Here is a 142,510-nt window from a genome sequence, read left to right as displayed (position 1 = left end):
TTCCTTCAGTTCGGTTATTATTCTGCCAATGTGATAAGTCCCACACGGTAGAACCTGTTCTGGTCATTCTGGATGACAAATGCTAATGTTTAGCTCTTTCCTTGCAGGTTTGACAACTACGCTGCAAATACGACAGTGGATGGGATACTTGTGAACCTGAATCTGTGGGACACAGCAGGGCAGGAGGACTATGAAAGGCTCAGACCTATGTCTTATCCTCAGACGGTGGGTTTCTATAAGAGTGCACAAATGCATAGACAAACAAATATATAAGGTGTTTCTAAAACTATTATTGTTTTCTTCCCTCTTAGGACGTGTTTCTGGTTTGCTTTTCTGTGGTCAATCCAGCTTCCTTTGAAAATGTCCGTGCCAAGGTAAGAGAAACCTGGTTTAATAGTTGAGTGGTATGGGAGGGGGACAAAGGATAAAATTTACTGTGAAACAGTAATTTGATTTGTTTTATCAAAAAGTTGGAGATTAGCCTAAATATATGGAAATATGTTTGGGATTGACCTAACAATGCAGCAGCATAAAGATTCTGCACCTATATTTCAATACTGTGAGTGATGGCCTCTGTTCTCCCCCTGCAGTGGTATCTGGAGGTCAGACACCACTGCCCCAAGACACCAATAATCCTGGTGGGCACCAAGTTGGACCTGAGGGATGATAAGGACACGGTTGAAAAGCTGAAGGAGAAGAAACTCTCTCCCATCACTTGTCCACAGGGCTTTGCCATGGCTAAGAATATAAGTCAGTTTTTGCTTCACACATGCTCAGATGTATTTTTATTATATTATTCTTATAGTTTTATAAAGGGTGGCTCACACAGCTCACACGTGCCATGATACCACACATGGCCACTACTGCAGCAGCATTTACACAACTGAGACTCAGACTTTGGATCAATAATCTTTTAATAACAGTACTAATCTTGTGCTATGCTACCTGCACTGTACTTATCTCAGCATGCTGGTCCTTGACTCAATGTACCTTCTAATTAATTATTTACATCCTTGGAAATAAATAAAAAGAGATAGGAATTTCACAGCAAAATAACATACCCTGTACCAATGCAGTAGAACACTGTAAATTCCAATTCACAAGCACCATTCAAAATGGGAGAGCAGTAGAAGTGACCCACAATCCAGAGACATTACACCACTTGATGTTCCACAAAATCAAATTCATTTGATCATGTTTAGACCTCTGTAACACACGGCTGTGGCAGCAGCGTTATTGGAAACAAAGAAAACAGTCCAAGATCTTGTGATGACCGCTGACTCACAAAAGTTACAAGTGACTTTAAAGAAAAACAATCCCAAAGTTGCTGATAATAAGCGCACTAAATGCAACACTGAAGCTCCCATGGACGCTCCTCATGGATGGTAAGAAGTTCTAAAGCTGCTGAGAAAAAGCCAAATAAACGTCGCCTACCTGCCCAGATGCTGCAGTCGCTGGTTTCAGGTCTGGACGTTCAGGTGTTGGCTCTTTATGACCGAGGAAATGTAAAGACCACATTTAGGTGTCTTTGGTCAGATTCCACAGTAAACTCTTGGTTACAAGCTCGTATCCACCACTGACATTTCTCTGCAATCCCTCAGGGGTTTGGAAAATCAATAGAAAAAAACCCTCTTCATTTAATCACAATTATATCACTAGTCACTCCAGCAGATACCAACGCAGCAGTCATGTTTTGTTGTTGCCATATTATTGTCTATTGAGGCAATATTAAAGACAGATCTGTTCTGTATTTGACTGCTTGTACAACTGCATGATGGCCACGACGCATATGTCTAAAATTAGTAATTTGATGTCATTTGAGGAATGCTCTATTCAGACAGTCTAGCCTTTACACGCTGTCCCCGCCCTTACCTTAGCATATGATCAGTGGCCTAGCAACCAAAACACTATAAAGGCACAGCTTTGATGCCAAAAAATGGACCGGAAGGCTGATCCCACTGTCTCCACTAATTAACTTTACATTATTTTTATTTTCCCCTATACATATGGCTTCATGTTGCTTTACTACTGCTACTATTATTATTACTGTGAATGCAGTAGGCACTATTTAGCTTCTTCTGGAATCGATGGCTATATCTTTTTGTACTTTTAACTCTTCAACTTTTTAAAATATTCAGCTTTTTCTGCAAATTTTCAGCTTTTTTTCTCCCATAGGAAATGAATGTAATTCACAGAAATTCTGCTCATTTCAGCTGCTTTTTGACTTTTTGCTTCAGCCTACTTTCAGCTAGAAACGTCATTCAACTTTTAAAATGTAGTAATATCTTTTGGCTATTATGGTATGTTTCAGCTTTTTCATATCTTTCACCATTTTTGTATAGTACGTCTTTAAAATAATTTTGGCTTTTCAAGAAATTCAGCAAATAACATGCGTTGCTATGGTCGTCAAGGAGGCTCTTTTAGAGTGCGCACTCTAGAAATTCAACAAATTCTTCTTCTCCGAACAACTTCTTCTCACTCGCTCAATTTTCACCCTATCCACATAAATTATACATCAAAACGTAGGAATTTTTGTCTGGATTCGGAAAATGTAACCATCATTGGTGTGGGATTTATAGATTTTTCGCAAATCACCTCAGAGCGACACTAACCCGAAACCTTCCCCATTCATTTCCTATGGAGCGGTTTTCAAAAATGACGTCTGAAAATCCAAAACATCACATGTTTTCGCATCGTCGCTACTCCTAAACCGTTTCATGTACAGGCATGAGACTTTCACACATTCATGTCCAGACCCTTCTGGCACTCACAAAAAAGGAATTTTGTCGATAAATGTTACGGTTTTGCCGCAGGAACAATTTGTTCGGGATTACCGTTTTGGGAAAATGCTAAAACAGGATCAGACTTCCATCCCCCCAAATGAGGCACTTTTCTACATCGTCGCTACTCCTAAACCGTTTTATGTACAGGCATGAGACTTTCACACATTCATGTCCAGACCCTTCTGGCACTCACAAAAAAAGAATTTTGTCGATAGCTGTTACGGTTTTGCCGCAGGAACAATTTGTTCGGGAGTAGCGAATGTGCAACATCCTGAAAACACTTTGGAGCTTCATTCTTCCACATCATCCACTTTTTTACATCGTCGCTGTGCCTACACCGATTTTTGTACAAACATAAAAATGAGCTCCATAGTCCTCAAAAGTGTGCTGATACTCACAGTGAAAGAATTATTTTGATATCTCTTATGCTTTTTCAGCCAGAGCGATTTGTTCGGGAACCTTTTTAGAGGATTTCTGAAATTCCTTAAAAATCCCCTTTATATCATAATTTTTTACGCCTTTATTAAACTTTTTCCAGTAAAAACCGATAGCAAGTCTTCTTTCCCTATCCGTTACGAACTAAAGGCAGAAAAAAATTACGTCTCCACCATTTACGGATCAGGAGATATGGACCGTTGTTCGAGGCAAAGTTCTCCATTATAACCCAATGAGACAGAGTCTGAGCAAAGTCTCTGCACTTCGGTAGACTGGCCCGCTGCAGGTGTGAGTGAGTTTCCATGACGACGGAACTCTGAGGGCCAGAGGGAGAAGCTCCATTCGGATAGAATGGCAACTTTCAACGCTCACTGCAGTTGCTGTGATTAATGTAGCAATCTGAAATTCGTACAGTCACTTCCTCTTGACATTTTAAAATTTTCAAGTGACTTTCAGCGATATGTCACTTTTCTGACCCATTTTGGATTTCACATGCTTTTCTATTGGGCCTTTGCTTCCAACAGGACCTGGCATGATGCCCAGACACGACCCAATTGGCCAATACAGCACCACCCACCTGTGGGAAATGGCGCTACTGACCATTTTGGTCAAATGTTGAGTTCTGGGCCCAGATGTGGTGAGGCTGAGTTGCTAGAGGAGGCCAATCTGACCCATGAACTTTGGTGACCTTTGGTGACATTAAGTATTGGCACCCCTTTTTGAGGCACTTCCCAGTACAGGATTTGGACCAAACTGACAGAGTACAATCACCCGGTGATACTGAACACAACCATGTTAGCGGCTAACGGTTAGCATGTTGCTAATCGGAAGTAGCTCTAGGAAGCTCGGACAAACTTCTGCTTTACAGAGTCTGTACCTCCTTTATACAGAATGCTCCACAATAAATTTGGGCCTCGTCACGTAAAGCATCTCCAAGTTAGGAGGTGTCAAACATCCAATGCTTTTCAATGGGGGCGAAACCCCTTATACTCCTAAAAATGCAGGCCCACATATGGCTACAGTATATTCAAGTTTGAAATTCTACTTCTGCTTTGTTAAACGATTCAGTGATTAGAATGAGTTAGGAAATGTTTGTTGCCTTTCCCTCAGTTTTTTCTTCTTCTAATCATTCAGCTATTGTTCTTTCATGTTCAAATTCTTCAACTTTTTCAAATTCTTCAACTTTTTCAACTTCCTCAACTTTTTCAACTTCTTCAATGGTTTTCTTCAAACATCTTCTGCATCTTTTGCTCAATCATTCAGCTATCTGCATTCACAGTGCATTTTCGCAGGAAATGCAAATTTTTCTAATTATTATTATTATTATTATTATTATTTCATTTTACTCTCATTCATTAATCTGCCTTTTGAAATGTTCAAATAAATGTATCTTCATATATTTATCTAGCAACTTTAATAACTTAAACCCTAACCCTAATATCTGACCAAAGCTTAAATAATTTTATTTGTAAAGAGTAATAATAATAATAAAATAAGCAAATATTAACAGTAGATATCCTCAATGCATGACTCCTGCTTTTAACTTATTTATACTTTATAAATCAAGCGATATGTCAATGCAATGAGCAGACATTTGAGATTTACACAGCTAAATTATTGCCTAAAAACTTTAAAAAAGTTACTTTGATGCCACAGAAAGTGTAATATATCCATCTTTATTCACAGCTTTTCACTCTTCTACACCATTGCTGTTTTCATTTAAAGAATTCTCTTCAACCCACAATGAATCATGGGATAGGATTAGCCACAAATGATACACTGAACCCATCCTTCAAATCAGAGAAAAGAAGTTTGTTGGCTGCATTTGAAGGAGTCCTAGAAGGGTCTTGAATTTAGACAGGCCTCATCACCGTGCTGTGACCTAATCAGCCTACAAATACGGCCTTCGAAGGAAGTAGCACCTGAATTTGGACTCACACGTAGACTGTTGCCAAAACAACACTGGTGAACTCTGGGTAAATAATATGGATGAAAACTCACTGCTAACACTTCAATATCCGAGCTGCAGAAATGAAACTTCACAGTAACATGTCTTGGATGACACCATCTGTTGTTCACAAGAACCACCAACTCACAACCATCTTTAAATCGTTGTCGGCACGTATGATCGGGGAAGCCTGGCACAAAGAAACTGGAGTTGTGGAAACACATAATATGGCATTACCAATATTCTGACTGGGTCCTTGGTAGGGCAAGGAGTTCATCCAACTTGTTTCACAAAAATCTCACATTACCCATAATGACTGATGGAAGAGATGGCTTAAATCTCCTTCTCTCTCTTCTTGCTCCCGCTCTGCATCCTTGGCACCTCTTTCTCAACTCATCTGAGATTTGGTGATTTAGTTGAATTATTATTTCAGCTTTTGAGATGTAAATCAGCTGATCTGGTTGTAAAAAAAAAAAAAAAAAAAAAAAAAAGAAACAGTTTCTATCATTGATTGAGGTCTCGAGATCAGTCTTGGTCTCGGCCTTGGAATGTGATGCCTCGGTCTTGGGCTTGGCCTTGTATCGTTGGGTATCGAGAAGTGTGGTCGAGGCCGGTTAGAGACCCTGTACAACAACTCCCTTTGATCTGCGCCGCAAATGCGTTTCACAAGAAGAAAAAGCAAACAAACTGAATGGACGTGTCCCTCCAGATCCATAGCGAACCAGATCTGTTCCCCCACATTGTGCCCACATAAAGCGAGAATCAACATTGCCCGCACAACCCACGATTATTGCTCTGTTAGTCAGACTAATTTACATTGCAGCATGCATTGATGGCAGCACTTCTCTTCCTGCATGGTACAAATACTGTCCGAGGATAACTTTGGCACGACACCCGGTCAGAACTGCCTCTCACCTCTCCCACTCAGGAAGTTGGATTTGTCTCACCAGTTCAACACAGATTGCTGTCTGCTTCTCACGTGAGTTACATGTTTATGTGTACATAAACATGTAACTCACATGTTACATGGCTGAGCCTTTGTTCGTGGGGGTGGGGGTGGGTTAATCAACAGAAGAAATAAAAATGTAAGGGGTTGTTCATAATTTCTTCACAATTTTCAAATTTAATTTATTCACAGAACTTAGATTAAATAAAACCACATGTATAAAACCAACATGCATTGAAAACCAGCGGGTAGAAAAGGATTGAAGCTACCAAGTTTACATTTGAATCAGCTTTGGGTTTTACAGAGAAGTTCTACTGTACCCTGGACATAGTGGATGCACAAATTACTGAGAGTTTTATGCAAACAGGCATTCAAACAATAAAAAACTGGAAAACTCCCTGACCCTCATTGGAAATGTTGCACCAGTTTACAAATATCCTTATTAGTTTATTATGATGATTATTTAATTCCCAGAAGTAGTGTCAGTTGAAGAATGGATAATTTCTAATTCTCCATTTCGTGATTTAAATATTTTTTTGTTGTTGTTGTTTTTTTTAAATAGTATCCCAAAATATACGTCTAATTTTAAAGATTCCGCCTTGGTCTTGGGCTTGGCCTTGGAAATCTGGGTCTTAGTCTTGGTTTCAGTCTCAGAAGAGCTGGTCTTGACTACATCATGGCTATGCATCATAACAAATGGCTAAAAAATAAAATTAAAAAACATCAACAAAAGTCCTTAAAGCAGCACAGCATTTAACACCAGTTGAGAAAACCATCCAAAAAAAGCAACTTTGATCCACAAAAAGAAGGAACTGAAGTTCCTTAAAAAGAAATGCTCACTAAAAACAACATAGCAGGATTCTGAAAAACTGAGTACTCCTTGATTTTATTGCTCAATGAAAAGCAGTAGTATCCATCCTTTAGATTACTGTTGAGAGGTTATGAGGCTGATTTAGGAACAATATTGTAGTTTATTAAACAAATAATTTGAACCATAGTTTGCAAAGAAATGAATTAGCCTCCTAACAATATGAGGAAAGCATTTATGGCGTAGCTGTGATCAGTTGCATCTCCTAATCTGTTTCCTCCCAATGTCTCAGCATTTCTTCTTAACTGCCTCCCTGGTTTGTTCTTCAGGTGCGGTGAAGTACCTGGAGTGCTCGGCTCTGACGCAGTGCGGCATTAAGACGGTGTTTGATGAAGCCATCAGGGCGGTCCTCTGCCCCCAGCCCACTAAAAAGCCAAGGAGGAGGAAGTGCACCGTACTGTGATGAAGACCGATCCACATCAGGAACCAAATATCTTTTCAGTCTGTGTTCTTGCTAACTTAGAAGCAGTATTAGGTCTGAGTTGCATCTGAAAGGACTTTCTAGATCCAAGCAAAGCTATTTGTCTCCCTCTTTTTTATATAAATGGACCCAGATGCTTTTATGGTTGATTACATCTGGTCCTTTCAGATTGACTAATACATTGTACATTTTTAAAAGACCTGAGGACGTGAGGGTAGAAGACACAATTAAAGATTTTATGAAAAATATTCAAATATGTCATTTGCAACGAAGAAACACTACTTGAATGTGGATTTGTCAGATCTTATAGATTGTTACAGAAACAGAAGGAAGGTCCAGCGCTGCATTTTGTCCTGAACACTAAGATTCCTGCTGCCTTAACTCAATTTTACTTTATGCATAAATATTTGTTGCTAGCTGTGATTGGCAGCCTATTTACATTAATTGTTTGTTTAAACTGAGGTGGTTCCAAAAACCCAGAATTCAGATCCTATCCTTTTTTAATATGATGGACTTTTATTCTTCTCCACTTACATCAGCATGTGTAGGATATTATAGCCTCATAAATGACACGACTAACCCTTAAAGACTGACAGGAGTTAAAGGAATATAATTCCTGGACAGCAGTATTTTAGTGAAAATGCAAGGAAGGCAGCCATGTTGCATTCACTCATTTATCTATAAATTTGCTGAATTTTTCATTTAGAAAATGTTTGTGGTCATGAAGGTTCATGGTTTTTGGCACTATGTTTTAGTTTATGAAGATAATTAATGGTATAATATCTCATTTTATTGCATTTAACTTATTTTAACTCATTTTATTGCATTGCTGTTGAAACAAAAATAGGCATGGGCTGGTATGAAACATCCAGAATTTAACTGTGATGAAATTACCCCTGTATCGGTGTTTTAACAAAAAATGAAAACAAATTAATTGAGCAGTTAGATCAGGTGAGCAACAACTAGCACATAGCATAACAATATTAATTTGAATGAGCAAACCTATAAACAATAAACACTTTCTTAGTAGGAGCTTTAAAGTGATTGTTGGACAGAATCTAGCTTCTTCCCACCTTCTCTTTATTACCTAATACTGGGAATGAAACAAGCAGTTTTTGGCAGCTTAGTCGGGCTGACTGCTTGAAAAGTCAGCCTGCAATCGACTGCTTAAACAGCATTGGTGCTTGGTGGCGCTACTTTTGTTCACATTCAACTGGAGCCCTTTTTATGATCCTGCTAACCAACAGCAGGCAGCAACAGGCCAGGAAGGAGCCGTGCTGTTAATGTGCTCCACTTAGCCAAAAAAAAAATTTGGGTCACAAATTATCAATAAAAAGGAGTTCACTGTAATTATAGGAATAATGGATGTTTTTTGTAGTTTTAAACAACCCTTAACAAAAAGTGCTACCAGCCTATGGCTAACCCCAAGATTAACCAGAATTTGCTCAACTGATACATTTTAGTGCGAAATGAATTACTAAAAAACTGGTGAAGGTACTCTGAACAGCCAAACAGTCTGGATACGTCAGACGTGGTTTCGATACCGCATTATTTATGTAGTGTAAATTTTTTTTAAGCAAATAAAGTCTTCACAAAGCTCTGTTGTATGTGTATTTCATGTAAATATCACACAATTTTTCCTAAGAAAGTTTATTTTCACATCTATATAAATACTGCTGATAACTGCATTGTCAGACTGTATGGGCAATATGGTGTACACCATTCTTTTATACACATTAGAATTTTTATTTATGTTATTATTTGCGCATTTCCTCATCAAAAGCACATCCTTGGAGGAATAAAAATAAATCAGTTATCACTTATGGTATCCAGGTCATTAAGTGTGTGGTGGTGATGGGGGATAGATAAGACAGTCTTTTTCTCACTTGAACCATTATTTCAGTCTGAGCTACAGTATATTTGAACAACACAAAGTCTATTATAGGTCCCTGAGCAAGATGCTTAACACCAGATTGTTCCCTGGACGCTCTAAGCCGCTCACTGCTCCCCAAGAGATGTGTTAAATGCAAAAGACCAATTTCATTGGAATGTAGAATTGAAATGACAAAGATTTATTCTTCTAAATGAACAGTTTTTCTTCTATACCTTCTTCCTTTTACCCTTCCTCTGGCCCTCACATTCTGTCTCCTTTCCTTCCTTGTTTTTGCCTTGGTTCCTCCTCACCACATATGCACCTTTTCACCTTAGTTCCTTGCTACCTTTTGAAGTCCATTCTCTCCTTGTATCCCTCCATCTTTCATTCATCCCTTGTGTCTTTTCTTTGCATGTGTTGTTCTATCTTGTGTCCTACACCATTTCTTTTCTATCCTTGTTTTGTGCCTGATTGCCTTCCCATTCTTCCGTTCTGATGTCCAGTTTCTTTTCCTTTCTATCCTTTCTTTTTTATTCCCTCTTTTAAATTTGGTGCTTCCCTTGTATTCTTCCATCCTACTTTCCTTGTTTCTGTCCTTCCTTTCTTATATTCTTGCTTCTTTACATTTTTTCTTGTTCTTCCTCCTTTCTCTCCTTCCTTGTGCCTGACCTCCTTACATCCCATGTCTCTTTTCTTCTATGCTTTGTTTCTTCTTCTTTTCTTTTTTGCATATTTCATTGTCCTACTTTCAGCCAAGTCCTTTCTTTGTTTTCTTCCTCCAGTTTCTGTAACTTGTGTGTTATACATTTAAAGCTTTCCCACAGTAGAAATATCGACTACACACTTGTGAATATTACTATTTTATAATTTAATATGACTCAGAAATTGGATGTCTCAGGTCTTCTGAAGGCAATTGGTTGCACTCAGAGAAATGGGGACTGAATACTTTTCACACTGCACTTTTATTTGTAAAAAAAAAAAAAAAAAAAAAAAAAAATTATTTCACAATTGTATACCACTTTGTGTTGGTTTTTCACATAAGATTCAAATAAAATTGATTTATGTTTGTGGTTGTAATGTGACAAAGCCTCTTTGTTAACATTGTGATAAACACTATGTAAAGATGGATCGGTCCGACTCATTCTGACCAATATCGGGTTCCAGTTCTCTTTTAAGTCTGGCCAACAGATAATTTTTTTTTTTAAATTTCAACTTCTAAAAGAGAAGAAAAATGTTGAGCAGGTTATTTGATATAAGTTTGAAATCCACCAGAAACAAGCAAATGTCCCCTATTTTTACTGGATTTTTATGAAACTCATTAACAGTGTGTTAAAGAACATGCTGTATGTTGATGTGTTTTTATAAATAAAAATGTTGATGGTTGTGAATTTGCATACATTTAATGATCATGAGCAAAAATACTAGAACTTCATCTGCATCTTGTGCCATCTTTAAGTGTTTACCTTCACAAGATTATGTCATGGTTTAGTTTTTGGTTTGGCTTCTGTTTTCCATTAGTTCTCATTTTCTTTCCTTGTTTGGGTTTTAGTTATATTTTTGACTTTATTTATTGTTAGTTTTCAGTTTCATCCTCCCTTTCTCACTCAGCCTTCACTTCACTCCTGCAGTCAGTCGCACCTGTTAGCAATTAAGTAATCAATCAGTCAGACTCTGTTCACCTGTCAGTTCCCCTATTTAAGTCTCCCTCCGTTCTCATTTCCTCGCTGGTCCGTCATCATTCTACACCCTCTCCATACCAGTCACATGTGTACCTTTGGAACCCTGCAACTTCTGTTTTCTCGTTTAAGGTTAGTCCTGCTACCTGTCTCTGAAAAGCTGTGGACACTGCTCCCTGTCTCTGAGAAGCTGTGGATACTGCTGCCTGTCTCTGGCTTCATGAACTCTCGCTCCGGGCCGTCAGCTCCTGCCTTCACCTACACTCCGGTTCCTCTGCAAACCTGCCTCTCCGATCACATCATCCACCATCCATCAATCTTTCATTAAAGACTCTCAATTTTTAATCCCGTGTGTGTGGTTCTGAGTTAATCCGTAGACAAACCGTGACAGATTAGCATTAGCTTCTTCTTTATAATACATCAGCCCAGCTCTGGTTCTACATTTTATAGTGAGATTATCAGCAGCACAGCTTGCATGGACCTGCAACATCCTTCACCATAAGCCTCTGAACATTACAAAGGTTTAATACTTGTTTGACATTTTTTTTGTACAGCTACCTGTACAGTATTCTGCGTGAATGAAATTCTTACCAATGACAAAACCTGAAAAAAATTCCAGAGATTCCAGAGAGGGATGGTTACCAGAACAGAAGAGGAAGTGCGACAGTTTGTGCTGTAGTCTCTCTTCCTGTAGCAGAGGGCTGATCAGTCTCTCCAGTCACTTTTGGGATACCACAAGAAGACCGATTTTTATTTCCATCATTAAATTACTGAGGCTGTCCGTACAAGTTGTCTCATGCAGCCCATTAAGTGTGTGGTGGTGGGGGATGGGTAAGTGACTTTTTATTCCCCTTCTAACTTATGTATCATAACCGGAGTTGTATTTTGACAAGTGCCATAATAAGCCGCTGTTTTCTCTTATTGAAAGTTAAAATCAATCTAATATGTTTTTATGCAAAACCAAAACAGGGCAAAGCGCAAAAGGTTCTTGAATCCAGTGATCACAAACAAGCAGACAATGGTGTAAATCACAATTTCTTGTCATTCTTGGGCAGTAAAAGTGTCTTTTCTTATATATTTTTTTTATATAAAATAGTATCGTTATGAATGTAAATGTTAAATGAAAAGGATTTCTAGATAAGAAACGCCTCTAATGAAAAGAAGTTCTTCAAGCTAGTTTATCGTCATGTTGTACAGTCATGGTCAAACAGGTTTTCTCACTTTCTAGACATAGTTATGCTAAGACAGCCAGGCAGGGCATTTACAGGCACCATTACCATAGTCTCTTTTCAAACATGTTAAAAACAATGTTTTTTCAACAACTATACAGGAATGTGTATAATTACTTTTCTTATATTTATATATCTTTGAGCCAAATTAAGGTAGTTTCAAGTTAGTGGTATTTACTTGGTTTTCTAGCTTTACACCAAATCCAACAATTTGCTTCTTTTCAGTTTTGGCTGCTCAATTTTGGCTCTGTCCCTGTTCAGAAAGAATCCTAAGACTAAAAGTAGCTCTTTGTAACATCATTTTAGGAAAAATCTTAAAATGTCCCGAATTAGAATTTTACCTTGGTAAGATACAATTTATTCACAAAGTACCCCGGGCCTTAAGAGAACTTGTAAAGTGAAAATATGTTAGGCGAAGGGAAGAGCCTAAGAATGTCTTAAACAAGGAAGATGGTGAAAACATAGAGGGCTGTTTGGCTGATTCCCCACCTAAACAATGGAGGAAATGATTGCAAAAACTTCTTTAACAATCATACAATTATTAATATGTAGATAAGTTGAACTTTATCATCCCCAGATTAATTAGTTTCGGCAGCCTGACAAGTTGAAGGTACAACTCTAGTGATGTAACTTTATTTAGGATAAAAAAATAATATGAAAAATATTGATTGATCATGAACAAAAATTTGAGGAACGTAAAGAGACTATGGTACACAGGAACTTTTATATTATTTAAAGACATGTTCTCAATAATTATGGAAGGCCAGGAGAGTCGCTGAAAAAGAAACGCAATCATTTCAAATTTTACATTTAAATCGCACAATTAAAAATCCAATTTAAAAAGCGTTTTGTAATAGCATATTTCGGATTATCAATACCATTTTTGTTCTTCTACTAAAGTCGTAAGACAATTTGCTTCTCGCAACTCTCAGCCATTTTCAAAGTGATAGCAGTGGAGCTACAATGAACGGCTGAAACTGACGCTCAGTGGGTACATAAACAGTAAAAGTGTGCATGCGTAGCTAGAGGAAACTAGCATGAACGAGCACGCACATCGGCGTTAGTTAAGCACGTCACAGCGATTGGCACGTGGGACAACTAATAGATAAAATGACCCCCCCTCCCCCACCCCCCCGGAACTCGAAGCCAAAAAAGGATCGTCCACTATACTTTTAAGCTAAGAGTTAAAAGCTAATAGGAGCTCTCTGAGAGCACTGAGATTTTTTGTGAATACGAGCACTGGAATGCAGGGTCTAACAAGGAAAAAGCTGTTGTGGATCAGGGACATCCAAAAGCTGCACAATACCGGCCCTCGAGGACTAGAATCGAGGACCACTTCTATAGAGGCAACTTGAAATAGAGGCGAACTCATCTTACACATCGGCAATTATAAGGGCATGTATGGGAAAGAAAATAATAATAATTAACCTTGAAACTTGCGCAATGCTCCATTAAGGAAAACGATCTGGTTCCAAAACCTGGACATAAATCTATGTTGCTTCTCCTTAGTTATAACCTCATTTTTAAATACCCTAAACTCCAGTCCTGCAACCTTTAGTTTTAACAGACCTGAATTAAATATTGAAGTCATCAGCAGGGTTCTGTTGAACTGGACAAGGTGAGGAGGCAAACCACCCATTTGATTGTACTGCCCTCAAAGGCTGGAGTTTGAAACCCTTGGCCAGTGACTTGAGTTGCAATTTGATTGAAAAACTAGGACCTCAGATATGAGTTTCACGCTCTAAAGACTCGAGTCTCATGAACAAACATTGCCTAATGTACTCAAGGATGGGAGGGTAGGTCAGTAAGTGTAGATATTTTAAGTAAATATTAAATGCCCCACTCACCCAAATTACTTTAGTGCATAAAATTACTGGTTGTCATGGTAGCATTACAAAAAGTATGTATGAGTTTGTTGTAATGTTTTGCAGTAGTAGCAGCTTCTAGGTTTGTCTGTTTGTATTTAATAGCACCATTTAGCAGGCGATTACATTGGCCAAGTCACAGACACCAGCTCCCACAGAGATGCACCCGCAGTTGATTTCTTAACCAGGAACATTCCTGGACTGAGGGCTGATGTTATCGGTAGCTTCATAATAATGGGGGGATTAAATGACTTTTGGTGTTTCAAAAACAAAACAAAAACTTAAGTCACCTATAACCTCTTATTCTGTCGATGTTAAAGGAGAAATAAACAATAACTTGTTATTTTAGATAGAATACATAAAAAAATAGTGATGTGAAGAACTACAGGCATCTTTTTAGATGGAATGTAGTTTGATGCCACACACCATTTCTCTCTGTGTTGTTTTCCAGCCTTTCGTTAACACAGTTGGGCCGGCTGCGTGTGCATGTAAGTGCATGTGAACAGCTGCCACTCAGAGCTTAGCCCCTCCCTGGCCATAAAATGCCACCTCCAGAGCAGGGGAGTGTAGGAGCAAAATGGCATACAGTACGTCCGGTGGATCGAAACATTCTCTTGCTAACAGCATTATAAAGTTATGAGTTACTTATTCACTAGACATTTTCCTCTGGAAGGTGATGCTGTTTTGCAGTGTATCATCCTTTGCAAATACAGTATGCGCATACGGGACAATGGGTGGAAGGGAAGGGAAAGGAGGGCTGGGTTGCAGGTGGAGTGGAGGTAGAGTGTGTTGTGGCTTGTCCCACATATTGTTTTGGTTTACAGACAGTGCTCAACAACCCACCTAGTGGTAAAATTACACTTATTTCTCCTTTGTACCATTACAAACATACCCCCAATTGTTCAAAATAAAAGCTCTTCCTGTTTGAAGAAATCGAAAATAAATTTAAACATACTTGAATATTGATATTTATGGTGGGGTAAATTTGATTCAATTTGCTCGCTATTAAGGCACTTGGAAGAAGTGCATATTACATAGATGTATGTTAAATAATGCAGTTCTTGTGTTTCTTATCTCTGTCCCTTCAGGGCGGTGGGTAAAACATGTCTTCTCATCAGCTACACCACCAATGCCTTCCCTGGAGAATACATCCCTACAGTGTAAGTCCCACACAGTGACAATAGCGGCAACTATTGACCAGATGTGGTCACATTCAATTGAAATGTAGGATCAGGTTTGTTTAATAAGGCAGTCTGCAGATTACTGCAGTCAAGAGGAATTGAATTTCTTCATTGTTTTATGTTGTTTAGTCCAGAAGTATTCTAAAATCATAATCCAGTGTCAGCATTTGCAAAAAAGAGGAGAGTTCCTGAGAAAATGTTGCAGAATATGTGGCCGCGTGAAGAGCTCCTGCAAACTTATCTGTCCACTAAGCAGCCATTTCCAATCCCCCAGATAAGTTTATTTTATAAGCTAGTTCTTAACTCTTTTCCTTCAAGTATGTAAAGAATGAACCACATCCAGGCCGGGTAAAATCAGGAAGTGGAGAGCCACGAGTACCACTTACATAAGCATTATATAGAACCTGGTGTGTACAACCACCTGCAACACTGACATCAGTGTTCCTCGCATGACATTGGTGCAGAATGTCTCACCATATTCTGCAAGTGACTAGGCTGACCCCTTTTCCTTAATCAGTCCATTTTCTCCAATCCAAGTATGTCAGCCTCTGAGTCCTCAGTGTCTGTGAGTTATCTGTTGTTTCTCCGTTTAACTGCTTTCTGCAGCTACAGCATCGGTAATCTCATAATCTTTAACACGTTCAATAATTATTCTGCCAATGTGATAAGTCCCACATGGTACTACCTGTTCTGGTCATTCTACATAGAAACATAGGGGACTAAGGTGAGGGAGGCAATCTGAGCATGTGTTGGAACAAACGTGTGACAAATATAATTGTAAACTAATATTTAACTCTTTCCAACAGATTTGACAACTTTGCTGCCAATATGACAGTGGATGGGAAAGTAGTAAACCTGGGTCTGTGGGACACAGCAGGACAGGAGGATTACGACAGACTCAGACCTTTGTCTTACCCACAGACGGTGGGTTTTCTATCAGTGTACATAAATGAATATATAAATTGTTTCTAAAACTATGGTTATTGTTTTCTTCCCTGTTAGGATGTGTTTCTAATTTGCTTTTCAGTGGTCAGTCCAGCTTCCTTTGAGAACATTCGTCTGAAGGTAAGAACAGCCCGGTCTCTGCAACAACGTTCAGATCAGCCTTGATTTTACCATTTTATTGTATGAGACCACGTTTAAAAGCTTCAAGTACCATTTTGACACAACTAGTTTGGGAATTAACTTTATTATATGTTTGCAATTTTAGATGTAAATGCAATGTCCCTAAAAACCCTTCAAAGTATAGGCAAAATGCTAAATATAATAGAAAAATGTGTGACACAATGTTTAGACATTTTAAGGGTTTTAATGAAACTTGCAAATGCATTGAATCAACTTCATTTCTGTTTTGAAAATTGAAATAATTTCAAAAATTTCCTCCATAAACATTTTTCTTCACAAAACTTTATTATTTTAAAGTAAACAAAAAGGGTTTACAGAGATCATGAAAGGTCAACCAGGTTTATGCCAGTAAAATGTCATTATTGCTGCTGCTGCTGCTGCTGCTGTTTTAATTAATGAAACTTTAAAGGTCAGTCAACCAGTACCGCAAACTATTACGTTATTTGAACTTTTTTTTTTTTACAGTCATGTTTTTATTTGATTTACCCACATAACTTTCCCAACAAAAGTTATGACTGTAACTACGGTTCTGTGAATCCTGGATGACTCTTTGTTGACGTTAGTACTTGACCTGTGCATGTGCAAGAATGATCATTCACTGCTTTAAGCACCGCCTCTGGCGGTTAGTAGGGAAAAAATAGAACAAGTGTTGCTGCTGCTCTGTCAGTATGGTGATTAACAACCTGCGTACCCTTCCTGCAGTGGAATGAAGAGTTGACACAACACTGCCCCGGGACGCCTAAAATCCTGGTGGGCACCAAGTTAGACCTGAGAGAGAACCAGGCTACAGTTCAAGCACTGAATGAGAGGAACCTCTCTCCAATCACCTACCCTCAGGGCTTGGCCATGACTAAGGAAATAGGTCAGTTATTTGGTCAACACATGCAATGATACATTTCTTTTTATGAAATTCAAAATTTAGAATGTTAAAATTATCTTTACCACCTGATTATATAAGTTAAGTAGAAAAAAATTCAGTTTAAGTTCATACAAATGTTTGCTTTCAGCACTATGTTGCATTTACACAGCATATTTGATTGCTTAGACTGTCAGACATGTGTAATGTGTGTCCAATGTGAGACTAGCTAATCACAGCAGAGTTTGTAGGGTATGACATATGCATTTAGTTGACCGGAAAAATAAGGAATGTTGTTAAACAAATGCTTCACTATAAGGCAGCAGGAGTTCCTGTCTTTGTGCTTAAATGTGCTTCACCGTCTCTTTTTTGAAGAGGTGAAGCATCTTTAAAACACTCAGGAGAAGCAAAATGTTACTTTTAAATTTAGTTTTTGTTGTCAACTTCTGATAGGAAAACTTGTTTTGATTTTATTGGAAGTCCACAGTTCAATGTGCATTGCAACAGATTATTGAGAAGTTAATTTATGTACGTAATTTAATAAGAGAGACGTATGTATAATATATATTCATTGCACACAGTGATATGTTTCGTGTGTTTCTTTCTATTGATGTTTATGATTATCCCTTACAGCTAATCAAAACCTAAAAATCTGTTTCTTGGAAAATTTGAACATTTAGGGTCCTGCAATGGATCAAATTTTCAGTGTTTATATTCAAATGTACTTAGATGCGCTTGTAATTTGAAACACAATGATAAAGCCTTTTGGAAATATAATGGACATGTTTTCTTTTTGTTGGCTGAAACCAGGTGCAGTGAAATACGTGGAGTGCTCAGCGCTGACACAACACGGCCTCAAGACAGTGTTTGATGAAGCTGTCAGGGCAGTGCTGTACGCTCAACCGTCCAAAAACCCAAAGAAGAAGAAGAAGAAGTGCACTCTCTTGTAGTGGAGATCCACGGACATGGAGTCTAGAGATAGAACTCCCCCTTGGAAAGATACGAGGATTATAGTATTAATCAATCAGATTTTATTTATGAAGCTTTTCACACATTCAGATGTTCTACAATGTTATTAAATACAAGCATGCAGACAATCAATGATATTACCAGGAAAGTCACTAAAATACATATAAATAATTAAATGGTCATTGGATTGAATTTATAAAGTGCTTTTCTAGTAATGCCGGCAATTGAAGGTGCTTTACGTTATATCCATTCTCCCAGTCGCATTCACTAACGTGCACATGTTCAAATACCAATTTTACAGATCGGTGGGAAACTCTGCCAAATCCACTCTGGTCTTACTTTTTACTTCTGAGGCCTTCCTCTTCTTCTCATAAACTTGTAAGAGAGCTTGCTTGTTGCGACTCTCATCCATTTTCATAGTATACGGTGAGATCAATGGAACTACAATAAACTGAAACTGAAGCTCACTGGATACATGAACACTAAGGCCGTGTACGTGAGCGCACCGCAATGATTGGCATGTGGTACAACAAGTAAATGAGATGAACCCTCTGGAACTAAAAGCCAAAAGAAGATCGTCCACTATACCTTAAGTGCCTTGCCAAGGGTACAAGCAAAGAGGATAAATAGAGTGGTGTAGAGCAAAGAAAACTTCAAATATGCCCTTTCACCTTTACTAACTACCCCCTTCCAAAATCCCTTGAACATATCTATGGTCAGGGTAAGGGGTCTCCTGAATCTTTAAAATAATGTAATGTTTTGTTCTGTGAATTTTGTCTGAATGTTTACTAAATTATCAGACTTCCTAAATGACGATAGTCAGATTTTGTTTTAGAAATTCAGAACAGGTTTCATAATGATCCATATTTAGTTGTAACAACAGTTGTAAATTGATATGGAGATTAGTGAGTACATGTTTGAAGCCTTTCATGTGATACAATCTCAGTCAGGAGATAGCATTTTTTTTTCCATCTCCAAGGATAGTTTCTTTGCATTCCCTGTCTCTCACTGAGTCTAAAACATGTGGTGGAAATAAATATGTTTTTTTTTTATTATTATCTGCATGATTTGTAAGTCTGGTTCTGATTGGCTGATCATTTCTTTGTGATGACTCCTGTACACAGAAGCTATTGGCTCAGAGGAAGCTTATTTCAGCGACTCAGTGAAACAGAGGAAGAAAAAAACTTGCCGAGTAAGTCAGACCCAAGCCTGGGTAGCTCAGGAAATGTGATCTAACAGCAACGTTTTTTGGCAGCATACACTTTATTACATTCGTTGTTTTAGTTTGTAGTGCCCGCAAAGTATTTTGTATTTGTTTCCCCTCATGCCACGGATGGGCTGGGCATCAGTCACTATTTTAATAGCATTTTATATTTTTGTGTCATCCGGTTACAAAACCAAGGCGAGTAGCTATCCAAACACTGAACCAGACAAAACCAGTCACTCACTCCTGCCCCAAAGCAACTAGCAGGCCAGATTGGACAGCTGTTTAATGTTGCTGTAGGCTGACCTGGGAGACGGGCATCGGAACAGCTTTACAGACTGTTTTCTGGTGTTTTGCCACTTCTTCTTAGGCCTTTTTTTTTTTGGTGCTAATAAAATTGGGTCCTCAGCTACCTTGTTCCACTGAGAATCAGAGAAGTATGCAGGTGTGTCTGGTACAAAGACCAAACCACAGCCCTGGAAACAGAGCCACCCAATGCAGACACTTAAGTGTATGCCATTAGATGACAGGTAAGTTAATAATATATTTTTATCCCAAATTACAGTCTATTTCACCTACTTTTTTGGGAATAAACATCAAAGTAGTTGTTTGGGTTCACCTACTGGTGTCTCTTGGTCAAACATGGCCGCAGAGTGACAGTTTTTGATGCATTTGTGGTTTCTCCTTGTTTGTGAAACTAATTTACCGTGCTTCTGAGCCACTGGAGTTGTTTAGTTCTCCTGTTTCAATTCTAAAAATTGTCAATAGCTTCGACGCTTTGTAACCACCCAAATAATTGCAGTAAAATCTGGTTAATTTAAATATTATCAAAAGGTCCCAGAAATTCAAATCATCACTGCTGTAGAGGAGCCAACGAAGATTAAGGAAACTAAGAGTGTTTGGCTTATATTGCTACTAAGTTTATCCTTGCGCTGATTGACTCTTGTTAATGCTAATAAAATATTAGATTAATGTAATGCAAGGTATGAAAGTATTCATATTTGATTAATAATGACACAAATACTTGTACCTAACATTTTCCATTTAAACATTTTATTTTGTCAGTGTGAAAATCTTGCTGGCGTCCATCTTCTGGTGGGCCAAATTCACACTGTTCCAGAACAACTGAGATCATAGGCAGCACTTTGGCCCGACACCCTAGTACTAATATCTCTGACATGCTCTAGTTTGCCTCAACCTGCATGACTATAAAGTTCAAACGGACACGTCAGGAGTGAAGAACAGGATTCATGATTTTGTGGCTTTAGCTGTCCATTGGTCAAACACCAGCTTAGCAGACACTGCATCTTCAACTCCCATTCCTGTTAATAGAGAAAAACAATAAAACATGTCAGGGTAACCATAAAAAAATACAAGAAAGTGAGACCTATTTATTTACCCAGTGTAATTATATCAATAATATCCAATATACCCAGAGACTTGAAGACAGTCGTCTTCTCTCTTTGAGCAGATTTTGTTCCGTTGATCACGTCTCCCAGCTCTGCAAACACCTCAGCCTGAAAATCCGAATTACACAATCTTACATTTTGCTGTAAACAAATACTGTATCTGAGATGTCTGTTTTTCGACTGGCCGAAACGTATTTTAAACAGACTGACCCCTGACAGGATGACATCCCCGGACTCTGACAGTGCCCCCTCCCTGCTGTCCACGTACACCACGGCGCCCTTCATCAACACGTCGTCCAGCTCACGCCAGTCTGGCCTGCAGGCTCCCACAGCTGCTCCACAAAAATAAACACACTACACGTTGGTGTACACTGAGCATAACTATTAATGGCCAAATATCAGAATTCTTTTATCTATTTTATTAAATTGTTTTCAGCATTGTACCCCACTGTAGTTCTATCAATTTCCATGTCCAAAGAAAAGCCCGTAAATAAGGTGCTCAGAATGCAGCCTAAATGTTACGAGAAGTCCTGGTATTCAATATCGAATGTTAGACTTTTGTGTCAATCCAAAAAAACTTTGGCAACACAATACGAAAACTGTGATATTAAAGACTCCAGCGTGAACGGTGACTTGTCCAGTAAGGAGGAATAAGCCTGGAGAACCAATCTGAAAGCAGCAGCTCAGAAACCCAACCTCAGCAAAAGTATAAAAGCATTCAAGACCAACCCAGTCCAGCTGCAATTCAACACAATGGTTAAAATGATCAACTGTGACTAAACCTAAGATTCAGAAAACTGTAATGTTCTGTTCTGGTTCTTGCTGATATTTTGGTTAAGTTAGCTTTCCTGCTTTAAGGGTTAGTTCTGTTTCTAGTTTTTATTGTGTTGGAATCATGTTTAGCTTGTTTACTGTTGTAGTTATCTGGTCTTTATTAGTTTTTATTAAAGCTGGTGTTTCTCTCAGTCACTTCCCCTTCTTTAATCACTGTCACCTGTCCTAGTTAATTAGAGCCACTTGGTTTCACCTGTCCTGCTGCCTATTTAAACCCTCCTCAGTTTTCTGTTGGTTGCCGGAACTTCACACATGTACCATTGCTCATGCCTCCTGTTTCCCTGCGGTAAGATCCATCCAGCATTCTGTGTTTTGCCTGATCCTATTCTGTTTTTTGAGTCTGCCTGCACCCTGTTTACATTTTTGGTTTTTTGCTTGGATTACCGCTTTGAACTCAGCTCTGGACTATTTTTCTGTACACCTGTCTGATCCATCCTCATCGTCTCTTAAATAAACCATGTCAAGCATTACTTTAAGTGTCTGATTGAAAACCGGGTTCATCTCCACTCCAGTTCTTTACAGAAAACAACTTTAGGAGGACATTGTTATTTTGTCTCCGATTCGGACCAGCATCACTACTGTGATGCACCGGTAATCCAATTTCTCTAAGCATCTCTGCGACCATCAAGACGTTTAAACGAAAGCACCTGATTTCACTGCTGGTGAAGGTTCTCAGTCATCCAGGTCATGGTCATTCCAAAAAAGTTCAAAAACAAAACAACTGCTTTTTTTTCGAAGTCTGAAGACGTTTCGCTTCCCATCCAGGAAGCTTTCTCAATTCAAAATGTCTGGAGTAGTGTGGAGTTCCAAGCTTTATACTACTGCCCAACAAAGGCCTTGTAATGGCTTAGATGACATGCAAATTGAACTGTAACAGGTCCACCCCCTTGGTAATAGGGAGCCGTTAAGGTCATTGTTGGCCTGGCCTGACTTTCCTGCTTCCACTGGTTGCCTCGTCAAGCGTCTGTGCGCCTCATCCTTCCATTCTACAAGACTTCCTTATAAGGCGCCCCACTCATGGATCATCCTGCTCTTCAGCCGAGCTTCGAGGGTGTGACATAGTTTCTGGCCCTGGTTTGTTCTCATTCCATCTTGCTCATCTCGCCTGCTGTTTTGGCGTGTTTTTCGTCCTCTCCTCTTCCACCCGCCATGTAGTCCGGCAAGCGCACCAAAGAACTTGTCAGGCACTCTTTCAAAGGGTCACCAAGGTTGCCCAGCTTCCACCCAGCTCGCTGAACGTCATCAAAAGTCTGTCCTTCGATCCCCTCATCAAGTCGTGCCTCCCTCTTCCTTTCCACTGACGCTTCCTTCATCTCATCCACGGACTCTCCAGCGCTCCACATCATCGATCTTAGCGCATCTCCAGGAGTTCACCCCCGTGTCTGCCACATTGATGCCTCCTCTCGGTCAGCCCGTTCCTCGGCTCCTCCCATCTGCGTTCACTCTCGCTAAAAGCCTACTTGGGCTCGGCAGATGAGACGTATCTCTCCATGTCTGTTTCACGTATAAAATGATCAGCTGTTTTTTGAAAGCACTTCACGCATTCCAAGGCGTAATTCAATTCAACTGATGAAACTTCCATTGGAAACCATCTGTCAGCCCATGAAAAGTATAGAAGTCCGTCCACAGGTAGTTTTCTGACATGTTTTGACCTTAAAAATAACTTCAAGTGACTGCTTCACTGTCTGTGGGATTCAAACCCAGAACATTGCAGCCTCCCCTGGACGCAAGCGGCCTGCTCTCTGACAACTAACTAGGTCACCACTCCCCCAAAATTACTTTGATTAAAAACAGCGGGGCTAATTATGATTTATTTGTTTTATACTTACAGCACTTTTGGATTGTATTTTTGAAACGACATTGATGTTTAACCTTTGACGTTGCCTCTGCATGAATTACATCTTCTCACCTGCAACATGGGCTCCTGTTTTGACCCACTGGCCATACAGCACCGGCTCAGTAGATCCAGTCGCTGTCACAATAACGTCCGCTCCCCTCACAGCCTCCTCCGCCGAGCTGCATCCTCTTGCAGCGCCTCCGACTGAGCGGACGAACCTCTCAACGCTCTCTTTTGTCCTGCTCCAAACACGAACCTGAGGTAAAGGACGGACAAACACCTTTCAGTAGCTAGATCTGAATCCAACAGGAAATTTGAGTAGTGAGCAGAAAAGAAGAGCATAAGCAAGGAGCCAGGACCCTGAATGACTTAGAGAGATGTGTAAAGAGGAAAGTATCAAAGATTCTGCTCTCTATATACTTCAACCTTGTAAAATTATACACAAGACTGACAAGACATGAACAAATCTTTATGAACACATGAACACATTTTTTTTTTTTTTTTTACAAAAATAGAAATAAAAAGATCTGTGTGAGATTATGCTTCCTCTGAAGGACCCGTGTCTTTTGTTACCCTAGCTGTATCAGCACAAGCCGGCTGTATTTCTTTTTATGTACCTATTAAAGGCAGATACAGGGTTTTTAAAGTCAAGAGTATGTCTGTTCAGGTGCTGCTGATGAGAAGGTGCAAACGGTTTTCTACTGTGTCTAATCTAGAGTTACCTGTGTTTTTGGTTCTAATTGGAAATGGCAAGACAAGCAGACGTAACGGAAATATTCCAATGATTATAAGTGGAAATGAAGATTGGCACTGTGAACTTTGAGTGCAGGTAAAGACAAAGCCTACCAACAAATAATTAGCAAGTAGTAGCGTCAATGTATAGGACTTAGTCGCTGCGTTCAATAAAACATTATTCTATTTCAAGGCTTTTTACAAAGAATGCCAACAGATTCGTCTGCTCCTCTCTTCGTGTATTCATAATCGACACCCTAAATCTCCATCAGCGTACTATGAGGAGAACCGATTCCTCTGAACATCATCAGTAAAAATCTGTTGCATGATTACAGTTTTTTTAATTTTACTCTATTACACAAATGTCAACAGGTTGCTTTTGTACAGGTACCTCTTTAAAGGAAAAGATTTCAGTGAAGACGTTATAATGACTCAGAGCCTGTTTGCCGGTCCCCAGGATGGCCAGAACCTCTGCTCCAGGAGGCATCAGCAGCTGTGCAACACAAAGAGACACCGAACAGATCCACGTCACTGAAAGAGCCCAGAAAACAGAGTGCCTTCATTTCTTTTGTTGCGTCAAAACAGCCGAGATACCTTAGCAGAGATGGCTGAGACTGCAGCGGTCCTCATGTCTGTGATGACCTCCCCATGGATAACCTGCAGGTAGGAAAGGACTAGTGTGAGAGTGCGGCTATCACAACCGAAACTTCTTTTAACGACATGATTCCTGGTCATATAGAGACTCATAAAAGTATTCATACCCCCTGATCTTTTTCACGTTTTATCATGTTACACTAACTTGAATGGATTTTAGTAGGGTTTCAGATGCAAACCTACACAAACATACCCATCCACTTAAACAGGCCGACTGAGCACTGAGAGCATCAATCAGAAAAACATCCAAGTGTCCCACAGCAATTCTGGAGGAGCTGCAGAAATCCAAAGCTCATGTGGAAGAGCTGGAGAATAGCTGTGCATTCCACAAATCTGCCCTTTATGGAAGGGTGGCCATTGTGGAAAGAAAGCCACCAGCCATGTAGGGAGCACAGCGAACCTGTGGAAGAAGCTGCTCTGATCAGATGAGACCCAAATGCAACTTTTTGGCCCACAACCCAAACCATGTGTTGCAGAAGACCTGAACCTACCATCCCCAGCGTGAGGCATGGTGGTGTTAGCATCATGCTGTGACAATGCTTTTCTTCAGCAGGGACAGGGAAGCTGGGAACATGGATAAATTACAATTAAATTCCCCATGGAGTTAAATAAGACAAAGAAAACCAGTCAGAGGCTGCAAAGGACTTGAGACGTGGATGGAGGTTTGCCAGCCATCAGAACTACTGGAAACATACCAGAGCTTCTATGGACAGTTAAAACACACTTGAGCTTTTAAATGGACTTAAAAGTATTTTTGGCAAGACTTGAAAACTGCAAACCCGCCATAGAAATACCCCATACTAGTGGCTAAAGTAATAAAAGTTGATCCTGCAGTATTGACGTATGTCAATGTAAAAAAAAATTATAAAAAATATTGAAAACCATGTAGCCTTTCATTTTCCTCCTACTTTACAGCTACACACTACGTTGTGTTGGTTCACCAAGTAAAATCCAATTAATAAACATTAAGGTTTGTGTTTGACACGTGACAAAATGTGGAAAAACCTCCAGGGGTATCACTAGGATGTGTCCCAGGTTAACTCACTGCCTTGATGTTCCCATATTCTGGATCCAACAGGACCACTGTAGCTTGAACAGCGGGCAAAGGGGAGCCTTTCTCCCTCTTGTAAAAACAGGCAAACTTTGTGCAGAGGACTCCATCGTTCTCCATGTATGCGGGCATCAGCCCCATGAAGCTGAAGAGAGAAAGAGTTTCAGCCAGCAGCGATCTGTTACTGTCCATTAAACCAGATCACCCCGCGTCCTGCTTTCTGGGGCAGAGAGTCGGCCTACCCGCTGTGTTTCTGCAGCGGCACCGCCGTGCGCACAGGCTGGATCACCTCTGCGCTGTCCCGCCGGGAAAACTTGCCCAACGCGTCCTCCAGGCGGGGGATCAGGTCCCTGTAGCGGAGCAGACTTCCAACTTCATGTTCCCAGATGATCACAGGAGGATCGGCCATGGCCTCTTCTGACAGCCCAACAGTCTGACGGGAACAAAGTTCAATCCACAGTCCTACCTGAGGCTCAACCAGGGTTGCCAGATCTTGCGAGAGAAACAAGCCACCTCATTTCACAACGTAAGTGGAAATCTAGATAAATTCTGGGGTAAATTCCTGCATACCCTTGCTTCTCTGTTCCAGAAAGCTAGGAAGCAAATTATGACAACTAATTACTCCGTGAAACAACACTGCTACCAAACAGGGTTGTTTGGAATAACTGAGTTTTCTCTACTTTTTAGCTGAGTGTCAAGCAACGCGTGTCCTTTCTGAAGCCTGTAAACGCCGGAGCGTAAATACTCCGCACACAATAATTATTCAACAAAGTCATGCTTTGAAATGTATGACAATTATCTTTCATGCTATACCGAATACTGTCTCTATATAATTATTGTTTGGCATGTTTGTACATTGTTATCTATAATAAAAAAAATAGATGGGGACTGGGGGCATATCACTGAAAGCGAAACAGCGAGTATGTGAGTTAGAGCTTCTCAAGACTATCTGCTTTCTACTCAGGGCAGGTCGGCCATTCGGTGCTCTCAAAGGAAAAGGGATACCGTCAGAAAAAAGCCAAGCCCACTCAAATAAGCGACTTTACACTAAAAAATAAGACCAACGTCACTTATGAACGGATTTGGCAACTATGGCAAGCAAGCAGTTTCCTGGAAGAGAAACCCTTCTCCAAGATGCTACGTTCAATGTACCAACGCACTGTGGGAAACAGCAGCTTACTCGTCTCCTTTTGGTTGACGAACATAGGAAAGAAATGGCGCGAAACCTAGAAATATAGAGGGAGTAAAATCCCGTACTTACCACTTAAACTATTTTGTTTGAAACGGGACACAGAAAAATCACGGGATGAATTTTACTATCAGATTTTTATGAGGTGCTAAAGCAAAGATTCCAATCAATCAGGACAGAACTGTCTGTAAAATGCAGAGGTGGCTCATAGAAATAGATCTATAATAGATAGATAAAAACAGATCAAACTGTGCAATCAGGTTTTGTCAGACTTTGGTCCATCATACAATCGGGAAAGTTGAATGTCCAAAAACACACCATGTGTAATGAGTAAGTGTGCGAGGTTGAAACTCCAGAAATGAGCAATCAAGAGGTTGGACCACATTACTATCTGGAATTCTTATAGAAAACGAGGTAGTTAGAATCCAGACCACCTCAAAGTACTCATAATTTGGCTTTATATATATATATATATATATATATATATGAATATATATAGTAAAAGCAGAATAACATTTCATTCAGAAATGTCTAAAACTAAACAAATTTTGCCAACTTACTTTCTTCCAATTTCCAATCTGCATTAAAAATACACTCACTATATGATTCATAAATGCATTCTTTTAGTTTTGCTGACATTTTAGATAAACAAGGAACACAAGTCGTAAAAAAAAAAAGTTTATTAGAGCACAGGTGATGGTCCTGCAAAATAAAACATGCAATACTCCTAAAAAACAAAGTTTGTGATGCAAAATGTTTTACATCCAACATAAAATTCAAACGAGGGATCCATCCACCTTTTGGAATCATTATCAATGGTGTATAAAAGTCACACCAGGAGTCTCTCAATAGCCATTTGAACGGACTGAATCTGAGGCTTTAGCTGGGAGCCCTCCTTTATGGTGACAGAGGTAGCGATGACAGGACGGGACACACCGCAGGCCCGGCCCAGCGCCTGCTTGGAGCGGACAAACACGTACGGGACGTTCTTGTCCTCACAGAGGAGAGGCAGGTGGAGGATGATCTCCAGCGGCTCGGCATCGGCTGCCATGACGATAAACTCAGCGATGCCTCTGTTCAGGGTTTTAGTGGCTGAGGAGGTAGCAAAAAGAAACAATCAGGTTGAGATCAGAATCAGAAATCGGTTTGTGGAACAAGTATTTTAGTATGATATGTTGTGGTGCAGAACACGCAATTTATATACTAAGTTAAAAAATATTAAGTGTATTGCATGATATAAAATTGTAAGGCATGTAAGAAATAAAAAGTTAAGTTGAATATATTTATGACAAACTAAATAAACTTAAGATAAACCAAGAATTAAGAACCACAGACTATCCCATGGAGCAACAGAAATGGCAACAGTAATAGGAATTTTGTGTACGTTTTATGCCATATTTATCTATCTATAAGAACAGCGAGACGATAAAAATCTGAACCCGCAGCCTAACTTTAAACAATTCAATACTAGTTTAAGAAATGCAAAAACAAATCCCACTAAACATTTTAAAGATGTAGCTTTTTTTCCCTTACATACTACAGCCGTTAATTCTTCCCTCCTTTAACTACTTCGATGAAATAGAATTAATCTAAATTAGGGTTGACTATTGATTGATGAAAATTAACTGTCACAGCAGCACACAGTGTAAAAGATGAACATCTAGGTCAGGGGTGTCAGGGTCCAAGGCTATTTGCAACCCCTGGAATGATTCTGTGTGACCCCAAACAGCAATTCAAAAATCATTTGGTGATGTAAATGGATCCTTTTTATTTAAAAAAAAATTATTACAGACAAGTTAAAATCTTCTTGCAATTGAAAATGTTAGGTACAACTCAAAGTATTCAACTTTTAATTAAGTCGCCTTTTGCATTCTCTTTAAATTCATAGTGAGTAGGACCCCATCTATACAATATTGGTTCACAATAATCTGCTTTTAACTCGTTTATTAAGATTGGCTATGCACAGCAAGCGTTTTCAAACAAAGGCTGACCCAAATCTAGTTCTTAATGCTGAAAATAGACACATTTTTGATTTTCTTTCTCCATGAAGATAGTCATGCAGGTAGCAAAACAATCTGTAAACTGGATGAGCATCTTTTAATAAGGCATGTTTGCCTTAAAAGTGATCAGCAACTATTTATGCATTCCTTGCTGTATACAATTTGGGGTAATTATTTTTTTTTTATTTAAAATGATGTTAGTTTTTCTTTTGACTTTTAATATTTTGGTCCACCTGGCAAATAAGTTTGGACACCCCTGATCTGGATAATTTAGAGCAAATTAAAACAAATAATGCAAGCAAAAATAAAATGCTGATCTAAATGAAAGTTGCAACAAACATGAACATTATAAATATAGAAAGAAGAGATATCAATGGGGTGAAACCTGTGTAATGACAGTATTATACATTTACACGTTTTTATTGTGGTCTTACTGCTGAAAAAAACAGTGAAGGTAGTAGAGTAGTTGATGCAGGTTTCACTAAAGTTTCTAAAATTAAAAAAAAAAAGTCTTCTTACCAATACCATTTTTGGGTGATTGTTCACATATTTAAACGACAATCCAGGCCCGTATCAACTCCGAATGCTTGATCTGAAAATCCTACATCTGTTTCATGGCTTTTTACATAGCGGTTTGTATCATTGAAAAGTAAATTTTTACGTAGGACATGATTTTGATATAAGCAGCCTTTTGCAGCTTTGTTTACGACAGTATTTTGCACAGCATTTCAGGATGTCATTACATTTTAAACCTGTAAACCGACACCCAGAGTGTAAGCGTCCAATTAAGACTAACCCAGAGGCTCCCGATTGCAGCTTCGCTAAAACAGGGAGAAACAACTTTTATTTGATTTGTGAAAGTTCAGCAAAGTGTTAAGCACTTTCGTTGCCTTGGTTGTGTTTTTAAGTGCTATATAAAATCAACAGATGAATAGGATGCTATTTTTGCAGAACTGGTCCAGCTCAAAAACTACAATCCTTATTATTCTACAATAGCAGAACCTTTCAAGCCCAGTTTTGAATTTATGACACCTCTCTTTAAACTCGTTGTTAGAAGACAAGTAAATTAAACCGTCTTTGACACGTTTAAACATTAAGACAGGTCATAATTCATCCAAATGAGTATTCCCTTATCAAACAAAGGATTCGTACACCGAGCAGAATTTAAAGAAACTTAAAACCGGCAAAAACGTGTGTTTGCGTAGACGTCAGATTATAAATGTAGTTTCTTGATAGGGAATGTTGTACACTTTCAATTTCGATTGAGAGGTCTGACCGATCACATTTTAAGCACCAATCAACATTTTCCTAATCCTTGTTGCGCATTTCTGTCACCTTCATTGGCCCCCTTCCTCAGCTGCTTGTAGTTGGAAGCTTGCTGCACCAGGTCCAGGATGGTCTTGGTCAGAGTAGCGTCGGCCAGCGGGTAGGCCTTCGGGTTCACTTGTGGTTCAGCCTGAATGAAACAAAAACATTATTGTCCAAATACGACACACATCGAGCCAAAATAAAAACATTCAATTGATCTTAGAATGAGCGCTCCCTGCTGCTCCTCGTGCTTGCTAAGTTAGCTGGTATGCTAGCTTGTTAGCCGAACACAGCACTCACCATGGCAGGTTGCTTATGTATTCCGGCCCTCTCGGCGAAATGCTTCACGGAGGACTCCTTGTTTATCTCCTGACTCTAAGAGAGCAGCTAACAGGCGCAGGATACGTGGCTTTTCCTAATATTTAACAACACCACAAACTCTGAGAGCTCTGCTGCATGCAGTCAGACTAAACGTTCACCACACGTGTATTCCTGTAACGCTGCACATGCGCACAAAGTCGTCATCCGAAAGACAGGAAATTGTGTTTGTTCTGTCGTCATGAAAGGGCGGGGCTAAGACCTGTTTGGGGGGGAAGGGGGATAATATAAAAAGTATATTTTACATATATTTTACTTATATTTTACATGAGTAATCCGAGTTTGTATATTTCACTCAACAGCAAGCTGTGCAAATCTTATGTCCTCAAAACCAGTCAAGACAACAGACAATATCTATCTATCTATCTATCTATCTATCTATCTATCTATCTATCTATCTATCTATCTATCTATCTATCTATCTATCTATCTATCTATCTATCTATCTATCTATCTATCTATCTATCTATCTATCTATCTATCTATCAATAGATGCTCCTTTTTCCCTTCCCCTGTTAAACTAATACTTGTTCAAATAGCAATCCTGCGCATTCCATATTACGGTGATTTAATTTATTTAGCATTATTGAAGAATTCACTCCAAAGGCTTGGTGTCCTCCAGCATTCTGCTCTCCTGTTTTTATCAAATGTGCACTTTAAAACACACTCTAATGATGATGTATCATACTTCTCTAGTTACTGCTATGTCAGATTTACTTTTCATGTTGTAAGTTAAGGTTGTGATTATATGCAGTAGTTCTGCTTATTGACTGATTGATGATTAACTATTTGAAGTGTATAGCTTTATTCCATTTTAATCCTAACCATAAAGTGACTGATGTGTAGTATTGTGTTTTTTTCAATGGAAATTGTAATTTTATCTTGGACTAACCCATATTTTTAGCACTCATCTCTTTCTTTTCCCTCATCTCTCAACTTCTCTCTCTGAATTTTAACTAAAATCAGCAAAATGTGACGTTGGCAAAGAAGCAGGGAAATAGCCAGATATATTATTAGCAAGCAGAACTTGTATTGATAGCACCTGAAATATGGCTGCCCACCAAACTTTCATCCACACAGTTCTTTGTGACTGTGATAGTGTGCACATAATTGTGATTCCATGTATTGTGTGCCTCTAATTTTCAGCTAGAGATGAAACTATACATTTGTTTTATAGTTTTTTGCGGCTTTTTAGCCTCTTTTTTTTTTTTAGCTCCCATGAAAGTTAAACAATCTAACACTAACCCACTTTTTAAAAAAATGACTTTCTTTTTAAAATAAAAAAATAAAAAAAGGTTTTTATCATGTAAGATATGATGAGTTGCATTGTCACAATCCTATCAGCATTACAACAAAATTACATTGGATAGATAGATAGATAGATAGATAGATAGATAGATAGATAGATAGATAGATAGATAGATAGATAGATAGATACATACATACATACATACATACATACATACATACATACATGGGCAAAATAATCATGTGTTGACACGAGGGGGCGCGCGCTTGTCCGTGGTGTCTCTGCTCGCGAGCGAAGAACGCGCGGTTCATTCTGGGTAGGGCACTTTGAAGGCGGCCATATTGGCTCTTCGTCCTGGCTGAAGGAGAGAGATGAAGGGGATCCGGGGAATCAGTCAGCTGTCGGTGAGGGCTCATTTCAGCTCGCTTGTATCTTTCAGAATTAGGGGAACTTGTGCGCTCACTCGAGCCTTTTCGTTTTACTGTTGAATGAGATAAAAATACGCGCAGGGCTCCGGCTGGGGAGGCTGGCTGTGAGGAAGAGCATCCGATGTAGTTGCTAGCTTAGTGAATGCTACATCATAAACACACACATTTTAGCTTCCATTAAACTGCTGTAAGTTTACTTGGCTTTTCGATAGCTTAAAGGGGTTTATGCTTTTAAGCGAAGGGACAGCTAGCATGTTTAGACAAAAAAGGTGGATCGCTTTGACGCTTCTAACATTTCATGCTTGGATTCTCTGTAAAGGATTTAGATTCCTTTATTTAACCAGGTAACAAAACTAATTGAGATTAAATTTAGAAACTCTTTTCCAACAGTGACCTAGCCAAGAGGGCATGTTAAATACACATTTGAAAACATCACACACTAACATTATCAGTTTACAAAGTGCAGTCACGAAATCTAATCATGCCTTGTACTCTGTCATATGTAAAATATTTGAATTTCGCCAGAGAAAGAAAAAAGTTCTTGATTTCAAGTCCTTTTGTGCATCATTCCAGGTGGATGGGGCAAAGCCTTTTCCCCAAGTTCAGTTCTGACTCTCGGGATCTGCATCAGGATGAAGTCCTGAGAACACAGGCTATATCGATTAAGATTTTTGCACATAAGTAGAGATAAATATGTAGGTGGAAGTCCAAGAATAGATTTGTAGATAAAAGCTAGCCAGGGAAAGAGCATACAGAGATGGGGAGTGTGTCACTGTGTATAAAGGCGCAATGACGTACACTATAGCTGCAAGCAGTGACAAAACACAACAATGCACAGTGATAAACAGAATCCAATAGAATTTGGAAGTTTATTTAAGGCTATACCTCCTGCCAAAAACTGTTAATATTGACTAAATTTCCCTGGAAAAAACTTGGGTAAAAGTTCAATTAAACTTTATTGTGCATGAAGGAATGTTCCATAGTAAACAAGTCTACATTTAGCTGAAAAGAAGTAGTAAATAAACCCCATAAAAAGACTGGTTTGTTACATCAGGGTCAGATCAGGGAGAATTATTCTCAGTGTTATTCCTGTGAAAGTTTTTCCCCATCAGTATTACGGGGCAACACCAGTGGCTCTGTGGTGTCAGACAGATACATCTCAGTGAGACACATGGGGATGTGTTTAGACCCGGTGTTTTCAGCTCCCCCAGTGACTGTGACAGCTGTCATTTAGCTGGTAAATCTCTGTACTTGCAGTTAAAACTCAAGAATTCTTTCAGTTCTCTGCAGCTCTGAAAACATGCTGTACCCTTTGCTTATGATGTAGACTATACTGGTAACCAGCTGTATATATTAGTTTTTTTTTTTTTAGTCTTAGAGAAATGTTCATATTTAATGTTTTCTTTTAGTTGAGATTCACCATCCAGAATTTTGTAGATGTTGGCCAAAGTCTGTTTTTTGTAAAAGTTCAACCTGTCGATCCTTATTTTCTGTCATAAAGACCTCTGTTGTCTTTATAAACTATATAAAGTTATAAGAACAACATTCAAAATTCTCTCTCCAGGCATTCTGCTATAAGCAACTTTGGAAGTGGGGGTTACTTTGCACACAGTGGTGACTTTAAAATATGGTTTTATTGTTATTTTTAAGGGGAATATTTACAGAATTGACATCTGGCTGGCTTAAGGCTCTCGTTTTAGCAGTAAGCCTAGTTATTACTGCTAGCATTACTAAAACTAAAGCCTCCAGATTAGGGCTGGGCGATATGGCTTATAAATAAAATCTATGATTTCATTATGCCAAATGTGAATAATCGATTTTTTCCCCCTCCTTTTTGTTTAAATTAAATAAATTATTTAAAAAAAAACTTGCTTTTATATCAAGCATTTCATCTGGGAGTTGACCTGAATTCAAAGTGCAACTAAATACAAGCTGTGAATCATGCTTGTAAAGCAAGATGGCAGTCCTGCCATCATAAACAATGAAAAAAATAACTAAATGTTTGCAGTCAGTGGATTTACACAATGAGCTAAGAACAGGCTTCACTTCACTAGTGTAATTTCAAACTAACTTTTAAAAATGAGTAAATGGCTAAACTAAAGTGCCTCGTATTATGGTAAACATTTCCTCTTTACAATATTTTGGTAACATATACTCCTAAACATATATTCAGCATCGTATGTTATTCTCTTCATGGAAGCCCAATGAGTGCATTGGCAAAATAAAATCCAAATTTTCCAAGAATTAAACCGTAATAAATTCTAAATTTTAATTAATTGATTCAATCAATTTATCGCCCAGCCCTACTCCGCATGTTTTGCTTAGATGTAGGTTCTTATGTTCTTTTGCATGTGAAATATCTATTTGTTTGCCATCTGGACTCAGCTGTTCTCGCTGGTGTTGTGGTCAGCAGAACCTGGTAGAAGATCTTTACAAGAACTCTGAGGTTCCCTGAAGGCTGCCAGCATTTTGAAATCCCCTATTTTCCATGACAGCCAGAGGTTGGAAGCTGAAAATAATAAACCAGCGCACAGTGACTGGGTAAATGCACCCCATAGTCAGTTTGACAAATGTCCTAAAAGGTGGTTGAAAATGGACACCGTGTGGCAGACGGCCCCTTGTCATACCCAAAAAAATCAGGTACAAATTGATCAAAACCACGCAAGCACAAAGCGCCAAAGAAGATGAATAACCGACGCCTCATTGCCTGGAGCAACAGTCGACCCGCCCCCGTTGTAAACAGTTTCCATTTAAATAACTTCTTAAAGGTTTAGTGAACAGCAGTTACTGAAAAGGTCTTTCCACATTAACCTCCACACTAAAGAGCATTTTTCTACTCTCCGACCTGCTGGTCAATGTAGGAATCTGACCATTACGGTCGCCTCCTGTCCTGATCCAGCTCTATATACGTGATGGAAGTATTGAGGACATTTCCACAGTCCGACTCCTAGAAGAGGTCCATTGTTGCGCCACAGAGCCAGTAACACATTAGCTGTAATGTCCTGCCTTCCCATGTGCTCTGTTTTTCCAGACAAGGCTTTACGCAGCCCAGGCTGCCCATAAGGTGGAAGTGACTGGGTTTCAGCCACAGGATGTGCAGGTCAGTGGTGGTTGACGTGTTTTTTCTCTCCACAGAGACGGTTCTATGCGGCGGCCAGAAAAGGCCAGTCCCTTACCGAGCCTCTGGTTGGTCTGAAGCTCTCTCCGGGGGCTGCCCACTCCTACCAGGATGTTCATGTATGTTGGGATGTGTCTCGGCAGGCTGCGCTTTGGCTTCCTGAGTCTGGCGACGGACTCGTCTTATAGTTTCATGCTTTTGTTTGACCTTGGTAAATTGTCTTAACTAAACATTAAGATCATGGGTGAAGCTGAGGCTTACTGACACGCACTGCAGATTGTCTGTATTTTGTGCTGATGGTAAAGAGGAATGCTGCCTGTGCCCCCCCGCTCAGGTAACCAAGCTGCCCAGTGGACTGGTCATCGCCTCTCTGGAGAATTACTCCCCGGCCTCTAAAATCGGTGTCTTCGTCAAGGCCGGTTGTCGCTATGAGACCCCTGACAACCAAGGTGTCACCCACCTCCTCCGGCTGGCCTCCAACCTGGTAGGAAATGACAGAATAGCCATCCTATTTGTTGTTACTAATGTTTTATTACTTACTTTGAATATGCTTGTATTGGAACACCTTAAAACCTAGACATTAAATTTAAAACCTTATTGTGATAATTATCGAAACTATTCAATACAGAAAATGATATTGATATTCGCCCACCCCACAGTGACACAATCTTCATGATGTGGGCTCTGCGTGCTACCATGCTGGATTTGAAATGAAACAACTACAATGGAATTGAAGTTCAGACTTTAAGGTTTAATTAAAGGGGTAGAAAAAAAAGATTAAACATGTAGCAATTGTAGCTATTTTTAAACAAGCACTCCTCATTTCAGTGGCTCAAAAGTAATTGGACTAATAAACATAACCCTAAGTAAAATGTTACTTTTCAATATTTTGATGAGAACCCTTTGCAGGCAATGACTGCCTGAAGTCTGGAATTCATGAGCATCACCAAATGCTTGAAGCGCTGTCCAATAAACGTTGCTGTATTTGGCTGAATCTGAGCAGAAAGTACATCCCTTAACACTTCAGAATTCATCCGGCTGCTTCTGTCTTTTGTCACATCAATAAACAAATGATCCAGTGACATTGGAAGCCATGGATGCCCATGCCATCACACTGCCTCCACCATGTTTTACAGAAGACGTGGTGTGCTTTGGATCATGAGCTGTTCCAGTTCTTCTCCAAACTTTCTTCTTCCCATCATTCTGGTACAGGTTGATTTTAGTCTCTTCCAGAACTGGGCCGGCTTCTTCTGGTGTTTTTTGACAAAGTCAATTCTGGCCTTTCTGTTTTTGAGGCTGATTAATGGTTTGCACTTTGAGGTGAATCCTTTGTATTTCCTCTTATAAAGTCTTTTTATGGTAGACTTAGATACTGATACACTTACTTCCTGGAGAGTGTTCTTCACTTGAGTGGATGTTGTGAAGGGTTTTTCTTCACCCTGGAAAGGATTCTGCCATCATCCACCACTGTTATCCTCCATGGACGTCCAGGCCTCTTTGAGTTCCCAAGTTCACCAGTGCTCTCTATTTTCTCAGAATGTACCAATCGTTTGATTTGGCCTCTCCTAACATTTCTGCTATCTCTCTGATGGAGTTCTTCCTTTTTTCTGTTTCACCTGCATTGAGAGCTACTTTGACCACATGTAGTGTTCACAGAAACAGCTCCCAAATGCAAACGCCACACCTGGAATCAACTCCAGACCTTTTAACTGCTTAATTGATGACAGGTTAATGAGGGAAGAGCCCATGCTATGGTATTTATTTTGCAGTCTTCTGAGTCAGTTGTCCATTTACTTTTGGTCCATTGAAAAAGAGGCAGCTACGTATTATAGAGCTGTAATTCCTAAACCCTCGCTCCAAGTTGGATGTGAATACTCTCAAATTACAGCTGAGAGTCTGCATTTTAAGCCCATGCTGATTTTATAATTGTATCCTGAATATGTTTTTATAAACAGCTAAAATAAAACCTGTGCACTGCAAAAACGGATCGAAAATAAGTAAAATGTTCTTAAAGTTAGTGTATTTGTCCTTGATTTGAGCTGGTAAATAAGATAATTTGCCAATGGAATGAGTATTTTTACCCCTAAAATAAGATAATTAGACATCCTGCACTTGAAATAAGATGATGAAGATGAGTTGTTCCTATTTTAAGTGCAAAAATCTTATTCCATTGGCAAATAATCTTATTTACCTGCTCAAATCAAGGACAAATACCCAAATTTTAAGAACATTTTACTTATTTTAAGTTCAGTTTTTGCAGTGTGTCACTATCCAAATATTTCTGGGCCTAACTATAGATTTAAAACACATAGAGTAAAATATTGTATGCCTTTATGGCTGACAGAATGAAACCCCAGAATTCAATGTCTCAGAAAATGAGAATATCTGTGTTACCTGTGTGTTTATCACTGTTTATTTAAGTATCGAATTGTATTTAATTTGTTTCATAAAATGCTGTAAGTTTTAACAATCTAAAGACAATTGATCTTGTCTTTTAAATAACTTTCTAAGTTCTGTTTTTGAATGGTGCTATAAATAAATAGAATGTATTTATTTATCTGATGTTATATTAAGTCAGTACCTTTCCACTTTGTAGACAACCAAAGGAGCGTCGGCGTTCAAGATCTGCCGCGGTGTTGAGGCGGTGGGAGGCAGCCTGAGGTCAGCGCCCTCACCGGAAATAAAAAGCTAACCGCAGTCATTCAGCGCTCTTAATCTCTGCATCTGAATGTTTCTGTGCAGCGTGACTTCGTCCCGAGAGAATATGGTGTACACGGTCGACTGCTTGAGAGACGACATGTAGGTTTTTCCACCGTCCCTTTGCTTCCAATTAAAGGAGCGCGTATTGTCTGCTCTTCTGACATCCTCTCTGTTTGTGGTTCTGCCTCCATCCTCGCTGCCTGCAGCGATACAGTGATGGAGTTTCTGATAAATGTGACAACGGCTCCTGAGTTCCGTCCATGGGAGGTTTCTGACCTCACGCCCAGGGTGAAGTTGGACAAAGCACAGGCTGCTCACAACCCCCAGATAGGTGGGCGATTTTTCATTTCATTTGAGTCAAACCAAACCGATGAGAAGAATCCCCCATAAATTCATGAATGATGAACCAGCCTGTAGTATTTTCACACGTACCGTATAGAGGTGGCATTATTGTCTTGCAGCTGTATGTTAGAATAGGTCATGAAATGTCTGTATTCTTTTCAGTCCTCAGGTTTTTGCAGACATTCCAACAACAGAGGCAAATAGTGACAACTGATGCCTGAAAAGAGGCAAAAACTTGGGCAGCACTGCTTCTGTTCTGTTAAAGCCTATTTGTCCTTGTTCAGGTGTGGTTGAAGGTCTCCATGCAGCGGCGTACAAGAATGCTCTGTGTAACTCCCTGTACTGCCCCGATCATATGGTCGACAACATCCAGTCCGAACACGTGAGTCAGTCAGCTCCATTCTTAATGTCTGCTCAGAAAGGTCTATTAAAGGTGTTTTTTTTCCTGACACGGGTTTTCTGTTTCCTCAGCTTCATCAGTTTGTCCAGAACAACTTCACAAGTGCAAGAACGGCTCTTGTAGGACTTGGTAAGGAGGATCGCCGTAATTGAACATGATGGTGTTAGGCTCCATTCTCACTGCAGGCTAATGCAACAAAAAGGCCCGTCTGGCATTCGCCGGAACACATCTTCATGATCCCAGAGACTTCTGGGAAAATATTCTGTGGACTGACGAGACAAAAGTGGAGCTTTTTGTAAGCTGTGTATCGTGTTACATCTGACCCAAAACTAACAACATATGAGAAGAAGTCCATCATGCTGACAGTCAAACATGGTTGTGGAAGTGTCATGGTTGCTGGTTGCTCTGTTTCCTCAAGACCTGGACCTATTTCTAGTAATTGATGGAATCATAAATTCTACTCTCCACCAAAGAAATGCTGCAGGAGAATGTCCAGCCTGGCCCAGATCTGATGTTTCATATCACAATGGAGCCACTTCCATATATGGTCCTAAATCCAACTGATCTGATCTTTTTAAATGTGCGATGCTGAGGAGCTTTTCCCTTGTTGCAAATCCATTGTATCGCATTCCAACATGGGCAGCATGTTGTAAACTGCCCCCGTTGCAAGGCGTGACAACAGATTGCAATAAGGATCCTGCCTTAGGAATCAAGAGGAGAGTCGCTGACATGTATTATTAAAAGTTGCCCTCAACATCCTAAAATTCAGAAAGAAGTCTGTCTCTGGGAAGCTGTTAAAATCCCTGCCCCACCAGTCCTGGCAGCGTCCCCACACCTGAATGTGCAATGACCTCTGCAGCTAGCCGTGCCTACAAGCTGAATTCTCACGCTATTTGTGCGTTCACTAACACACGAGAATCCATCTTATCCTGCTCACACCTCAACTGTTGGAGACAGACCCAAAAAAAAAGGCCGACCAATCACGTTGCAGCAATATGGTTTAAGGCAGAACATACAGCGGTGATGAAAGCAAGAGCTGTGCAGAGCAGAGGGTGCTACACATTATCAGTCCGGCTGGTCAGGTTACTGTGCAGCCAAAGATCTGTAAAATGCCAGAACACGGAGTTTCACTCTCTTTTTATTCGTGCGCTGACCCTGGGAGCTGTTAAAGAGCCTGAAACACTGGGACATTTGAAATCCCTCTGATGAACTCCACCGAACTGGATAGGCGTTCACATCAGAGCTTTCATCAGGATAAATCAACACAGAAATTAAATTCACCAGATCCAAAATCTACATTATTTAATCTCCATCTCAGTCCCAAAGCTCAATACTATAGAAAACCCAAAGAGAGCAGCATGAGTGCAGACCCAGGACTGGATGGTTTAATAGGCTCTGCTGAGTAACGGTCAAAGGTCACTCTCTCTGTCTCTGTCTGCTCCAACCTTGATACACGTTAGAGGAGAAGACAAGGTGCTCCTTGATCTTTAAAGGGGAGTTGTGCAAAATAGTGACACCAATAATCCAGGTAGCAATGATTTAGTTTAAAGCAGATATAATTTGTGCTTATGCTACAGAATCATTTTTCTATAGGATAGTTATACATCTGTACCGGGGGGTGGGGCAACAACCCGTGCTGGGGGCTTCACAGTAGGTCTAGGTTTTTACCCATAATCTTCACAGCAGCAGTTGTGACTGGCTGCCTCTGGTCCACCAGGCGTTGAGCACTCTGTGCTGAAGCAGGTGGGGGAGCAGTTCCTCAACATCCGCAGCGGAGCCGGAACCACAGGGGGAAAGGCCCAGTACCGCGGAGGTGAGCCAAACTGACGACAGGGAGAAGATAGTCCAGTTAGACGCAATTTTGGTTTTTAAGGCTTTATGGTACAGAACCGATGGAACCATCTGATTGTGGTCTGCAGGAGAGGCCCGTCTGCAGAGCATCAGCAGTCTGGTCCATTCCGCCGTGGTGAGCCAGGCGGCAGCAGCCGGTACCGGGGAGGCGCTGGCCTTCAGCGTGCTGCAGCATCTACTGGGAGCTGGTCCACACGTCAAGAGGGGCTCCAGTGTCTCCAGCAAATTGGTCCAGGGGGTCGCCAAGGCAACCGCCGAGCCCTTCGATGTGGGTCTTCAGAGGCACATTTCAGCATGACTTCAGCTGGGTGAAGGTCTTTATGTGCAGCTATTAAAGCTCTGAATTATTAACAGGTGAGCGCTTTCAATGCAAGCTACTCTGACTCTGGTCTGTTTGGGGTCTACACCATCTCCCAGACGGCAGCAGCTGGTGATGTGAGTGTTCTCTGATCGAATTGGCCAACAGAAGGATGTCAGTGATCGGCTGTTTCAGAGATGATCCCTGTTCTCTGTTGTCGTCCCAGGTGATCAAGGCCGCCCTCGCCCAGGTAAAGGCTGTCGCTGATGGGGGAGTCACAGCCGCGGACCTGACCCGGGCCAAGTAAGAGACACGGATGGACAGCTTGCTGAGAACTAACCGCTTATTAGCTTCTGCTATTTATTAAACCTGTGACCATCAGTTTGTGTATTTAAACGTAATTCCCACCTCTAAAAATCACAAAATCCACATCATCTCATTGATATACGGAAGAAGAGATCAACTTTTCATCTCCCTCAGTAATCACTCTGGAAATAAAATGGCTTCAAATAACTTATGGCTTTTCTGATTTTCTCCTTTAGGGCTCAACTAAAGGGTCACTACCTGATGTCTCTGGAGACCTCAGAGGGTCTGCTGGAGGCCATGGGCTCTCAGGCTCTGGCTGACGGATCCTACCACTCTCCAGAAGAAATCTCCAAAAACATCGACAACGTCTCCCTGACTGATGTTGCAAATGTAAGATATTTGCTTCCATGGGCGCTCAGTTAGGGTCGGGTTACAATGGGTGAACTGAAATGTGCAGCCTTTCACTTCAACTAGTGCTGAAAGATACGGACCCAAAGTTTTGGATATTTGCTGCTCCAGTGTTGTTAGGTCTCTTTGGCAGATGTTGCTGTGGTGTCCTGGAGCTCAATAATAAACAAGAATTACTTTAAGATTATAAAAACTTTTAATAGGCTACCAAAAGGATTGAGATCTAGAGAGTTTCATCACCATGAATCCAGAATTTTAACAGTTTTGATACCCGAGCCAACTGGGTAGCCATGTTGACCACCAGGTTGCTCCTGGATCCTTAGACGTCCCAAGCACCCTGAAGGGGGGGGGGGGGGGGGGGGGGGGGGTCTCCTCCACTTTCTAGCAGCAAAACTTATCCTGTGAGCTCCTGTTGATGCAGTGCGATGAAAGCACGTGTTTTCTTGGAGTTCACCACGGTCAGCAAAAGAAGAATGGTTTCAACCTCCATCCCCCTTTAAAGCAGCCATTCTGCTCTTAATCAGTCAGGAAGGCCAGGTGAAACCAGCTGCCCTGTCCGCTTCAACACCTGCCCTCAGCTAACCACAAGAGGTTTGAGATGATGCTGGCAGCTCAATTTGGACAGAATTGTACAAATTACAAGTAGATTTTCATTAACTTTTGAATGAATTTCAGTTCATCTGATCACTTTTCATAGCATCTAAACTCTGAAAAATGCCGACATTAGAACTGGAGCAGTAACCAGTGTGGAAAACAGTTTGTTGTTTTTGTGTCCTCAAAACATTTGGCCTCAGCTACATTTCAATTCAATTCAATTTTATTTATATAGCGCCAAATCATGAAACATGTCATCTCAAGGCACTTTACAAAGTGAAGTTCAATCATATTATACAGATTGGTCAAAGATTTCCTATATAAGGAAACCAGTTGATTGCATCAAAGTCCCAACAAGCAGCATTCACTCCTGGGGAACCGTAGAGCCACAGGAAGAGTCGTCTGCATTGTACATGGCTTTGCTGCAATCCCTCATACTGAGCAAGCATGAAGCGACAGTGGGAAGAGAAACTCCCCATTAACCGGAAGGAAAACCTCCGGCAGAACCGAGCTCAGTATGAACGGTCATCTGCCTCGACCGACTGGGGGTTACAGAAGACAGAACAGAGACACAACAAGAGAGACAAAAAAGCACAGAAGCACACATTGATCCAGTAATCTGTTCTACATTAGATGGTAGTAGCGGGTGAGCCGTCTACTCTGGATGATGTCACAGTTAACAGAACGCCAGACCAGGTGTACCTACTATGAAGAGAAAAGAGAGAGAACAGAAAGTTAAAGCAGAAATGACAACACATAATGCATAATTGAAGAACAGTAGAACTCAATAGAGTGAGAAAATTAGATCCTGATGTCCTCCAGTAGCCTAAGCCTATAGCAGTAAAACTATAAAGGTAGCTCAGAGTAACATGAGCCACTAGTTATAATTTTTGTCAAAAAGAAAAGTTTTAAGCCTAGTCTTAAAAGTTGATCGTTTTTGTTCACGTTTTTCTTCCCCGTCTCTTACAGGCTGCCAAGAAATTTGTGACCGGCAAGAAGACGATGGTATCCTCCGGCAACCTCATAAAAACTCCCTTTGTGGATGAAATTTAAAACCTCCTGGGCCCTTTGATTGACAACACGTGTTCCTCCACATTCTAGTAGAAACAAAGGCCATAACAGTCTTTTTTTCCAAAAATACAAACCTAAGAACATAATAATGACACCACTGAATCTTTATCTGTGTTGTAACAGCATAACGTCGGTATTTCATCTGTCCTCTTGGCAACTGTATAGCAGATGTAAAATAAGGAATAAAATCTATCTACCTTAAGTGTTTGGAGTGCTCTCTGTCCTGGAGGCTAGCTTTTAGCCTCTGGAGGGGCCTGTGTTAGAGTCGAGGAAAGAAGCCAAGGCCTATGAAACTAAGGCTTTGACCACAAAGTGTGGATAAGGCTGTTATTAGCAGGTATTCTTTCCATTACTTTTTTTTTTTAAAAGGTTCAGAGTTTGGATTATAGATTAGCTACAATGTACCATTGATTAGTAGGATGTAGAATCCAAAACCCAAATGTGAGGGAAACGAGGATTGATCCTTCGGGTGTGGTGCTTTAGAGCTCTTGTAAAGCCAGTATTCTACGCGAGAAGAAGGAAGTCTTCCAGATGTTTCGTCTCTTGTAGAAAATCAGGTGAGTCTGGCAGGCAGGCTGTTCTCTGGTGAATCAGGATGTGTTCAGGTGACACCAGGCCTTACACGAATAACTTATTTCGGCAAATAGGCTGTAAATAAAACATATTGTGTAATTGAAGTTAAAGACCCTTTGCATGATAGCGCCACCACCATGCTTCCTTCTAGGGATAGTATTACTCTTCCTAGCAGTGCTTGGAGTTGATGGAACTTAATGTCAAATAATCTGAGAAGATTTTTGTTAGAATTACAGGTTGACAGACTGTTGAAGTGGCTGTTCCTTATAAAAACGAACAAAAATGTTGCTAAAATCCTGTCAGCCTATTTCCATGTATGCCCTCACCTTGTCCCACGGGCTGCATATGTCGCTGCAACCCACTATCACCGGGTTTAAGATGTAATGAGTGAGAACAGTAGTAAGTTATGTCAAACAGAACGTCTGATCCTTGGTATTAAAAAGGTTTTCTGCAGACCACTATAGTCTGACTAGAAAGAAATGTTATGGAGAAACATTTAGTTAAAAAGCTTTGTGTGTTAGAAACAGCCTAGCTGTGTCTCTGCTCCACTTTTTGACACGATGCAATCAACTAAACAGCAGAAGCGAAGACCTCTTACAAAAAAGTGCAGCCTTCCTCCTGAGGAATTAAAATTCCTCAATTAAAATGAGGAATGTTGAACATCTTATAAATTCATACTTTGGTACCAGTTTCCCCAATAAATAAATACAGAATCTTTGTAGCATATCAGTATTAAATCATCTCACAACCCCTACTTTTGGAACCCCTGCTCTAGGCACAAAATGTCTATAAGCAGTAAAGTTTGGGATTTAGAGGGAGATGAAGGTGAAGGGACGTGTTTAAGGAGGAGCAGGACATCCAGTGGGTTGGCATGATGAGTTCCCCTGCAGGAAAATCTGCAGAACAGTGGTCCTGATCTACGTAGTTGCTCTTATGTTCCCAGTCGGCTTCTACTCTGGTGAGTTTGGAGCATCGATGTGAGAGTGAACTTGTTGAATTTGAGGAAGGCGTGCCTGCCTGACTAAAAAAAAATAAAAAATCCTCCAAGGTAATCTAGAAGCAGTCCAGCTGATCCGTCCACTTGCCTGGAGACTGAGCAAATGCTGATTATGGTGAAGAGATGAAGACAAAGAATATTATTTAACCTCAACTGACAGCAACAAATAGCTTCAAATGGAGTCCAGGGCAACTAATTGCTTTCAAAAGTCGCCCAATTGGAGAGTAGAGTCCCCCTGTGTTTAATTTAAACTTGGTTTAAATCCAGCTGTTCTGTGAAGCCTTCAGTTGGAGAACATTACAGAACAACCAGCGTCATGAAGACCAAGGAGCACAGCAGACGGGTCAGAGAGAACCTTATGGAAATGTTTAAATAAAAGTTGGGTTCTTAAACCTTATCCCAAGGTTTGAATATCTCAGAGAGTTCTGTTTAATCCGCCCAACCCCCCCACATGAAAAAAATGGGAGGAAGATGGCCCATTTGCTGACCCACCAAGACAGGGCTGTCCACCAACAGGCCAGGCAAAGAGAGCGTTATTAAAAGCTCATGGTAACTCTGGAGGAGCTGCAGAGATCAATTGGGAAAGGTTGTCAGTAACTGTAACAGCTGTTAGTAATCCACTTCCCAAACCTGACCTTTATGGAAAACTCACAACAACAAAGCAATGGCAGGAAGAAAACCAAGAGAAGCTCCTTTTCGTCACCCTGAACACACTGTCGCCATGGTGATAAGTGGTCTGAATTGGAATCAGATTAATTGGCAAGTTGCTTCATAGAGAAGGAATGTGACTTCAGTTCCAGTTTGTGCTCAGTGAAGACAGATCAATAGGAACATACGCAATTTGACAAAAGAGGACCACATTGGAGCACATATGCATGGGACCATTCAGTGTTCATCAGATTGAGAGTCTGGGGGAAGCAACTCTATGGAGACTGGCTTTGGCAAATAGTGCTCTGTAGCTTTGTGGGGAAACTTCTTTCACAGGGAATGTGGTCAGATAGATGAAAATAAATACAGCTCGATCCTGTTGGAGGCTACACGAGACTTGACAGGGACAGAAGTTCATCTTTCAGCCAAAGTCCGGGCCTAAATTCAACTCAGAATCTTTTGCAAGACTTCAAAATTTTCTTGAAAATTGAAAAACTGCAGCCAAAGGAGGTTCTATAAAATACTAACTTAAGGGAGCTAGGTACAAATGCAGGCTCCAGGTTTTTGATTTTTATTTAATATTATTTGAAAACCACTTTGCAATCATGCAGTACCATGGATAGATCCAAACAGCTTTATGGTTGTAACCCAGTGATTCACGGAAAACTAAAAGCTGTCCAAAGCACTGTACAGTGAAAACAACCGTCTGAGTTGAGTGCTTTAAAAGAGTAAAACAGAAGAAAATGGGAAGCATTTTGATATTTTTTGTACATTTCCTTTATTTACATTGTACCATGTCACATAACATTCAACACTTTGTCATCCAACTAAAAACAGCAAATCCAACCCATTTAAAACGACAAAAGCAGAGGAACTTTGACCCTCGAGCGGACAATTTTACAGATTAGACTTTTTATATGAAATGCTCAAGGTTTGTTCGCCACAGATAAAAACACCGTAATTGACTCCAAATGAGAAGCGATCTCAACACACACTACAAGAGGGCACAACTGATCACAGCTCACTCATTCTATGCTTCTTGGGACCTGCTTGCGTCGCTTGCAAAGGTGCAGGTTCACATTTTATGGCCAAATTCATTGCACCGGTGTACCACACCTCTGTTGTTCCTCTCAGCTCATTCCGGCTTCAGTTTCATTTGTGCAAATCAGGGATCCATGTGGAGAGGAGTGTCAGGCCTTGGTGGGACCTCTTTGTCGCAGCTTGGCCCTTTGTGCCGCTATAAGCAGCAAAGTTCCAGTGAGGAGCTCCAAGCCGTAGGAGAGCCAGGCCAGACCTAGAGACCAGCCGAAGGAGGTGTGGATGTAGGCCAGACCCTCCGGTCCAACCAGACTCTCGGTCTCAGACAGCGCTTGGTATGAGTAAAAGATGTAGAGACTTGCACCACACAGAGTCAGCAGGCCTGGATGTCGAAGCATCACATGCAAACAGAAAAAAACAGGTGAATAGGACATGAATTAGCTGTTGGTTTTCCAACACCGAGGTGCATTTCGATTTGGTAAACTGTGGAAAAAGTGGAAGCTGTGCATCGTTTCAGAAATTATCATTTACACAACAAACACAAACTGCTTCTCGTGAGCTATTCTGAATTTGATTTATTTTGCTTTAACTACGCCAGCATATAACTTGATGTAATAGTACCTTTTGCTATGGTGGCCATCGATGATCAATTTCAAACCTTAAGACGATCAGATAAAACTGATGTACCATTTGAAATATTAATTATAAGGTCAAATATTTATAGATTTAAAAAAAAAACAGTATTAAAAATACTAACAGTTAATACATTTTGTATATGGTAGTAGTAACTCAATTCATTTATTCAATGATAAATCGATTTAGCTTTTGTCCATTAGTTACAGAACACTAGTGAGTTCAATTCAAATTAAAGTCTTTATTGCCATTAAACATGTGCAAGGTCAATGGAAACCGTTTAGCTAAAAAAGAAACAAAAACAAAACATTATACACCCAATAAAAATAAATACACAAAAGTAAAAAAAAATAGTACACATTACGTGAAACATAGTGTAGTGTGTCATTTTAGGAAAGCCTGATACCAGTTATATTATTATTGGTTATTATTAAGTGTGATGGCAATTTGATAAAGACTGTGGCCAGTTGTTGAGTTCTTAAAGACATGTCCAGCTCACTCAGGACATAAAGGACACCATTAAAACATTGCGTTGCGGCCGCCATCTTGACTGTGGTCAACAAATTTGTTGACAATTCCTGGACAGAAATCACCGTCACTGTTTGAAGAAAGTAAGAGGCTCAAATGTTGGAAACAACTGCTTTCTACTTCTACGTGTAGTGGGGGGTTGTACGTTAGATGTAGGAGCACAACACTGCTCTCTAGAGTCTAGGAGGAAATTGCTAGTTCAGAGGAAGAGCCTCACGGTGCGTTAATGCTGCAGGCGTTGTGTGCGCTTTTCTCATTTTTGAGAAGAACGTACGTGCGTCAAGCATAAGGCAACCTTAAGCCAGCCCAGACTGACAAGCTGAGCATTGAATGCACATGGGGTAATTCAGGCTGGCTGGTCTGACAAATATGGATCTATGCTTCCTGGTGGCAGTAACTCAGCCAGATCTAATCTGGATGAGAATAGTTATGTATTATTCTTTCTGACCTTGGCAGAATGTCATAAAGGTCAGAAAGTGGTGTCTTCATATGGACCTGAGATGACTTTCCTACTCTCTCAAGGGCCTCCATGTCAGTTGAGGTGCAGCTTGTAAACCACAATAAGAGATCATGAGTGATGATGCTTTCAACCAAACATTTCTAAAAAAAAAAAAAAAAAAATACAGTCAGCCGATGTGGCTTTCACAAGAACAGTGTGTAGAAAGCTTGATGGAATGGGTTTCCATGGCCGAGCAGCTAAATCCAAGCCACACATCACCAAATGCAATGCAAGACTCTGATGCAGCGGTTTAAAGCATGCCACCATTGGACCCCAGAGCAGTGGAGGTGTACTTTCTGGAGTGATATTTCGCCATCTGGCAATCTGATGAACCAGTCTGGGTTTGGAGGTAGCCAGAAGAACACTAGACAGAACATCTTTGGGATGAAGTTAGAGCAGAGAGTGAGAGTCAGACGTTCTCGTCCAACATCAGAGTCTGATCTCACAAATGTGCTTCTTGAAGAATGGTCAAAAAATTCCACCAAATAGACAGCAGAACCTCGTGGAAAGCCTTTCAGGAAGAGTTGGAGCTGTTATAGCTGCAAAGTGTGGACCACCGTCATATTGAACCCGATTAATTTAAAATGGGATGTCACTGAAGTTCATATGCGAGTCAAGGCAGATGAACGAATACTTTTGGCCGTACAGTGCTTCTAATAAGCCAGAGTGAAAAATCTCCACGATTTACTGCATTACAGGAACGATCAAATATTTAAGGACTAACATTTATTTTAACAGGTAATCTATACAGATTAATTTTTTTCCACATTAAAATTTGTTCAAATATCTAAAATCTGTTAGCATATCTATGCACCCATTATTTAAACATGACATTTAAATGACATGTTCTGTGAGGAACCTGCGATATTTGCTCAACCAGGCACCGCTTGGAGGTTTCTAACTATTGTTTCTACTTTCTACTATTTCCTTTGTACTTTTTTTAAATTTTTTGATACACTGTATATATGTAGACACACTATATATACCTTATGCACCTTTTCCTCCTTTTGTTTATTAAGTCGATGTGTGACAAATGAATTTCTCCACGGTGAGATCAATAAAGCCCATCTTATCTTGTCTTACTTATTATCCGGTCAACACCCCAATAACCCATAAATATGACTTAACATTTTAAATTGTTGAAGCTACAGATACTCCTACCAAGACCTTTCCAAATGGGTCTGTGGACACTGACATCTCCTTGAGCTGGCAGTAAGAGCGCTAATCTGAGAGACAAGACCAAGCTGCCAGAAATCTCATATCAAGAGACGGGAAATGCATCGATGTGTGTGATATCAGCCTCCCTTATCTACATAGAAGAAAACAAGGCACATGCCCAGTCCACACCAGTTTCACGGCGTTGCTATTGGAAACCTTTTTAATTTTGACAGCTTGCTCCCGCTTTTAGTGTATGCAAGTGGAGCTACCCAGGGTGGTGACTAATAAAGATTTTATTACAATTACACCCTGAGGTGCAACAGAGAGGGGAACGTGATGAGGAAACTGGCCCGATGGCTCTTTGTTATGCTCTTGATGGCAATGAACGGAGGTGCAGAAGGAGACATAGACACAGCTGGGAAATGACTGAACTGCAAACAGCAAGGGCTACCTTCACTAACAGGAAATAGACGCATTTATCTGCCGTTTGAGAAACAAAGTTTCAAAGAGATCTGGGTTCAGGTTTGTTTGTCAGGTTTTTATCTGCCAGGCGGAAATGTTGCCTTGTGGTTAGGAAATGTAAACAGTGTTTCCCATCAAACCCCACGTCTCTGTGTTTACCAGAAGGATTGTAACCATAAAGCAAATTGGGTTTGACATGTCAGGAAAATCGTTGACATTCTCATTAACATGTACACCTTTTCTGTCAAATAACAATGTTAAAGCTGGTATCACCACCTGACCGGACAGCAGTGTTGTCCTTCTTTTCATAAATACAATACCTGATAAAAGCAAACTAACCAGGAATAAAAGTCAACCAAGTTTTGGTTGTCATTAGCCATGTCAACTGTATTAGTAATCATAAATTCAGTTTAGTTGCGTTCTTTTCTTTACCCTTTGGATCAGGGGTGATCGCTCCTACTTTAACTTTTCTACATTTTCTCATGCTATGACCACTAACTACATTGTGTTCAAGTAGGATTTTATGTGATAGATAGTTGGCTAGCATGTTGCTTTTCTTTGGCTTGATTGGTTGAATTGCATGACTGACAAATCAAGATAGGAATAACATGAAGTTGGCCACTGTGAGATTGAATAAATAAATAAATAAATAAAACCAAAAAAAACAGATAACAGCTTCCAGACCAGGGTGGGCACGAACCCCCAAATGCCAGCCTATTCCACCAGGGCTGCCCCTTGGTATGTGGGAGCCTAGCTTAGGCAGACACAAGACACAAGTTCTGGTATGTGTGACGTAGTGAAATATGTAAGAGGATGATTACACAATATTCAGTGTAAATAATTCTCACCTGATATGTAAGGTTTACAGTATGAGCAGCGGTTGTGATTTAGAGACAGGCACCATGCTACGCCGTACTGTACAAAGCGTCTCCGCACTGTCCACCACCAGAAGTACATTCTCAACCTATGGGAAACACTGCACAGGGACTTCTCACTATAAACTACGAAACTAAACAAAAAGGAATGCCTAATAAGGCAAGGCCCGTTTGAACTCAATAAAACATCTGTCACGACTGACTGAGGGTTTGAGAAGACAGAGCAGACACAAAAAGAACACAGAAGCACTGATCCAGGAGTGCTTTCTATGTTAGAGAGTGTAATGGCTGTCTAGGAAAGATTCACAGTTAAACAGATAGGCTCTGAGTCAGTTTTCAGGTCTACAGGATGCAAGGCAACAGTGTTACCAACTGTACCTTTCTGCAATCCTTAGGCAACAATGTATAATGTAATAAAAAAAAAGACTAAATATACATTTAATCATACAAATAGCCATGTGAATAAAAAATAATATTGTATTTTTTTATCTGTCACCAGTGATCTGATTTTTCATGTCACCACAAATAACAGAAGTGGGTTTACAAGTCTGGGGATTAAGGTGCGGGGACTATGTTGAAGACTTTCGGTTTAGAGCCAAGAACATTCATGTTAGAATGACACAGGCTGGATGTGCTGATACAGTGATAACACTATAATTTGTGATAATAGCATAAAACAAAGGTAATAACTAGACTGTGCTACTGTATCACTGTAGCATTCCTCTGGCTTGTTAGATTAAATATGTTAAAGTAGAGTTTCTGTCTTAATAAAGTCATTTTCTTTCTAAAGAAGTCTACCATAAAGAAGACCACTTTACAGGGTGAAGAACCCAGGAGGGCCACATCTGGATGCAGTTAATTCTTTACAGCCGTCTACATGCAAACATAAATAAGTTTTCTGCATGCTGAAGGAAATCTCACTCAGGACACACTGGTAAATATATAATCCAAAGAATCAGGAAATATTTTTTAATGCTCATTATGCTTAGTGATTGGTGATGTGGAGTATTTGCATCAAGTTATTTGCATTGTGCCAATTCACAACACATGTCATCTCAAGGCAGTTTACAAAGTTTTCAATCAAATGATTCCAATCAAATCATCCTGACAGATTGGTCAAAAAGTTTTCTATCTAAGGAAACCCAGCAGATTGCATCAAGTCTTGACAAGCAGCATTCACTCCTCATGAAAGAGCGTAGAGCCACAGTGGACAGTCGTCTGCATTGTCAATGGCTTTGCAGCAATCCCTCATACTGAGCATGCATGTAGCGACAGTGGAGCAGAAAACTCTCCCTCCAGCAGAAACAGGCTCATTGTAAACGGTCATCTGCCTACCGACTGGGGATAAGAGAAGACAGAACAACAAATGAACAACATCTGAAATCATACCAATCACAAGAAAATAAGGGGTTCAGGACCAAATCATTTGAACCTAGAAATGTTTTGATCCCTGGTGAACATTTCTTCCTAGTCTTATTGATGAGTGACTTATATATGAGTTATTTGCAATAATGGCAAACAGTTCTGATAACAGCCAACAAGCTGTAATCATGTCTCTCCGGGGAATTTGGGTGGGGAGGTTTGATTATGGCTTAGCTGCTACAAAATGTGCATCATTCATTTATTCATACCATGACAAATTTAAAAAATGCAATAACTTTTTACTGCCATGTTATTGCGAGACACAGTGCTGTTCAAATCCAGTTTTTCCCACGACCATTTCATTTAACCTCATGAATTCTGAATCCTACTGTTTTATGTGTGGTCAAAGTAGAAGGTTAATTTTTTTTTTTTTTTGTATTCTGCTAAAATTCACTTCCCTTTTCAGTGATTGCTGAATGAAAAAGCTATGTTGTTCATGTGTTATAGGCTGATGCATTGAGCTTTTCAAATGTCTAAAAACTTCTGAAATGTTTCCAAGATTAACTAAATAGTAGAGATATTTGATTGGCTGCTTTCACACACACATATAAACTTAAGTGACCTTAGCTACTAGATACAAAGGCTGTAAAACTGACCCTGATGTTCGACAAGAAGGCCTGGCTCACTGTCTCTGCAGCAATTCATAGTGAAGTTGTGCACTCAGACTGAGGTGAGGAGTCTCCAGGCTGGTCTGTACATACTGATTACCTCCATTTCACTAGAGTCCTATTGTGCCAGGTATTAGATTGCCTCACACTTGGTGACATAAGACTTGGATGCAGCTGCCCAGTCCTGAAACCCTTCCCATGAAGCTCCCTGAACAATGTTCTTGAGCTCATCTGAAGGCAACATGAAGCGTGGAAGGCAGTAGATATTGATTGAAAGTTCCTGGTCTCTGAGCACAATGTACCAGAAAATCCATTAAGGAGTGGGGATGTTTCATGATGCAATAACTCCCTCAATCCAGCCTTGGTGAAAGTACAAACCTTCACCAAGGCTGGATTACCCAGTTGGCATTCTGGACCATTCTGGGCATGTGACAACCATGGGACCGTGAGGGGAAAGTCCAACCTATTTTTGAGCATCTTCTATGTAAAAAAAAATGGTAGAGAATCACAAAAAAAATATAATAATTCTACAGTCATCGAATGCCTCCATAAGTCTCAACAAACAAGAAATTTAAGAAAGGAATAGCTGACATGTGAGTTATGTGACTTGGATTTAGCGGTCACATCAATCGATCTGCCTCCAAAATTTTACTACTTTTTTTTTTTTTGATAATCGACTTTTACTTTCAAATGGAACAGAAAAAAGATTTCAGAACAATTTCAGGCCAGTTGAAGGGTATAAGAGGATGGCTCACCTCTAGCTGACAATTAAAACTTTATGGATACTGTTGTGAAATTTTGTATTGATGTATGTAACTCTGATCATATCTTCTCTGGGTGCACCTGCATAACATTCCCGTGTGAAAGAAGCTCTCATGCTACAGTGGGTGCACCCCACCTTTCTTCGTTAACCCAGAATGTATAAAAGTTAGTGTGTTCTTTTTCTCATTGCTCTGTTTTTTGACTGCGTTGGCGACAGAGACATTCAAACGCTCATGTCTTTGAATAAATAACTTAAAGACAAACGATGCATCATTTGTTTTCATGAGTGGTGTGCTCACTTAATTGATAATTATTAATATCCATTACAATATATAAATCCAAAGCTGTCATGATTTAGGTTTGTTTGTTTATTTTGGACTTTTCTTGGATCAGCCTTCACCTCTGCCACTATCCAATCAGCTCAGTCTCCTTCCAGCCAACACCATTCTGTTAATCAGATCCACCTGCTGCACTTATTAGTGAACTCTGTTCACCTGTCAACATATACCTGCCTCAGCCAACTCATCCCTGCCAGAACGTCTCTTCTCGTCTGATCTGATCTAATCTCGATGTGCCCTTCCTCTACCAGACCCTGTGTGCTCAGCCAGCTGGACTCTTCAGATAAACATTACCTTTGTCTGCATGCTGCAGTTCTGCCTTTGTGTCGTAACTTTGTGTCTGGCTGAATATCGGGTTCACCAGTGGCTTTTTTTCCCCCCTTTTTGGTACAGTTCCAGAATACCAGTGTTGGTTCTATTGAGTGACTGAAGACGCTAATCTAATCTAAGCTATGGTGCATTGAAGCACACCTTGTACATTAGAATAGCTATATTAAATTAAATATAAATCTATAAAATCTAAATTGGTAATCATCAAATGCCACCACATTCTTATTTAAGGTTTCTTAAAAGATCCTTGACCTATTTTTTCTTATTGCTGTAGATTGGTTTCCTGAATAATTTGTAACTGACCAGTGAAGTCCCATCTGCACTGGTCAGTTGGGAAAATACTATAAAATATAAAATCAAATTGTTATCAGAAGATAACATGTCTTGATAAATAACTAATAAAGCAGACATGGTTTACCTGTCAGACGATTCTACCATACATCAGCATCTTTCTTTTAATAACAATCTGACTATTCAGTACCATGGACAGCAGCCTCCGAGGTCAACCTAAATACTGCTGATGGTTAATATATGCAGGACGTCTTTAGACTCAGGCACACATAATCTTTGTAATAGTTTAGACTATTTTTCAAACTTCATTTATTAATGAAATACCTGTAGTGTTAAACACATCATTAAAGTAATCAGCACTGCCTTTAAATGTTCAATATTATTCAGTAACTATTAAATTCCCTGGCCTGGTCAGTAACCAATCAGAAGACACCAAAACACTAAGGCAGAGGCATCGAATGTGGAAAAAAATTAAATAAAAACAAACTGTGATGACACATCTGATTTTATATTTTGCCTCCACAAAGCTTTCAGATTTAGACTGCAATGACATTTTCTGATAACAGTGTACAGTTTTTGTCAAACATTTTTTGGAAAAACGTTGATGTGTAAGATTACTTTAAAATGGTTAAGGATGCTATATATGAATAGCTAAATAAGATATTGGTGAAACTTGATACTAAGGAATTTGAACTTTTTAATTGGGATTAATACTGTTTCATTGAGCGTTGCTTTCTAAAAACAGAAAACAATATCTCTGTAATCAATCACATTTGTTTGCTTCTCATTTAGCCATAGAACTGTTTACCAAACAGGTTTTCTCAGGTGAGCATAGGAAGGTGGAGGGCACCAAGCAACCACAGAAAAACCTGACCTCAGCTGGAAACGACTGTGATCCCAAAACTACATCAGCATGTTCAAGACAATTTGGAATATATGTGTTTTAAAACAACAAATAAGTCACTGATTTCCGAGCAGTGCCACAATTCTGACAAGGTAACTCATTTATCAAAAATTACCCTTCTAAGCCCTAATTTGTAAATCCATGCATCTTCTTTTGAATTCTCACTTACTTGTCCCATGTTAAAACACAGTGAAGGGTTATTTCCATACAATTGCTAAAGTTATTAGTTTAGATCAAATAATAGTTCCAAAATAAGGAGCAGCAGAGCTGATCAACAAATATTTTTTTATAAGAGTCTGACAGTCAAGAAGTTCACAAGAAGGCTTGAGTCTGATTCAGACCTTGACCCTATCTTGCTCCTCGCCATGTGCTGGTTATTAAGGCAAGACTATAAAGAGTCTTTGTAGGTAAGTCTCTGTCACAAGGTCCTTTTTATGAACGCCACAAGGCCCTGGCAGGAGAGAACCCGGAGGGATCAAGCTGGAAGAGGTGTGCCACAAGTTAAGAAAATGGGTTTATGAGCCCAACAGTAACCTGATTACTATAAATACCCACATTAACATGACAGCGTTAATATGAAAAAAAGTAATCTAACTTTACCATTAACCAGAAGGTAGTAATTGGTTATAAGTTTTGTTCATTTCGTTTTTCTCGTTCCCCTGCATTTGCATCTCTCCATTAGAACACATTAAGGTTAGTTTAACTTTCCTGCCTTATTGTTGTTATTCTGACTATGCTCTTCATGGCGATGACTTAACCAGGGAACATACTAACATGATGAAGAGGAATATCCTCTTCATCATGTTAGATACTGATTGTCCTGTAACTTTAAATCAACGCTTCCATATATTTATTGTTTTAAAAAGGTGGGAAATGAAATTTGCTTTCCAATAATCTAGCAAAAGCACAGTTTAATGTGATAAAAAAATACACTACACTGTGTAACGCTAACAAACCGTGATGTAAAGAAAATGTTCTTCAATGTTCCTCTTAGAGAAGGATAAACAAACTTGTGTGAGGAATCATTTTGGTATGAGGTCTGGCCTATAAATGTTCTACAGTATCAATCTGTGGTTGTATATTTAACTAAATACTTTCCCCTGAGCTGTTTCCAAGGGTTGCAGCGTGGAGCCAGTGTCATTGTACTGTTTCCTTCTTCATGCAGAGGGCCATTCCAGCTTAGTGCTTCGTGGAAATATTCATACCCCTTAATATTTCATATTTTGAACCACAAACTTCAGTGTAGTTTCTTAGGATTCTATGTGACAGACAAACACAAACAAATGTTTAATCAGACAGAAAAGTGGAATGAAAGGGGATAGATGGTCTTCAATATTTTAAAATAAACATGGAAAATGTTGCATGTTTCTGTATTCAGCTTCTCTGTGGCTATACGACCACTTTTCCCTGCAAATACAGTTGCAAGTATTTTGTCTATAAATTCTCAACAGGTTTTAGGTCTGGTCTATTTCTGGGCCTTTCTAAAATGTGGATATGCATTATACTTCCAGGACAGCCAGGAGGTTTGGTGGGTGGGTTTGGGGGGGGAGGGGTGGAGGTGTTGGTCCTGGTGAGTGGTTTGCTCACGGGCCTGGCCCCCGGGCTATGGTGTGACTGGCGGGGCCCCCCTCTCCGGGTGGGCTCTCGGGGAACGGGGGTGGCTATTGGTGTCAGCGGGGAAGCTGGCTCCCTGGGAGTACAGTAGGCTCCCCGGTCCTTTTCTCCCCATCTGCAGACTCCTCCCTCTGCCTTCTCCATCACGCTGCCACACATGTAGGACCTTGGGGAGGGGGGCGTTACTGGGGGTCTGATAACGTCCCTCACTCCAATTTTATTATGCATTTTAGACACTTTCACTCACAACATTTTCACAACGCACATATATGTAGGGCATTGTCTGGGGGGGGGGGGGGGGTTGTTGTGTGGGCCTCACCTCAGATGGCTCCTTCCAGCCCCTCTCGCATTTAGACATTGAGGGTTCTCTGTAGTTGCTTGGAGTGGGTGCGCTGGCACCAGCTACGTTCCGGAGGGGAGGTGGACTGTGCTGGGCACCCCCTTTGGTACTCCCAGTTTTAAACACACTTGAGAACAACATGCAACAACACAACATTTGAGCGGGCATTGGGAGGATCGGGTCTTTCTCACACCCCCGTTCTTCGGTTGCCGTCTGGAGTCTGGGGCCTGGAGGAGGAGCGGGCCACCGGGTCCGGTGTCTTGGCGGGGGGTTGCTGTTGGGCCCGCGTGACTTGCCGGGACTGGGGCTGGCGCGTCTGCTCCCCCTAAATAGGCTAGGGTATGGAGGGGGAGCGAGTGGGCCTGTTAGGTATTTAGTGGTCGAGGGAGATTCTGGTTGGGTGGCCCGCACTGAATCGTGTTGGCCCCGTCCCCGGGGGGTCTGTGCTGGGGGTCGTCTGGTCTGGGTGCGGGATGGGGGTTGGGACCGAAGCAGGTAGGTCAGATTGTTGTGGTGACGTGCCCCCCCATGTGGAGTTCAGGGTTAACCTACTGGGTCCGGGGCCCTGGTACCCCTTTTGGGTGCCGGTGCCCGAACCTGGGATTATTGGATGTGAGTGTTATGTGCGAATGTGTGTACGACGTCGTCTTTTTTTGTTTTGTTTTTATGCTTTTTTGAGATGGTCTGTGCGTTGTGAGTGGGGCACTAGGGTGGGAAGGGGTGAATGTGGCAGTTTTTTTTTTTTTTTTTACCTGAGAGCGGTCTGGACCGCTCCCTCTACCAAGAACATCTCAAGTATCCGCTAAGTGCGAAGCCCATACCCCCCATCCTGCCCCCCTCCGCTGGCTGGTGCCTTGGCCCGCTGGGGCATTGGCGGTCCTCGGGTTCAGGGGTGGATGCCCGGGCGGGCGCCAGCTCATTCCTGACGGCTGCTTTGCGGGGCCTGGCCCCCGGGGCATGGTCAGGGCTCCCGCCGGGGTGCATGGCACCCTTGGGGCCTCGGGTCCCTGGGGCTCATGGCCGGTTCCACTTCAGCGTAGCTGGCTGCCGGCGGAGCCCATGGGCTCGCCCCGCGGCTCCTGGGGGCTTCGGAATTGCGGCGGCTGGGGGATTTTCTCGGGGCCTTTTCTCCTCTTCCCTTGGTGGAGGGGTGGATTTCCTGTGTTGGCCCCTCTTGGGTGCCCTTGCTTTGGGGGTCCCTTTGGGCGTCTGGAGTTTTGGGTGCTCGGTGCTTCGGTGCTCTGGGGGGACGGGTCTTTGGCTCTTCACAACCATGATTGAGCATTTTTCTTTTGGATAAACTTTACATGCACAAGTGCACTCTCACAATCACCTACAGGTGTTGGGTTCCAGGTACTTAGAGATTCACTTCTATACAGAAAGCCTATATTTTTAACTTCAGGTATCACATTATACATGTCAGATTAAATAATAATACATATCATTCAGCAATGGTATCAATGTGTTACTTCATTGTATCTGTTATACTATATCAGTTGGTTGTGCTGTTCTTTTTACATCTCTCCTTGCAGGTGATGAAGCAGACTGAAGACGTTTTATCATTCTCTCCCTTTTATCTCCTCTTTCTTTCACCTTTTCTCTTTCTTTTTTTTCCTCTTGTTCTTCCTTTCATCTCCTACTTTCCCATTGTAGTGTCCACATAATTTGAAATACTCCCTGCATGAATTATAATAATACTATTTACATGCATAAATCAAGCAGAGCACTATGGCGAAAGTCGTACTGCTCCACTTGTGAAAGTAAAATCTGTTGAGCTTTTTTTTTGCCATTAAGACAACAATTCTTATTGCCACATTGCCAGACAGGACACTGGGGGATAAATAAATAAATAAAATGTGAATATGCTCCGATCTAAGGCATTGCACTGCAGTATGTATGTATAGCAAATATATGGTAACATAATAAAGTGGTTGTTTTATGTGGGATTTTACTGATGTAATATCAAATACTTTAAACAAAATTGGTGAAAACATCAACATTTTCATTTTTGACTTGCATTGTTATGCTGAGAAGGGCTGTGACTGAAATATTTTATCATTGATTCCCTCCCTAGAAATGAAACACTCTGCATTATTGCTACTTATTCATACATTTGTCAGTGAATATGATCCCATTATGAATCAAAAGTACTTTAGATGTGATGCTATCATGCTGCCACAATGCATGAATTAATAATGTTTCTCCTCTCTAGTTTTCGGGATGATCATTAGGAGTCCCAGTTGAATGGAAAAGCATGGGGATAAATTATCTTTGTAATATGGAAGCATGGCACTTTGTACACAATAAAAGTGCGGACAAAGTTCTGGTGGAAGCAATAGTGGCTGCGAATGTAGCTAACCACCATCAGCATGTCAATGAATGGGTGAATGACTGATAGTAGTGTGAAGCTCTGTGGCGTCCTCAAGTACAGACCATTTACCATAATCAATTAAGCTCATTTAAATTGTAATCAAACATCTTAGTTTGCAAATGTAATGTTCATTTTCACTAGAATTTAAATAAAGATGGTTCAATGAGTCCATTATGCTCCTCGTTTGCAGTAGTAGGGAAGAGTGAGGATGATATATTTAGTAGGGTTAAACGAAGAATGAAAGTATAATTTTGCTAAAAATGAAGATTTTGTTTTTAAGTCAAAGTTGAGAAACTTTCTGTTTTGGAGCAAAAAATGTACTTTGGATCTAACATTGTTAGCACTGTACAACCCAAAGTCAGATGCCTCGTATGTCTACACATACCTGGCAAATAAAGCTGATTCTGAACTAGTTTAGTAACAGCACTAATGTTAGTGTCAAATGTGCTAGCAAGCTGAGATTGTTAAAATATCTTAGCTGTGGTTATCAGAGAAAGATTTATAGCTGCATTTATCAGAACAGATTTAAAATGTTTCTCACTATGAACCTTATGTCTCAGTCACAAATGAGTTCTGACATTTTGTTTATTTTTGACAGAAGACAAAACAAATGAGCTAAACAATCTTAATTGGTAGTTAGAATTTAATTAGTTTAACTTGGCTGGGAAATGAGAATTTCATTTGTCTTTTAATGTTAAATGTACATAATTTCTACTCATATATATATATATATATATATATATATATATATATATATATATATATATATATATATATATATATATATATGGAAATCTATCCAAACAAAATCCAAACAAAAGGAAAGCAAACTGTAACACCAATTGTATCATCGAGCAGTTATGTAACCAGCTGATGATCTCATACGAGGCCCATTTTCAGCTCACTCTTATTAAGGACCCACTTGTAAATGTTAAATGCAGAACTGTATTTGTGATCCTGCTTCAGAACCTATCCTATTAACCTATTATATTTGTATTTACACCCATCAATTCCAACATCTACCAGTAAAGAGGTGTCTGAACCATTTGCTGTAACTAAAGCTAACAGCACCATCAATCCACCAGTGTTTAGCAGCTAGAAAGGAGTTTTTCTCTTCAAATTCAGAACCCCTCCCATTTATACCTAAAAAACAGCCTAGTTTTGCTCTTTGCCCCCATCAGACAATGTCTTAGCCTAATCAGTTCACAGATCTAAAATGTGTTGAACTTCTCTGGATGCTATTTTTCTGTTTTGTTGAGAACACCTAATTTAATTTCTAAGAATTAAATGAATCTACGCTGACCAACACTTTGGCACGCCGGTAACGTGGTCCCGAGTTGCACAGCCCCCCTCCGTTTTACAGCAGAACTCAGAGCCGAACAAATTGGAAACCACACCTGGTCGTTAATGTGTTTACAATATTCGTTTGTCTTAAAATACTTTGTGTGAGAAGGTTGCAGTAGCTGTTGTTAGCTAGCGCCCCACATTAGACAGAACTCTACAGATTTATCCAGCAAAATCAGACTGATACAGGATCATCTGATGTCCCATCCTATTTTCATCTACACTGCTCCCAGTGGAAATTTTCAGGAAACATCTCAGAGAACACACGCTTCTCCCTCTGTTGGATCTCTGTCTCTTCATTACATGCTTCATTTAAAAGAATATCTTCTACAGACAGAGGCATTGGGAGTGCCAGTTTCACACACTGTGGTCAATCTCTTCATGAAGGACGTGAAGAGCAGGGCTGTGAAATCCTACACGGAAACAACCCCTAGCCACTAGTTTAGATGTGAGAATGACTAATGCCCCGGAAGTGGAACACATCAACTCACTGGACAACAACATCAGGTTCACAAGTGAGGATGCTGAAGACAACAAAGTACCTTTGTAGGCTGCATGGTACACATGGAGACAGAGCCAAGCCTCACAGTGGAAGTCCATGGAAAACACACACACTCTTTGAATCTCGCCACCCACTGCAACAAAAACCTTCAAACATCAGAACCTTGCAGCAGTGGGCCGAACAGTTCCTCGCAAGGACAAAGGTGAAGGAGAAGAAGCACAAGCACTCATTAAGAGAGCACTTCCAAAGCTGTGGTTACCCTTATCAAGAAAACACTCCACTCAGTCTCGTAAAGGAGAAAAGAAGAAGTGATGGAAGCGTCGCCACTCCATATGCGGCCGGAGATTCCCAGAAACAGATTTTCCAAGCGTTATGCAAAACTCACTCTCAGCCAGACACTGATTCATCCCCAGGATAAAACACACACACGAGCTTAGTGGTGTTGTTTACGCAGTCCAGAGCAGCGAGGAATATTCTAACCTCTACACTGGAGAACTTGCCCAGCAGCTACACAAATGGATGGCCTAACACATAAAAGCATACTCCTCAGGTCAAGAATTACCAGTTTATTTACATTTCAAGGACAAAGGCCTCTCGTCTGAAGATAGCAGTGTGCACATTTTGGACAGGGAAGACGGATGGTTTGAGAGACATGAAGCATGAAAAGCCAACACTAAACAGAGGAGGTGGCCTCAGATTCCATTGATGTAACACCTGCTCTGCAGCCCTGATCCGTCTCTCCAGGCAGTTTTACAGCAGTTCATAAATTGGGAGGTGAACAAAATAACGCACAAGGATTTGTTAGGGACTTGTTGGGGTCGTCAAGCAACGGCGACCCAAACATTGAGCTGAATAGCAGGGAGGGCCGTCTCCTAATTGCCCCAAAAGTGCCTTAATGGCCAAATTAGTGTACTTGTTCTGACTACTCTATAAGCCTGTTACATCCAACTACGTTCAGAACTGAAGAAGCCGTTTTGATGAGAGGTGAAAGAGACCAAATCCAGATGCTTTTACTTGAGCACCTCCTCATGTCCTGGATTACTGAGGATCTACACCAGTGTGATGCAAAGCGGAGCTGCCAAGAACTCCACTAATGTTTATTGTTGCTATTATTTATCTCGGTCGCTCAGGTAACAGCAATAACGGTGCATCGCTATCTTGACTGAAGCGAGATCTCTTCGTCATACACAGAGCTGACATTAAAACCCTTCAGCTTTAAACTGGAGGTGTCCGGCCTACATTGTTTTGTATGTTAGAATAGGTGGACCATAAAAAATACGATTGTCTTCCACTTCCTCCGAGGATTCTGTGAAGTCATATAGATACATCTCCACGAATACGAATATCATCAAAAAGTTCCAGCTATTCATTTCAAAAGATTGAACTTATATATAGATTACCCACAAACTGATGTATTTAAAATATTGATTTTTGTCCATTTTGATTAAGGATTATAGCTAATGAAAACCTGAAACGCTTTGTCCCACTACTAATATTAATTCTGCTAATATCAAATCAGACCAATAAAAAGGATATTAAATTACAAAATGTGGGCCTATTGCAATGCATGTCCATGTACTGTAAATTACATACACTCAGTACTTAGCGATCGACATGATGGGATATCATCTGCCTATCTAACATTTTTGTTTACATTGTTAAAAACTCACAAAAAAATAAACAAATATGATTTGACCATTTTATTTCTAAGCTTTTACAGGTATTAGGCATTTAAATGAAAAAAGTATTCTTTTAAATTAGATTTCAAATTTTAAAATAATAATCATAATATAGCACCTTTGCACCTAAGTCTCATGCCTGAATTTTAAAATACAGGCGTATCCTGACGATATGGGCCGATTATATACATTGTTTTATATATATTTGAAATCAGTTTATCGTACTGACCAGCACGCTTCCTGAAAAGCTTAAATGCAATCTTTAGGTTCTGATAAGATTCGTATCTGAGTCCAAAAAGTCCGATATCAGTCCCTTTATGAACGATATGAATTACTTTGAATCACTCAATGCCCCCTTAATGATACAATGCAGTAAATTATGTCCAATAATATAAGCCTTCATTTATGAAATTATGCATTCAGATGTAGTGTGATTGTAACATGCAACAGACCTCAAACTTCTCAGCAGGGGCGATAGCCCTCACAGCTTTTGGAAAGAAGCTGCAGTTCCACTTCATAAAGGCCACAGCAGAATGATTTAATTGTAAAAAGGAAGGCATTAAAAAGCATGATATGTTCCCTTTAAGGAAGCCCAACAGTAGCCTTCAGCTAGTCTGCATTGTTGCATCTACTGTCTCTCAAATCATCATTGACTGTTGAAATATCACCCTGGACCTCAAGGTACTTGGAACGAGTTCCTTTCCAATTTTCCTCTAGACCCACGGGGACCTTGATAAGATGAAATCAACATCCTTTTCTACTTTTTCCTTTAACCCAGCTTCCCATTAACACGCTTCATCATGGCTTTCCTTGAACAGCCAGCTTCTACAGAAATGGCCTTTTGTGGCTGACTTTTGTTATTGACCGTTAGTGACTGCAGAGCGGTCAGTTCTTCCCCTGAGTTGGTCGACCTCAAAGCGGCTAAATCATGTGTGTATTGAAAAAAGAAAAAAAGAAATAAACTAATTTGGTGTTTTATGATATTCAAATGCTTAGAGAAACTGAAGTTTTGGTTTTCAATATATCTGAGACATAAATAACATAATAAACAGAAATAAACAATTCAATTAGATTATTCTGCATGAAACAAATCTAGAGCTTCACTTTGAGAATTACTGAAATAAACCAACTTTGCATTGATATTCTAATGTATGAGATGCAGGCATGGGTGTGAGCTGATGTCTAACTTACTGCAGACAAAGAAGTAATAGGCCGTGCCCGTGAGCAGGACCGGGCTCCGGGCCAGGGAGCTGACCAGACCGCAGATTCCTCCGAACAACAAGAGAACCAGGCTGAGAGGCAGCATCACCACGATGGCACCGTGCATGCCTGGGGTGGAAACAGATGGAGGAGTTTAGGCATCACAGGACTTATGACTACATCTGACAGTGAGAGTTTATTAGTGGAAGGCTCACTCAGCATGCGCATCTCAGTCTCGGTGTATTTGGAGGAATCGGCAGCAAATGAATCAATGGAGTCAGCCTGCATCTTCCCGCCTGGATTAACGAGAAACCGCCACAGAACTGTTTACATGTGATGACCAGCCACCTGGAGGGGCCCATTAAAGCAATGAGGGGAAGTTGGTAGCCTACCTTCGTTGATGCGCCACAATCCGGAGTGAGAGCTCATGTCCTCAAAGTCAGACATGTTCACCGTGCTCACCTCTATGATGTACCAATGATCGGTTCCCAGGGAAGTGGCCAAAAAGGCGAAGCTGAGAATCCCGCAGACACCAGCAGCGATCACCAGAGCGCCAAAGGCTACCTTCATGGTGCGCGGCTGCAGGCTGACCTCATGCGCAACAGCGCGATCCAATCTTTCTATCGTTTCCACGACGCGGTTTAACCTTTAGAATAGGAAAAACTAAAAGTATTTCTAAACGATTTCCTTAGACAATTCTGACATCGACTAGAATAAAGTCTGACAGCGGTCTGCCTCAGCTTCTATCTGGGAGGGACTTGGTTTTCACTCGCGTTTACGCAGAGACGGAGAGGAGAGGAGGAAGCAGTCATTGGCGCTTTAATTAACTGGGACTAATGAGTCTCATTTAGAGTTAAACTGATGCAATCAGCTGACGCTTTGGTGGTGACAAGCTCAGAGGGCACGCCGGAAATATATTTGAGTCAAGAAATAGTGACTTGCAGTGACGGATCTAGAGCAAATTTATCAGGGATGCCAAGGTGGGGCCAGTGTTATTTTTCTTAGCAGATGAAAACTGTGATCCTACATTATAACGGCAGAAGCAAAAAGTGCACCACCTTCATTTTTAAATCATTGTTAAAATAAAACTGTAAAGGTAATACATTTAATTTCATAAGGGAACAATCAGTGACGGATTCTGTGCCAACACATATTACCACAAGAAAATGATTTATGTTTTCAGTACAGGGGCCAGGACTGTTTCTACAGGGCACTGGCCCACATCTAGAACCCTTGCTTCCAAAAGAATTAAGAGTATTTTAACATTTGCGTTAAACTACAATGTATTTTATTTGGATTCCAACACAAATTCATATTATAAAGTGGAAGGAAACATGTCTTCAATGTTTGAAAGGTGTGGTGCTGCATTTGCTCTGGTACCCCTAACTGCAATCCAGTTTCATTTCAGTATAAACACAGCTGTTCCCAGAAGGCCTCAGAGGTTTGTATGACTTTATTCTCATAATTTACTAAATAAATTGTATTGTGGTGATTATAGATTAACTAAAATTAAAAAACAGTCAGAGAAACTTTCCACAAAAAAAAGCTCAAAAACGTAGAGATCATTTTTAAAAATTTACAAGAAAAAAAACTACATGCTTACATGTAAAAAATATGGTGGGAAAATCACACTTTAAAAGATGTTGTGACAGCACCAAGCTGTAGCATTGCTTTTTTTTTCTCAGCAAGGACGGGGAAGCTGGTCAGGGTTGATGCGAGGATGGATAGAGCGAGATGCAGTCCTGGAGAACCACCTGTTGGAAGCTGCAAAAAAACATCATGTTGGCGCAGAAGTTCTCATTTCAGCAGGACAAGGCAGGGCTGGAACAGAATGGCTGAGATCAAAGCACTTTCATGCATTACAAAGACCAGGCCAAAATTCACAATCTGTGGCAAGATTTATTTGACGTTCAAACTCGGTCCAGTCTGACCGAGCTTGAGCTACTTTGCAAACATCGACAGGGAAAAGTTTAAGAACCCCAAAGGTGGAAAAATCACCGAGACATGCCTCAAAAGAACTGCAGCAGAGAGGTGGTTCTATGAGGTACTGACTCAGGTGGGCTGAATACGAAGACATTTTTTGGGCTTTTTCCTATTTGCAAAGAAGTTTGAAAAGTATGCATCATCTTCCTTCCACTTGATCACGAGCTGCTTGGTGTTGCTGTATCGCATGAAATCCCCAAACATACATCAAAGTCTGTGGTTGTAAAGTGGCAAAACGGAGGGGGAATATTCCTGTTTAATCTATTAGCTGTACAGCCTGCTGGAATCCAGAACAACACAAATTACATTTCAAGGTAAAAACTTTCACGAATAAAACCAAAAGTTAACAGCTGTCGTCATTTCACTCCTCCTGAAGGTCGATCTTGAGGAGCTCCACTCGTCTCTGTTTGGCTGCTTCAGAAAACCGGGCAACGGCCTCATTGGCCATTTTGCTCTGTGAACAAAACCAAAGGAAGTTCTCATCAGTTGCAGGATACAACCATAAATGATAATGATGATGTGCCATGAAGCAGAACACACAACGATCCGCTTGTGCCGCTCCCTCTGGAGTTTGAAGAATTCCTCCACTGTGAGCTCTTCCACCTTTTTCTTCAGGGCGATAAAGTTGCAGGATGGCGAATGAATTTTGTGCTCCTGCCTGATAAAACAAAACAACCTGAATAATGCCACACTTTTACACATTTAGAGACCCTTAATTACAACACAATGTGTTTCTGTATAGTAAATGCAACACAAACATGTACATTCCTCCTAAAAAGTCTTGCTCATTATGAAAGAAAGTGAAAAGGTGAAGGATTCTCCAAGTAAATGTTCACTCGCAAAAGTATTCACACCCAGTGTTTCCCATACATAGGTTTACTTGGGCGGCCTGCCCAGGTAAACAGAGACACACCCAGGAAAATAAATCTTAGAGCTCAGCCCAGCTTTAAACATCCCACAATGCTCTCCCTGGAATGGCTGCTGTGTTCCTTGGTCTTCGTGCTGCTGTTTGTTCTCTGATGTTCTCTAACAAACTTCCAAGGCCAGAAGCAGTACAGCTGCATCTATACTGGGATTAAATTGCTGACTTCTGAAGGCAAATGGATTTTAATTAGAGGTATCAGCAAAAGGGTACTGAACACACTTGTTTGTAGAACAAATCTGAAAATGTTTCCTTTTCCTTCAACCCTTTGATCATTGTCTACTTTGTTTTGGTCTGTCACACAAAGTTCCACCACAAAACATTAGGGCTTGTGGTTTGAATGTGTTTTATTTTTGACAGTTGATTTTACTATATAGGCTGTGTATTATTTCTCATTAATCTCTCTGCAGATTAAAAACCCACTAACTTAACCCATTCATTTCAGAGGTTGTAGGAATCTTATAATACACAGTATGTTCCTTTCTGAAGCCAACGTCCAGTGAGGTGTAGCTCTTACTGTGGGTCATCATCGGGCTCCCAGCCTTCCAGCTCCTTCAGGCAGAGGAAACACATGGCCACGTCTGGGCTGTTCTCTGTGGGGGTGTGGACAAAGCCAGCTTTGGCCATCTAGAGGAGCAGATGAGCAGACAGACAGCACTGAAACACGGCACACAAAGTTTTAACTTGGGATTCAAATGTTTGACTTCGGGGACTTTTCCCCACTTAAAATTCACTTCTAGACTCAAATTGTCCAGATTCTTCCTGCAGTTTTTACAACATTCTAGACAATGAGCTAAACGATAACTTGTTTAGTTGGATTCTTCTACAAAGTTGCAGTAGGTAACTATTGTATAAGTGTATTTTTTAACATATTAGTCAAAACTGTAACTATGTCCCCCTGACAGTAATATATCAGACAGATAATCTGTGAAAAAATAAGAAATCAAGCTTCTCTGGCTCCTTCCAGTGGTCCTACAGCTCCCAGGTCAGAAACAACCAATCAGAGCGAGGGGGGAATGTCTGCCTCTGATTGGTTGTTAGCAGTGTCAATCACTCTTGCGTATGCCCTGCTTGCATCTCGCCCTCAAACAGCAGTTCGCTCCTTCAAGCTGTAGGCAGCAGAGAGCGAGGGGAGGGACCTGGAAGGTGTGCTGGTTCAAACCTTCAGGCTAAGTCCACAGTTGGCTCAAAACTCCCTGCTGTAGCCACAAGTCATGTAGCAACACAACACTTCCAGCATGGCACAGTGATAAAGGGCCAGCTCTTTGCATCTGGACCAACTTAAAGATGCTTCGTTTGACTAACTCTAAAATCTGAATCGGATTTTCCTACACCACACACATCCTTGCAGTACGTGCTGCGGTAACTCAGGAAGTCCAACCGTCCCCAGGAGCTTCTTCTACACTGCCATTATTCAGTCTGCCCCATGTTTGTCCATCACTGAGTGGTTTGGCTCGACAATTATGTCTGTAGACAGGATCAGCAGGGCCGACGTTCCCTCCCCCCAGGACCTGTACAGGTCCAGGGTCAGGCAGCTAAAGTCTCTGCAGACCCCACACATCCTGGACACAAGCTGTTTAGACTGTTACCCTCAAGTCAGTGCTACTTAACAGTGTTTAATAATAATATAGTTGTTACATTTATTTGACTTCAGGGTAATTCACCAGAATACATTCAACCAGACAGACTGGTCTTACGGCAATGTAATGAGTTTGCAATTGCAATAAAATATCATTACAATATAGAGTTTTTAAAAAAAAAAAAAAAGTGTGCAGAAGAATGTTCAACCATGTTTGTAGTGCAAAGATAATGGTGCAAAAAATGCATTAATTTGAAAAGTTCAATGTTGGCAGTGCAAAACGTTCAGCTGTGTACTTTTAAATTTAAATTGATTATAAAAGTTCAGTGACGTTGGCAGTGCAAAAATAATGGTGCGAAAAAAATGTAAACAATGAAATACAATAACAGTTTTTCTGTTTTTGCACAAATGATAATCAAACTATATGTTAAAATGGCTGCTGTGGTTCTTTAAGACATATCTTTCCAACTTTCAACATAAATTTAACAATAATAATAATAATAATAATAATAATGATAAACAATGTGAGGTAAGAGGTAGAGTGGGATTAGGTCTAAAGGAATGTAATTACAAACAGGCTGTATGTGTGTAACAATGTCCAAGAAGGTTTACTGGAAATAAAAACGTTCAGAAATTAATGTGTTAAATACAAATCAGTCATATTGGATTTGGAGGTCGTGGTTGGTAAAATAAATAACTACAACTAAAAGTCCTTGATTATTCCCAAGGCTCTTCCTGTTTATCTTTACCCCAACTGGACACTAATTTACATCATTTCATACGAACAATTGAAGACAAAACACGAATGAGCCACTTTTTACGCCTGCTTGAAGCTTGACAGGTAGTTGGAGGCAGAAATATTTAGTACCTAAAAAGGTTAGAAAACCACCGGACGAAGCAACAACAATGGTAGCTAACCTCCAGCTATGAAAGACCACGGAGCGAACCTGCTATGCTATCCAGCTGTTTCTGGGCCACCAGGCTAACACTGAGATGTAACGTTTGCGGAACTCCGCAGGTTCAAACGTGTACTCACGTTTTCGGGGGTGCACGCGCAGTCTTTGTCGAACGGCCATCCGTCAAAGGTTTTAAGTCTGTTCTCAAAGATATAAAACTTGACATCCTCTTCCACGAGATTCTCCATTGTATTTATAAATGTCTATCGACTCTTTTCCCTTCAGCTCCTACCAGTGTCAGCTAACAGCCACTATGCTAGGGAGGTGTTTTAAAATTTCGGCGGGTGTTCACGTCGGCTGTTCTGATTGGGCCTTGCCTGGCTTCTTCCTCGTTGGTAACTAGAAACGTTGACACGATTGCCACCTAGTGGACATCTGGTAAATGTCAGGGCAGAATGACGCTAAATGTTCATATGGTATGTTTGAACGTTATTTAATGTTTACCTGTCAACCTGAAAATACATTACACGTAGGTTCACTCACCCTAGAACCACAAATCTTAGCAAAACAAAAGGAAACAGTGCAAAAATTCGCTCCAATCTCTTTTCATTCCATTTCTTTCAATTGATCATGGGTAATGTAGTTCATGACGGTCGAGGGTCGAAATAATGATATGCAAGTTTATAATGAGATACAAGGAGTTTTGTTTGAATTGTGACAGAAAGCAACTGAATTCAGAATATATGTAATATAATGTAGCTTATGTATTATTACCAGCATCATCATTGCAGCCAGATGCTACAGTAGATTTTGCTTTACTGAAAATATAGGAGAAAAAATAGAATTTAAACTCACACACGGCAAATAAATATATTAGTCAATATTGATGTTACAATTTAACAATTTATACAAATGCATCTGAGGATATAATAAACAGCGTTAGAGTAGCTTTTGTTTTGTGGATATTCAGAGGAGAAATGCTGGTAGTATCATTAGCATATCCAGTAGGTTGAAGATCTAAGACAATTAAGATCACTAATTTGTTCAGAATCTATCAGGAATTTACCAAACAATAGAGGTAACATGATAAGTCTGATTATTACCATTTTATGAGTAGTTACTAGGGTATGATGGTGTTAAGGGAAGTGAAATGGCAGAAAAGGCTGCTGGAAACAGATTTGTACATTTAATTAGTTAAACAGAAAATAAATCTATTAAAACAGAAAATTATGCAGAGACTGCAAAAACATTGTGAAGAAAAAGGAAAGGACAATAGTTTTTTTAACAAATGCAAAGGAAAACTTGATAAATGAGAAGTACAGGTTGAAGAAACATTAATTTAAAAAAAAAACTTAGATGTGGGCCCCGCTGGAATAAACATGTCACCATTCATTATGGGAACCATTGCAATGTAAAATGTGAGTGCAGTATTATATTGGACGGAAACACTGAATCAAAATTAATTTAAATGATTTCACAGGAATAACTCAAGAATTAAAACTTATCTGGCATTTAATGACATCTCTCCACCAGCTGGGGGCGCTAAGGCACCAATGCCGTTGTTTACCAACACCAGGAAGAAGGAGAATGAGGTGCGGGACCTCTGACGTCATCACCTTGCCAGGAACCGGTCACCACGCTCATTCCCCACCACGCTCTTCTCCCAGCTGACAGCAGTGGCATCCCGGCGCAGGGCGTCCTGATGCAGCGCGCAGGTCATGATGGAAGGACGGTGCGCTGCTGAGCCCTGGGCTGAGTTGGGTTTGTCAGTGAAGCCCGGTGCCCCGCTGGTCAGGCGTGGCGCTGGGACGGATGTTTTCATCTGTACCGGCAGTGAGGAGGTCTACGTGTTCAGTGCGCAGGAGAAAAGAGTCAGGGTGAGCAGCAGGTTTTAGTTCTTAAGTGATTAATCTGACTAACAGATGCTTCTCAGCAGGCTGGGGTATCGCGGAAATGTGTGTGCATATGAGTAAGTCGGTCCTTAAAGCACGATAAATATGATGCTAATGCAAACTGGAACGCAAACTGTACTGCTTTCACCCAATGGACATAATTTGAAAGGTCACCATTTATTTAAGGGCATCCACATCCAAATTGGATGAAGGGCTCCCCAGCATGTGCCATCCTCTCCTTAAAGGGCCCAAAAGCAATCGGGCAGTCTTTCATGGGGATGGATGGGCATGTCCTTCGTTTTGTCATCATCAGTTAGGCAGGTACTGTGAAAGGCCAGGAGTGGATTTGAGATGTGCTGCTGTTTGCAGCTGGAATATTGTGCTTGTGAACAAGCAACATGCTGGTGAAACAAGTCACTATTAAGCTGCCAAAACAGAGAAAAAAACACATCTGAGTTACAGGGTTAGGAGTGGCAAAATCTACTGTTAGGTGCATCTCAAGAAAGAAAGAAAGAAAGAAACAACAACTGGATGTTAATGGAATCCAACGGTGGTGGATGATTGCAGAATCATTTCCATTGTGAGGAGAAACCCCTTAACAGCAGCCAACCCAGTGAACAACACTCTCCAGGAGGGAGGTATTTAGTTTACTATAAAGAGAAGACTGCATGCGACACTCAAGAGCTTCAAGAATAGAAAAGCCAGATTGGGCTTTGCTTAAAAAAAAAAAAAAGAAAAAAAAATCCAACCAAGATCAACCTCTGCCAGAATGATAGCAAAGAAAAGGTATAAAGAAGGCGTGGACAGCTCATGATCCGAGGCGTACCGCCTCCTCTGTAAAGCACGGCGGAGGCAGTGTGATGGTTTGGGCGTGCGTGGCTGCCAGCTGCAGGGCGCTGGAGTTTATCGATGAGGCGACGCAGAACAAAAGCAGCTGAATGACTTCTGAGGTGTTCAGAGAGACGCGGTCTGCTCAAATCCAGCTGAATGCAGTCGGGCTGATTGGGTGACGTTTCAGAATCCGCCAGAAGGACCTGACCCAGAACATCCCGACGAAGCAACCCGGGAGTTTATCAAAGCAAACAGGTGGAATACTCTTGAATGGCCAGGCCAGTCACCTGATCTTAACCCACTTACTTGTTGAAGGGCCAACTGTGGACAGAAAGGCCCTCAAAACAAACAGCAACTGAAGGCGGCTGCAGTAAAGGCCTGATGTAAACCCAGCGCCCGGTGACGTCCAGGAGTTCAAGACCCGAGGCTGTGATTGGCCAACCAAGTATTAGATATGAACGTTTTATTTTCAGTTCATTTCAGATTACTTTTGAGCCCCTGAAATGAAGGGACTGCACTAAAAAAATACCGCAGTTCCTCCGATGCGTTCTTTTTCTTCAACCCATGGAATTAAAGCAGGAAGTCTGCATTTCAGCTGCATGGGTGTTGTTCCAGTTCATATTCATCGTGGTAATGGACAGGACCAACGTTTCCAAACCTGACTGCAGTGTACTGTGATATATAGAGTTTGAGGGGTGCATGGGTTATAATGCATGCACACAATCCAAATAAATGGAGAGAATCAGGCAATGTTTCAAAGAAAATCTTTATATTTAGTTAAAAAATAGTCTAAAAGTGTCCGTTTTAAACAGCTTTAATTTTCAGAAGCAAAACTTTTTGATCAGTATTTCTTTTAAGAGCTAAGTCTGCTTCAGCTTTATGCATCAGGACTAAGGGCAGCCATTGTTGTCAAGGTTCTAGTGGAGTCCTGATTCTATCTGTGACCTAAGCAGGAAAACAGTCCAGGTTGCCCTTAGTCCAGTCCTCAGCTCTGTTGTTTACTGTGCTGCAGGCGGTTCTTCAGCTGCCTGCTCCTGTCAGGGATCTGGATGTCAGCCATGACAAGCAGCTCCTGTTTGTGGCATGCAGGAGTGGAATTTACCGTGTCAACTTCCAGCTTCTGTCACACAGGTATAAATCGCTCCCTGTCACTCAGAAACACAACTTTTTCTAGCTTTAAGCGGCGTTTTACCTTCTCATTTGTTTTGGGTTCAAAGCGGATCCAGTGATGCAGGTTCCGGTCCCGCTGAGCTGAAGATCTCCTCCGACTTCCTCGCTGTCGCCGCCGATGGGGTGTCGTCTCTCCTCCTCGTCGACTCTGTGCTCCTGACCCTTTGCCAGACTGACAGGTCCTGGTTGTTGACTCTGTATAAAACACCACAACAGTCCCAGGCTAACCGCTGCGACGTGATTGGTTCCTTCTCGCTGCCAGTAGTCTCACCTTCTGTACAAGGCCACACAGAGTCAAAATGTGTGCTGCTTTGTGTGTGTTTGGGTGAGGTGACACAGCCCTCCTCCCCTGCCGCAGCATCAGATGCAGGTTTGTCTCGTTGCCACCTCCCCCTCCGGCCTGCTCTCTTCAAGCTTTTGTTCGGGGTGGAAGCTGCGCTCGCCAAGTCACCGGTTATACTCTGCGGCCTGCCAGACGGACGCCTGTGCTATCTCCCTCTGCGCCTCCCAGGATCCCGGCTTCGGGTCCTGCAGAGCCTCGAGCAGCCGGTGGTGTTTATTGGAGCATCTGCTGCCATGGAAACTGATGCAGGTTGCGCAGGGTGCTTGGTAGCTCTGGGCAAACAAGGCAGAGTGATGCTGATTAAGGCCGGCAGGGCCGGGTCAGAGAGACAGCGGGGCATCGCTGATTTTACCGAGGGCTGCGTCCCTGGCCCCGTGGAGTGTGCCTGTGTGGACAAAAGCCGTCTTTACTACAGCACCGGGTCAGACCTCCTCACACTGGGTCTGTCAGTGGGTTCCACTGGGAGAGAAGGACAAGAGTGGGCCGAGGAGGCGTCCGGGTCAACTGCCGCTTCCCTCAACAGACCCACCAGTTTAAATGTGAGCGGAGTCGTTGCTTTGGACCAGCCCACGTGCAACGATGCAGGTGAGTAGAGGAGACCGCATACGGCACCACGCTAAAGTTTTCACCCCCCCCTAAAACTTTAAGTCACGCTGAAACCACAGAATTCAATGTATTTTCTGCGATCAGGCCATTAAAAAGTAGGGTAGAGTTATGAAGGGGAAGGAAAGGGTACAGCATTGTCAAAACTGTGCAAATAAATATCAGAATTCAGACCCCCCCCCCCCTCCCCCCTTTCTCTGATACACCTAAATAACATCCAGTGCAACCAATGGCTTCAAAAGTCATTAACAGAGTCCTCCTGTGTTTTATGAAATGTTTATTTCAGGATTGGGAGAGATCGGCAAACACAAATAAGGACTCAAACACTGTTTCTGTTAGAATATAAGGCACACATTTATTATTCCCCACAGAACACAGCAACACAAAACAGCAAGCACTTCGCAGACACGCAAAGTAGCAAGCACTTAAAGCCTGGCAAGCTTTCAAACAGGCGTGTTGCTCCATCTCTTACCATGGTTAGGACTGGGAAGTCGGTCAGTCCGGTTAGAGCACAATCCACGCGGCCGGGCGTCCATACAACCCACGGTTGACTTCAATGACTGAGGGCGGTCCCCTCCTTTTTATACCAATAAACAATGTATCAGATGGGAGCGAGAGTGGCCACTTCTCCCTCCCATCTGAGCTGATCCTCCCGTTTCCAAAACAAAACCGTTGCCAGCATCTCAGCAGTGTGTGAAGCAAAATCATATTGCAAACTCAGATAATAGCGCAAATATAAGCAAAATAAGGAATACAGAATCAGTCTTTCCCACAACACATTGTCATAGGTTCCCACCACAACTTAAAGCAAGTTATAGCAAAATAACACAGGTTGTTCTTAGTTTTATGTGAGCAACATAACAGACACGAGCATATATGTTGCTCTTAGTTTAAAACTAACCAGTTTTTCCCAAAATACATTGTCAAAGAACAAAAATAATTCTTTAACATATCAGTCTAAAAGCAACTGTTTTGTTTCTGGCCTCAGAGATTTGTTGTAGTACATCAGTGAACCAAAAACAGCATAAAGACAAAGGAACACAGTAGAAAGGTCAGGGAGAGAGAAATGGAGAAAAATAAGGGGCACTGTTCAATGCATCATGTAAACATATGCTACCCCTAAAAAGCTCCCAGGACATGGCTGTCCTCCTAAACATGAGGCTGGGCAAGGAGGGCTTAGTCTGGGTATGTAGCCAAGAGGCCCATGGTAGCTCTGGACAGGAGAGAGTCCACAGACGTTCCTAGTTCAATCTGAGCTTCAGTTCTTTTTGAATTGAATCAGCAGAATCTTCCCTCTCTAGATGGGTAAAAGTGGCAGATTTATTTTACTGAAAAAAAAGAAAGTCCTCTTCCTAATTATGCACCACTTTATATTGGTCCGTCACATACCTGACAAAATGTGAAAAATACTTTAGCCCTTTAGTTAAAGCATGATACAGGTAACTGTGAGGAAGCTTTACATAAAAAAATATTTTGGTTGACTCAAAAAAAAAAAATCAAAAATTAAATGTCAGGCTTTTTAAATTTCCTTTTTATTGTATTGTATTTTCCTCATGTAGGGCATATAAAATAAATGAATTTGCATGTTGTAAATTGTATGATCAGAGAGACACTGACTTTGTTGAAGAGGTAGAGGTCTCAGAAGTATTTGTATCAGAAAGGAAACAGCTGAAGTTATAGTGTTACGCAGTTGAGATACTTCCCCAGGCTTTACCCATAGTACAGTACGGTGCGTCCTGCTTTCTAACAATAAAAAGGCAGTCGGGTTTAAACGCCTCCATCTTATACACTTTTAGTGCTCCTGTGTCAGCTACTGTAAAGTTGTCTTTAAGCATTTTAACATTCCAAATGATGTCCCTAAGGTGCTGGGCTGGTAACAGGGTTGTTATTTAAACATTGTTTTTGTATTGTACGCCATGTGACGGTGGACTCTGGACGTGTTTTACGTCTCCAGGTGAAGTTCAGCTGCTCAGTCTGTCGGCCAGAGGGCGGCTGCAGAGGATCAGCCTCCCTGTTAGGGGACCGGAGGAAGGATCGAACAAGCTCCCCTCCTCAGCTGTTGGCCGCAGTGTCGGGGACCTGCTGTCTGCCATCGGGGACGTCTGTGAGAGGTACAGCAACGGAAACCATTACGTCAGTGTCTGTCGTGTTTGTGTCCCAGCATTGGCAGACCTTACGTGCTTTTATCCCGTTCTCCTACAGGGCATCGGTGCTGGAAAAAGTCATCAGATGGAAGAACCAGACTCTGAAGCAGCTGAATCAAGTGCTTAACGTAAGCTTCCTGCTGACAGACGGAGCAAAGACCGAAGAGAAGCCGATCAGGTGCTGCGCTTCAGTGGGGTGGAGCAGACTGCTTCAGAAGGACTCTCTGAATCTGGCGTGCGTCCTGCAGAATTTCAGTCCCTACATCCTGGAGCGAGGCTGGACGCTGAGCCTCACCGTCCTCCCTCTGTCCTGCTCTCCCCAGGCCGCAGAAGAAGCCCGCTCTGTAAATTACTCATTCCCGTTCTGCAGTCTCTGTCCGGGGGAGTCGTTGGAGGTGTCCCTGCCTGTCGCGGCTGCGGGCGACGCCTCCTTCCCCGTCACCGTGGCCTGCTCGCTCGTCTTCTCCCTCTGCAGTTTCCTGGGAGGAGAGGAGGCGGCGACCCCTCCTGACCTGCCGGGCGGCTGCTTCAGTTTGCCTCTGAACACCCTGACGGTGGACTGGCTGCACGCCCTGCGGCTGATCAGTCCCACATCCACGCAGAAAACGCTCCCGCCGCAGTCCAGCAGCAACCCAGCAGGCGACCTCCGAGCTTTTCTAAGCTCACGGCGGGCCGGGTGCAGAGCAGGAGACGGGGCGCCCCGGCCGGAGGGGTACTCTGCTAGGGTCCGTGTGTCGTCAGAGCTACTGGGGCATACACTGAGGGGGCAAAGAGCTGATCCAGACCCCAAGGTGTCTGAGTCGGCCCCGCGGAGCTTCTGCGTCTCTTTGCTTGAGTGGCTGTTGTCTGAAGAATGTGGCGGCGTGAGGATGGGACATAAAGGAGACAAGACTGACATAAGCAGCTCGGTGATCTGTGGCCGCGCACCAAATGACGCCACGGTCAAACTGACGGCGAAAGAGGTAAACTGCTCACCATAACGACGATGTTACTCCCACACGCCTTTTGTACAATTTCAGAGTCCATCTTCTGGTCTACAGGTGCATTTAGAGGAGAAGAGTGATGTGAAGGAGGAGTCCCTGGTCAGCGTGGAGGTTCAGGTGGAGAGCTCGTCAGCAGCAGCCGTGTGCGGCCTGCACCACGCCGTGCTGCGCCGCATTCAGGTAAAAACAGCCTACGCTCTGAAACTTACCTGCAACCTCAGAGAAGCTTCCAGGTTATTCTCAAATTCCTCTAGTGTGGTGTTTGAAGCTCTCTGTGATTTTTACCTGTGAAAAGTGCTGATTGAAAAAAAAAAATAACTTGACTTGCGTACTTTGAGGAGAGAACGGAATGAATGCAAATAATGGCAGAGTTCGTGAAAAATGGACTTATGTCTCAAAAGGCAGGAGATTCACCATTAAATTGGCCGGTGGTGGTCAAATCAGTTGATTTTCAAGATGCAACGCCCTGAAAATGTGGAAACTTAAAAATACGACCTTTTTCAGATCAGTGAATGCATCTTAATTTGAGCGCTAACGAGCAGCTCGTCAGTGGGGTCGGTGGTCCTGAGAGGCAGACTTGGTTAGGGGAAGAAAGAAGCCGCTTCTGACGTAAACGTGATATATTTCCGCCTTGTTGAGTGGCGGAAATATATCGGGAGGTAAAACTGTCTGGGCTCTCAATACAACCTTTCTGTTCGACAAAATAAAAGAGCTCAAAATTATAGCTTACTCTGTAACGTTTTAATCGTAATTAGAACATCGTGCAAGTCCAGCCTGGGCGCTCGGACAAACACACTCGTATAATACTGCTTTATTTATTATTTTTGCTGTTTAGCAAAGTAGTTCTTCTTCTGTGTTTTTTTTTTTTTTTTTTTTTTTTTTTAGGAAAATGTATAACTGCACATGTCAGAGTGGTTATATTCTGAATAAACCCAGGTGCACAAACAGGTCAGGCCATCCACCTAAACTGGATATGCATATGATCGGATTGATTGAAAAACTATGTTACTAGAGCAGAGGGCTGAAACTAATTGCGTTAAAGCAGAGACGCATCTAAAGACTCCCTCGAGGACTGGAGTTTGAGACCAGTGACTTAAATGATTTACATGCATTTTATGTTCCTCAGTTCACAGACTGATGCATATTTCTAAATACATAGGACAAACACAGAGGAATATTTAAAGTTCCATCCACCTGAGTTTGTTTGCTTCATTTTCTCAGGTGTGTAAGGTTATTGTATGGAGCCAAACGTGATTCACTTTCATCGTAGCCCTGACTCATAGGACCTTCATTAAAAGGGTTGATGCTCCTTTGGTTAGAAACAGCTGAATACAGTCATTTCAGTGTAATTAGGTGGGTTTTATTACTTTGTAGGTTATTTTTCTCAAATTAAAACGTTTGCGTTCAATGTTGTACATCCCGAGTTGAGCATGAAGCAATGCGCCGCACGTTTTTTGTGCCTAGACACGGATCGCACATGAGGCCTCAGCTCTAGATTGCACGACTAAAGGCTGTCCAGTGATCATCTTACCTGAGCTGTGGATGTCCGCAGCTCCTCCAGAGTTACCATGGATTCTTCTCTAAGTAACTCTCTCCTTTTCCAGCCTGCCAGTTTAGGTGGACGGCCATGTCTTGGTAGATTTGCGTTGGAGCCATACTTTAAATTTTCATATGATAGATTAAAGGAGCTCCGTGAGACGTTCAAAGCTTGGAATACTGTTCTATATCCCAACTCTGCTTTAAACTCCTCCACAACCTCCTCCCTGACATGTCTGCTGGGTTCCTTGGTCTTCATGCTGTTTGTTCTCTAATGTTCTCTAAGAAACCTCTTGAGGCCTTCATAGAACAGCTGCAGAATAATTTAGACACAGAGGGATTCCATTTACTAATAAGAGGACTTCTGAAGGCAATGGGTCGCACTTGATTTGATTTAGGAGTTCCAGATTTTTATTTTTTTAAGAGACTGAAAAAAAACAAAAACTTATTTTCTTTTGAGTGCAAAATTACAACACTTTGACTTGGTCTAACACTTAACAATCCTAATAAAATTGACTGAAAAGCGTGGCTGTTGTGGTAGAAACTGTAAAAAAGTTCAGGGGGTGTGAATACAAATATTTGTCCAGCTTGCAACTCATTTGTATTTGGCTATTCAATCTCCTGCCTGAGTTCTAAAAAGATTTGCTTTATCCTGCCATATTTGTTGTGCGCCATCTTCATATTCTTACCTTATTTGTTGTAGGAAGACACTGTTTCTCTCCTTTTTATATAAAATAAATAGCTCTGTTGTAATACACAGACTCTGCTGCTGAAGGCTCCTGTGAAAGCCTGGTCCTCCAACAAGGTGCAGATTTCAGGTTTGCGACAAACACTGCAACGAGCTGAGGTAAGAAGACCTGCGTATTAAAGCATGTTCGTAACATTTGGCTTAATTCTCTTAGACATCCATTGTAGAACACCGTGGCAGTATATCCAGGGTTCCCACGGTACTTAAAAGCCTTGAAAGTTTGTGAAGTTGGAAAAAATAAGTTCAAGGCCCTGGAAGGTTTGTGAAAACGGGCATTAAAAACATCTGTACTTAAAAGTCCTTGAATGCTTTTTTTGGGGGTTGAAATTTCCCATAGATAACGACCGCTAGCAACACGTCATTATTTTAATTTTTTTTGTTCAGCACTGCATATGTGTGTTTACTGTATGCAGTCAACATAGTTAACATGTGCTTAACAGCATATGCATTCAATCTTCTTGCGGGTGAATTGTTGAATTGCAAGTCCGAGTAATGGAGTCGGTGAGTAATGCCATGCCCGGAAAAGGCTAAATTCAGGTTCCATGGCTGAGATAAAGAACGAAATGGCTAATTAATAATAGAGATTTATCTTGTTATCGCTGATAGTCTATACCAAGGCCTACATTTAAAATTGTATGTATTAACACTGTCCTAGAGCCATCAAGACATTAGGTTTTATTCCTACTAATAAAGAAATTGCATGGTATTAAAAGTGCCCTAAAGAATAAAACCTAGTTCAGTCAGCCCTGATATTTGTATTTTTACTAAATCCATCCATTAATTTATGAATTTGTTTCTGCTGTAATGTTACTAAAGGCTACTATAAGCATGTGCTTAGACACTCTGCTTTTCAAACAGGTGTTTCAACTGCTTAAGTCTCAGATGTGAGGTGATTATCTTTAGTTTTCAAATAACATTTAGCATTGTGTTACCTTTGTTATTGTACAGCTCTCGCTATAGTCAGCTTCCAGCCGTATCGCCCTGACGAGGGTTGTTTGTGCCAGAACAGAGGGTCGTGATGCCCGAAGCTTCGTTTACAAAGCTAGCGCTCCAAAATGGCTTTGATTTTGGGAAGTTGTCCAGTAAAAAATATGCAACTGGTTTTTGGCCATTGCACTTTTTCAGTATTTTTGCTGTGGAATGCAACTTGTGCATCATTCTAACAATAGAGATGTCAAGAAGAGGAAGTGTTCACTTATTCAGGAGGACTTTGCTCAGGTTTCTCCCAATAAAGTGTTTATCAAAATGGGACCCAGTAACTAAAGCATCTTTACTTTCTTTTCACTCATTTTCACTGAGGCTACCTCACATAAGCAGGATGCAATTACAAGTGTTCTAATGTGTTTAGATAATTCTCCAGTCCATCATTTCATGCAATTGAGACATGTACACTTGGCTGATTCTTTTCTTGTCAAATATTTATTTACTCACCACTAGATGGCCTTATTGAGCATTTGAAGCTTAAATGAGGCTTCAAGAAATGAACCATTTTGCAACACATTTGCTGAAGCATTGTGGATATGAATCTAGGCTATAAAATCAATTCACTTTCATTGATCTGATCTAACAACTGCTATGCCATTCAGTTTTTGCTTTTCATTTACATTGTATTAAAATAGTTTCTTGATGACATTCAGCAGTAGGTAAATGCTGCTGTGCATGGTCCTTAAATTTAAGAATATTGCTCTTGGAAAATTATTGAAAGGTCCTTGAATTTGATGTTAACCAAGATGTGGGCTCTCTGTTTATCACTCCTACTACCACCCGCTACTTACATCCATTATTGATGGCCATCGTTGCATAAGTTTTTTTTTTTTTTTAGTCTTTTTCAGGGAGGCCATGTCTGCTATGAAGACTTCTAAGAGCTGTGCTGTTTAGAATTCAGTTGAAACCAAGCAACCATGTTGTTTCTTTCCTTCTCTTGTGTGATCAGATTCAGCAAGGTCAAATCTCAGAGGCCCTGAGCGTGGGCATGTCCTCTGGGCAGATGCAGCGGATCCTTCTCCGTGTTTACCAGCAGCTTAGAGACGGTCCTCTCCTCATGGTCTAACACCTACTCAGCTGCCCTCGACCTCGCTCGGCATTCGGGAACCCGACCATGCAGCGGCATTCATGGGGCCTAATTATCTTCAATGTAAACACCATGTAAATTCCTGCTGTGATTCAGTCTCTCCACAAACAGAGGATTCGGGGCATGCCTTTTAAAATGCCCTTATGTACGGATTTATATGAAAGCTAATGTTGGATTAACTATTCATACCTTGTGAACCTTCTCCTGTTTTTGCATTTATAGCCACAGCCTTTATTATATTTTATTGGATTTTAGGCACAAGACCAAAACAATGTAAAGCATAATGTGTAAATGACAAACAGGTTTCATTTATTTTTATTTTTACAAATAAAAATCTGAAAAGTGCGACGTGTCTTTGTGAAATGCCCCCATCTTTTAAAGGTACGTTTCTACCAGCTTTTACACCTGGACATTAAAAGGTTGATTCATTCTTCTTTGCAAAGAAGCTCTAGCTCAGTCAGAAACAGCAGTTTCCAAGTCTTCTGAATCTTCTTAAAGTGATTCACTTCTGAACTTGAACTGAACCGTTCTAACACATGAATATGCTTTGATCATTCAGTGGTAGCTCTTGCTGTATGTCTAAAGCCATTATCCTGCTGGAAGGTGAACCTCTACCACAGTCTCATCTACTGTGGCCTTTAACAGGTCTTCTTCCAGGATTGTCCTGGATTATCTCCATCTATCTTCAATTAGCTCTGACCAGTTTTCCTATTCTTGTTAAAGTAACGTATCCCCACACCACGATCATGTGCAGTGGTAATTTTCTGCCACACATGGTGAAAGTTCTGCCTTGTTCCTCATGTTTACTGTGTCCCGCTCATGGCAAATTTCATAGGGAACTTCTTGTGGTCTTTTTTTTTTTTTTACAAATTTTTTTTTGGACCAGATTTGTGGAGTGTATGATTTTTTTTTTTTTTTTTTTGACAGACTATCCCTCCTTAGCTGTGGAGGTCTGTAGCTCCTCCAGAGTTACCATGGGCATCTAGGCTGCTTCTCCTCTGGCCCAGCCTTTAAGTTATTGGCCATGTCTTGGTCAGTTTGCAGTAGTTACTCTATTCATTTTCATGTGATGCATTGAACAGAGCTCTGTAAGATTCTTTTTTTGACTGAACTCTGCTTTATATTCTCCATAACCTGTTTGCTGTGTTCCTGGGTCTTCATGATGTGGTTTGTTCTCTAACAAACCTCTGAGGCCTTCAGAAAACAGCTGTATTTATACTCAGACTACCTACACATAGACTCTATTTTCCAATTAGTTAAGTTCTTGAAGACAATCATTTACACTGATTTTATTTAGTGATAGAGGAAAGGGAGCTGAATATGAATGCACACCACTGTTTCAAGAATTTGGTTTGCTTGCCTTAGTTTGTGCTAAACTGTAATTTGAGGGACTCCAAGCATTGTGAAAACTTCTGGAAAGCAAAACATCCAATTTATCTATGACCATCACCTTCTTAATAGCTTTTGACAATTAAATTAAAATGTTTCTGTTACTTTTAACACATTTAGTGGGTTTTGTGCGATTATGCAATGAAACTCTGCCCTAGTTGTACATTGTGACGGGGAAGAGTTCAATATATACATTTAAGTTAAAGGACTGTTCTACATATGGCTGAGTGATTCGCAGGTAAAATCCTTCTGCCTTGACTGGAGCTATAACACAAGTTTTAGATCCTGATTGTTGGAGGAGAGTTTCATGCTGAACGTTGTCTGATCTAACACCATGAATGTGTTAAGTTCGAAGAGGTCTATAAAGGAACCAAAATATGAGAGGTTTCCAGGTTAATTAACAGATCAAGAAGAACATAAACAGAACAGGAGAGTAAATATTGAAAATGTCACCCTCTGTCGCATTTACTTGTTTAAATATAAGTTAAATAGGAGAGTCATACACTGTTATACTGTTTCTACTCAGCTGCCAATAAACTTTTATAGAGCTACAATTGAAAGTATCTTGTGTGACAGTGTGGTATAGGAGCTGCACAGCACAGGAGCGGAAGGATCTAGCACAGGTGGTGTGAGGTCCGCACAGGGGATTGTGGGATGCCGTGTACAAGATCTAGACAAGGTTTATGCAGCATGAGTCCAGAAAAGAGCCAGGCATAATTCAACAGATCCCACCCACCCAGGAAATGCACTTTTCCATCAGGAAAACAGTTCAAGAATATTAAATCAAAAAAGAATACACTTAAAAACAGCTTTATTCCCAAAGCTGTGAGGGCCATCGCCCCCTGCTGAGAATCAAATAAACTACCAGCCCAGTTCATAGTCTTAAATGGCTACAAACATACTACTGGTTCCACACACCGTCTCTCATTTGCTAATGTGTCTGTTTGGACATCCATGCAAATTGCACATTAAATTATAACTATTAAGTTAACAGCATAGTATTTTACTGTGCGCATGAGTGTATTAGACAACGGAGCGTTCGTCTGCAAGCTCTAAGCATGTGTTGGTTCAATCAACTAATTTCTGGGAGAAAAAAAAGTTTGGAAACATGTCTTGTGTCAGCTGATGTTTTACCAAAATTTCATTATGGTGGGCATTAATAAGAGAGGCAGCACAGAGACAAAAGGTAACGCTGAAGGAGATCCACAGCAGAGACCGGAGGGTCTGTCCATAGAACCACAATACTCTTCATAGAGCTGGGCTCTGGCCAGAAGAAAAAGCCATTACTTGGTGTTAAAAATAACACACTTTTTGAGTTTGCCAAAAGGCACATGGGCGACTCCCCAAATATATGGAGGAAGATACTCTGGATAGATAAAATTAAAATAGAATTTTTAGGCCATCGATGAAAACGCTGTTTGGTGCAAACCCAACACATCCCATCACCCCAAAAATGCTATACCCTCAGTGAAGCATTATGGTGGCACCATCATGCTGTGGGGATATTTTTCAGCCGCAGGAATTGCAAAACTGGTCTGAGTCGAAGAGCAGACGCATGGTACTAAATAGAGGAATGTTCTTGAGTAGAACTGCTGTCAGTCTGCCTATGATTTGAGCCTGGGATTGAGGTCAAGCTTCCAGCAGGTCAACAACCTGAAGCATACTGCTAAAGTAACAAAATTAAGGGAAAACATTTAAATGTCTTAGAATGGCCTAGACAAAGTCCATATCCTCAATCTAAATTAGAATGTGTGGTTAGACTTGAAGATTACTGATCAAGGAGCAAAACCATCTAAGATGAAGAAGCTGGAGCTGCTCCAGCAGAACTTCTCAATACATTTGCAAGGCATTGTAGATGTGTATGTACATCTGTTTTTAAAATTGTACAGAGAGGGGAAAAAGGGAGGTTGCAGTTGTGCAAAACAGTTTTTTGGTTTCACAGCAATGTAGCTGACTAATCAGGCTGTAAAGTGTGCCTGAGAAAAAGAAAGCCTTGGAAAAGAAACTGGTTTGTTTGGGTAAATAGTGCTCTGTAGCACCAACCTGAAGGTAAAAGTCTAAACAGTTTGTGTGCAGGATGTGTAGGGTCTGCAGAGATGTTAGCTGCTCTTTTTCTGACCCTGGACCTGTACAAGTCCCCTTTATGTCTTTTGAACAATAACATCACAGTATTTGCTGCAGAGTTGCTAAACAAAGTCATGGACTTCCGGCAAACCAATTTTGTTAATCCATTTTTATTTCTCCCATCGATTTTGTAGTCCAAGCTGGTGGATGGCGAAGTGAATGAGTCAAAATGTCCGGTTGTTTGGTGCTTTAACCCACACAACTAATTACACTGTACCCTGGCATACTCCAAAAATGGCCGAACAGGGTGGCGTGGGAGCGCTCTGCGAGGGTGCGGGGTGGGAAGACCCAAAAGAGTGGCTGTGGGGCAACAATGTTGAGGAATTCAGACCAATGCATTGTAGTTCCACTTTATATAAACCACACCTGAATGATTTAAACGTGAAAAGGAAGAATTGAAAAACATGACATGTCCCTTTAATTCTGGCTGGATATTTGGCCACTCTTCCAATGGTAATTGGTTGAGTTTCCCATCAACATAGACTGAGGGGATGTCAGCTTAGAAGAATCTCAGCTCTAATCTGAACACTTTACAGCCAAACTAAATATTGTGGCTACCCACATCAACAAATCAAATGACTACATGAGAATTAAAAACAAAGACTGAGCTGTTTGTACAATGTTTAGAGGATTCAAGGTGAGGCTTTCAAACCAAAGAATACTACCAACTGTTAAGCATGGAGGTGGTAGCATCATGCTGTAGGGCTGTATAATTGCCACTGGTATACATCAGGATGGCAAAACGTGTGTGGTATGATGGAGTACTTCCTTCAAATTCTTTAACTACAGCACATAGTATGGGCTGGGTGGTTTACCTAGGACCGTTGGATGCTATAAAAGGAGAACGGCCATAAACAAACATCCATACTGGTTCTAGACTGGAAAAAGCAGCTTAACTATATGGCCCAAACCTCAGCCTTATTAAAAGTAAGGTATTTGCCAGGAAATAAACCGCTTTAAATGCCAAGTACCATTTTATAATGAGAAGAGTGGTCAAATAACCAGGTAAAGTTCTGCCAGAAGCTTGCTGATGGCTACAAAATGTAGGATTACTCTGGAACTTGTTGAGGATATTTTGCTAATAGAAATGTTTGCGCTTATTACTTTTTTTCTTTTTAAAAACAAAACAAATTAAAGCTGTTTGCTGTAATCAAACCACCCAGAATTGCATCATTTCAAGCTCTGAATCAGTGCACATTGTGTTCCCGTGATGAGTGTATGTAAACTTCTAAATAAACCTCTATGCCAGTACCTGCAGTTAGTGGTATAACGTGAAGACAAAGACGATTGGTTGTACCAGTGGTTACATGTGCATATCCCCACTTTTGCCTTTATTTTTAGTTTCAGACATTAACTCGTGCTTGCATGAAATACTGCATCTACTGGAAAATAACACCAAACTAATGTTTATTCAGACTAATTTTGAGGCTACAAATCAAAATCTTGTAAATACTTCTGTTGGCTGATTATACTGCATGGTCACTTCTCTCATTTTCTCCACCTACATGTGTGCACATCCGAGTCCGCTTTTCCTTTTCAGCACAAGGAAATGACCAGATTCTACGACAATATGCTTTAACATTAGAGTACCTATGACTACTGACAAGGAGATTGCTTGGTAAATCTCCCAACCTATGAGACGAGTTGGGTCTCATATGTGAGCCCTGTATTGGTCAGATTTAGTACTCCCACAGCGCAGAGCTGCTAAGGCTCAGTCCATCACCCTTGAGCGTGCCTCCCTGGTCTCCACGTAAGTATTTGCCGTTTTTGCCTCTGATAGCGAGGCGGCCGCGCTCCAGGAGCTCCAAAGCGAAGTCCTCTGGAGCCTCGCCATCTGAACACACCAGCCCGGCACTGTTCACATACCAATACCGCCCGCCGACGCCTGTAACAGCACCAGAAGAACAGTAAGGGGGAAGAGCAGCAAGTCAGAGACCAGTGGAGCGGCTGCATGGGTGACCTTTAATATGACCTTTAATATGGTAAGCTCCGTTGCTATACTGCAGGGTGAAGATGTCATAGACAGATCTGCTGGCGTCTAGCGTGTTGGAGCCCCGGTGGTGGCAGATGAACCCATTGTCCCCTCTCAGGATCAGCATGGGCCGGTTGATCAGCTTCAAAGTGTGCTGCTCGTCCTCACCTGGAAAAAAAAAACAAGGGTCGTGCAAATGAGCAGAGGCAGCGCAACAAGAGTCTGGGTTAGAGGAGATGAGATCCAGGTATAAAGAGAGAGAGAGGCACTCACCTATGGTGTCACTGACAGCAAGCAGCTGGCCATTCTTCTTGGTACAGATGTATTTGCCATTGCTTGCTTTTATTGCCACCTTGTGGCTGAGCCATTCCACTGAAAACATGGTGTTTGCAGATCTTTTGTGGGGAAAAAAAACAACAGCAATGTAGGCTTTATTTCCCAGAGAAATATTACAGTTATATCGCACATTTATTGAAAAAGAAAAATCTACAGTTACATGCAATACGTGCAAGTATTGAATTTCTATACTTTCTTACCAGAAGGCAAGAAAATAATTCCCCAACTGATTCTTCACAGACACTAATGCACTTTTTTTTATTATGACAGAGATAATTCATTGCTCAGCAAGAGTATGTTTTAGGTGTTATGTCCCCCACCAACAACTAGTAATGGTGCAAACTAAAACTGTCACATACACACATTGGGTGTCAACTTTCCCTTTGTACACCTGATACTGCAGCATTCACTTACACTTCTGTGGCAGTACTCTGGATGCCTCCGTGAGCCACCAGGGCCCAGTAGCAACCTTGGCTGGTGCGGAAAGTGCACATCTTGCTTTCCCTGTCGATCTCCATCTGAAATGTCTCCGTGTCAGTTTCATCTTCTTGATTGGCAGCGAGACTTACTCCTGGGAGGGCCACAGTAAAGACATATGCTGTCATCAACTCGTTAAAATGAGAAGCACCATGAAGAGAACCTAAACAAGCTCGTTTCTGTTTGTAATGACCTCTGGCTCAAACTGCTTTCCCATAAGAGGTAAAATAAGAATGCTGAGTTACTTTCTGATGAACTAGTTTATATATTTATACTAAATACCTATACACTGTGAGTGTGTGAAACTGCAGTCTTGTTTGTGCTCACAATCCATGCCAATATAGCCGATTCTGATAAAGAAGAATATTTTCTCACATTTCTCCACATTATCATTGAAGACTAACAGTAAATGTTTTATTAGAAAAAAATAGCTCATGGTTTATTCCCTAATATGTTTCTTTTATGTTTATGGTGTCTTCAGAGCAAGAAAGACGTTTGGTGACAATTAATCAAATGTTTGAACTCAGATTAAAAGGAAACTAAAAGAATCCTTAGCTGCTCTTATGGCCTGGGTAAATCAATTCCATGCTTTCAGGGCCTTTGATTTGACCCCAGGGGTTATAAATAGGGATAGGTAGCGTTAAGAAGTCTAAAAACTATATCTTGAACAAAAAGTATGTCATAGGAGAGAGAAAGATCTAAATTGAGAAAACAAAAAAAAAATATTAAAAACACTCTATGAAATAATTTCAAGTATTAAATAATATTTTGTACATGAATCCAAACTACATTTATACATTTTTTTATATTATAATTTTTAACCAAAAGATAGCAGTGGCACCCACAGTGGATGAGGTGAATATTTAAGTGGAACAGTTTCAGAGAAAAAAATAAATTATCATTACCCGTTAAAGATTATGTTCATAATATATTTACATCCCGCTTTGTAATCTAGTGGAAGCTTTGCTCATGCGTGACTGATTTTCAAGCTGAGTTAGCTGCAGCCCCGCAGCGACGCTGACTGACTGCCTGTCAGAGCTTTTAAAGCCGGAGAAGCTCACAGCTGATAGTTTGCTGAAGTAACGGTAAACTCAGAGCAATCGGTGCTCAAACATGGAAAAAAACTGCTACATCCATTGCTTGTCTCTTTTGAATAAAAAGTTGTAGGAGAGATAAAGGTTGCATAACCCAACAGATGGACCGTAACTTTATGCTTATTAAACTGATATAACTGTATTTCATAATGTAGGGATGAATCACATTGCCAAATTAATTACCCTGGATTTACAGAGTACCATCACTTGCAAGAACCTGTGCAAAACTTCTTCTTTTTTAAAGGGTCTTAAGCTCCAGCCCTATTTGCAAGCAGGGTAGTGTTAGACACTGGAATCACCTGGTACTTTAAAAAAACACTTTTACATGCATTTAAAAAAACTGTGTGTATGCACAGCACGCAAAAATATGAAGAAATTATTGTTGGTGTGTAGCGAAGATTCAGGGTTTTACATGTGAGAGAGAGTGAAATAAATTTAAATGAACAATCCAACTTGTTTCTTTATTAAAATGTAAAATGTATTAATTTATACATTTATCAATTTGTAATGCCACATTTTTCTTTGTTTAAGAGCATGCAACAAAATATTTCAGCATGAAGCCATGTATTTATTTCCATATTTAATGATATGCCATGCCACATTTCTGTCTGTTAAATAGCATAAAACAAAGTATTTCAGCATGAAATCACATATTTTTACATCTATATGCCATATGTCCGTCTGTTAAAGAGCATACATCTATGAAATATGTTGTTTAAACAACATGTTTCAGTATTCAAATATGGTTTTCCATGTGTGGTAGCATCCTGTATCATAACCACATCTCTGTCATTTGTAACAAACCAAACCATGTGAAAATCGGGTAAAAATTCAAGGAGGTATGATTTATTTTAGTTGGCCAAACGGCTTCCTCAGTACAAATAATTGCATTGGGGTCACATGAGTGACCCATCCAAAATGGCGGCTGTGCTGAAACGTCAGCTCCAATAGGGAGCCCCAGTCCATTGGGTGTCTACCTATATAATTACTATGGTTAAGAGGACTGATAAGGCTGAAGCTTGTCGGTCCACGAGGACTGTCCAATGTGGCCCCGGGGCCGTTTTGATACCAGGTCATATTAGCTTGTATTGCTAATTACTGCTAGCCTAGTCATTGGCCACAAGCAAATCCCAGCATCCAACATCCAACCAGAACTCATCCAACCAGAACTCATTCTACTCTGTTGTGGCGTCATTTCCAGATTCAAGCTCTGACTACCAAGGAATTCAACACTGGTAATAGTTGCAATAGCAGCTGATGACAGTTCTTTTTTTGCTCCAGTTGATCCAAGCACTGAAGAAACGTTCTCACAAATAGACGTTTACAGAGCAAAAATGAGCATTACTTTGGTTTATAAATTTTATATTTTCGGTGCATTCAAGATGCCTTGGGAAAGCAAATATTAGAGTGGGGAATGAAGTCCCACTCAAGAAGAGTGCAGCCTGAGTCCTGAGTCTCCTGACAGTACACGACGTCTGAGGACAATTAGAAATCACCACAGTTTGAACTGAGAAGTTTTATTTTTCAATAACCAGCGAAGAAAAAGCAACAATAACACCCCCTGAAGGAGTCAGATTGTGACTGGAAAAGTCAGAGGTCTCAGAGCGGTCCCAAGGTCTTTCTTTCCTGATATAGTTGTAGCACAAATAGAAAGCTGCAGGTAAAGAACATCTATTAGCACTTCTGCTGGCTAAATATTAGCTTAAACCAGAGAAAAATAGGTCAGTACAACCTCTAATTTTTAAAATGGTCCTTCTAGTGGGTGAATACAAAATGGAGAGAAATACATTGTTATTGTCTGCTGTTGGTAATAGTAGTTAACATCACAACAATTAGCAAATAACACTGGTTTTCTGACTCACAGCTAGAATGCGCTCATCTCAGGTGTTCTGACATGCGAGTCAAATCAATCTCAAGACTAAACAAAGGTTGCCTCAGGGACTATTATACATAAAAGCTCAAATACAAACATAAACTCCAAGTTATATTTCGATAAATGTATAGCTGCAAGTTACAGAAGAACCACATGTTTTTTGTTACCAAGGCGCGCTGGCAGAATTCTGCATGGATCCATGAAGCTGAAGGCTGGTCAGCATTAACCAATTCAAACTCACCACACCCAAACTATTCCCCTCAAAGGAAAGGAGCTGGGTTAGGATGAGTAGGAACAACCCAGTTATGACCAAGGCCCAAGCCCATCAAAACTGGAAGATGGAAGAGCAACGTAGACAGAAAGGGCACCAACCACAACTGATACCACCACACCAAAATCCACATCAGAAGAACCACTAGAATTTGAAACTACACAAATGAACATGTCAAGTGCCTTCTAGAGTAAAAGATTATGGTGAGATGAAGTAAATATAACAAAGGGACACTTTGAAACCGAAGAACACTAACTCTTAAACATGGTGGTGGTGTTATCATCCTATGGTAAAAAAGAAAAGCCTGAGTCTCACTCAAAACAAATAAGTGACAGCAACCTCATTGCTTATTAGTACGTTTATATGTTTTTCCAAACCACACCAATAACAGGTATTTCCTCACTAGGAGAGCCAAGCTTCTAAACTTAAATCCTTTTGGCTGCAATCCTACTTTTTGTTTCTTTGCTTCATTATGATTTTTTCCCCCCAGCTCTTTTTTTAACCCATAACATTCAATCAATCATATGTTCGCCTAGCTCTGATCAGTCAGGAACAACCAAAATGGCCCATTCTGCGTCTCAGGTGAGCCAAAGTTGCGACTGGAAATAAATATATAACAAGAAGTGTTTAGGAAAAGAGTTATGAATCTAAATATACACTTTTGCAGAAGAAGAAAAAATACTGCAAATGCTGCTTGAGGTAAATATTCTAACTTGGACTGGACCGCGGGTCTGAAGCATGGAAAGAACGCAAACACGGTTATTAAGTTAATCATGGTTTCTTTTTATCTGTGGGTTGGTGCTTTTGGGTTCAGAAGCAATAATCAGTACATGTTACAAAGACAGAAAAGATGAGTTCTCATGCACCCTTTTAGAGCACCTATAAGGTAATAACAGTAAGTAAACACAATAAAGAAAGATAGAGGAAAAATAAACCGTATTTGATGCACGTTTCTTGCTAGTGTCATAGCAGTTACAGAGAGAGCAGAGTCTGCATCATTTACACTTAAAGAAAAGTCACACCTTTTTGAACCTTAAAGGCAAATCTCTTTGAAAGCAATTATTTTTGCGCTTCCGTTGCCTATGCATTGGAAATAAACACAGATGTTTCCCAGAAACCAACAATGACACCCTTCCATTGATGCTTTGCATGGTGTGATATCCTGGTGCAGAAATAAATGGGTACCTTTATGATCATTCTCCCCTTCCTCTAAGAGCTTTGTGATGTGCTTTTAATTGAAACATTTTAAACTATTTCCCACATATATTTTCTGTTACAGGCATAAAGACGACCCCCGGCAGCATCTCAAACAGGTTGTCGCATTGTTAGAGATGAACGCTTGCCACACCACCAGATTGCATAGGGCCAAATCCTTAATTAGATGCATCCCAAAATATCCCCCAAACATTTTCTTAATCCTTTAACAACGCTAATCGCTGTGCCTCTTATCTCCTCCTGCTCTTGTTAGTTGTACCTCTTCCCTTCCCCCGCGTCTCTGCCCATACCCCTGACACCCCAAAGCCCCATCTCGAGCCATTAACCCACCCGTAGCCCTGGCTGTCTGCTCTCTTCACAGCGGGGCTCAGATATAATCAGCTTTAGAGCATTACCCGCTCAATCCTTTCAAAAGAAGGAATAAAGACAAAAACAGGAAATGAGAGGAGGATTGTATGGGCCACACTTAGCAGATAATTAGCAACCAACCTTAAACCTAAGGTAAAAAAAAATAAAATAAAGCTACAGCTGATCACTAGGGAGAGGATGCCACACATTTTATATAACTCATGTGCAGTAAGTTGCTTTTACTCACATATGGACAGAATTTCTCAGACCTGTACAGGAGATGCAGGTAATTTAATCAGTGTTAATGTCAACTTTATTTCTACGACGGTTTACACAAACAGGAGTTACACCCATGTGCTGCACTGCAATAAGGGAACTGAAAATAAGTCACATTTTCTTGAAATGAGTGTATTTGTCCTTGACTTGAGCAGGTAAATAAGACTCTATCAATAGAATGAGTACTTTGACCCATAAAATAAGATAATTAGATACACAGTGCTTTTAATAGAATATAAAGGAGATGTGTTGTTCTTATTTTAAGAGCAAAAATCTTATTCCATTAGCAGATCAATTAAACTTGTCTGCTCAAATCAAGGAAAAATACACTAATTTTAAGAAAATTTTACTTACTTTTAGTTCCCTTTTGGTCAGCTTAGCTAAGTGGAACAATAAGACCATCCAATGAGAAATAGATCAGATCAAATCAAAACTAAGTCACAAAATAGTTAACAGAAACACAATAAAATACAGTAATGAAGATTAAAATACACATCAAATACAAAATTGCGATGCCAAGCTGTGCCCCAAGTTGAATCATTTTAAAACTTTAAGAATGATTAAAAGCTCTGAGTAGATTTGGAAGGAGATAAGTTTTCGTTGTATAGAATAAAAACACTGCGCTGTTGCTGGTCCACTGAACACTGGCAGCATATGAGCCATCAGTGTGGATAGATTTTCATTACGGAGGCTAGATATTAGGAGTCCAAAGTTTTGTCATATGGGACAATATTGTCAAGTCAAAAGTACTTGAGGGCGAAAAAAATCTGATAAAAAATACAAAAATTATGCTGGCGAAGGTTCTCAGTCACCCAGGTCATGATCATTCCAAAAAAAAAAATTAAAAAACAAAACCACTGGATTTATTTCCGAAGTTTGAAAGACAAGACTCTGCTTTCCGCCTACACCTTGAGGACAAAGGACACTCTGAGGACCAAAATTTTCACATTTTGGACAAAGAAGACAGATGGTTCAAAAGGGGGTGTGAAGGAAGCCATTTACGTTAAGAGAGAAAAAATAACCTTAAACAGAGGAGGAGGACTTAGGTTCCAACTCTCAAAAACCTACAACACAGCAATAGGTTTGATTCCTCAATCCTCACCTCCATGCAGGTGACCACAACATCTCCCCTGTAAGCTAAGCCAATAATAACCCTAATGACTCCCCATTGCGAAGGGGTGGACCAGTTTCGGTTTAATTTGCATGTTATCTAAGTCATAACAAGGCCTTTTTGGGTAATAATATAAAGCTTGGAACTCCACACTACTCCAGACATTTACACAAAAATATGGTTGGAATTTTTTTCAACCTGTAAATATGATCGTGAAATAATTTGATTAAACAAATCAGTCAGATTTCCGGTAGCAAAGGGGTGTTTGTAGACCCAAAATTTAAAAAAAGGGTTTTGCACATTTGCCGTATTAAAAGATGGTCGTCTTCTTTGCTAATTCATCTGGGCTTGATTAAAAACAGTTTAAAGAATGTTTGTCTATTCTCCGCAATAACAACAGGGTTTCTCTTTGAAAATGCTTGTTGTATTCAACCAGTTTGAACCATGTGAAACAGTATCCCACTAAAGTAATTGTCAACCAACATGTTGCTTCATGGCAAATTTTAACAAACAGATGCTAAAAATCTCATCATGTTTGAAGTTACTCTTTTGGTTTCTTTTCAGAGTTCCGGTGGCATTAAGCTGTGCTTCGATGTCTCCTTCAACTTGCTTATGAGAAAACATAACAGGGTTGTGTGTTTTCAGACATCACCTACACATTTCCTCCCCTTCACTGTTTTCACCATTTTTACATTTGGAGCATTTTGTACCTGATATTTTCCAGATGCGAAAAAGAGCCGTCTGCCATTTTGTCCTGACAATGTTTTAATTTGAGCCCATATTTTGTTCTGTACTCACTTGACAGTTGAAAACAAATTTACATGCTACAATGATAGTAAGGAAATGGTGTCATTTGAAATAAATTCCTCCATCAGCGGTTATTTTACTAGTTTTAGGAGCTAGGCGGAGCGACATGCAGCTGGCTGTTGTCAGGTTAATCATATTTGGCAGGCGTAGTGATTTTGCTGAAAGGTGTCAATATGAAATAAAAAAATGACTTTTAATAAATCCCATTTTGAAATAAAAACTGCTGGAATCGAATAATAGTGTCTCAATAATTAATTTCTATTATTGTGAAAAAAATTAATGTGAGATAAGTATGCTATTATTACTCACATTTTTAAGAAAGAATGAAAAATATTTAAAAATATTGAGTTGATAATTTTACATGCATTCAGTTATTTCACAATTTCATTGTCACTTTATATATTTATCTTAATTATTTCATAATGTTTTGTTCATACATTTAATCTTGAGCACTTTGGCGTTTCATAGAGTGAGAGCAATGAGGGGGAGCTGAGGGAGAGTCAGAGCAGGAAGAAATCTCACAGACTATAATACAAAATGAGCATAGATGAACAAAGAATATAATCTCCTGTGGATAAATAAAAATGGAAGCAATTAGGGAACATTGACAGAGAAGAAATAGATGATCAAACAAAGAGCCTGACAATATGGGAGCATGGAAATGGAAATATGGCAAAACACAAATGGCAAAAATTACAATATACGGCAAGACGATTAGGAACACAACAAGAAAACGCTGTAAACACAAAACCCCGCCTAACGCTTCAGGATTATGACATAAATTGGGATTATACCAAAATAAATAACACTATATATATAGATTGTTTTTGTGCAAACAACAGGACAACGCTGTGTAATTATCAGCTTCAAATGACTAAACTCTAAATTTAAAATATTTCCTTTATGATTCTCCCTCTCTAAAAATAGAATTCCTCATACAGTCAAAAAAAAAAAAACAACATTCAGAAAGCCATGAAGAATGCCTGCTGCTCAAGAGCATTGTAACAGGTTACACAGAAGACCTGACTCCTTCGAAGCAAAATATAAAGACAAAAGTGGTGCAGAAGACTTTTGTCAGCATGAAATGTTTAAACTAGATGCTCAGCCCTCAGCGGATGGCTCACAACAGTGTTAATCCAATTTGTTTTAAATATTCTTTTGGGGCATTCGAAAAGTGACTGTAGAGATAAACTGTGGAGAAGATGATACGCGACAAAGATGTCACGCTCACTGAGCTGCTGGGATGCTTTAATCAGATCCTATTCACACCTGATAAACTAGTCATCATTAGGTCTTACAGCTGGTTAAATTATCATTGATCTTAAGTGCATTGGAAGCATAAATTGAAGCCCTTCCACTCCATAGCTATGCCTGGGGGCCTATCACTCCCATTCTCTCTCATCTCAGCTCAATGTCATGCTTAGTCTACCTATTCCGTGTGTCTATTTCACACTAATTCAACCCAGAAATGATCTTCAGACAGAGCTCAGCTGGGACCTTATAGTTACTGTCTGACAGATGGGACAAGAGCAGACAGTGGAAGGAAAGGTGGTGGAAGAAGGAAAAAGGAACCCAGAAAGGGGAGGGGGGGGGGGGTTGAAGGAGATTGGATATGCTCTGATCCAAGCTGCCATAATTATACTGACAGCTTTGTTGATGTCCATCATTGACACACTTGATGGTCAAGAAAAAGCAAAAAGAGGGCAGTGAATGTATCAGTACACTTCCAGGTCCTCTGAAAAACACAACGGTGCCTAAGATAGTTTCTTATTTCTAATCAAAGCCCAGATCTCGCTCCCCTTCCTCTGGTTGTTCTATCTTCATGTCTGGAAGTGGGGCAGACCTAACTAATCCATCAATGCTAGCTGGTTCTGACATCAATTATTAATAGTAAGCCGATGCCCCTATCCGTGTGTCCCTTATTATCCTCCCTCACCCAGCTTTTCATTTATCACAACTACACTTTCTTTTGTATATTTTGGTACTTTTTAAAACAAATTTCGTCCTGGGCTTTATGTGTTAATACGGATTCATGTAGAAAGAATGTGTTTTAGGAAAAAGAGAGTTTGTTTATTAGCTTCAGTTATTTTTATACTAAGACTAGTGGGTCCTCTTTAGACACAAGGGAAGCAGGAAGGTCCGTGAAAGATTATGATGAGACTCAAAGCAGACCGACTCACATTATTCACAATATTTAGACGTGCATGTCTTCATGGTTTCACTTTCTGCTTCCTAACAGGTGCATAGCACCGTACCAAAATCTTTCCTCAGTGCTTTTCAGCCACAAACTGTGCCTGAATTAAAAGTGCTTATTTATCAACCCAGAACCATGGCGTGACACTTTTTTTCTTTTTCTATTTTGCCATGCTTTTGGTGCATTGCAAAAACTGTGTTACACAGGTCTAAATGTGTGACTTTGAAGGGGATGTTGTGGAACATCGATTCCCGTCAATTCCTTTGAAGTATGTGTGTCGCTTTTAATTAGCTCATGGTTGGGATAGTGTTTTGCACTGGGATCAAGGCTGTGATATTTCAACTACATAAAGATGGGGATCGTTTCCTGTGTCGTGACATTATCATTTTGTTGCATTTTCTTTCCTGTTCATTCATCTTCTGAACTTCAAATGTAAACTCAATGTTTTTAGCTAAGAGGAAAAGACAAACTGTCAAAGAAAACTCTTGTCTTGCAAGACTCTCTTGTCTAGCAGAGCCCATGGTAAGGATTTTAATGGTTAATGTCTATATCATCACCACCTGCTGACACAGTGATTACAGGGTTTTTAACCGGAATCACAGAGGCATTGTAGTTTTATTCCAAAACAGAACAAAAACATACATTAATAAAAAATATTCGGACCAGCGTAGCTATCTTAAACTTTAGACACGATAGCCAATATTTATGATATTTCAATAAAATTTTTTTAAAAAAATCAATTGAACAACCAACCTAAAACTTTATGATCTGCATGAAGTTTGACCCATTGACAGTTGGAGATCTGGACCAGCAACCCAACAAGGATTGGGTTGCTGGTCCAACAAGGATCTCTCTCTCTCACTGGCTAAAGTTGAACACAAACTTGAATTCCTGCTTCTCCTCAGAAATATTCTTGACCAGTCTTGTGAAGTCTTGTGTCAGTTTCTAACTTGTATCATGGTAATTATATTAAGCCCTAATAAAACCCACAGAAACACATCAGCCTCACTGTTTGCAGGTTTCGTTGTGGGGTTAGAGCTGGACTCACGGGGCAGAGGTTTTGGCTGTAGGTAAGATGCAGCTTGGGTTTCTGAAAGCAGACTCCCCCTTCGCCCTCCAGGAATGGGGGCCAACTTCATCAATAATTCAAAACACCTCACCACTCGCCTCAGCAGGATGGCATGATTGTGAGTGAGCGGGCATTGCAGAAAATGATGAGGCTTTTGTTTGTGAATAGAGTGATGAAAGCTGGGGGAAAAAAGAGGACTTGCAGGAGGATGTAGCCAAACATGATCAGTGTGCATAAATGTACATAGCCTGTTATCCCAAATATCTGTTTCATACAAAACCAAATGGTTTTGTAGCAGTTTACAGTATTTGCAACAATTTGGTTCCTGTCCGGAGCGACTGTTGCTAACCATGAACAATGGGTAAGGAAAGATTCAGTTACAGCATCCAGGGTTGTAGTAACTGGAGCCTGCAGACAAGAATCTGCTGTCTGATGATGGTTGGCATGATCTAGTATGCTGACAAAAACACCATTGGTCTATGCTAATCTCCGTCCAAATCCATTCGGAAAATCAGACCAATGGACCCTTTGACCATGGCGACTGAAACTCTACACAAGTCCATCTACAGTCCCTCCGACTAGATGTAACGTGACACTCTGACTCAGAACTGTTCTGGTTTTTTACACTGATCAAAGAAATTCAACCTTGCTTTGGAGAAGAAACTGCTTTGGGGTGAACAAGGTGTCCATCAGTGCAGTGATGTCATGTCATGTCTAAATGAAGATCAAATTACCCCTGTAATTCCCACAAGACTGAAGAGCAAAGACACAATACAGTATCAACAGAGCTTACTTGTCAGAAGCAGCCACAACACTAATAGGACGGATAAATTAATAGGATCAAAAAATGTTTTTAAAAGATATGTATCAGAGAAGTACAACAATTACTTTATTTATTGTGTTTATCCAATTTTATGATTAAGTCTCAGTTGTTTAAATCATGAATTAATGGTGATTAATCCCATTTGATTGACAGCTATGTTCAATTTTACTATCCACATTCATGCCTGAGTACTGCCACTTCAAGAAACGACTTACATAGGACCAGTTTCTCGTCATTAAGATTTCAAAGAACAACACATCGTGTCCCGATCTAAAGAAATCCAAGAACACATGAGAAACAAAGTCACTGAGACTTATGTCTGGAAATTGTTATAAAGTTGTTGGAACAACAGTGAGAACTATTACCCACACATAAGAAAGCATTAAACAGTCCATAACTTTCCCCAAGAGTGGCCGGCCTACCAAAATTACTCCAAGAGCATCACAAACCCATCCAGGAGGTCAGGGAAGAACCCAGAACAACATCTATAGCCTAGTATACCTCAGTTGTCCCTTTTTAAGGTCAGTGTTTATGATTCAACAATGAGAAAGAGATTTAATAAAAAAAATAAAAAAAATATGTGAGAGAACCACTACAAGAATCACTGTCGACCAAAAGAAATACATAAACCCGTCTCAAATTTGCCACAAAGAATCTTGACGAGTTCTGGAACAATATTCTGTGGATTGACGAGGCAAAAGTAGAACGTTTTGAAAGGTATGCATTCCCTCACATCAGGTATAAAACTAATAAAGTATGTTCCAGAAAGAGCATCATACTGTCATTCAATCAAAGGGGATATAGTGTGATGGTTTTAAGCTATGTTGCTGCTTCAGGACCTTGACAACTTGTCATAATTGATGGAACCATGAATTCTGCTCTCTACAAAAATATGGAGGAGAAAGTCCCCCCATTAAATTGTGACCTTAAGTCCAGCAGTGGGACAATGATCCGAAGCTCACCAGCAAGCCGGCCAATACATTAGTAAAAAATACTATACAGTAAATGATGGATTGGCCTAGACAAAGTCTAGACTTAACTCTGACTAAAAAACACTGAGGCATGCCCTTAAAAATGGCAATGATGCTGGAAAAAAAAGAATGTTGTTGAAATAAAAAAGAGCAGCCTAAACTTCTCATTTATTAATTCTTACTTTGTGGCACTATGTTTGGTTTAACAACTGCTTTTTATATTCACTCAGGTCCTCTTTTTATGCTTTTAAAATTTGTTTAATGATAGGAAACATACAGGCATGACAAATAGCAAAAACAGAAGAAATCTGTGTGGGTGTAAGTATTTTTTTTTACAGTCTTGTAAATCACTTACAGTCCCAAAAAGATCAACACCACCACCCCCCCACCCCCCCACCCCCCACCCCTCTGGTGCCCTTGATGAGGCCATCACTTCAGATTTCTCATCTTTTTTATCGTTTATAGAAAGATACATCCGATTACTATAATGTAGATGGACGCTGTGAGCAAAGTGCATTTGTTATAATTACCATGCACCCTGTACCAGTCTTCAGTTTCTGCTTCGTCATGAATGTAAGCAGGTTAGCATGTGTCAGTAAAACCTACTGTGACCACCAGCAGTGGCACTGAAGGGCAGCCTTTGTTCATACAGTCAGCTAGCTGTGTAATGTTTTGGAGAGTCTAGCAAACTGCTAGGGCTTAAATGAGTCGTAGGATTTGTGAGAGGAAACTGTGTCATCTTACCTTGTCTGTTGGAGACATAACGGCCATTAGCTGCCATCAGAACAACTTGAGGGTGACTCTCCTCCAAGTCAAACAATTCATCTTTGCCTGGCTTGGAGCATCGTCCTGACCTCAGGGTCCCCGTGGGCCCCATGGGAGACAAATACTTTCCCTCACAGTCTTTAAAGGCAAGCTTCCCACACTTCAGCTCCAGCGTGTATGCCGTGGCCCTTCCATTCTCCGTCAGCAGTTTGCCATCGCTGCTGAGGAAGCGGCTGTCGCAGGTCTTTAAGCAGTACTTTCCGTCTAGGTAGACGAGAGTCACCAGGGCTTCTACACCCCATGGAATGTTCCGGTCCACGGCGATTTCCCCGTCCTCCGTGGAGAGGTGGGCATAGCGCTTACGGGCGACAGACAGCAGGTTGGCTTGCGGATGCAGAGCCAGGTGCATCGCCCAAAGCTCAGCATCTGTGATTATCTGAGCGAAGCAAGACAGGTAGTCCCGAGAGCCACCGAAGAAGCGGAGGTATTGCTCAGACTGAAGGGCCCAGCGGCCGTCTGACTGCGGTATAATGAGGAAGCGGCAATCTGAGTTATGGCCATCTGCCTCACAGGTGACTTTGCCATCCTTGTCAGAAGCCAAGTAACGTCCCAGATGACTGCGTAAATACACAACTTGGGTCTCCTGAGAGTCTTGCTCTAGAGTCCATATCTGCTTCTTCTTCAGGCTTGGAGCTGATGCATTCAGCTGAGACACAGAAAAAGGTGTCCTTTTAAAACACGATGTCTACTGACGACATGTACCATCACCAAAAAACAGTTTCATCAGCTCGGATTGTTTACCTTAAAACCAAAGTTTTCTGCAGTGAGGTAGCGACCCTCGTGATTGATAAGACCAAACTGTAACTTCAAGGGAGGGTTTCCATTAGCAGGCATGGTGACCTTTGGATATCTAGGGTCCAAAGAGTAAGAAAAAATAGGTGAAAAGTGTCGGCAAGGAAGGATTAGAAAGTAGGCTCAGGGGACAGAGAAAAAGGGTATGACTAAACAAAGAAGAGAGTTATTTAAGCTGCTAAGAATAAGAAAAGCGTCAGAGTGAATTGTGAAATGCAAAAGCTGTAAAAGCAGGAAATCAATTCATTAAGGTGCAGTACATAAAGCACTCCCAAAACCACAAATTCCTTCCCCCCGCCCATGACTTCATTATACATTTTTCCAGCCGCAGCCTCCTAATTTACTTACTGCGGTTTTGCGGCTTTCCTTCTGCAGTTCCTGCGGCTCCAATTCCAGCTCCCAGCTTTAAGAGGCTTCTTTCGTCAGGCTCCCTCTTGTAATTCTTTCTCCTTTCTCTTCTTTTCTTGCCGGCTTGTACTTTCTGCTGAGGGTCTCCAAACCGGGCTCCACAACTGCTCCTGTTTTCCCTAATCAGGTTAGAGGCAACAGAGACTTGAGTCAGCCTTGATCTCTCTTCTGTCCAGTGTCAGCCCCCCTTTCTCTGTGGACTAATTTTGCTCTGGACTGCTTAGCTCTACTTCTGAAGCCTATATCCCTTTCCCCCCCATCTCTCCTGCTGAACAGCTTTGCCCCTGTTCTTGCATGACTTGTTATTTACCCTGAAGGCTCAATATCTTGGTTCCCCAAGACTTTACTTCTTCTGGGTGTTGTCTGTTCACACCTTTAGCTTCCTTGCCTATGCTATGTTTGGATCAATCACATCAAATAACTTTAGACTTTTCTTCGCCTTTCTATAAAGTCCAGAGTTCTAGTTTGTAAAAAGCAGGTTTAATCAGAGGAGGAGAACATCCTTAGAGGCCCTAGAATTTTTTTTCTGGCTGTGCGCTGAAGGACCGCTTCAGTCATCCGAAAGCATAAGCATCACAACTCAAGCCAACTATGAACGGAGCTCTTCTTTGTAATCTTAAGCCTCTTTCTGCTGATTTTTATTCCCATCCTGTCTTTTTCCCCTTCCTGCCTTTCTCTAACCTGCCAGGTGTATAATCCTGTCTTTCTCTTTCTCTGCGCCTCATTTGGAGCTCTGCTCTTCACCTCGTTCTGCTGCTCATAAATAGAAGCGAGTAGGAACAATGCTCACGTACGGTCCCACAGTGCCGAGTAACCGGAGCACTCCCTGTGCCTTTGGGGTACTTGCTTGAGTGCAACTCCTGTTACCTGCCTGCGCTGGGTTTGGTTACACAGCGTCTCTCTGATTGCAAGCTCTCTCGGTCCTAAGGGGAAGTGCATCTGAGAGGCAGGGGGAGGTAGACTGTACATCTACATTTAGGAAAGGAGATGGTTGGATATAAAGGCAACAAGCTAATGAACATGCAAGGTTTTGAATAAATGTGCTTGTTTTATGTGTGTGTGTGTGTGTGTGTGCATGGGGGGGGGGGGGGGGGGGTAATCATCCTAGCCAGTCAGCCTATTATAGGTCCTCTTTGAGGAGTAAACAGACGTGTCTGTTCCTGAATCCATCTAATCCTCAACCCAATCATCCCAACCTGGCTAATCTACTGCAACCACCCCTCCCCAATCCTCAAACACACACACACACACACACACACACACACACACACACACACACACACACACACACTCCTGCGCAACACACACAATGACATTTGCTTTGCTTGTCAGTGGCAGTAAACATACACATTTATCCACTGACACACAATTCATGTAGATGTCATCACTAAGCAGACAGAAAAGGTTCAGAGGGAGCTGTCAGGGTCTGCAGTAAGCGCCGTCCCTGAAAAGGATCCACTACTCCTGAATGAAGACTAACTGCTGCGTAAGCTATGATGGATCATGCATCTCGTACAAATGCTGACGCACTCCCTCAAAGGCATACAGATGCTTGCCTGTGCAAATTCTCAGTTAGCCAGGTCACCGCAACAGCAAACAGGCTTAAATCGGAGGCGACCGGACTTTCGTCCAGTTCTTTCTGAAAACGTTTCAACACCTATCCAGGAGCCTTTGTCAATTCTAGTGGCTCGCACTGAGCAACCTGCGGTTGGTGCACTGCTGTTTTTACAGATGCTATACCCGCCTTGAGGATTATGGCAAAATAGTGCTGTTCCCTCTAAAGAACAAGTTTGTTTACTGAAGATTAAATTAGAGTTTCACCTACTAAGTAGTTAGCACAGTGTTTCCAACTCCTCAATAAGAAAAGTAGGAATTGGTTGAGATTCATAAAGTGAGTACAAACACCCCAAATATATTAATCTACAAATTCTTGGTTTTATTATGTCACAATTCCAGCACTCCATTTATATCAGGCATTTATTAAAAAATTTGGTCCACTTAGAAGACTCTGTCAACAATAAGAACAACCAAGCTAGTGGCAGCTTTGAGCATGCACAGTTCATTTTCAGTGTGAATAGGAAGGGGAGAATAAGTCTTGCTCTCACTGCACCTGAGAGGAATTGCATTGCAAGGACTGGGCTGAATATCAGTGCTCTGGGATGGGCTGGGGCCCATGGCAGCACTTGCTGCTTGTGGATATGAGTATGAATGAAATGTGCTTTCAAGCCAGAATCCCCAAAAGTGTTCGTTAACGTAAAAAAGTTGCTAAATTTGTCCCTGGTCCTCTGTTTCTATTGTTATTATTTTGGTATTATTTTTGTTCATTCAAGGAGTCTGAGCCCGCAATAAACTGAGCAACAAAGTAACTGAATTGACAACACTAGTTAGTACAAGCTTTTCTGTTCAAACTTCATTCTTTGACCAAAGAATTAGTTAAAAAGTTAATATAGACATGCAATATGTTTTACAGTGTTATATGCTTATCTTTATAATTTCCATATTCATTTTGGGCTGCAAGGAGGTGTAGTTGTTAGCACTGTTGCCTCTTAGTTATGGACATAAACCCAGGTTCTTGATTTGAATTCCACTTACCAGGTAACATTGGTAGTTCTTTGCAGCTAGCATTATAATAACCTTAACGTTAGACATTAACGTTTTTGAGTTGAAATTTGGGTCAAACCCATAACCCAACTCTACTGTCTGAAATCAACCCAGGGCTGGGTCAGCAATATAACCCAAATAAATTAGCAGCAATAGCAATTTTTAGAGTATAGAAATATTGAGCCAATGAGCTAATCAGAAAATCAGTGTTTTGTGGCACGCAAAACTACAAATATTACAGTATGTTGTTTTTTTTAACATGCTTTGGCTTTTGTTATGTCAAATAATCGTGTGCATGCATGGTGGGCGACTGTCTGTTTTTTCAGGCATCTATAAGCATAAATGCTTCATCTGCACATGTTAAAAAATGCTTCTGCCATCTTATAAACAAAGTCACTTTGTTTATATGATAGAGGGGCTTTTGTCGCGGTGGCTCCTGGTTGCCAACAATGACGCAGCGTCCTCTCCAACTGCAGTGTTTAAAAGAACAGAACACATTTACTACAAACAATAAAGGAAAATCGTGTAAATAATCCCAGGAGTCCTGAGAATCTTAGGCTACATCCACACGAAGCCGAATACTGCATCCGCAAAGTGCAGTTTGAGCACAAAGATGAAACTGCACCAAGCCAGAGGAGCCATAATAGCTGTTGTGATACCGTTGAGTTGAGCAGTAACACTGCCACAGCGGATTGTTGTTTGTGTTAGCGTTTGTGCATTAATTGAGAGGCGAGGTCTACGCTGGCTTGCATGCAGAAACACCCCCAGTTTGCATCCAGTTATAGGACTGTCCAGGCCAAGCTTTCAGATGTGCAGTTTTTTCTCTCTCCAGGGAAACAGCTAATATCATGTTTTCATCTACAAACCTTACAAGTTTCTTTGCTGTTGCTTGTACTTTGAAATGGGAGTTGCCCTAACAGGACAATCATGTAAGCATAACATAATTGTCCTGTAATGTGAGAAGAGAATGAGTGAACATGACCAGGAGCTTCACATAGTTAGAGTATACTTCTTTCCTGGCCAACCTCATTTTTTTAATCACCTCCTAAAACTCAAGATTTCTACATTTTATAATCAGAAAACCATATTTTTACATTTTTAATTGCATTTTTTTTATTCATACAAATATCAGAATACTACTTGAATGTCTGTGCACTAATCACTTCCATAAAAGTAAGAAAGTAAAGCAAAATCACAAGCCAGGATATTGCAAAACATAAACAAAACCAATTTCAATGTCAAACCATCCTCTCAATTGGTATTAAATACAAGATTAAATTTGGAATTTGTATAAGGATTTAATAATTCACTAATAAAACCTTCAGTAAATAAAAAATGACCATGCATAGGAAAGGTTTACTCCTTATTAATATCAATGGTAATTTTTGTCCTTTTAGGATGAATTTTGAACAGTAACCATCAATACGTTTCTTGCCTGGATATTTGGAAATTCTTGAAATGGCTTGAAATGTGTTGTTTTCCTAACATGAGCTCAGCTTTTAAGCATAGTTCACAAATGTCCAGTACTGAGGAAGACAAGGCAAGGCAACTTAATTTATGCAAAACTTTTCAGAAACAAGATGATTCAAAGTGCCAAAGATGAAGACGGTGTAATTGCAGAAACTTTATCTTTGCTCAACTTTTTTCTTTCCAAACCCAGTTTCGACGTGTGCTCGAGATCTTACAGCTGGAACACCAAAGTGTAATTGGGTTTCAGCCTCTTAAGATTTGAGCTGGTCAAACTGGAAACGTTGGAGGTAATAGGCAATTCTCCAGTGCCCAATGAAGTAAATCCGGTCCACACCACGATGCTGCCACCACCACGAATGACAGTTGGTACACTTCTCTGGCTTTAAAGTGTACCAAAGTGTCACCTCAAAAGCACACATCTCATCATGGTGGCCAAATAGCTCATTTTTGTCTAAGCTACATATTCAGTTGAGCAGGAATGTGCTGACTTTTGGGCTACATTGTTAGTCAGCACCTTCTTACTCCATGCGGATGTACTCACACGCCTCACATTGTGGAGTATGATTCATGTGTTCTAGGGTTTTCCAGTTAATGGGCCAACCATGTGCGGATAAAAAACAAAAAATCACCACAAAATTCAAACCTTTGCTCCCCATTTATTGTTTTTGAAAATAATCAAAGTTCTTTTTATGAACATGTATCCAATGCTGGAAAAAGAGCAGCACAAATGCAGACTTAGAAGTCCATATATCCATATATATGCCTGTGGTGAGTGTATGTTCATTTTTTCACTGGCACTATGCTTACATGTCAGAGTGACAGAAATGTATTATGGGTGTAACTTAACCAACACGAAGAGGCACAGGAGGTTTTTAATTTATCAAACCTAACCTCTGTGACATTCATTTTACATCTTGTTTCATTTCAATTTACTTTTTTTAAATGTTTTTTAACCTGCTCTCTCCATGTATTTATGCCCTTGCATTTTTTCCCCAAATTTTACACCCACTACTTAGGATAATATACGAAAAGACTTTAAGTGAATTTCTGTTAAAGGCTTTGTTGAAGCAGAAGCCGTGAACTGTAGAGGCAGGAGAACTCTAGACCAACAGACTACTTCTTCTACTTGACCTACAGAGGGCATCCCTGTTCCACACACAGAAGGTCCAGCTCACGTCTGACAGACACACGTCTGCACTTTAACACCCATTTTAAAAACTACATGGGGGAAAAAAACATCTGAAATCCAATTGTTTTCTGGTCTTCCACCTATAAATGTTGGCTCCTACCTTGTTTTTATCTGATCTCCTATGAGTGATGCGCTCCGTGGCAGGCATGTGTGTGCATGCATGAAATTCATTGTGAGCTCAGCATCCATCTCTTCAGAAAATAAAGGAATTAAAATGGAAATCAGATCTTTGCTTTTGCATCCTTGAATTTCTAATCATGGATCTCCTCCTTTCGATCCAGGTCCTTAAATTAAACCAAAAATCTTGAAACGGGGGGGGGCAAACCAACTGCAAGAAGAGAGAAACAGAGGACATACGTTGGGCTAACAAATCAGAAAAGTCATACACTGTTATCATTACTAGCGCCATTGTTTTCATTACTCTCTCTATTATCACTATTACTGTACTACGTCCTCATATGTATCCTATCCCACGCATCATTAGCTTGCTCTCTGTGGCCCCCGGGGGCCGCGTCATCATCTGCCGCTGCTGTCGGCACAGTGACGCCTGTCTACAGCCAACCAGATGTGTTTTTCTTCCTCTCTTTTTCACCCCTTCTTTTGGGACAGCGGCTGTGCCAGGTTCACTGTGGCAACCGTGGGATGTTGCTTTAGAAGCCATTACAGCGATCCTCTGATGACACTCAAATAGCTATCATTACACCTCCTCCAAGGAGACGAATGCAGGGGGGGGGGTGGTGGAGGAGTGGATAGCAGAAGGCACTGGTGCAAGGAGGAAGGAAGAGTTGGGAGAGGAGTGGATGGAAAAGAGGTAAAAAAGGTGAAAGCCGGGGAGGGAGATGGGGGGGCAAGCGTGCTGCAAGCCATAGACGGGCAGACATGGATGGGAAGACTTAAAGATATACAAAGTGCATGGAAAGACAGAGGAGAAAGAAAGGGGAGATGGAGAATGGGGAATTTAAAATGACCGTTTCTGAGTTAACAGCCCCCAGCCTTTTTCTACCCTATTAAGTTCTATTCTGCCATTACTCGGAACTGCAGGGTGCTGCCTCGTACCCCACAGTGAACCCACCGCCCCCCCTACGCACACACACACGCCATCGCCACATAGACACCCCCTCCTACACAGACGCACACACTTCCCCTGTCTCTTCCTCCAGTCATTCTCATCTCCTCGTTTTTTTTTTTTTTTTTTTCCTCCTGTAAGTCCAATAAGTCTGCCTTCCTCTCCATCCTTCCTGCCTGGTGTTCAGTTCATTTCCAGAGGTTGTGAACTGAATGAAAGAGAGATCAGCCGGATCAATGTCTGAGTCCGCCGGTTGTCCGTGTTGTTGCTCCTCGCAAAAATAGGTCGAAACAAGCTGTAAAGGTTTGTCTGGAGGCTTTTGAGCATCATTCACGTCTTTTGCTGTTTCCTGCACACTTCCTGGACACATTAACTACCAGTGTAAATGAATCTCAACTTGGAGTATTCAACTTTGTCTATGACACTATTATTACAAGCGGCTAATGGATTTAGTGTAAGTAATCTGGAGAAATATTACAGGTCTGCCCTCTGCACTTATTGCCAGCCTTGAAAACCATTTCCAAAATGTCTTTAAAAAAAGTATGACATCATTATCATGTAACGCCAAAAAATAAAGAAACATCAAACCTTTATTTCTTAATACGTTCAGGTAGTAAGGAAAAAAACAATTGCTTATTACAAACTCTCTTTTTCAACCTTTATAAAATAAATGCAACTAAATTATTTTGTATCTTTATTTATTTTATCTAATGAGGATGTCTAGTAATGTAGTACTTTCTGAGGTATGAAATGGTGAACAAGCTAATCTTGGCCACGCTTCAAAATGGGAAAAACAAGAGAGCATGCCCTTCAAGTGAGGTAGATGTGTAATATCTTCAAAGCTAATGAAATAGCAACAAAAAAATTCCACTCAGAGAAGTGAGGAGCTTTAAGACACTGTCTAGATGCCAATAAGTCCTACCTAACAAGGATTGATAGGGAGGAAGAGAATACTAGGGAGGAATTCTAGAGAAAAGGATAAACATTGAGTTTGCTCAACTTTAAGAAGAACCCTGTGTTTTTGTCAGATCAGCAACAAATCTCCTGGTAGAATGAACAACATTGTTACCTTTGGTGAAGGATCTGTGATGCCATGGGCCTGTTTCCATTCCAAAGGCCCCAGGAACCTGCACACTGTCACAAATTATTTGAAATACAAGCTAAATTGAAAATAAATCAAATGGACTCTGCTAGGAAAATCAAAACTGGTCAGAAACCTAAGGATTCCAAATAACCGGACCAAATCAGACCCAAATTCAACCTTATATGGCCTCCTCCCTACACAGACCTAGACCTATTGAACTGAAGAGAAGAAAGCTAAATAATTTAGTTATAATTATTAATAAACAAAACCAGACATAAAGAACTAATACTCCTTCTACAGATTCCGGTGTCAGTTTTTTCCCCCCACCATTCCAAGAAACTATGAATCAGAAAGGCAAAACCTGTTTTGCCTTTCTGATTAAGAAAACAAAAGCAAGAGCAGGTGCAAACAGGTGTGAGAGTAGCTTGGTGCCGAAGCCAATAAAGGTTTGGTGCAAATGAGCCAGAGTGAAACGTGTCAGATGTGGAAAAAGGAAGTTGCCGGTTGTTTTCGTGGAACTTCTCCTCCACGTCAATCAAGTTAAGCCTGTCACCTTCAGCCTGACTCCATATCAAACAAACTCTGTTCATGCTTTCCTTGTCATCACATCTCCATCCCTTTTGCACCCTCTCTCCACTTTCGCAACATTTCAGGGAGGAGCGGAGGCATAAAAAGTTCCCCAGGTCCCTGCTGTAGATTCTGATCACTTCCTTCACCTTCAACCAACTTCCTAACACTGATAAAATCCCTGAACATAAGATATTACACATGCACATATCAAACAATTAGCATATCCTTAAAAAATCCATTTCAATAACTCATTAAAAAAAGTATATTGGACAATCATCAAAAGATTTTAATCCAAAAATGTTATGTTATGGCCCAGGGGCACTCACTTAATATTATTAAACCGTTAAATATTGCCGTTTCATTGTTTCATTCTTTGTTCTGTGCCCTTATGAAAAATAAACACCGTGTGTAAAAAAGTGTTAATGGAGTTTCAGGGAAATTCCCAAGGGGCCGACTCCCAAATTGTTGCATTCTTTATTTTATTTTTTTAAATCATTCGGACACCAGAGGAAATATTGAAAACATCTTTAAGTCCTATTTTCAGATGAAAGCTTATTTTGCATTTCATTTGGAAATCAAGGTCACAGAGTCGGGAGGAATGGAGTGGAGAGACACAAAGTCCAACCTTTGTGAGGTTCTGTATAAAATTCCCAGTCAGTGATTATGTGGGAAGCCATGCCATCTGCAAGTGTTGGTCCTCTGTGTTTTATTGAGTTCATAGTCGGTGCAAATGTCTACCAGGACATTTTAGGACGCACCATGCTTTCTTCTGCTTACAAGCTTTACGAAGATGCCAATTTTATTTTTCTAGCAAACTTGCCATTGGCCTCCACTGCCAAAGGTGCCTCCTTCAACTACCATGCAATCACTGTGCTTGACTGGGCAGCAAACTCTAATGACCCAAACCCCTCAGATGGGCCTGGTATCAATAGGAAGATGAGAAACATCAGAGCCAACAATGCTATCAAAGCAACCTGGGCTCCCATAACGCCTCATCTGGGCCACGGGCTGATCGCCTCCATGCCACGCTGCATTGATGCAGTAGTTCATACATAAGGAGCCCCAAGCAAATATTGAACGCGTATTCTGAACAAGTGCAAGGGTATACTTTTTTGTTTCGGTGTTAAAAAATCATTTTGTAGTGGTTTTGCTGCAATATTTTCTGAAATACTCAAATTTAGGTTTTCTAACTTGGCCTAAATAAACTCTTGAGTGACAAATGAATTTAGTTCATTCATACAGCCTTTGTCAGAGTTACTTTTGAATTGAATTACTGAAATAAATCAACTTTCTCATGGTGTTTTTGATCCATTGAGACGCACCTATAAGTAACCTCACACGGAATGTGGTGCAGGGCAATCTCCAGATCAAATAAACGAAATGCAGTTAAACGTTAGCAGGCAGAAATAGATCAGATAAAGAATACAATTATCTAATCCTGATCAAATTATTTCATTCTCACACACGAACCTTTCTTTTCACTACAGAGAGCAGCCACAGAGAGGCGATGTCAGCCTTCTCCTGCCTCCTCGTGGTGTGACCACCTTTCCTATACATTTTGTGGAGGTCGCATCGCCTAATAACGAACGAGAGAAGATTGATGCTCGGTTTGTCAGTGTTGGTGCCTGCGTGACTGCATGGCGTCGGAGGGACGGGCTGTAGCGCTATTTAAAATGGATGCGTTAATGTTTATGGGTTTATTCGGGGGTGTGGGGGGCATTGCAGGAAATAATTTAAAAAAAAGCACCCGCGACACGTGACTATCAAATCAACTATGAAATATTGGACTGAGAGGGACTGTTCTTTGTTCGGAACACTTCAAGTCAGCGCTCTCTGCCCGATTCCGTCTCTGTTGTGCACAGTTTGAGGAAGGTGAACAGTTTTTAGGGCCTGAACGTTTGAGTGCGGTTTATACCTCGCCGCTAAGCACGGCCTTCCCGTGTGTTTTTATGCTCATCGTTTTCTCGCATGCTGATTTGATTATGATCAGGTCAACACGCGTGTCAAAAAAAAAGAAGAGAAGGCTGCAGCGTTGATCTGGTGCTCCACTATAAGCTCACTTTGCTTTAAAACGTGTCTGAAACGAGGCTTTGAATCAATCCGGACTAACTTCTGTATCACGTTTCTAAAAACAAAACCGCCTCTGAGTCATTCATTAATTCACATTTAGCTATTACAGAGCAGGTTTGTGCTTTATGGGCACGGAGTAGCACCGACCCGTGAGGTAGGAAAGAGTTAAAAACTATGGGCTAAGCGTGTTGAGTGACGGGATTCTGTCGAGAGAAAAAGCAGCGAGCCAATCAGCGTCAAGATTAACACCTTTCGGGGCTACGATTGGCCTAGAGCCTTGTCGGTGTCGTTCAAAGCTCAACACCCACGTGGGGGATCGGCGTACTTCGCGAGCTTTCACTGGCTGAGACTTTCCCGTTATGCCCCGCCCACGGCTGGTCTGGCTGTATGATTGGCCAATCCGCCGCACTGAAACGCACCCTCTCGCTCTCCTGCTCTCCGCTCCTTGTTTTTCCGTCCGCGAGGGAAGGAAATATCTCTCTGCTGCCGCCCGCTGCAGCCTCACATCCATCAGGAGGTAGCGGACTCTCACCACACGTTTCACCGTACCGAAATTATATTAATAATAAAGAAAAAAAAAAAAAATGATGAAAACTTTCACGAACAGCAAAAAAGACGATCTGACATGATATTTAGCTCTGCGTCGACGTCTCCGGTGGAGGACTTTCCATTTTTAGCGCAAATGTCTCTGACATGCTGCTCTCTCTTTCTGATCTGGTCTTCAAAGGAAGCAGCCGCCGTGTTTTCGTGCCGTAACCAGTGCAGTTTTTCACAGGGCACTAATAAACCTCTAATAATACAAGCAAATAAATATGTGCAGACTATGCCACGTCTTTATTAAGCTACTCATTTATCAAAGCAAAGGTAAAACGAATGATGAATAATTAAGATGAAAAAAAGGATCTATCTATCTATCTATCTATCTATATATATATATATATATATATATATATATATATATATATATATATATATATATATATATATATATATATATATATATATATATATATATATATATATCCTTTGATTAAATAGTTAATTCTCCAAAGTACATAGCATCACAGATCTCCCACCATACCTAACAGTAGGCCAGTGGGGCCTTTCCACTGTTCACACTTAAACCCACCTTTAGTGTTCGTTGTAGGTCTTAACCTCATCCAACCAAGGTAGATTAGTCCCAGTGATGCTTAGCAAACTCCACGTGTTTACATTTGTCATGCTAGCACATAATAAAACTACAACCAATTGGCACAAAGATAGCATCTCATGGTGGTTATGGAGAGTTGATGACCTTAAGATGCCACTCTTTGCTGCAGTTCTCTAATAGTGTGAGACTTAGAGATTTTTAACCTCCTTCACCATCCAGGTGGTGAACAGATAAAGCTGTCTCCTTGTCCAGGCTTGTTTCTCAGATCTTGCAGTTGTTTTAAACTCTTAAGTAATTGCTCCAACTGGACACATTGACAAATCAGGCAGGTGGGTATTATTTTGGAGACATTTCCTGACTTATGAAGATCCATTTTAGAGGATGCTCTCGTTTTTCCTACTTTAGAGACTGTCTAAGAGAAACAGGCCTCTGTCTTAAATCCAAATACTCTGGGGAGTTAGTTAATTGCATTTGTTTTATAGGAATTGTTTTGGATAACAATAATTATGGGACCAGTGATCTTTAAAAATTAAAAAAAAAATTTTTCTCAAATGTTAAGTCTGAGATTGTTCTACACCATTAAATAATTAGAGGAGCTTACTTTCAGACCCTTTGGAGTTTAGTGGTGCCAGTAAAGAAAGAAAGAGGAAGCCATGTTTATACAAAGACTCAAACATATTAAATTAAAGGTTTCATCCAACCTCCTCTTCAGCTCCTCATGGGGATCGTGAGCAAGAATCTCCCAAATACACTCTGGTCTCATTTCTGTCTTCTGAGGCGTTCCTCTTCTCTTCCTAAACTTGTAAGACAGTTTGCTTCTTTTGACTCTTAGCTTTTTTTTAAAATTATACAGCGAGAGCAGCAGCGCTACACTGAACGGCTAACACCGCAGCTAACTGCCCAAACACTAGACGTGCGCAGCCAGCAAGCGGAAACGAACAAGGAACAAGCATGCACACTGGTGTTAGGCGTGTGTGTCACAATGATCGCCATGTGGGACAACCAATAATGCGATCCCCCTGGAACTGGAACCCGAAAAATATTGTCCACTAAACCTTTAAACTTAAACTTTTTTGATGCAGCTTTTGATTCAATATAATCATCCACAGTTGAGGTGTACACACCTAACACTAGTGAATCTGAACCAACAGAAATAAAGTTTAACTGTTTTAGGTGGCGCGGTAACGCTGCCACAGAAGTAAAGAAGGAAGAAGAGCATAGCAAAAACAATGACCGACAATAAGACAGTCCACACAGTAGAGGAGCAAAACGTGTTAGTGTAAAATTCACAATAAATTGAGTAGTGTCTGAAACAGAACCGCAACTTTAAAGTCCACCATTGTTGTTGCATTATTGCATGTGTGGTAAGGGAGAAATGAGGCCTACGTTGGCTTGGATGCACCAACATGCCGGTACAAAAAAAATAAAGGATACACATGTTGCACAGTAAAGATGGTAATGAATAATTAGAGAAAAGATGGGAAAAAGTGACATTGCTTAAACTGGAGGATTGTTCTAAATGGATGAAAATAAAAGGCAGAAACTGTTCGGTGATGCCGCCACACTGAAACATGGTAGTGAGTGCACCATACTCTGGGGTTCTGTTTATTCAGATAGACCTGAGTTTTTTTTTTTTTTAAATCAACAGGATCATACATCTTAATCAACAAAACAATTTTTCCATGAATGGATGAGGAAAGTTAAAGTACTGGAATGGATTAGCCTGTCCAGAACTGAAACTGACCGAATATCTTTAGGGTCACATGGAGACGGCTGTGGACAAGAGACGTCCTCACATTCTGATAGATCAGCAAACCTTTTGCAGGGTAGATTGATCAAAGTCAAAAAATTAAATGTTCACAGACTCCAAGCAAAGAAGATTTTAGATGGGGTTTTGAGTGCAAAGTGCAACTTGTTATTTTTTTCTTCTGATAAATTTCTCGTTTTAGTTGAGTTCATAAATCAGATCAAATTATTATGGTCTTTTCTTTAACATCACAAAACATGGCATCTTAATATAGGAAATAAAAAAAAAGTAAAATAAAAATCAGTTTATTTAGAATAGGGATGGTAGATTTAAATAGTAATATTTGGAAACAGTAGCAGAGGTGCAGTCATGGAACACCTTAAAACTGTCCATTATCAGACTGCTGAAAGATTAGTTGTTGAGGATACATTTCAGCTCTTGTAGGAAGTAATCATTAATTAGCTATTAGCAGCCTTTACCTCCGTAGAGTAGTTGCAGTAAAGAACCATTAAATGTGCATCTTTGTAGCTTAACAATTCTCAATTAACAAGTCTCAATTAGCTTTTTTTTTTTAATCTGTTGGAGTAATTTTGAGCTTTAGATTGAACATTTACTCAATTAGCTGCAAAAGATTTTAAAGTGAGGTTCCCCCAGGAACGCCAGAAACTTCTGCAATAACCATTACACAATGGTGCTTCTTGGTGCCAAAAATGTATTGTGTGTTTGCTTCTAGGAGTGTAAAAGCTCCAACTTTGGCATGCCATCAAAATCTAATCGGGGCTCCAGTGGGAGTTGCTGGATGTTAACAAATAATTGTTGCTTCTGGTTTGATCCAGATGATGAGGTGTTGAGATTTTTAGCGCAGCATCGGCTTTGGAGATGGGCTGCTCTGTGTTTCAGGTTTCAGGGAAATAAATTAAAGGCACTCCGGTGAAAGAGACTGAAGGGAAGCTAGTGGAAATGAAGTTCACTGGCAACGGGAGCCCCGTTTGAGACTGGTTCATCTTTCATTTGGAACTAATTTCAATGACAAAGCTGTAGCTTTTATTTTTCTCTTTGACATGACTGGGCTGTAATTGTAATCCTCTAAATGTCCCCTGCATTTAGCTGAAGTGACAAACGTGAAAATAAAGAAGAAAGTCTGTCCCAAGTGCATTTGTGTTCTTCGACACAGGAGACAACCTTTATAGTAATAATTCTCCCCCCCCCTTGATGGGGTGTTTCGATACGTAGTTCTGTAAATGAGAGGATAGGTTTAGTGTTACTGTTTTCTAACCTCAACTTTCACTTTTCTGGTTTGAACAACAATTTAGTTTTCTTCAGAAACTAAAAACTTTTCCTTCTGGATAAGAATTTTTTGCGGATAGACTTCCCCGGCAGAGGATGGGTCTGATTTGGCCTCATACTCCAGCCACACAGCGCCTTTTTTTTCTTTCTTCGTGACATCCCCACCAACCTGCTCTTGAAATAGTGAATCATACTGCTAACCTCAGCTCAGACTGAATCTGCTGTCCATTCAGATCACCTCAGAATGGGGATCAGTCAGCTTTTCCTCACCTCATCCTGCGCTGGAGCCGTGCTGGGGATTTAGCTTGCTTCTGATCCGGCAGCAGCGGGCGCGGCGGCCCTCACTGCATGATGGGCTGCGGGAGGGGAGCTGGGGGCCGGCGGGAAGGAGAACCCCCCGCCTGTTTGTGCTTGGCAATTGTTGTCCTGGTAATGGTGGCCATAGCAGTGGTTGCCAGGGAGATGGCGGTTGCTTGTCTGACCTGTCCCTCTCGTGCTGTCACCAGCGTTATTGATGCACGCCGCTGCTCGGCATTGTGGGAGTGTCAGAGTGAGGGCGGAGAGGACAGCGGTTAATGAGTTCAGGAGGAACGGGGACTCACCACGCTCTCTCCCTCTCTACTCTTTCTGTTATCCTCCCTCAGTCTGGGCTTCCCCCATCGTCCCCCTCCTCTCTGCTCCCTCTTTCTCTCCTGTCCTTCATTTCTCATGGGTGTCTGTACCGTGCAAGTGGGTCCCAGGAATGTGCGTCTCTTATGATCCATCGTGCCAAAATATAGCTTCAGTCCTTTTCAGTCATATTCACAAACCTGCCTCTTGCAACAACATGAACACACTTTTACGACATTGACAACGTTTTCCCTAAACCCCCCACTCATAACCGACTCATTTGCAACCACTGCTTTTCCTCACACCTTTTACACACACACACACACACACACACACACACACACACACACACACAAACACACGCGGAACGATGCTGCCCTGCTGTTATGCCTGAAGGTAGAAGAGGCAGCAAGATTAATAATGACCCCTGACTCCCCACAGACAGACCAAAATACACACAGTTTGTTGAGAGAAAAGGAGCCATGGCAAAGGGAAGGGGTGGAGGAACAAGCTGAGGATAAAAGCTGACTAAAAGTTTGCATTTCCAAACAAAAGGAGGGTAAAATGTGTACAGTTTGTAGACAAATATAGCGATGTGGACAAAAAAAAAAGGAAAAAAATACAAGATGTGTTTTGTTATTAATATTAGTGACGAACAAAATGGGAATAGGAGCTTAATTTCAAAATCCACAACAAGTTATCTTTTGTGTTTACATGTATAGGAGGCTAAGTCCTACACTCTGATTTATAAAATAAAATAAAATAAAAACCTAACGTGTTTTTTTTTTAAAATAAGAAACTAAACATGTTTTTTTTTTATGAAAAGAACAACATAATCATTTTTTTTGTATAAATGGAAATAATGTCAAAGCATAAAAAGGGTCTCCAATATTTGCATTTGGGCATTAAAAAAGCAACAGTTTCCTATTTCTTTTGGATCGATGGTTTTCGTTATTGATCCGGAAAAAGGTTTAGTCTCTGCTCACCAAAAAGAGGAGGATAAGGGTCACTCTTGCCCTTCCAAAATGCTTGATGTATTAGGAAGGGTTTAATGAATAGGGCCCCCATGTCTACTTGTGCCTAATGTTTTACATTTTAAGAAGATGTTATGTGTAAGCGAAACTATGTCCCTACAAATAAAAACATTTCCATCTATGTAAACGGGCAGACTAAATTTGTAAGGTTATTGTGGTTAAGGGCCATACAAAATCATTCAGAGGGCCACAAATGGCCCCCAAGCTGTAGTTTGGCCACCCTCTGATCTACAGACATAATTTTTTTCCCTATTGTCCCTGCAATCAGCTGATTGAATCAGCGGTCTAATTTATATATCAACATCTTAAAAAATGTGATTATTGTGAGAAATATTTTTTGTTCATTATTTCAGAAAGTGAAACTGATATTATTTAGATTCATTGTACACAGTGTGAAATATTTCAAGCCTTTATTGCTTGTCGTTTTGATGATTATAACTTACAGATGATGAAAAGTGCGGTAGGAAAAGGTGTACCAGCAACTGGGGCAACTGCAGCCCTGAGAGGATGGGCAAGCAAAATCCATTCAGGCTGAGGCTGAAGTCAACACATCAAGATCCACTGTGCAAAGACAAATCCTGTACATTGACTAAAAAAATTTACTTTCACACTGAATTTCAGGCTTTCATTATCTGTAAGCCATATTCTGTCCTGATTAAGGTTTTTGTTTGTTTGTTTTGGAGTTTTTCTAGTTTCAGCCTGTCACCTATCAGCCACCAGCCACTATCCAATCAGCTCAGTCTCCTCAGTCAGCAGTCAATTAGCCCAGATCAGCTCCACCTGCTGCCAGTAATTACTGCCAACTCTGCTCACCTGTTCCCCTGTCTACATATTTCTGCCTCAGCCAAATCAACCCTGCCAGAACGTTTTGTTTTGTATTCTGTGATGTGCCCTGCCTTTTCACAGTTCCTGTGTGCTCTGCCAGCTGGACTCTTCTGTTGAAAGTTGTGTCTGCATGCTGAGTAAGTCTGCCTGTTTCCCCGTGGATTCCAGCCGCTCGCTCTGCCCGTTCTGGTGGTTCCTCGGTCCACTTTGCCTGTTCTGGTCTGTCCCTGCCTTCATCACTGGTTTGGCCTGTCACTGCCTGCAACCCCTGGACAATCTGGTTCTTCTTGCCTGCCTCACCTGCCACTACTCATCCCTTTCAATAAACATTTTAAAACGTAACTGTGTTTGGCAGAATATTGGGTTCACCGGCATTATCCGTTACATATTCATCAAAATGAAAATAAAGACAATAAATATTCCAGCCTATGAGTAATTAATCCATATAACATGAGTTTCACTTTCAGAATGACTTGGTGTTTATGAGTTCCATGCTCAGGCAACAACTACAGACAATGGAAGATAGTTTGTTGTTGATACAGCAAAGAATATTTCTTCTGGGTTCAGGAGCAGGTTCCTGAAGAACTATGAGGGAGAGAGGTAAATATAAGATTAGATGTTTGAAGAGGTGTAATGATGGAAGAGAGATGAGCCTCACTGTTGATTGAAGAGCAAATGGTCCAGGGAAGAAGATGAGTATATCCATGAAACCTGAGGTTGGCAAGCTGCGGTGTGTGGCGTAAAGGGCTTATTCTTCCTTGTTCCAGTGAGAAGGCGGATATGACAGCTGAACAGTGGATGGGGACAGGCAGGTCAGTCAAGGTGTATTTTTTTTTTAGGTGATTCAGGCAGCGGTTCCTAGGAGGCAATCATTAAAAGGCCTGATTACCTCTCAGAGAGAGAGAGAACTATCTGGCATCGGCCTCATGGGTTTCATTCCTCTTTATGCTCCTCCTGATTGACTTGATTGAGCTTCAGCTGCAAGAGCACAGCTACCTGTCACACCCTGCATTCAGAGATGGTAAGGCATTCATCCACATGTGCTCACACACACACACACACACACACACACACACACACACACACACACACACACACACACACACACACACACACACACACACACACACACACCTGTCTTGCACACATCTCCATGTGGGTAGTGTTGCAATTTCAATACAATTCAATTTTATTTATATAGCGCCAATTCATGAAACATGTCATCTCGAGGCACTTTACAAAGTCAAAATCAGTCAGATTATACAGATTGGTCAAAAATTTCCTATATAAGGAAACCAGTTGATTGCTTCAAAGTCCCGACAAGCAGCATTCACTCCTGGGGAAGCGTAGAGCCACAGGGAGAGTCGTCTGCATTGTACATGGCTTTGCAGCAATCCCTCATACTGAGCAAGCATGAAGCGACAGTGGAAAGAAAAAACACCCGTTAGCGAGATGGAAAAACCTCCAGCAGAACCGGGCTCAGTATGAACGGTCATCTGCCTCGACCGACTGGGGTTACAGAAGACAGAGCAGAGACACAACAAGAGAGACAAAAAAGCACAGAAGCACACATTGATCCAGTAATCTGTTCTACATTAGATGGTAGTAGCGGGTGAGCTATCTATTTTAAGGAAATTTATAAAGGCTAATGAATAACTTGAACATTAACTAACAGTGATACAAACCAGCTGAGTTTGTAAACTCAGCTAAAAATGCAGTTATGGGGGCAGCTCTATGCAGTGCATTCACCCATGTTCACCGTGACGAAGATGGCACTTAAAGAAACGTGAAAATTAGAGACGATGAAGATATTCTTTTTTTGTCTTAAACTAATATTTTAAACATCTTCAATGGCTGTGCTTTTAATGTTTCCTTCCAACGATAGGCAAGCTAAAAGTGAAACCATGTGATTTCTTAACATGGCACTTGCAGCACTTTAATTGATTGCTTGGAACATTCTTGGACCCCGATAATTACGGTTCCTTCTTCTGGCCCAGCAAAGACTTGATGGTAATATGAAGCCAGTTTTACCGTGCTGGAGTCCGTGCTTTTCCAGTGGAAAAAATAAATACCTGGTCTCAGGCAAACAGTAATCCCTAAGTAAAATGTAGGGTTAGGCTTAGGATGATGTTGCCACATGTCTAAATGTGGTTAAAAGGTGGTTGGGGACGATCAAACCGGCTAACCAAGTCTGACTTTCAACGTATTTGTTGAGGCAAAGATTTTATGGGGCTTGTGTCTTAAAAAAGTTTGAATTTTTTTTCCATATATTTTTGTGTGCTAAATAAAGACAAAAACTGACCAACCCTAAATGGCCACAAAAAAATGTCCAGTGTTTTGAGTTTAGCATCAGTTTAACACTAGAATTATTTTAGCCAGTGTAAAAAAATATTGTGGTAGTGTAAAAAAAATTTTTTTGTCTGATGTCAAAGTAAAAACAATTCTCAAACAGCATTGCTCGTTGCCTTAATGGTTTTTCACAACTAGGTTGTTCCCTCTGCAGGCAAATGTGGCCTAAATCCAATTTGGTGGCAGCTGGAAGTCAAAGCAGTTAGCATCAGCAACATAGACAGCAGCTGCCTGCCACAGCACCACTCAGTGGAGAGACGGTGAGATGTTAGACCTCATTATTATGCAGTAAAACTTCTACTCAAGCCAATTTGGACAGCTCGCATAAGAATTTTCATTAAAGCAAATATGATATAATTTTTAGACATTTAAAGATTGATTATGAGCAAAAGTTCAGATTAACCTCATGTGAATAAATCACTTTTGTTGTTTTGTGAATGTGTGTGTTTGTGTGTACCAGTTAGCAATGTACCTACTCCAGTTTTGCTGTGTTGTGGTTTGAGGCAAATTTGTGGCAACAGTACAAAAGATTAAAATACTGATCAGGTTTTAAACTTGTGGAAGATTCTTTCCCCACCCTTTTACCTTTCGATACCTTTGTAGTTGTTTCAGACTTGTTTTTACCACCACAGGACATGCTGTACTGACGTTGTGCCCGCTTTGACAGCCGACAAGTTCAAGTATTATTTTTTACTTTAATGTAAAAAAAAAAATGTGGTTTTATGACTCCAAGGGATAATATCCACCAGCTGCCGTTTGGTCACTTATTTCAGTTTAATCAAGGGCCATATTGCTTACATTTCAACTGGCCTAAATGGGGATTAGAATCACAATCCATGGAAAATGGGGGAGATAGGTCAGATTTACAAATGCCTGATTTGAGACAATGCTGGCTAAAACGCTAATATAAGCCTGCATCAATTTCACAAATATCCAAAGCTTTCTGAAGAGGTAGTAAAGATATTTGCATCTGCAGTGCGTTAGCACCTTCCACAGTCGAAGACTTTGACAGACTTGCTGTCAAACATGTTGAAACACACGTACATACAAATGGAGAGCAACGCTTCTATAGCCTGCGTGACTGCACGGAAAAGCAGATACCAGCAGCAATATGCAGAGAAATACGCAAACCGGGATGCTTGCACACACGTAACACACACAAACACTTTCCGAAGCGCCGGCATGGATTAATGTGTTCGGCTCAACTATTTCATTTATTACTGTCTGAGGCCTTTTGTGATGAGGGCATTTTTCAGGTTGCTAACCATTATTCCCTTTAGGCCCGAGGCTTCTCAAAGGACTGCTTCAGTATGTGTGTGTGTGTGTGTGTGTGTGTGTGTGTGTGTGTGTGTGTGTGTGTGTGTGTGTGTATGTCGTACCCAGCCTTATGGTTATGGTCCCACCAAGTAGTCAGATTTTTTTCCTTTCTATTCTTCAGGGGATTCATGTAGCCATTTCAGACTGTACTTAATGCTCCCTCCCCATTTGTCAACACATGCCTAAGCTGCTGGAAGCCTGTTTGTTTTGCCATGAAAGGCTTTTTTTTGTGCCCCTATCATACCTTGAAATATTGCTGAGTGTGCTGCATCCATCAACGTAACAACTAAGAGAGAGGTAGAGGGAAAGAGAGGAAAAAGCAGAACGTCGAAGAACGCACCAATGTCAGCCATCTCTCTCCAGACAGGCTTTTTCCCCTTTCCCTTGGGTATTAGAATATGTTTACATAATACTTAGATCTACTACTGTAAAAATTACATGCACATTGATCTATAAATTCAAACCACATGCCTTTGCGTCTTCTGATTCATGGTTCTGTGATTGGATCTGTTTGCATTAACTTAAATCTATAATTGGCACTGGAATACATTTAATTATATGCTTTATTTTAATGTTGATTCTTTGATGAGGGGTAGAAGAGTTGTAGAACACTGAGACATTGATTACTGGACATCCAAAGATTGATCAACTCAAGAGGTCTTTATCATTACACCATTCAAATGTTTCATAATAAGAATTAAAGCCACATAAATAGGTGAATGACTTGCTTTAAACAATTGACATTACGAAACACTGGACATTGCTGCAAAACTGGTGAAGAAACGGGACTAAAACTGGTCAGCAAAGCTGCCAAACAGAAAACAGCAACAGGCTGAATTTCCAAACAGTGCTGGTTGCGTTCTACATGAAATGTCCTCTTTTCTCCACATCTCTGGACAGGGGAATAGGATTGTGAGACAGAGTTCCCTTCTTCCAAAGAAAACATCTAGGCCTAGCAATGATTTATCAAAACCTTGTGGGGAAACATGATAAAGTCTGATGAAACAGACCTTGAAAAGCTCTGGGGATACATTTTCCTTATGTAGAATTGTCCAGAATACCAGTCAGTTTTGGCCTAAAACCTTCAGCGGTCTGCTGGAAAGCTGAATGCAAAAGAGGGATTTTATTTTTTAGTATCGCAGTGAGACAAAGCATGCTTTCAAATTTACAGAAGAATAATGTAATGAGAGGAAAATCAAACTGTTTGAATGGCCTGATCTTTTTCTGACAGTATTATGTTCTGGGTGTACACATGTGTCTGTTTTTTTCCTCCTTCTAAGAGATAGTTTTTTCTGTTGCATTAAAAATACGTATCACATTATTTGTGGAAAAAGTTATTAAATTATATATCACGGCATTTCTACAGGCATATAGAAATGCCTTTTGGGAGCCACTTTTTTGTAAAGGCATGTATCATAACCTTTATCTTTTATAAGGTTCCCTTTTTGACAGAAAACAATTAAAATAATTAAACTTTTGGTATTTCATATTTACATTACAAGGTAACTTATTTCAACTGAAAAACACAGAAAATTATTTCAAGTTTAAGTGTTCACTTATATAGAGTAATCTTATAATTTATTTATTTATTTATGTTCTTTCACTTTCTTTTTTCAAGTATCACATTACATGTCAGCTTACATAATAATATATATGATTTAGCAATGGCATCTAGGTGTTATTCGATTGTATCTGTTGCTTTATGTCTGTTGGTTGTGCTGTTCTTTTTGTGTCTCTTTCCAGGTGATGGAGCAGACAGAGAAGGTTTTATCATTCTCTCCCTTTTATCTCTTCTTTCTTTCACCTCTACTCTTTCTTTTTTTCTTTTCTTTCTCTTTCACTTTTTGTTCTTCCTTTACTCTCCCATTGTCATGTCCATATAATTTGAAATTCTCCTTGCAGGAATCACAATAAAGCTATTTACAAGCATAAATCAAGTGGAGCACTATGGCGAAAGCTGTTCACTCCACTTGTAAAAGCAAAATCTGTCGAGCTCTATCTGGCATTGAGACATCAATTCCTATTGCCACATTGCTAGACAGGACACTGGGAAAAAAAAAAAAAAAAAAAAAAAAAAATATATATATATATATATATATATATATATATATATATATATATATATATATATATATATATTTCAAAGGATTTGAAGATACTATCTGATATTTTAAATGACTTTAATACCTTATTTGTTATCAAAAATCAAATCAGTCTCATAACGTATCAATTGAAAGAAATTATTTGCATCTGAAGCATGGATAACACTGGGGAGATACATATTAACTAAAAGATAAGATTTTTTGTGATTGCTATGAATAATGACTGAAAGCACTGAACAGGGCCAAGGCACAGACATGATCTTGGGAGTGACATCTTGAATTAAAAGATTTAAATAAATCAAAAGCAAAAACCTACAGCACAAGGAGATCTGGGTATGGAGACTGGGCAGAGCAACAAGCACACATCAATGGATGAATTCAGCAAGGAATAATAACCAAAATGGTGCTCATATGCTGAAGGAGTGAAGAATTACATAGGATGCCGGTGTGTTAATCAGGAGACAATACGTAGCAGCTGAGCCAGAAGGTACACAGCGGGGGCTGAGGGAGGGAGACTAATTAACACAAAGGAGGTGAACTAAACCACAAGAAAATATTTTATCAAGGGAGAAGAAAAACTTCAGGGAATAACATATAACAGAGGAAGGAGAACACACAAATAAACTAAGAAACTAAACACAAAAGCATGCATTAATATATCCATCCATCCATTCATCCTCTTTCGCTTATCCGGGGTCGGGTCGCGGGGGTAGCAGCTTCAGTAGGGAGGCCCAGATGTCCCTCTCCCCGGCCACTTGGGCCAACTCCTCCGGGGGAATCCCAAGGCGTTCCCAGGCCAGCCGAGAGACATAGTCCCTCCTGCGTGTCCTGGGTCTTCCCCTGGGCCTCCTCCTGGTGTGACGTGGCCGGAATACCTCACCAGGGAGACGTCCAGGAGGCATCCTAACCAGATTACCGAGCCAGCTCAACTGGCTCCTCTCGACGTTGAGGAGCAGCGACTCTACTCTGAGTCCTCCCCGGATGACTGAGCTCCTCACCCTATCTCTAAGGCAGAGCCCAGACACACTACGGAGAAAACTCATTTCGGCCGCTTGTATCCGGGATCTTGTTCTTTTGGTCACGACCCAAAGCTCGTGACCATAGATGAGGGTAGGAACGTAGATCGACTGGTAAATCGAGAGCTTCGCCTTTTGTCTCAGCTCTCTCTTCACCACAATGGACCGGTACAGCACTCGTTTCACAACAGATGCAACACCAATCTTCCTGTCGATCTCCGTGTCCATCTTCCCCTCGTTTGTGAACAAGACCCCAAGATACTTACACTCCTCAACTAAAGGCAGTACATCCTCCCCAACCCAGAGAAGGCACTCTACCCTTTTGTGGCTCAAAACCATGGTCTCGGATTTGGAGGCACTGATCCCACTCATCCCAGTTCACACTCGGCTGCGAACCGCTCCAGTAAGAGCTGTAGATCACGCCCTGATGAAGCCAATAGAACCACGTCATCCGCGAATAGCAGAGACGCAATCCTAAGGCCACCAAACCCTCAACACCTTGGCTGCACCTAGAAATTCTGTCCATAAAAGTTATGAACAGAATCGGTGACAAAGGGCAACCTTGGCGGACTCCAACTCTCACTGGAAACAAGTCCGACTTACAGCGGACCAGGCTCTGACACTGGTCATACAGAGACCTAACAGCCCTTATTAAAGGGCCCGGTACTCCATACTCCCGGAGTACCCCCTACAGGATCCCTCAGGGGATACGGTCAAATGACTTCTCCAGATCCAAAAAACACATGTAGACTGGTTGGGCAAACTCTCATGCACCCTCCAGGATCCTCCTGAGGGTGAAGAGCTGATACAGTGTTCCACGGCCAGGACGAAAACCACACTGCTCTTCCTGAATATGAGATACGACTAACCGACGGACCCTCCTTTCCAGAACCCCTGAATAGACCTTACCAGGGAGGCTTAAGAGTGTGATTCCTCTGTAGTTGGAACACACCCTCTGGGTCCCCATTTTTAAATAGGGGGACCACCACCCCAGTTTGCCAATCCAGGAGAACTGCCCCCAATGTCCAAACAATGTTACAGAGTTGCGTTAACCAACACAGCCCCACAACATTCACCCCCTTCCAGTCCCAGCTGGGTTGACGCACCCCCAAGATTAATCTATCTATCTATCTATCTATCTATCTATCTATCTATCTATCTATCTATCTATCTATCTATCTATCTATCTATCTATCTATCTATCTATCTATCTATCTATCTATCTCTTTAAAATGAATTGCACGGTGCAGTCTGCGCCTGTCTGAATCGCAATGAAAAGTGTTACAGATCTGTGCGTGAGCATACTCAAGAAACCCCCCCGAGTAAATCTCGCAAATAAAACTTTCGGCCTGAATTAAAATTTTCCTTTGCTGACGTAAACGACGTAAAGCCAGGAGAGAGGAAGAGGCATTTTCTGATTCTGGCTCGTTTTCTTCTCCTGGATCCGTTACGATTCTCTCCCTCTCCTCTCTCCCTCTCCTCTTTAATGACTAACTTTCACCTTAGATGTCTCACCCGTTTCCTTGATTTCAGCCTATTGAGCATATTTGCGAGAATAGACCCCTTGCATCTGACGTCACGGTCACGTGATCGGGGGTGCGCGCCTCCATCTTGGTGGGCAGGCTAGCCTGACAGCCCGTCTACTACATGACAAAACGGGTGATTTAGAGCGTACTTTTAGTTAGTTTATTTTTGGAATCTAAACAATGCCTACGACTTGTTGTGCTCCCGGTTGCACAGAGAGGCATTCCAAATCGTTGGATGTACGTTTCTGTCGTTTACCGAAGGAGGAGGAAAGAAGAAAGAAATGGATATTTTCAATGAAAAGAGCGCAGGCAGACCCTCCCTATGGACTGGGGGAGCCAACATACTACGAGAGAATTTGCAGTCTACACTTCATCTCCGGTAAATTACAACTTAATTCGGCTCTAGTCATTGTTCTACTTAAATAGCGGCGGAGGGGAGGTGGCGATCGCTACACGGGCCGGAGAAGCGGCCAGTGTAGCGATAGCTACCTCCCCTCCGCCGCTGTCTGAAGCAGCAACAGCGGCTTCTCCGGCCCGTGTAGCTGTTGCTGCTTCAGACAGCGGCGGCTCTCCGTACACGGGCCGGAGAGCCGCCTCCGCCGCTGTCTGCTGTCTCCGCCGCTGTCTGGAGCAGCACCCGCTTCCTGCTGCTTCAGACAGCGGCGGCTCTCCGACCCGTGTAGCTATCGTTACACGGGCCGGAGAGCCGCCTCCGCCGCCGCGGCTGCGGCGGAGACAGCAGACAGCGGCGGGTCTCCGGCCCGTGTAACGATCGCTACACGGGCCGGAGAGCCGCTGCTGTCTTCGCCGCCGGAGAGCCGCCGCTGTCTGAAGCAGCAGACAGCGGCGGCTCTCCGGCCAGTGTAACGATCGCCACCTCCCCTCCGCCCGTTCACGGGCGCTAGTACTTCTGTGTTTACGCTGCAATGTCGCCGACACCCCCACCCATTTTAACAAGACAAAAACACCTAAATAATCCGTAGTGAGTGATGTTTTTTTAACCTACCGGGCGGGTCTTCCTCTCTGCTTTGTGCTGTTACACAAACATGTCTGAACATCCATCCATCCATTTTCTGACCGCTTAATCCCTCATGGGGTCGCGGGCGTTGCTGGAGCCTTTTTCCCGATATAAAATAATTGTAGCAGTCCAGTGGTTTCAGGGGCTTTCGTGCTCTCTTGTCCGTACTGGCCTGCGTGTTTATAAAGCAGCTGTGTCGCGGTACGAAACCATTGGCCAGCATTTCACAGACTCCCTCCGTCCCTTCAGGCTTTTGCTGTGTGGATCTGGCAATCTGATACCATCAACCATCAACTTACTCTTAAAACGATCTTGTGATACGTTATCTAAAGAAGAAAAATACGTGGAGAACTAGTAATTTCGTCAAATGGCGTGCCAACCAATATGGCCGCCACGCAAGGGGTTCTGGGTAACGGAGTCACGTGGTTGCAAGGGGTCTATTATTGAAGCAGAGACCACAAGCCATATGCGCATATACAGCACAATGCGGATTTTTCATCTTAAAATGAAGCGTAGAAGAAGATTTCTTCTAAATAAACACATATTCGTGTTAAAAATGTATCGTTCCGTTATGACACCCAAGCACCAGACCGAGGTTTTGCTGCTAACACTTTATTTTAGGACAACACGAAAGCTTTTACTCCGCCGGTCCCCCGAATCACGACTCCTTTCCCCGGAAGCCACACATTTCTTCCGGTATGACCCCAAAGCAATCTGATTTAAAGGAACAGTAAGTGTGCAACAGCATTTAGCAATAAAGTCTAATAAGGATAATTACAATACGTTTTTATTTATCGATTACATAAACAGTTTTTTGAGCTTTACAAAAGAAATGCTTATTTACACATCTTTATTGCTGGGGGGAAAAAAAATACGGTCAGACGCTATTACAGTTTTTGCCTCACGCACCCCCTAGTGGTAAGGGTGCGCGCACCACACTTTGGGAAACCCTGGCCTAGCCCATCGGATCTGTCTGCTCATCCTGTTTTGTACCTCCTGTGTATGACCCTATCCTGTCCTCTCGTACTTTGATCAAGCTTCAGTAATTCTGTTTGTCACACTCTGCTGTGAGCAGCTGGCCCTCGGCACCACCAGGTTCGTGCTTAAATCTAAAGAGGTTTCCTGTCTGCACCAGGGTCTTATAAATGAACGTTTTAAAGCGTAACACAGTGTCTGGCTTGAATATCGGATTTTTTGCCTCTTCCCGGATTAGAGATCTGGTATTTCATAATTTCACAGAACAAAAGTAACATCAAATTAAGAATTTTGTCCTAATGAACATTCAGTATTGAACCTTACAATCACCACTAAACTACTTTGTTAAAAAGGAACTAAATTGGTTAACCTTTGTGATCTCTTGTTTTGTTTCATATAAAAGAGTCCAATGCAGCTGCAGATGGCAGAATGGAGAGTAGCTACTTCATAACGGCTGCACTAGAGGTCCTGTTTCACTAGTTGAAGTGGGCAGGAAAGCAAAATGTCTAGAGATAAATGTCTCCATGGTTCACAAAGCTGAATTATGATGTACAAAATTTTATGGTAGGACCTGGTAAGTCTAATGAAAATTTTAAAAATATTTTTCAAAGAGAAATAAAAAGCAAGATCAGTGATACAAAAAAATTGCAACTCAATACTCAATCTTTGTGTTATCCCTTGATATGCTATATTGACAATTCCCAGCCATCCAAGCTATTTCTCACATGCCACTAAACTGACGGGAGGGATGACATTCGTGCTCTGGCTTGTGAAACATGCAATGTGAAACTGTTGTCTGGGCATGTCGGCATATTAGCACCAAAAGTGTTACCGAGGTAATACAAGGCTTTTCACAGCTATGGATCTAGGCAGACTGAGGTATGTTGCTTTGTCAAATGAGTTGTAATTACAGACGGGTTATTAACAGTGCGTCAAATTTCAATCTTCACATTTTGGGTTTGTGAATCTTTTCATGTAAATGGATTGTTTTCTAAACCTTCTATGAGAGTTAGAAATAATTTGCTGCAAAACATGGTAAAAGTCACAGCAAAACTGGTTTAAGAAGATGATGATTCCAGATAAGCACTGAGAAAAAAAGACAAAAGAAAAGAAGTACAGACTACAAAGTGAGTTTAACTTACCCAGCCACATCTGCCAGACCTTATAAAAGACCAGCTTCAGTTTGTGACTCTAAGCTCAAGTGCACTTGGGTTATGCAGCAGGACAGTGATACAAATCATGCCACTGTGAAGGGTTTGAAAGGGAAACATAAGGTTTTGAGTGGCCTAGTCAAAGTCCAGGCTTAAATCTAATCAACATGTCTGATTGACATGACCTTAAACAGGCTTTTCATGCTCTCAGATGAATTCCTCTAACACGGCTGATAGAATAAGTCTGCAAAGAGTGACCCACAATTTCTCCACAGCAATGGAAAAATCTCAGTGGAAAAGCATGACAATGGGTGCTGCTGCCGAAGGTAGGACAATGCATTATTACAAGGGCTGACTCTATTTGCACCTAGGTCAAGGGTTATTTTGGATAGCTTTTTTCCCCTTGATAAACAAAATCATCATTTTAAAACTGTTATGTTCATTTTAATATCGTCATTTGCTTGATGACTTGCAGTATAACGTGAGACCAAAACAAAAACAGAAGAAATCTTCAAGGAGGCAAACATTTTTCATAGCACTGCTGGAGTTGCTCTTGTACAAACCTGAAGGTTGATCTGATATATTTATTGTGTGTGTGTGTGTGTGTGTGTGTGTGTGTGTGTGTGTGTGTGTGTGTGTGTGCGTGTGTGTGTGTGTGTTTGATTTTAAGTTTAACAACCTGAAAGAAGTATGTGAAGTGAGTAGAAGCTGTCTGTATGGTGCAGTACCTTGACCATTGCCTTGCAGAAAAATATATGAATTCTGACCTTGTGGTCTTTCTGCTTGGAGTTTGAATGTTCCCATCATGCATGTGGGGGTTATCTCCAGGTATTTCAACATCTTCCCATGTTAAACCAGGTTAACTGGTTACTCTTAATTGCCTTTAGGTGTGAATCTATGTGTTCATAGTCTAGTGTGTCTCTGTGTGGCCCTGTGATGGACTATCAAGCTGTCCAGGATGTACCCTGCCTCTTGCCAAATGACTGATAAATATACAGACCAGCATCAAGCCTTCATGTAGGCTTGCACCATGTTCATCTATGTATCATGGATTGGTGGTGCATCTCTGCGTTAAAACCGCAACTGACACTGAAAGCGGAGGGTTGCTGCTTTGGCGTCAGGAGATGAGACAGAGGCTGCTTGGTTTGTGTATATTCACACCATCCTTTGACATGTTTCACCAACCTCAGAATCACAATGTTTGTCATACTTCTAGCAGAAAAGCAAGCAAAGAAAAGAATGCTGTTGTCTAATGAAAAGAATTCTATCACCTCCAAACATTACACAGGTTTTTTACATCTCTGTGTCGTTTTGCACTGTTTTCACTGTCCATATTATAGAATAGAATAGAATAGAATTCAACTGTATTATCATTGCACTGTCCCAAGTACAACGCAATGAAATTTGTTCTCTGCTTTTAACCCCTCCCCTAGTGGAGCGGTGGGCTGCCATGTGCGGCACCCGGGGAGCAATCTGGGGTTAAGTGTCTTGCTCAGGGACCCAGAGTGCCGGCACCGGGGATCGAACCGGGTACTTGCATCCTTCTCTGAGGGCAAACGCACTGCTCTAACCACTCTAGCCACGACCTCCCCTATTATATTTCTATCATTCATACTTTTAGATATTTGTTAATGCTATTTGTTCCCATTACTTTATATTTGTGTTGTAGTAAAACATTTAGTAAAAAGAATTAGTGTTGTAGAGAGAAAAAAGGAATACAAGGACCACAGACTGGAAGGATGGATGGATGGATGGATGGATGGATGGATGGAATGCAATTGCTCAGATGAATGCACAAATGGGTGGACAGATAATTTTAAGTAATGGGATAAGAAAAAATCTGAGTAAAGATATATTTTCTATATCTTGTTTTATTTTTACTATGTTATCTCGACCTGATAAATACCTAAATCATATCCCCTAATTTTCCTGGCCACGTAGGAGCTCTGCTCAATTTGCTCTTTAAACTGTGGTCCAGTGTTTACGTGTCACTACAAAGCTTTCGGACCTAGTCTTGCGGACCTGCTGTTTATACCCTGTCACCCACCCCCACAGGCCTTTGAACAGGATTAAGATCTGCCAACATGCTAAATACTAAAGCTATACTTGTGTTTTATCAACATTTCAGCACCGTTTCTGCCCTAGGTGTGTTTTCAGACCTGCATCTGCTGAATGGGTGTGCTTCAGCTGATGACATAAGTGAGCAGACATGTTCAACAACACATTGGTGCATGTAAACATTGTATGCAGTAGCAATTACTCCCACCCTTTATCGCTACCATCTACTTGCCATAGCTCTCTGGCTCTTCTGTCTCTACTTGCCTCTGTCTGTTTATGTCTCACTTTTTAGGCCCTCGAGCTTGCTTTCTTCCCTTTTCTGCCCTTTTATTATTATAATCTTACTCCTTTTGTCCTTAAACACCTCTGTTGGCATGATTTATTTCTTCCTGCAACCCCATCTGCCTGATGATCTGCCTGCCTCTGAAGCCATTCATCCACCGTCACTCTGTTGGTGAACTGGTTTGATGGAAGAAGTAAATAAACAGAACCAAAGCCAGGAATCCTAAAAGATCTGGTCTTTGCATGAATGAAGGTAATTCATCACCGCCCAGTCTCAACCTCCCCGGTTTCCTCTGCATACAGGAGAAGATTTATCTCTAATAGTAATAGTGAGTCAGGTGATCGAGGAGGGCGGGGGCGGAGGTTAGCCCGAGAGAGGACATTATTAAATGTCACCGATGGTTGGATGCCACCTGGGGCCAAGATGCTATCTTTGTTTTGGGCTTAGACTGCTTGCTGTTGGTCAGATGGATGCATTAGCTGTATTGGCAGGTATTTTCATTTCTAGTTCATCCCATGGCAAAAAGCAAAAAGTACAAAAAGAGATGCAGAAGGTGACTGGGAGAGGGATTCGTGCTTGCATATTGAGCTCCTATAACGTAAGAGTGCGAGAGATAAATGCGATGAATAATTGCAAACAATGGGAGGTGAAAAATAGAAGAATTACTCAGCTGCGGTACACCTCATTTTAGAAATCCCCCCCACCCAACCAGTGCTTCCTTCACCACGGTTACCCTTCTACCCCCACTCCCCCCCCCAGCCTCACCGCGCCCCCTCTACTTCTTCCTCCCCACATAACCAATTAGCTCTGAGGCCATAATGGATGTTGTTTGCCGTGTTTCCCTGTCAGCGGATTGAATTAGCGCCTCTATGTGTGCAAATGCATGTGTGTGTGAGTGATCATCTTATCGCCTCTTAGTACAGTAATGAAACACAGTTATAAATGGCTGCAATCCTGTTAACAAAACAGCACCTGAGTGCGGCTGGCAAGATAAATCAGAACCGGGCCGCCACCACACCGACCTGCCGGCTGTTGCTAAGGCGTGGAATCACTGGGGCACAATTGAATCATTTGCTCGGTCTCTGATAAAGTGCCTGTCTTTAATGAGCGGATCGCTGCAATGAAAAAAAATAAGACCATTTGTTATGGCTGTGCTTTTCTTGTCATGGGACAGAAGAGAGGGTCCGGTAGAATGTCTGCGTTTGTAATCAAGCCGATATGACGAGGAACATTTGAATAAGCCACCTCTGTGTTACGTCTGGGTTTTCTTCGTCTTGTCGTGGATATACGGGCTGTCATGCATGCATTCTCTCTCTTTTGCTCTCACACAAACACATGTACACTCCTATCTTGGTGTTGGGGGGCTATTAAGACAGTGTCTAATGTCGCACCATACCCCAGTGCTCACACACTTAATTGTGTTAATGTTTCAGTTCACATAATCTTTCAGGACTGTCGTTCTCTTAGATCATTCAGCCCTGTTTTCAATTACTGAGCACCTCTGCACTGTAGGCCCACAGTATGTGATACAAAATCCATCACTAAAGAATTCATAACCATTAGATTTTTAAAAATTTGTCAAATTACAACAACATACTTCAACATATTTATTGGGATTTTATGTGATAGACCAACACAAAGTAATGCATAATGGTTAAGTAGAGGGATAAGCATACAACCATCCATCCTACCTGTGTACACACTTATCCATGCAGCGTTGTAGGGGGTGCTGATTTTTTACCTTCATCAATCATTTGTCACCCAATACAGGTTGCCATTCCAGGGCACCACAGAGACTCACAGGGTCAAACAAGCATGCGCATACTCACTTATCCTAAGGGCAAATTAGATACACTAGTTAACTTGCTGCAAAAGCAAAACATTTGTGCCCTGGTACATGTTTTATATCAACTTTGTAGAAATAGAATATATTTTAGCACTTTTTAGTCAATACTTGTGTAGAACCGCAGTATGACTGTTACCCCGTAATACCACATCCTCCGCTCCTGTACGTGTCTGTTCTGCTCCAGATTGTCTCAGTGAGTCCGTGAAAAAGCAAAGCCTACTTCTTCTGCAGTGACACCGTCTACCTCTGCTCCAAAGTTTCTTGGAGCCCGAGGAGAGCACGTGCAATCACAGTCACTACAAACAGAATGCAAATTCTGCTATCAGGACAGGATTACCACGTTTCAGGTTAAATGTGGAAATGACAAATCTGCTTCCTTATTTCAGAATCAGAATCAGAATCAGAATCAAGTTTAATCGCCAAGTAGGTTTGCACATACAAGGAATTTGACTTGGTGATGATGGTGCAGACAGAGATAAGAATACAATAAAATAAAGTAAAATTGAATAAAATCAATATATATACAGAAATAATATACATTCAGTAGACTGTGCGTCAATGTAACGCAGAAAAAAATTCTTTAAAAGTATTTGGTGCAAAAAGGGGTTAAATATATATATATATATATATATATATATATATATATATATATATATATATATATATATATATATATATAAATTCAATATGTGGTTAACTGATTAATATGAGGTTAATCTCTTTTACACTATTTAACTTTGACAAACTGAAGGTTGTTGATGTCCTTTTCCCTGTTTGATACGATTGCTATTGTGGAGCTTGACCTGGCCAGAGCGCGACAGATTGGAAATTAACAGAAAACTGGAGCCGTAATTTGATGGTGAACGACGGAGAGCGTCCGTTGACGGTGACGTTCAGAGTAATCACGGAGGATGTGGAATCTGTGATTTAGACTATTCCATAATAATTCTGGCAGTATGATTTGGGTTGATGTCCTGTAGGAAGGTGAACCTCTGCTCCAGTTTAACATATTTTACAGCTTCTATCAGGCTTTTAGCTCCATCTATCCTTCCATAGAATATTAAACAGTTTCCCCCTATTTGAACACGGCATTGCCCTGCGTGATGGCAAGCCACACAGGGTAAGAGCACACCCTACAACAATTTGCTTTCTCTTTAATTCACTTTAGTTATTACTTTAAATATTCCTTAATTATATTTCTTAGTTTATTCCTTTATCACCTTACAATGTTTATATGGAGTGCACACATATTAACACTGCAAGGTCAATTCAGTTTATGTTGTATTAATACTCTTTATCTTTGTTTGAGTTACATGGGTGTTTGGCTTCCCCTTCTGGACGAGCAAAGGGCGTGGCTAAGGGCCGGATCACTGGAATGCAGTTGATGGCATTATAGAACTGAACCAAATGCCTCATGCCAAGTGGGGGAGTTTTAGGGGGTGTATTAAGTTAATTTCATTGTTTGAGTTAGTAGTTATTTGTCAGCCATTTTCCCCCCCCTATTGTGTGTGTCTATGGTTTAGCTAAACTAGTATTTAACGACCCTTGTGTGTTATTTCATTAGGTCAGTTTGGTTTGTGTCTGTCTGTGTTCAGTATTTTTATGTTGACCTCTTTTAATGGCATGCCAGTTTAATTCCTAACTTTGTTAAATATTTTTGTGGTTTTGGGTAAATAAAACACACTTTTTGAATCCAACACCTGTATCCTCCACTATGTACTGCTTGGTCCCTCGACACCCTGCTTGGCTGCAGCTGCAATGGCTTCTGAGAACATTGATAATTTACCGGCATTAAAGGCATCTATACCGTGTGATAATGATAGACTAGCATATGACGGGCAGTTTATTCTAGAACTACACATACCTTGCATATCAACGACAGTGGACATTACAACCCTGCACACTTTGAGCAGCCTCTGACTGCTATACCAGCTAGACTCAGTGGCAGACGAAGCAGCGGGAGTTTACGCCAACACAGGCTGCACCCAGAGGAGACGTAGGAGGTGTGATAGGAAAAGGAAGTGCGCGACAGCCAGGGAGGCCACTTCCATCCATCCTGCTTACCAACGTCAGCTCCCTGGAGAACAAAGTGGATTACTTGAAGCTGGATTTAACAACAAATTGAGAGATGAGAGACTGCTGTGTCACTAGCTGAGATGTGGCTAAAGTCCTTCATTCCGGATGACACCATTAGCATGGAGAGGGTAACAATTTTCCAGTTGCATAGGAGCTGCGCTCTCAGTGGTAAAACCTGGGGTGGAGGTATTTGTATCTACCTTAACAACAGCTGGTGTAACAATGCCAAGGGGGTCTCAAGTCATTGCTCTCCGGACATTGAGTTTTGAGTAGTAGATATTGTCCTTTTTATCTACCCAGAAAATGTACCACCATAAAATCACTAATGTTTACATCACCCCCAGTATTAACACCAAGGAGACTCCCAGTGTGCTCTACCACTCCATCAGTGACTTGCAAACCTGTTATGCATTCTGCCTTGTCTTACCATTATCTGTTGTTTTTTTTGAGCTGGCTGGCTGTTTGTCTCTGCCCCACTCTTATGTTTGTCTCTTCTCACTGCAAAAAGGGAACTAAAAGTAAGTAAAAAATTCTTGAAATTAGCATATTTTTCCTTGGTTTGAGCAGGTATATAAGACTATTTGCCAATGGAATAAGATTTATGCACTTAAAATAAGAACAATTCATCTCCATCATCTTATTTCAAGTGCAGGGTATCTAATTATCTTATTTTAGGGGTATAATATACTCATCCCACTGGCAAATAGTCTTATTTACATGCTCAAATCAAGGAAAAATATACTAATTTTAAGAACATTTTACTTACTTTTAGTTGCTTTTTTGCAGTGCTCCACTCCTGCCTCTTTCAGCCAGTCTCTGCCAGGTACATGATTGACTCAGTAGCTGTCTTACAAGGAGCAGCGTTGGTGGGATCCAGGCTGGTGGTTCTTCCTCCCGGTACTGGTCCTATGCAGTGCACTGTACAGCCGCCTCGCCACCAAGGATGCTGTTTTTTGAATCCGCATCTGCATACATCCAGAAGTGCATGAAGGATGTCTCTGCAACCAAGCTCATCACCACAGGGCAAATAAGAAACCCTGGATGACCAATGAGCAGAGGCCTAATGCTGAAGACACGAAATGCAGCATTCAAGTGTGGGGACAGAGAGGCACTCAGCTAAGCCAGAGCCTACCTGAACCATGTCAATAGATCAGCAAAGCATGTCTATGACCAAAAAATACAGGGATTCTTCGACAACTCGACAAACAGACGCATGTGGCAAGGCATTCAGACCCTCACAGACTACAATACTGCTCAGTGTGCAGACAAGACACAGACTTTCTGAAAGCACTCAAGAATTACTTCGACCAATTTGAAACTCTCAACAACTCTCCTGTGAGGAAATACACATTTTATCAAGACAAACAGGCACTCAGACTTGAGATGGAGGACGTTGTTTCATCATTTTAGGTTCCTGTTTGTTTTTGTTTGTGGACTTTTCTGGAATCTGCCCCACTTCCATCAGCCCCCACTCATCCTGTGATCAGCTACAGCTGTTGCAAAAAATTAGTCTCTATTCTGCTCATCTGTTCCCCTACCTATTTGTACCTACCTCAGTCGTCCAAGCCAGAATGACTTATCTCGTCTTGTCTCCTGTACACTGCTGTTTTGTCCACTTTTGTGAGTCTTCTGCCTGCATCTAGTCAAGTGTGGTTCTGCCTGCATCTGGTCAAGTGTAGTTCTGCCTAGGGCTGGACGATATAGAAAAAAAGCTTATCGATAAAAAAATGCATATTGATCGATATCAATAATTATTCAAAATATTTAAAACCATATTTTATGTGCAGCTCTGCCTGGACATTTTATGATATTGCTAAATTATTTAATTTTAATAAAGAACACAAACACAGAATTCCAGTTAAATCTTTATTTAACCAACTTTTTTAACCATAACAGAATTTTTTTTTAAGAAAAATAACTTAAGAGACCTGAGTTATGTTATTAAATACTGACAAAGAATAAACTAAAGTGACCAGTAAAATGACCAGAATAAATTAACCAAATAAATTAATAGAATAGCCTATTTAGGTGGGAATAGTACACTAGTTACTCCTCAGGTTTCATAATTAAGAGGCTGATGCAGGGCTGAGGTCTGAGGTTGTGGCGTGGGAAGACGCAGATTGCAGCTCATTTTGCACTGATTCCCTGCACTAGTTCCACAATTTAGGGAGCGCTGTTAGAGAAAAACTTGCATCCCGGAACTTTATATCGCGGATCAAGAGTGGCGAGTAGTTGTTTGAAGCCAGGTTTTTCAACTGCAGACAACAGCAGCATATCCATCACTATGAAGCACGTCACTGCATGCGTGATGTCCTTATGCTGCTTGGACGCTTTGTCATTTTATCACAAAGAAGGGAGTCCAGTAGCTGCTATACCTGCTTTGTTTTGGAAGAACTTCCAGAAGATTCCTACGAAGACGCTGAGCGGCGGCGGGGCTGCACAGCTCGCGCTGCTGTGGTAGTGAGCGGCTTACGTGATGAAACAAGTTGGTTGCGTTACCAGACTTTGCTTTTACTGGTTCCTTGCAAGTTTTACAAATCACTGTGGTTTATTTCTGTCAGACTGGCGAACTAGTCGCGCTACACGTCTATCGATTGATATATATTGTTATTGAATTGTCGTCCAGCCCTAGTTCTGCCTGCATCGGGTCAAGTCTGGTTCTGCTTGCATCTGGCAAGGTGTATCACTGCCTGCAACCCCTGGTCAATCTGGTTCAGTGTTCCCAGCCAAAAACATGAACCTGTCGCAAGCACAAAGTTTACAACAGCACCCATTCTCTAACACATCTATCTCTTGTGGGGTCTCAAGGGGTGCTGGTGCCTATCTCCAGCTGTCACTGGGCGAGAGGCGGGGTGTGTTCAACCCATTTACAATGCAAATCTGAGTTAGACAAAACATTATTTGAAAGAGTGATTTGCTTAATAAAAATCAATAACATTTGGATACTTCATTTTTATTAATTTAATTATTTCTCCTGGAAATAATTAAGACTTCAACTGGTAACAGCAAGACGGGGCAAAGACACAAAATTTCCCAGAGAAATGTATAAAAAAAATAAAAAATTTAATCTCTTTGTCTATGGGGGTTATGGGTAATGGTACTCTGGAAAAGTTATGATGCATTTGAAAATCATTGTTTTGGTTCAAATTCTGTTTTGTGTAAAGTCACGGACGATGAACAGTTAAAGCCTCAGATGTTACTAGAGAGATGTTAAAACCAGGCGGTAGCTTTAATTTTGAAAAGAAAAGAGATGTAACAATAGGAACTATTGTTATAAGCATGTTGCACACAGACGTGTGATAGTATGACACTGAGTTGATAGCAGTGGTGCCAGACCTGGCTGTTTGTAGTTTACCTGACGATCTTGACAAAGTTCTGACCCAGTGGGTTATTGTGCAACCAAGTTGGACTTTTTGAGTAAACACACGAACCGAAAGAACAAGAATAAAAAAGGAACTATTTACATGCAAAAACTGTCATAGTCCAGGCCAAGGTGCAGGCCGGGTTTTGTCTTTCTCCTTCTCAGCAGGGTTGGACGGGCAGGTGCTCTACATCTGAGCTGATTACCACCCTTCTTAAGGAGCTGGAACCAGGAGGAGGGCATTGGTTCGTTTACGCTCATGCGTTGGTACAGACCAAACCTCTTTCCAAGCCTTGGCTCCTTGCATGACCCAAGCCTAACCCTGTTCTCATTTTCCTTCCTCCTAGAGACCCGGATTCCAAGCCGAAGAGCCATTCCTCTGTTACTCACACATTCTGAAGACTCTACAAAGATGTTCCAAGCCAGCTTGCTGGAACCCGTGAAGCCTTTGATCCACACCATGCATAAGCCCTCCTGCCTGAGCTCGCCTGCCTATCCACCCTCTGACCAAACATCTGGAGAACACCTACCAGTCCTGCACCTCCCATCAACAATCTTGGAGATCACCCTCCCAAGCTCAAGCCAAACCATCAGCCCAGTGAGTACCAGTGCTCTCCTCAGAGTCTCACCATTCAAACCCTCACCTTTCTGTTGCTCACCTCTCGCCTTCCCTTCCTCAGCAAGACCCAGAGATCCAGCCTGCCAACTTCATCTCTACCTTTCATTATTTTCTTTAATAAAACCTTTGACTGATTCCTGCCTTCGTGATTGTGCTCATTCAGAGTCAATTTGCTAAACATGACAAAAACAAACAAAAGACAAAACAAAAGTGGTTGGTCATTATCAGAATAGTTCAGTGAATCCTTGTTCACTGCAGATCTGATTCCAAAAAGCATGGAATGGAGTGGAAAAAACATTTGGCATGTGTTTCAATCCATTCACAATGCAAAGCCCAAGTTAACCAGTACGTTATTTTGGTTAAATAACATTCTTTGTCCTGTAAAATCATTTACTTCAGAATCGCTTGCCTTTGTTTATGCGATTCTCCCTCCCGGGCACTAGGGTTCGCTGTAGCGATTGGTCGCTGAACTGGTTAAAGTCTAAAGTTATCAAAATTTACTTTAAACCGACATTAATATTGGATATTGATGTGGGAACATAGCTCTATCGGCCTACAGCGGAGCCGAACGATTAAGCTTTATGCTCTAAAACAAGCTCCTTGTGAATGTCCAGAAATGGATGTTAACAGGAGCTAATAGCATTTTGGCTAGCGGACCTTCGGCGCTAACAAAGGTTTGGTTTTATTTGAGTCATGAGTGGGCTGGATAACGTAAACATTAATGTCCCATCAATGTATGAAACCCTTGTGGAGATAACCTTTGTTATAACCATAAAAACACACTAGACAATGACATGGTACCGAATGCTAGCAATGAATTATACCGTTAGCCCTTTTGTTTTAAAGGCACCATGTGCACAACAATTTACAAAATATTTCCCAATAAACCTTTTAACTTCTCCCTCAGGTTTCTCTGCCCAAACCTGTCTTTTGCCTCTTGTGAGTTCTGTCCACTTTGGCCATCCGAGGAAGGAGCACTGAAAACAGGGAGAATCGTTGGTTTGTTCTTGGCAGGCTAGCGTTTAGCTCTGCAGCAGCATGTGGATTCGGCATTGGAGGCCTGGTCTCTGTCACGTTCTCTGACCTGGTTGCAGTCCGATTTAAGCAGGTTCTCCTCAGCACTCGCCAGCGGGTCCTTCTGCCGGCTTTTCAGCTCCGTCTGGGTTTTGCTTCCCATGTAAAGGCTGACAAACAAACAAAGCTGTTTTGGCAGGTAGGATTTCTTCCTCCTGCTACTGATGATGAGGTTGAGACAGCAGACTTAACTCTGATTTGCCCAGACATGTCCTCCAGGGGACGAGAAGTTTCTCCCAGGTGTTGGTTCTGTGTCAGTCAGGCCCGGCCAGGGACCATGGTCCAAAGTAGCTCTTTCCTGGTCTGCTC

General features: G+C 41.0%; 9 protein-coding genes across 11 annotated transcripts in view; 4 read left to right on the top strand and 5 right to left on the bottom strand.

The window, feature by feature from the left end:
- LOC105935604 (ras-related C3 botulinum toxin substrate 1) overlaps window positions 1-7,544 on the top strand; it is a 10,608-nt gene extending 3,064 nt beyond the window's left edge. Inside the window, exons 3-6 of the mRNA XM_012876110.3 lie at window positions 108-225; window positions 312-374; window positions 591-750; window positions 7,250-7,544. Coding sequence (XP_012731564.3) covers window positions 108-225; window positions 312-374; window positions 591-750; window positions 7,250-7,383 — 475 coding nt within the window. The 3' untranslated portion in view covers window positions 7,384-7,544. The remainder of the gene's footprint in view (window positions 1-107; window positions 226-311; window positions 375-590; window positions 751-7,249) is intronic.
- Window positions 7,545-11,693: 4,149 nt separating this feature from the next.
- Window positions 11,694-18,351, top strand: LOC105935605 (ras-related C3 botulinum toxin substrate 1-like). The gene is made up of 6 exons (XM_012876111.3): window positions 11,694-11,781; window positions 15,133-15,204; window positions 16,032-16,149; window positions 16,228-16,290; window positions 17,053-17,212; window positions 18,017-18,351. The coding sequence occupies exons 1-6, from the start codon at window positions 11,747-11,749 to the stop codon at window positions 18,154-18,156; spliced, it is 588 nt and encodes a 195-aa protein (XP_012731565.1). The 5' UTR covers window positions 11,694-11,746; the 3' UTR covers window positions 18,157-18,351.
- Window positions 18,352-20,410: 2,059 nt separating this feature from the next.
- Window positions 20,411-26,390, bottom strand: crym (crystallin, mu). The gene is made up of 8 exons (XM_012876109.3): window positions 26,139-26,390; window positions 25,891-26,041; window positions 24,786-24,848; window positions 24,583-24,684; window positions 23,532-23,715; window positions 20,999-21,120; window positions 20,812-20,896; window positions 20,411-20,701 (listed from the first exon to the last, which is right to left on the bottom strand). Exons 1-8 carry the CDS (start codon window positions 26,303-26,305, stop codon window positions 20,628-20,630), a joined length of 948 nt encoding a protein of 315 aa, XP_012731563.1. The 5' UTR covers window positions 26,306-26,390; the 3' UTR covers window positions 20,411-20,627.
- A 1,359-nt stretch (window positions 26,391-27,749) lies between these two features.
- snu13b (SNU13 homolog, small nuclear ribonucleoprotein b (U4/U6.U5)) lies at window positions 27,750-30,915 on the bottom strand. Its single transcript, XM_012876113.3, has 3 exons — window positions 30,694-30,915; window positions 30,421-30,541; window positions 27,750-28,177 (listed from the first exon to the last, which is right to left on the bottom strand). The coding sequence occupies exons 1-3, from the start codon at window positions 30,694-30,696 to the stop codon at window positions 27,915-27,917; spliced, it is 387 nt and encodes a 128-aa protein (XP_012731567.1). The 5' UTR covers window positions 30,697-30,915; the 3' UTR covers window positions 27,750-27,914.
- Window positions 30,916-32,314: 1,399 nt separating this feature from the next.
- On the top strand, window positions 32,315-43,738 carry LOC105935602 (cytochrome b-c1 complex subunit 2, mitochondrial). Of its 2 annotated transcripts, none has more exons than XM_012876108.3 (14): window positions 32,315-32,424; window positions 35,480-35,548; window positions 35,901-36,050; window positions 38,163-38,227; window positions 38,309-38,365; window positions 38,473-38,597; window positions 38,893-38,990; window positions 39,080-39,137; window positions 40,726-40,821; window positions 40,928-41,127; window positions 41,214-41,294; window positions 41,384-41,460; window positions 41,700-41,853; window positions 43,435-43,738. In XM_012876108.3, exons 1-14 carry the CDS (start codon window positions 32,392-32,394, stop codon window positions 43,516-43,518), a joined length of 1,347 nt encoding a protein of 448 aa, XP_012731562.2. In that variant the 5' UTR covers window positions 32,315-32,391; the 3' UTR covers window positions 43,519-43,738. The 2 variants fall into 2 exon arrangements, with proteins under 2 accessions (XP_012731562.2, XP_012731560.2); XM_012876106.3 differs by lacking the exon at window positions 35,480-35,548 and adding an exon at window positions 35,584-35,685 and having other exon boundaries at window positions 32,323-32,424.
- A 2,769-nt stretch (window positions 43,739-46,507) lies between these two features.
- tmem235b (transmembrane protein 235b) lies at window positions 46,508-65,683 on the bottom strand. Its single transcript, XM_012876105.3, has 4 exons — window positions 65,045-65,683; window positions 64,868-64,948; window positions 64,644-64,781; window positions 46,508-47,174 (listed from the first exon to the last, which is right to left on the bottom strand). The coding sequence occupies exons 1-4, from the start codon at window positions 65,220-65,222 to the stop codon at window positions 46,945-46,947; spliced, it is 627 nt and encodes a 208-aa protein (XP_012731559.2). The 5' UTR covers window positions 65,223-65,683; the 3' UTR covers window positions 46,508-46,944.
- Window positions 65,684-66,531: 848 nt separating this feature from the next.
- birc5a (baculoviral IAP repeat containing 5a) lies at window positions 66,532-70,376 on the bottom strand. Its single transcript, XM_012876144.3, has 4 exons — window positions 70,173-70,376; window positions 68,075-68,184; window positions 67,176-67,293; window positions 66,532-67,089 (listed from the first exon to the last, which is right to left on the bottom strand). Exons 1-4 carry the CDS (start codon window positions 70,278-70,280, stop codon window positions 66,997-66,999), a joined length of 429 nt encoding a protein of 142 aa, XP_012731598.1. The 5' UTR covers window positions 70,281-70,376; the 3' UTR covers window positions 66,532-66,996.
- A 1,207-nt stretch (window positions 70,377-71,583) lies between these two features.
- On the top strand, window positions 71,584-82,698 carry faap100 (FA core complex associated protein 100). Its single transcript, XM_012876143.3, has 8 exons — window positions 71,584-71,909; window positions 73,768-73,886; window positions 73,973-74,853; window positions 76,826-76,982; window positions 77,074-77,977; window positions 78,056-78,178; window positions 80,295-80,381; window positions 82,216-82,698. Exons 1-8 carry the CDS (start codon window positions 71,751-71,753, stop codon window positions 82,330-82,332), a joined length of 2,547 nt encoding a protein of 848 aa, XP_012731597.2. The 5' UTR covers window positions 71,584-71,750; the 3' UTR covers window positions 82,333-82,698.
- Window positions 82,699-87,037: 4,339 nt separating this feature from the next.
- fscn2b (fascin actin-bundling protein 2b, retinal) lies at window positions 87,038-103,609 on the bottom strand. 2 transcript variants are annotated; one of them, XM_036142430.1, is made up of 7 exons: window positions 103,523-103,609; window positions 102,669-102,847; window positions 102,270-102,378; window positions 101,448-102,174; window positions 88,589-88,745; window positions 87,839-88,233; window positions 87,038-87,751 (listed from the first exon to the last, which is right to left on the bottom strand). In XM_036142430.1, exons 3-7 carry the CDS (start codon window positions 102,360-102,362, stop codon window positions 87,546-87,548), a joined length of 1,578 nt encoding a protein of 525 aa, XP_035998323.1. In that variant the 5' UTR covers window positions 102,363-102,378; window positions 102,669-102,847; window positions 103,523-103,609; the 3' UTR covers window positions 87,038-87,545. The 2 variants fall into 2 exon arrangements, with proteins under 2 accessions (XP_035998323.1, XP_012731556.2); XM_012876102.3 differs by lacking the exon at window positions 103,523-103,609 and having other exon boundaries at window positions 87,049-87,751; window positions 87,839-88,006; window positions 88,112-88,233; window positions 102,669-103,489.
- Window positions 103,610-142,510: the final 38,901 nt, after the last annotated feature.

Source organism: Fundulus heteroclitus, chromosome 10, assembly GCF_011125445.2.
Source record: "Fundulus heteroclitus isolate FHET01 chromosome 10, MU-UCD_Fhet_4.1, whole genome shotgun sequence".
Taxonomy (NCBI): Eukaryota; Metazoa; Chordata; class Actinopteri; order Cyprinodontiformes; family Fundulidae; genus Fundulus; species Fundulus heteroclitus.
This window is presented reverse-complemented; position numbering and strand designations above follow the sequence as displayed.

What these genes read in the sequence shown, in the direction of transcription:
- fscn2b (XM_036142430.1), bottom strand. Translation starts at nt 102,362, where the DNA reads ATGCCTGCTAATGGAAACCCTCCCTTGAAGTTACAGTTTGGTCTTATC. An exon ending in CAGAAAACTTTGGTTTTAAG is followed by an intron (nt 102,175 to 102,269) that starts GTAAACAATCCG and finishes TCTGTGTCTCAG; the next exon opens with CTGAATGCATCAGCTCCAAG. An exon ending in CGGAGCTTACCATATTAAAG is followed by an intron (nt 87,752 to 87,838) that starts GTCATATTAAAG and finishes GTGCTGTTACAG; the next exon opens with GCGTCGGCGGGCGGTATTGG.
- crym (XM_012876109.3), bottom strand. Translation starts at nt 26,305, where the DNA reads ATGGCCGATCCTCCTGTGATCATCTGGGAACATGAAGTTGGAAGTCTG. An exon ending in CCGCTGCAGAAACACAGCGG is followed by an intron (nt 26,042 to 26,138) that starts GTAGGCCGACTC and finishes TTCTCTCTTCAG; the next exon opens with CTTCATGGGGCTGATGCCCG. An exon ending in AAATCTTTTCCTTTAAAGAG is followed by an intron (nt 23,716 to 24,582) that starts GTACCTGTACAA and finishes CCTTTACCTCAG; the next exon opens with GTTCGTGTTTGGAGCAGGAC.
- birc5a (XM_012876144.3), bottom strand. Translation starts at nt 70,280, where the DNA reads ATGGAGAATCTCGTGGAAGAGGATGTCAAGTTTTATATCTTTGAGAAC. An exon ending in GAGCCCGATGATGACCCACA is followed by an intron (nt 67,294 to 68,074) that starts GTAAGAGCTACA and finishes TTGTTTTATCAG; the next exon opens with GCAGGAGCACAAAATTCATT. An exon ending in AGCGGCACAAGCGGATCGTT is followed by an intron (nt 67,090 to 67,175) that starts GTGTGTTCTGCT and finishes TTTTGTTCACAG; the next exon opens with AGCAAAATGGCCAATGAGGC.
- LOC105935605 (XM_012876111.3), top strand. Translation starts at nt 11,747, where the DNA reads ATGCAGCCCATTAAGTGTGTGGTGGTGGGGGATGG. An exon ending in GGAGAATACATCCCTACAGT is followed by an intron (nt 15,205 to 16,031) that starts GTAAGTCCCACA and finishes TCTTTCCAACAG; the next exon opens with ATTTGACAACTTTGCTGCCA. An exon ending in GGCCATGACTAAGGAAATAG is followed by an intron (nt 17,213 to 18,016) that starts GTCAGTTATTTG and finishes GGCTGAAACCAG; the next exon opens with GTGCAGTGAAATACGTGGAG.
- LOC105935602 (XM_012876106.3), top strand. Translation starts at nt 32,392, where the DNA reads ATGAAGGGGATCCGGGGAATCAGTCAGCTGTCG. An exon ending in GCGGTGGGAGGCAGCCTGAG is followed by an intron (nt 38,228 to 38,308) that starts GTCAGCGCCCTC and finishes GTTTCTGTGCAG; the next exon opens with CGTGACTTCGTCCCGAGAGA. An exon ending in AGACGGCAGCAGCTGGTGAT is followed by an intron (nt 41,295 to 41,383) that starts GTGAGTGTTCTC and finishes TTGTCGTCCCAG; the next exon opens with GTGATCAAGGCCGCCCTCGC.
- tmem235b (XM_012876105.3), bottom strand. Translation starts at nt 65,222, where the DNA reads ATGAAGGTAGCCTTTGGCGCTCTGGTGATCGCTGCTGGTGTCTGCGGG. An exon ending in GACTGAGATGCGCATGCTGA is followed by an intron (nt 64,782 to 64,867) that starts GTGAGCCTTCCA and finishes TTTCCACCCCAG; the next exon opens with GCATGCACGGTGCCATCGTG. An exon ending in CTATTACTTCTTTGTCTGCA is followed by an intron (nt 47,175 to 64,643) that starts GTAAGTTAGACA and finishes TTCGACATCCAG; the next exon opens with GCCTGCTGACTCTGTGTGGT.
- snu13b (XM_012876113.3), bottom strand. An exon ending in GAGGAAGGGGGCCAATGAAG is followed by an intron (nt 28,178 to 30,420) that starts GTGACAGAAATG and finishes CTACCTCCTCAG; the next exon opens with CCACTAAAACCCTGAACAGA.
- faap100 (XM_012876143.3), top strand. Translation starts at nt 71,751, where the DNA reads ATGATGGAAGGACGGTGCGCTGCTGAGCCCTGGGCTGAGTTGGGTTTG. An exon ending in TTCCAGCTTCTGTCACACAG is followed by an intron (nt 73,887 to 73,972) that starts GTATAAATCGCT and finishes TTGGGTTCAAAG; the next exon opens with CGGATCCAGTGATGCAGGTT. An exon ending in AAACACTGCAACGAGCTGAG is followed by an intron (nt 80,382 to 82,215) that starts GTAAGAAGACCT and finishes TTGTGTGATCAG; the next exon opens with ATTCAGCAAGGTCAAATCTC.